Source organism: Dreissena polymorpha, chromosome 1, assembly GCF_020536995.1.
Source record: "Dreissena polymorpha isolate Duluth1 chromosome 1, UMN_Dpol_1.0, whole genome shotgun sequence".
NCBI lineage: Eukaryota > Metazoa > Mollusca > Bivalvia > Myida > Dreissenidae > Dreissena > Dreissena polymorpha.
This window is the reverse complement of record NC_068355.1, coordinates 141588056-141732234: the sequence shown is the minus strand read 5'-3', so window position 1 is coordinate 141732234 and position 144179 is coordinate 141588056. Positions and strand designations below refer to the sequence as shown.

Here is a 144179-nt window from a genome sequence, read left to right as displayed (position 1 = left end):
TACTATACTTGTAACAAAGAGACAATTTTGATAGTAATGTAATTATGTATATCATATGTGATAAAATAGATTTTGATTAAAAATAATTAGCTAAGGAGGTTAATGTTGATAGGCAGCGTGGGGCACATTACTGTAATTCCGATACACACATAGTTTGTATAAATACCCAAACTGGAACAAAGTTGGAAAACGCTATAGGTATTAATCATTAAGCTTAAAAATGTTTATAAAAATTACATATTTATATTTTTTATAAAATTTCTATATAATATATATATTTATAATTATATATATATATATATATATATATATATATATATATATATATATATATATATATATATATATATATATATATATATATATATATATATATACATATATATATATATATAGTAATCAATGTTCATCGATACACAGGTCGTACATGTGACTAGCGTGGTGATACTCTGTTTCTTGCACTTGCGGGATTCTCTACACACTCGGGGTAGGTTTTTTTGGGCCACGATTTTTCTAGCCAGGTTTTAAACTCTGAACGTTTTATTTGCGTGGCGTGTTGGTTTCCTTTGAATTGCGCGAATATTTTGCCTTCAAAAGACCACGATTTTTCGACAGCGCTAGGCTGTTTCAGACGGACGGACGCCAGTACCTCTGCATTGAGCTTGGTGAGGTCCTCATTCACGAAGATGCCAGGCCCCTTGAAAAGTTTGGCTTTGCGCAGAATGTCAATCTTAGTTTGTCGCCTAACGAATCTTATAATCACAGGCCGATTCGAGTTAGATTTGAATTGACCGAGCCTGTGTGCTATGTCAATATGATTAGGCAATATGGACATACCCAGATGCGTGTTTACCAGAGTGACGAATTTGTTTGTTACCGACTCCGAGGACTGTCGGTCCTGGTCTTATGGAACACCGGTTATTCTAAGGTTGTTCCGCCTGCTATATTGCTCCGTGGCAAAAAAAAAATATATTGTACAATTCTTAAACACTCGTTAACTTTTTCTAAATATAAATAAAATTCCCCTTTAAGAACAGTAAACGTAATTTTCATTTTCATTATTTCCATGCCCGGCTCATAACAGTTTGTTTGCCGCGAATAAATTCAAAATCAAAATACATTTGTTTTCTTTACATCGGTCCGTCTCTTTATTTTAGAACAATTGGCATATAATTATGTATCGTGTCGCATATTTATAAACTTTAAGGCCAAGGTCACCATTTTAGTAATTGCTATCGCTCCTAGTAATGGCACAGGGGTTGTCAAGTGGTATTTACATGAGCATCCTTGTCCTATGGACGCATTCCTCATGTTTTTATATATAAATAAAACCTTTAATTAACACGCCGCCATAAAATCCATTTATGTAAACGTCAAACGCTTTTCCTTGAAAAACGACATGTGTATTTAAAATCATGTGAATGACGGTATAATTCTACAGCAGCACACATACAATTGCATTGTAATGACGCCATGATGTCGTTTATCTGACTTCTGAGTCCTCACCACTGCAATTATTTGATGTTCCCAAGAAGGCTTAATCTACATAATGTCTTGTTCTGCGTGCTGTATGCGTTGTAAACAGTTATCTCTTAGAAGATTCAGATGCCACACTTTCACTTTCTCGATAAAACTTGGTGAGAAATTCGATGTGGGCAGTTTGTGGACCGTGTTCGAATATTTGTCAAGAAAAAACATGTTATCAGTTAAACAAATTGCTTATCTTGACAACTCGGATTCGTGTCACTTGTGTCAAAACAACTAGGTTACCAGGTCAAATCTCGAAAAACCCTTGAAATCATTCTCAAAGATACACTAACGTCTTAACATTATGATCATATGTCCTAATGTTTACATTAACAGTATCTTCACTGAGTTGAAATCTAGTAAATGTATGTGCAAATACTTGGTCACGTGATCAAAACTGAGACAAACCTTGTTGCCACTCTAGAAGACAATTTTATAACTTATTGCGATTACACATTGTCAGAATATTTATATCGTGTATGAATATGTTAAGTTATATAGTTCTTATATAGATTCAGCAAGACATTATGTACTTCGAATGTAACCTTCATTCTATCTATCATTATTTTATGTGTATGTATTATATACATATTACATGTCTGACAGGATGTCAGTAAATTTGTCAACTTGAGGAAATACTCTCAACCGAGGCGAAACATTTTTACCATTCCGCACGTGATTGCTAAGGTAAGCGGTCGATAGTATTTTTTTGTAGCGGGCGACATTATTTTTGGGACAGTTAGTTTTTTTCCCGCTGGGTCTGACAGTATTTTTATGTCACGATGGCCTATGGGAGTTTAGCATTGTAAATAAAAGTGAGGTATAATAACAATAAATATTAACTGAAACCATCTTTATATTGATTGAAAAGAACGCTATATCATGCTTATGTGACCTTATCATTTGTCATTGAGTCATTATATTATACGAATGTGTCAATATATTATGTAAAACCATTCTTATATTGCTTATAGTAGACAGTATTAAGTATATTTATTATTATGCGTTTACGATATTATAGTTGTATTGTGATGAATGTTGTTTAAAGTAATCGTACGTTGATCATAGTGGAGCGTCGTATTGACTGCTTGCAATACCATGTCTTGCGTAGGTGGTATTGCCGCTGTCAAATTAAATATGCGACATTCAATTCCGTCCTCTTAACGAAAATCCTATATGGGCGGAAAGTGTCGTCCTTCATAAGCCTGTGCGGAGAAGCGGGAAGATGTCAAGGGCTGGTTCTGAAAGAATACCTGAGCAATTTTAAAAAGCAATGGGGACTGAACGCAGCTTTCAAAAGTATTCATAGGACAATTAAAAATAAGAAAGTCTGTTCAATCGTTATGAAAATTATTTGAGTATTTCCGTAATAAACTCGAATGCACTAAATCTAAATGCTTTGGTCTTATTTCAATATAATAACATATATTTATGACAGTATACCTATGTTCTATGGTTCGGCTAAAGATAAAATAAGCCTGACATACTTAAATTCACAATATGTCTCAAGGGGGGGGGCTAGGTTTCAATTTTGCCGTCGTGTTTCCACATTAACCCGGTTCTTGCCTTTATTGTTTCGAAAGTTAAGGTGCAAAACTGATGAATTTTCAGTATTTAATGAAACCGATGTATTGTGAAAATACATATTCATAACGCTCCGCACTCAAATGATTATACGAAGCTTATATTCCCTTTACGGGATGAAGTGGTTTAAACAACTTAATTATGGAAATAAAAATAATACACTGAAAAAAGTAGTAGAAGTAGTAATAGTAGTAGTAGCAGAAGCAGCAGTAGTAGTAGTAGTAGAAGTAGTAGTAGTAGTAGTAGTAGTAGTAGTAGTAGTAGTAGTAGTAGTAGTGTAATAGTAGTCGTAAAAGTAGTAGTTGTAGTAGTAGTAGTAGTAGTAGTAGTAGTAGTAGTAGTAGTAGTGGTGGTAGTAGTAGTAGTAGTAGTAGTAGTAGTAGTAGTAGTAGTAGTAGTAGTAGTAGTAGTAGTAGTAGTAGTTGTAGTAGTAGTAGTAGTAGTAGTAGTAGTAGTAGTAGTAGTAGTAGTAGTAGTAGTAGTAGTAGTAGAAGTAGTAGTAGTAGTAGTAGTAGTAGTAGTAGTAGTAGTAGTAGTAGTAGTAGTAGTAGTAGTAGTAGTAGTAGTAGTAGTAGTAGTAGTAGTAGTAGTAGTAGTAGTAGTAGTAGTAGTAGAAGTAGTAGTAGTAGAAGTAGTTGTTGTTGTAGTAGTAGTAGTAGTAGTGGTAGTAGTTTGGCGCAATTTTCATGAAATTCGATCAGAACATCTGTTTCCTTGATATGAGAGTTGAGTTTGAAAATGGTTCCGGTCAGTTGAATAACATGGCTGCAGGGGGAGGCAGGTTTCCTTATTTGCCTATACAGAAACCTTGTAAACACTCTAGAGAAGTCACAATTTTTGCCCAATCATCATGAAAGGTGGTCAAAACATTGGGTTTTTTTGATCTCTCGGACGAGTTTGAAAATGGTCCAGATCGGTGAAAAAACATGGCCGCCAGTTGGCGGGGCATTTTTCTCTATATGTATATAGTGAAAACATGTGAACAGTCTAGAAGTCATAGTTTGGGCCTAATTTTAATTTTCATGAAATTTGGTCAGAACATTTTTTTCCATGATCTGAAAGTTGAGTTCGAAAATAATTCCGATCAGTTGAATAATATGGCTGCCGGGGGGGGGGGGGGGCAGTTTTCCTTATTTGAAGTTAGAGAAACCTTGTAAACACTCTAGAAGTCACATTTTTTGCCCAAACATCATGAGAGTTGGTCAAAACATTGGTTTTATTGATATCTCGGACGAGTTCGAAAAAGGTCCAGATCGGTGAAAAACATGGCCGTCAATGGGCGGGTCATTTTTCTCTATATGTATAAATTGAAAACATGTGAACACTCTAGAAGTCATATTTTCGCCCAATTTTCATGAAATTTGGTCAAAACATTTGTTTCCTTGATATGAGAGTTGAGTTCGAAAATGGTTCCGGTCAGTTAAATAACATGGCTGTCGGGGGGGGGGGGGGGGCAGTTTTCTCATAATTATATAGTAAAAAAAGCTTGTGAACACTCTAGAAGTCATTTGTTGCCTACTCATCATGAAACTTGGTTAAAAGATTGGTTTTATATATCACATAATTAATGCCATAATTATTGCCTTTAGATAGTCCAAATTTTCATTATATTATCCAAAATCCTTGTAAACACTCTAGAGGTTACAATTTTGTTTCAGATTTTATGAATCTTGGTCATAATATTTATTTTGGTAAGCAAAGTTTGATGTTTGGTAAGGGGGGTCAACTCAAAATATAGTTCACCAGGTCAAATCTTACAAAAACAAAATCACTCCATATGCCAGAGTGTTGGTTCAATAATGATGAAACTTAACCAGGATGTTTGTCTGGACAATATCTAGGTCAAGTTTGACGTTTGGTAAAGATTGAATGAACCGACTCCTCTCAGGTGAGCGAACTAGGGCCATCTTGGCCCTCTTGTTTCACAAAAGGATCTCCGTCACATTGTCTCTTGAAGACATCGGCTTATTGTCAAATTTCACACATGTCTGACCAACAAGACTCGTCTTGGGTAAAAACCATTGCCGCGTGTTTTTCGTACTGACTTTAACATGAACTTGAAGACTTTGAAAATTGTGATTGCTTATATTTTGGGGAAATATAATTTGGTCAAATTCCACACAATGGCATCCTTTAGCTTTAAATCTAAAGTCTTTGATTTGTTACCATTGGAGTTAGCTTTGATCTTCAATATGTAAGTAGTTGGCGTGTTGGGAGAATATAATGGTATCTTTAATGACTTAATGAGTCATGTGGTGTTCAAACTGCATCTCTAAAGCGTGACCAAGCAATTTGATATTTTCTTTTCCTCTTTTATTTCTAATTTTAACTGCTCCAAATGCTTCGAAATGTTCAGTATGTCATGAGCAAGAATTCCGTTCGGTTTTAGACGGTTTGGCTGCTGCAATGATGCCATGCTATCACTTGTGCTTTTCAGCGACCCTTGTCTGATAATGTCAGCAAGATAACTGGTGGAAGTTCCGACATTGCTTGATTTGAATAATATTAATGAGGAAGTCTCTTCCACCTACGTCTTTGGCTGGAATAGCGACATCACTTGCATTTTCAACTTACCAGGCATTTGTAGAAAAACATCAAATCTAGATACCAGTTCAGTGTCAGTGTGTCTTCGCTTGAGATTTTTGTCAACAAGAGAAGAACATAACGCGTCGACACTGTCCTGGGTCACGTGCCTTTCCTGTGCACAGTTTTTGAATGAAGAATGAGCTGGTATTATCCTTGCAGCAGTTCGACTTCTTGGTATTCGCAGGAATTCGAAATTTGTGTTGGGATGTACTGACGTTTTCGTTGACAGTAGGTGCGAACTTAATGAAAATCCGCTTGATCTTATGTCATCATCGGTCGAAAAAATACTGCTGGAAGTACGATCGAAAAGCATGGAGAGAGACACTTGAACGCTGGGCGCAACCGACGTGAGCCTCGACGAAATCTGACGGTAGATGTCATGGATGGATGTACTGGAATTCTTTTTTTACGTTTTCAGAAATAAATTTAGATTTAAAAGTGTCCATACTGCGATCCCAGACATATCCTTTTTTTGTTCAAACACCAAAAGATTCGTTAAACTTTTAATTTTCCATGAAACATGCAGATATTTTCCACGAGATATATGCTATGTATCGTGCAGCGTTCCTTGAACTCAAATCGCGTCTTCTGAAGGGTTTTATACGCTTAGCAGTCCTTTACATAACGCGGTCAGTTAATAACCACTCTTGCTTTAGTTGTGTAACAACTGAGATGCAACCTATCAAAAACACTCCGGAAACTGGTTATTTGACGATATATAAATAAGCAATAATGAACCCGAGAATAGATTATTCGCAGCTTGTTTTGTCATACTCTTCAGCAACTCAATTAAACTAGTTAAATGATAATTGCTGTGATAGTTGGAATAAAATTTGAAAGAATGGAAAAAATAGTATAAAATTTGACAGCGTAGAAACCGTTCTTCAAAGTCATAAAACATACCCTGTCCGCTTATAAGACTACAAAACCGTGCGTGACTTAAATGCGGACAGGGAAGTTCCGGACAAGATGCGCATGCTGGCTCGTCTGGAGCTAGGCAGACCGCATAAGGCTCATTGTTCGATGACGCTGCTAAATTATTCAGGCTCCAGTGATTTAAATATTTGTCGGTTTAAATTAAAATAAAATGGCGTTTGTTTTGCAATTTAAGGTATATTATATGAAGTCTAGTAATTTTTCAAAACAGCAATTTTTTTCTAGATCATTGAATTTAAGTTGTTATTTTTTAACTTTTCGCTATAGAACATAGATTGAATATGTTCAACGAAATTTTGAAAATTGATACCAACATTTGAACCCAAACAGCACTGCTAAGTATCATAAAATATGTTTAAATAATATAAAGAAACATATGTACATTGTTAGTGAATTGTGTCTGTTAAATGTAAGAAAGCTCCACTTCCTTGGTCTTGGTTAAAACATAAAATAATCAAATTGCTTTACCGACACTAAATACCAATAATATGTGAATGTTTCATTTTTGTTCTTCTTATTGTTAGAATGCTCTGTGAAAAATGCATTTTAACATATAAATTCGTGTTAGCTCAAGCAAACTAAAACTCTTTTAAAAAGTTTAATTGTCGTATAACAGAATATATTTGTGGGTATAATGCAAGATGTTTTTACAAAAACAAAAACAACAGATACTATAAGATATTTGTAAAGTTTTATCAAAATACAAAGTATAATTTACAATAATCCTTATATATCATACAAATTCTAGATTCTTAAATAAAAATTGTCTTAGAAAGATCCAGGATACCAGCCCAGACTGAGATCATTATATTATACAGTTCATCAATTTTGTCATCAAGTTAAAATAATATAACTTAATTTAAACCGTGAAACAATGTTTTAAATGAAACTGCATGAAATCAAAATAAGTACATAAAACACATACTATATTGGTATGAGGTATATGATCACATGATAAAGTGCCATTTTAAGAAAAGTACACATTACCCTTTTGAAATACCAGCTGGTGTTACGATATATGCTCCTTTCTTTCAGGAATATCAAATACATAGTTTTTCCTCAATTCTTCGGGAATTAAACCAGTATAAAATCTAAATGGGAAAGTTATTTTCTTTTTTAAACATTGTTCATGGGTACTCGAAATTTGAATGGCATTGATGTTTCATGATAGTTCCACAAATTTCAACAGATTTGCAAATTTTGCATACGTTAATTGAACACTGACACACTTTCTTGTTGATTGTTGTCAAATACTAGATCAAAACGTGAATCCTAAAAGGTGTTTGGGAGCATTAGTATTGAACTTAAACACGGTTCAACTCAATATGAAGGGAAAATAATAACGTAAATTTGTAAAAGTTTATAATAACAATATTACATGACTGGATTACACTTGTTGAGGTGAGTGACAGGGAATTCTTCCCTCTTTGTACATTTGTTACTGCATATGTGACCTGGATGTACGTTCCAGGTCTATGGGGCAAATCACGTGCCTCTCCCCAGATGTGCGAAGATGATCCGAGATGGTGCTATCCTTCACCTTTGTCGGAGAACTCCCAACAGTCACTTCTCTTTTCCGGTCCTCCTACAAAAATTCAATTTGATAACACAGGGGAATAATGTGTTGGTATAATTCAAGTCTCCAATCAATAACATATTATGTTATTGCGTTATAAAAATAAGTGTTTGCAAGTGTTGAAAATGCCTAAACTATACACGTTAATCAAAATTGAGGGACCTAAGGTCGCCTGAAAAAGACAGACTATAAAAGGCCATTAAGGGCCGTGGCATGTGGTTCCTGTGTTTGTAGCATGTAAATGCACCTCTCTGTTTTCAACACTATCTGGTAATCTGTAAAAGACAAAGGTCTCAATGTTCAAATAGGAATGTTTTTAAATAACTGAAATAAAAAATGATAACACATCACATGAATGATAATACTTTTATATTATTATTAAAATTATAATTATTATTATATATTATACTTATTATTATTTGTATTATTATCATTATTATTATTGCTATGTTGCTTTTGTAATTGTTTTTAGGCTGACTGCAGTATGCTAGACATAGTTGAGTATTATTTACATATACTGTGTTTTTCAAGACCACATTGTAAAAAAGAAATTTTATTTCTTAATGTGTTATCTTCGTGAAAAAAAGTTATTATTATTATTATGCCCCCCTTCGAAGAAGAGGGGGTATATTGCTTTGCACATGTCGGTCGGTCGGTCGGTCTGTCGGTCTGTCGGTCGGTCGGTCTGTCGGTCGGTCCGTCCACCAGATGGTTTCCGGATGATAACTCAAGAACGCTTAGGCCTAGGATCATGAAACTTCATAGGTACATTGATCATGACTCGAAGATGACCCCTATTGAGTTTTAGGTCACTAGGTCAAAGGTCAAGGTCACGGTGACCTGAAATAGTAAAATGGTTTCCGGATGATAACTCAAGAACGCTTATGCCTTGGATCATGAAACTTCATAGGTACATTGATCATGACTCGCAGATGACCCCTATTGATTTTGAGGTCACTAGGTCAAAGGTCAAGGTCACGATGACCTGAAATAGTAAAATGGTTTCCGGATGATAACTCAAGAACGCTTATGCCTAGGATCATGAAACTTGATAGGTAGATTGATCATGACTAGCAGTTGGCCCCTATTGATTTCCAGGTCACTATATCAAAGGTCAAGGTCACGGTGACCCGAAATAGTAAAATGGTTTCCGGATGATAACTCAAGAACGCTAATGGCTGCGATCATGAAACTTCATAGGTACATTGATCATGACTCGCAGATGACCCCTATTGATTTTGACACAATTCTCAGATATCTCTTACGCAAAATTATATAACCTGTCCATATCAGAATCGGAAATTATAAATGTTATTAAATGCTTAATAACCAATAAAGCCGTCGGTGGTGACCTTATAAGTCATATTGTCCTTAAAAAACGTGTAATTCTATTGCTAAGCCTTTGTGTATCCTCTTTAACAAATCACTTAACGAAAGTACATATCCCGCCCAATGGAAAGAAGCGATTGTAATGCCTCTATTTAAAAAGGGAGAACCGAATAATCCTTCCAACTACCGTCCTATCTCATTGTTAAGTTGCGTAGACAAGCTGATGGAGAGGATAGTTTATAAACATTTATACAACCACCTTCTTGCTAACAAACTTATATACTCCAACCAGTCGGGCTTCTTAAAAGGTCACTCCACAGTCGCTCAATTAATCGACATTTTTGATCAAATAACGAAAGGTATTGATGAAAAGAAACTCACATGCATGGTTTTCTGTGATATTTCTAAAGCGTTCGACCGCGTCTGGCACACAGGACTACTCTTCAAACTTAAACAAAATGGATTTGATGGTAATTTACTTAATTGGATAAAAAGTTATCTAGGGAGTCGCACTCAAAAAGTCGTGGTTGGAGCATCAATATCTCAAACGTTAGAGCTTAATGCCGGTGTTCCACAGGAATCTGTTCTAGGCCCATTATTTTTTCTTGTTTATGTAAACGACATAGTCAAGCACCTTCAATGTACTGCCCGCCTTTTTGCCGATGACACTTCCCTCTCATGTACTACCTCAAATATATATAACATTGAAATTGTTCTGAACCATGACCTACAAGTTATAAGTAACTGGGCAAAACAATGGCTTGTAGATTTTAATCCACATAAAACCGTGGCTATGTTGTTTTCATCACACCATGCTGTTCCCCAACCACATGTTTTATTTAATAATGTACCGGTCAATTTTGTAGAAAACCACAAACACCTCGGTCTTACACTCAGCTCAAACGGCAAATGGCACGAGCATATCACTAATATAGTTAAATCGTCATCGAAAATACTTGGAATTATGCGAAAAATTAAATACACGGTCTCAAGAAAAACATTAAATCAAATTTATATTTCCCACCTACGACCACTACTTGAGTATGCATGTGTCGTTTGGGACGGATGTGCTCTTTACGAAAAAGAAATGTTAAATAAAATACAAAATGAAGCGGCAAGAATAGTCACAGGTCTCACAAAATCTGTTTCTTTGTCTAACTTGTATTCAGAAATCAACTGGCATAGTTTAGACGAGCGTAGGAAGTATCTAAAACTTATACATATGTACAAAATTCACAATGGCTTATGTCCAGACTACTTACAAAATGTACTACCAGCAACTGTCTATCAACAATCTGCTAGGAACCTGAGGAACGCAAATGATTATGTAATCGTTACTAGAAGGACGGAACTTTACTCACGCTCATTTATCCCGTCGGCTATACATCTATGGAACAACTTACCTCGCGACATAAGACTGTTAGATTCTCTATCAAGATTCAAAATTAAATTGAAACAATTATTTCTCCCAAATGTCGAAACTCCTTTATATTTTCATACTGGTGATAGAAAATCGTCCATTTTACATGCTCGACTAAGGAATAACTGTAGCGATTTGAAATTGCACTTGTTCATCAATCACTTAGAACCTTCACCATTATGCGTATGTGGAGAAGTTGAATCAGTGTATCATTTCTTTTTTATTTGTCCACGCTTTTCTGAACAACGTACTACTCTTTTTGAAACCCTACACGCAATTGAACAAATAAATTGCAATACAATGCTGATCACTCAAGAACGCTGATGCCTAGGATCATGAAACGTCATAGGTACATTGATCATGACTCGCAGATGACCCCTATCGATTTTGAGGTCACTAGGTCAAAGGTCAAGTTCACGGTGACCCAAAATAGTAAAATGGTTTCCGGATGATAACTGAAGAACACTTATTCCTAGGATCATGAAACTTGATAGGTAGATTGATCATGACTCGCAAATGACCCCTATTGATTTTCAGGTCACTAGGTCAAAGGTCTAGGTCACGGTGACCCGAAATAGTAAAATTGTTTCCGGATGATAACTCAAGAACACTTATGGCTAGAATCATGAAACTTCATAGGTACGTTGATCATGACTGGCAGATAACCCCTATTGATTTTCAGGTCACTAGGTCAAAGGTCAAGGTCACAGTGACAAAACACATATTCACACAATGGCTGTCACTACAACGGAGAGCCCATATGGGGGGAGGGGGCGGGGGCATGCATGTTTTACAAACAGCCCTTGTTATAATACAAGTGAACAAATGATCTAGTGCGTATGAAACTTTAGTCTTTATCATTTCATACCTTTTTAAACGATGCTCAGCGTAGACAGCAATTCGGATTTTATAATCAGAATTATAAAAGTTGCACCAGACAAATGTTGCGCTTATAACGAATAATTATTCAATATACAATTAGACATTTCTGGAAGCATGTGTCCAGATAATGAGACCACATAACTGAGTGTGTAATTTAAAAAAAAAATCTACGAAATGTGAGCATATTTTCATCCATGTTGGGGCATATATACTGCCCCATTCCCCAAGCAATGAGTATATTGCTATCAATAGAACTAAAAAGTGTTCTTTTAAACATTCATTCTCCTTTAAGAATACACTTAGTGCAACTAAAATACCATAATGTTATTGACTCCACTTTCCCAATGAGTGAGAGTTTCCCTGACTATTTTAAATAATGCTTTTACAGTAACAAAATAATAATTTGTACACAAAGACAAAAGAGTATCCACGAACCAGCAACATATGCCCCTAACAGACACATGGGTCTTGGCAGTGGACGCGGCTGCCTGTTCCAGGTTCATGCAACAGGTGCTTAGCGTGTGACTATAATCGTAGTAAACGCATTATTTAGAAAGAAAAATAATCAAATTTTAACGATATCTCTAAATGTGCTTATCTTGAGATATTTTTGCAAATGCTGGGTCAATTTGTAAGAAATAACACGATACACCTTTGAACAGCAATCATTTCATTAATTGTGCAGCGATTTCCATGAACACGATACATAACTAGCGTGACCTACTCGTCGACGATCTGACCCAATCCAAGAGTGAAATCTTCACGGAGTAGTAAAGAGCATTTTCGCTTCAGAGTTGACGGACCTCGGTAAAACTAACTGTCGAGCGTCTTTTGAAACTTTGTTTACATACTTTTAAACTGGCCGACCTTTTAAACACACGAGCGATTTCATTGGTCCAACGCAAAGGGATGCACCTTATTTTCAGGTCATATATATAAAAAAAATCAGGTCATATATATATTTGATATTGAATTTGTTTTCAGAGAAGTTCATTTTTTTTTATAATTTGATTATTTTTCATTCAAATCGATGTTTTTCACTAATTATAATCAAAGCCACACGCTTACCACATGTGGGCTCATGAATGGTGCTTCTGGAGGATGTCCTAGAGCACTTGTTGCAGAAACATATGCATCTGCTGCCATAATTGGAGAGTTCGAGAATGTTCTCGAATTGTGGATCACAATAACGGCCCCATCCCATCTCAAACTAAAATTTCGCATGACCACTGACTGCCCAGCTTGGTAGCGCTTAAACTGGGCACTGCCGTTAATGACAACCCTGGCTGCAACAGTCTTGTCAGCCAGTCCAACAATTAAAGACTGGCGCTGATCTCCCCCGCTACTGTATGTGGTTCTGGGCCCTTCGTTGTTATTACCCTGGCCTTGAGCCTGCCTGCTTGGGGGTTACAATGGTTTCTTTGACTCATATGGGCTACATCAGTGGCAAGCTGCAAAAATAAATTATGACAGGCAGGGGCGTGGCAACCCGTACGCACAAACGCAGTTGCGTACACATTTAAAAATCGAAGTTTCTTTATAACGCATTGTGCGTACACTTAAGAGAAATGTAATGCAGACACCACATTTGAGACAATATTAGGTCGAATGTTCCAGCAGCCAGCCCATCTGGCTATTGGATGCTAAATATGTACCTCCAATTCGTTGACCACCTGATGTCGGAATTAGAAACAAAACTCCTGGCATATGAGCCCCGGTACATAGCTCAACAATTGATCCAAAAAAAGCCGTTGGCATTATAAACGAAGTCGGTGAGGAGAATTTCCAGGCATATCAAGAAGAACTTTCGGTAACGAGAGACGAGTTCCAATCCGAGATCAGAAGATGGAGGACAAAATGGACGGGACAGGGCAATCCCAAATCAGATCTTCAAGAGACTCTGAATTCAATGAACGAACACATTTACCCAGGGATCATTGCTATACTTAATGTATATGGTTGGATGCCCGTGTCAACCGCTACAGCTGCACGTTCCTTCAGCACCATGCGAAGGGTAAAAACATATCTTAGAACATAATTATAATAGTGAGAATGTCCGAATTAGGTTTGCTCAACATTTACGGTTAAAAAGAAATATCTGCAGAAACTGTTTTGGACATATTTACGCGAAAAAAAGAAAGCCAATGGGCATTGCTTTTTCAGGACTGATCCGACTAAAACAATTACATTCAATTAGCTTTACAAAAGATTGTGAAACAAGATAAAATGGCCGTGATAGCATCAGAATCTTAGATTTTAAAATATTACGATCGTTCATTCCTTTTCCACAATATTTTCTAAGTTTTTCATACTAGGTTATATTGTTTTTTGGGAGAACACAATTGTTTAAAATAAATGTCCACAATATTACATATTAAAATATCTAATTGATGGTGAGATTAATAAGTTGCGATCGAGTCGTCAGTCAAATTTTGACACAATAGCTCAGACGGTAGCGATACCCCATTTGTAACCGATTGTAAACAAGGGTACGGAAGATCGAGTTTCCGGCTCGGCAATCTTTCTTTCCGACGCTTTCTGTCATTATTTATTGCTCAGCCACCACTGTAATTGTGGGGAAAGCGGCCCAATGCTGAAAAGTATAGTCGTATAGTCCCCGATGAGATATCAATTGAACAGACCGCCGCAATACAACTGAAATACTTTTGAAAATGGCGGTGCACTATCCAATCATTAAATCAAAGAACTCTGACTGGGTCTCGGCGACTTCAAAATATTGTAAAACAAAACGAGTAAAATGCAATCAAAATGCGTCTTCATTTTATTTATTTTTAGGAGAGATCCCCCATACCCCTTTTGATCCAACACCCATACTCTGAATATGGTATCCGATAATTGTGTTCAAAACCGTTCTTCTTCGTTTAAAAGCATGTGGATATAATGCGGCTAAGAATTGTAATGAAAAATAAGTCAGAACTTTTTTTATCTCATTGATGTTAGTGACATTCGTTTCTCACCATCTAAAACCAGTTATATACATATTTTTTAATATACACCTGTAACACATTATTTTAAGTCAAACAACCGCGCACAAAGTAATTTTGCTTGTAAACATTAACTTTTTTTAAATCCAAAATTGCGCCTCAATCTTAACATAAACTAGTGTGGCTGTGTGCAGTTACCGTAAGGCTGACGCATAAGAAGACGTATACTATGGTTAATTCTATGTAGTTTTCTTCATAATCCGCATACCTAGTGCACGCTATTTATTATCTCAATTCAGAAACGGCTAAGTATATAAACAGCATATTCAAGCTGGCAACATAAAAAATATCTCAATTTCTTATTGGTATCATATTAAAATGCCTGTTTTATGTCTTGTTTTATTGTATGATACCTAGTGTGTTTTTTAACCAGACCGACTTCGTGACCAATCAAGCCTCAGGACATTTACCGGGATGACCAATCGGAACACCGCATTTCGGTGTGTAAATAACACGGACTGAACGAACTTTGGCGGAGTAACTCGAGTCTTCCTTTCATTTCATTTACGGAAAGATCCGAGTAATGACGATATCATGCAATTGACAGTTCGAGCACAGGTGATTTATTAAAAAGGTATTTTATCATGTCAAAAGAATGTCATTAGAATTAAGACTTTTGTGAGTATCCTGTTACTTTGAGTAAACTTTTGAGGAGCTTTGCCTTTGTGGATCGAGGACAACTCATACCATGACTTGGGAGCCGACACATGTACAGTTTACAGGTATGTACTAAACAGTATATATTGTACATGTACACGGTGACAAGTACACAGTATTGTCTATTTATTTATAAATAACACGAACAACAACAACCAGGCGCGCTCACAGAATTGTGGGTTACAATGGGGTTATTTTACCAACCGTTTAAGAACACTTTAAACTGCACAATAGTCATAACATGTAATAGGAAAGTGTTATTGGCACTGTATGGTTACTAAGGTACTCTACAATATACCTTAACTTTCTGTTGTGTGAGACAGGCATGTTATAGAAGCCAAACAAGAATTATGGGGATATTGTTTTAAGTGAAAAATCCTTAGCTTCAACAGGGTATTTAACCTGGGTGTCCCGAGTGGTAACCAGCCGCTGACCGTGTTAACAGCAATGCTGTTGGAAGTGACCATATCTGTTCTAAGGTCCAGACACACTCGTTACAGCTTCCCTTGAATTCCCATGGCCCTGTAACCTTTATGGCTTTAGTCTTTACACAAGCTCAGAGTCAGACCAATTTAGTATTTCACAGTTTAGGTTGACCTCATCACCATTTAAGAACAAAAACCCTGAGCTCCAACAAGTCATTGAACAGGGGTCTCCTCCGGATTGTAACCAGCCACCCGTACTGCATCGCTAAAGAGCAAACTAAACAGCAAGGCAGTATTTCATTACAGTATATATAACAAAACAAATTGCTCAACAAAAAGGAGCAATTATGCAAAAGTTACATAATACACGGACTCTTATACGCTCCGTGCATAATACAAAAACAAAAGCTGAATTATGACTGTCAAATATAAACTACGGCAAGTTATAGACAGGGCATCCACCATTTCCGTCCTCCTCTAAATTTGCTTTTGACATAGCTGAGATTTTTAGTCTTTTTATGCCCCCTGATCGAAAGATCGGGGGTATATTGTTTTTGGCCTGTCTGTCTGTCTGTCTGTCATTCATTCATTCATTGCATGTGTGTGTCCCAAAACTTTACCCTTGGATAAAGTTTGATAACTTGCAATATTGAAGATAGCAACTTCATATTTGGCATGCATGTGTATTTCACGGAGCTGCACATTCTGAGTGGTGAAAATTCAACGTCAAGGTCATCCTTCAAGGTTAAAGGTCAAATATCATTGTATTTTTCTTTCATAAAACTTTAACCTTTGTTAAAGTTTGGTCATAACTTTTTGAATATTGAAGATAGCAACTTGATATTTGGCATGCATGTGTATCTCATGGAGCTGCACATTTTTAGTGGTGAAAGGTCAAGGTCATCCTTCAAGGTCAAAGGTCAAATTTATGGCTTCAAAGCGGCGCAATAGGGGGAACTGTGTTTCTGACAAACACATGTCTTGTTTCTAAATAGAAAAACGCTTATATTTTCTTTTTACATTGCCTTTGTTTATGATGATTGTAGATATTACAATTAATATTGTATATTAAATAAAACACATGAAGACAAAATTTAAAGAAACTCTTTAAGACTCTAATTGTGTACTATTGACATTAAAAAAAGCAAGATTTATTAATATCCTAATACATTCAGTTTCTTACCTACCAAACTCCCAAGTGTTGTCTATTTGTCTATTTGTTGATGTGACTGTTGCCAATGGAGATTGGTCATTTCCCATGTGCACAAATCGTAAACAAGGTCCGGACTTTCTTAAATTCTGATAATTTAATTTATTGCCCTATTGGGTGATTGCTTATAAGTCAGTGACTTGATCTAGCATTTATGATTCTTTTTGTCCCTAGGCTATTATTGTCTGTTGTAAGAAGTTAAAGGTTGTCAATAAAAATCATTTTTACTCAAAATTGTTGTGAAAATTGATCTAGAAAATCAAATTTACTGAAAGATTTTAATGCAGTCATTTTTTATTAGCTTGACTATTATATATGAAATATATATAGTGGAGCTATCCTACTCACCCCAGAGTCGGCCTTAGCGTTCCCATTCCCATTAGCGTTAGCATGCAAATGTTAAAGTTTGCGTACCACCCCAAATATTTTCATTGTCCCTTTACATACTGCTTTAATATTTTGCATACTTCTTGACCAACATGACCCCAACCTATAAACAAGAGCAGACAACTGTATCAAGCATTTTGAAAGAATTATGGCCCTTTTTTCACTTACAATATGCATATTATTGATAAATCTATGTTAAAGTTTGCGTACCACCTCAAATATTTTCATTGTCCCTTGACATATTGCTTTCATATTTTGCAAACTTCTTTACCAACATGACCCCAATCTATAAAGAAGAGCAGACAACTGTATCAAGCATTTTGTAAGAGTTATGGCCCTTTTTTCACTTAGAATATTCATATTATTGATAAATCTATGTTAAAGTTTGCGTACCACCTCAAATATTTTCAATGTTCCTTGACATGTTGCTTTCATATTTTGCAAACTTCTTTACCAACATGACCCCAACCTATAAACAAGAGCAGACAACTGTATCAAGGATTTTGTAAGAATTATGGCCCTTTTTTCACTTAGAATATGCATATTATTGATAAATCTATGTTAAAGTTTGCGTACTACCTCAAATATTTTCAATGTCCCTTAACATATACAGCTTTCATCTTTTGCAAACTTCTTAACCAACAAGACCCCAATCTATAAACAAGAGCAAACAACTGTATCAAGCATTTTGTAAGAATTATCCATTTACAATATGCATATTACTTTAGTTACATTGCCATAACTTCTTTATTTATGATCAGATTTTATTAAAACTTTGACAAACAAACACTTACCTGAATACCACAATGGATTCCACCCAAACAATACCCCACGCCCCAACCCAGAATCCCTGCCCCCCCCCCCCCCCCCCCCCCCCCCCCCTCCCCCCCAAAAAAATAATATTTTTTTTCCTTTTTTTATTTTTGAAACCACAAATTATACCCCCCTCTCCCCCCTCTCGACCCCCCCCCCCCCCCAAAATTTATCTTTTTTTCCCTTTTTTATTTATTAGCTCGACTATGATTTTTGAAATATATATAGTGGAGCTATCCTACTCACCCCGGCGTCGGTGTTTCCGTTTCCGTTAGCGTGCAAATGTTAAAATTTTCGTACTACCCCAATTATTTTCATTGTCCCTTGACATATAGTTGCAATAATACAACTCCCAGCTATATTGACCCTCTGGGTCGCTGGGCTGTACGTATGTACTCATAAAAGCGTAGAGCATTCAAAAAGAACTACCTTGACATATTGCTTTCATATTTTGCATACTTGTTTACCATCATGACCCCATCATATAAACAAGAGCCGACAACTGTATCAAGCATTTGGAAGAATTATGGCCCCATTTGTACTTAGAATATGCATATTATTGATAACTCTATGTTAAAGTTTGACAAAACACTTACCTTACATACCACAATGCACTTCACCCAAACCATCCCCCACGCCCCCCCCCCCCCCCCCCCCCCAGACCCACCCACCCCCCCCAAATTTTTTTTATTTGTTTTCTTATTTTTGAAAGATAATCTATTAAATGATCACACACCCACATTATACCCCCCCTCCTCTCCATGATGGCTTACGTTATACTTTCAAGCACTCGAATAGTTGAGCGCGCTGTCCTCTGACAGCTCTTGTTTACTTTATTTTTGAAGAACCGTCCAAACTTCCCACCCAAGCTATTGCTATCAAACTTGAAATAAAATCTATTTAGTTTGTTTTATGTCTTTACAAATGTTCAATAGATTGTGGAAAATATACCTTATTGAATAATTTGAACAACTGCCCGATGATGGCCTATGTTATTTATTCTGTCAAGCACTCGAATAGTCGACCGCGCTGTCCTCTGACAGCTCTTGTTTCATTGGCATGGTCAGAGACGTAGATAACATGTTATGTACATTTCTGGCATGGTTGATTAATTGGCAATTTCCTAGTATAGCACCTTGAAAAGATAATAATTATTTGTTTGCAAATGGAAACCTTTTTTGTCGTTTATATTTTATAACAAATATCATTAAAGCATGAAAAAGTTATACCTAAAAAACTAAGATGTGTTAGAAATGATTGATAAATGTCATTGATTTAATATGCTGAAAACAGCTTTCTTAACTACATTTTGTTGGACAAGTAACGACATTCTTATTTTATATGTTTGTTCTTTCTTACTGCCTTCTACTATATGCTGTATAGGAGCAGATACCGGCATAGAACACTAATAGGAAACATAAATGTTAATAAAAACATGAAAATTCTTCTTAAACAGTGTTTCATAATTTACAACTTGCTCTCCTGTAATCAATAATGGGGACACTTACAAACAGACAGTTTTCTTTAAAAAAATTATTTGCATTTTAAATGAAGCCACGTCACACCTTAGGATTTGTGCCTTCCTTTTACAGAATCCTTATGATTTTAAACATTTCTTAATGACATCACCATGTAAAGGCATCTGTTTGCTTCCAAAAGAATCTTGTTGATCTTTGTTTGTTACGAAGTATCCTCAATGTTTTGTACCTATTTGAAACTATCATAGGGTACAGAGTAGTGCTTTCTCAGTAACATTAAGCAGGATTAATGTGTTCTGGTTTAAATCTAATATTAGTTTTGAAGATTTTGTAAGAGATTTTGTCATACAAAAAAGTCGCCCCAGCCCATCTTAAAACATTTAAATTTGATGAGTAAGTTGTGTGTAATTTTACACAATGCTGAACCGAAAGCACTGCTTTTGGCACTTTGATACTCAAGGACTGGCCCAATCCTTTTAAATATGTGTTAGAGGGAAGGCAAATCAACTTGTCTGACATTATTGTTGAAGAATTGAAACAATGTTAACATTTATTTGTTCTCTCTCACTTTTGACATTTGATTTGTTTCTGTTACAGTGTTGAGAGCCAGAAACCTTGTTGGCAAGTTGAAAAGAAAGTCAAGTAAGAAATGTCTCTAATTTTCAGGAAACGTTCTTGTTTGATTATTGGCAGAATTGTTCTTATCAATTATGTTTTTGCACAATCAGTCTGACTCAAAAGAGTGTTAGTTTTGTCAATGTAGTTAGTACTGTTGGTTAAATAATGTGCATGTTGGTACATTATTATTATTCTGGTAGGAATAACTTTTTGTTGGCTGCAACCAGTTTTTGCAGTATTACATGTTTATATCTTGGTCAGATTTGGATGTTTGTAAAAACAGTCTTTTCACAGTAGAATAATAAGTCCTTAACATTTACTTTTTTTTTATTAAATATTAATTTGATAATAATAATAATAATATTATTAAAATTAAAAAAACTAAAATGTTTTCGCGATCATAAAGCAAGGAATTAAGGATGTGATCATATTTTTCCAGAATTTTGGATCTTTTTTATGTTTTCTACTGTAAAGTTTGTGTATGGCCTTAAATATTCTGTACTGAACTCTTAAACTGCTGGCTGGATTGCGCTCACAATTTAATAGCAGGTTTTTGTTTTCCTTCTTCAATTTCGACACAGACATTTCACAAAACTAACCCGGCCACTATTCTTGATAAAACAGCCATTTTTACCTGTAAAATTGGACTTTGGGGCTCAAAACTGTTAAAGATGGACATTGCACAATTCAAAATTTCCATTTTATTTTAATATTGTACATGTACATAAGCAAGACAAGATATTGACAGTGGTTAGTTTTTCCTATGGTTTGAGAGAGGGTAACGTTTTCTAGTCAAAATATTGTTGATCTAAATGTAAGTGGTCATGTGTTAAAAGAAAAAGTGTCCAGACAATTAAAATAATATTTTAATGCATTAAAAGACATTTTAATATAATGCAATTATTAAACATGCTTTTAATATACTTATTCTTAAAAAACTGTATTTCACAATTTGTACAAGTCTGCGTTTTTACACAATTTAAAAAAAGTTTGCGACTCATTTTTTCAAAAAGTGAGGGGGGCCAGGGCCGCTTCTCAACATCAAGAAAAAAAGCCCTGAAAAGCTGAATGATCTTCATGTTCCCAGACTAAATATTTAGTTAATCAGTCAGTCTTATTCAATTCTAGTTTTGCTGGACAGAATAAGGAGATATTATACTCACCATTGTTTCTGGTGTTTATGTACACACACAAAGTGAATTGTTGGTTTTCATCACAGGTGCCAAAATAACAGAAGTGTTCACATCAATAAGTCTGGGTAAAGAGAAGTTTCAGACCTCCACCATCAAGTATGGAAGCAAGGCCAAGAATAGCGTGGAGTGGTTTGAAGAGTGTGACCTGTAAGTTGTCCTTGAATGTGGCTCAGCCAAACAATATTTATCACACTCTGAAAAAAGTGGATAAATGCAGTCTTCACACGATAATCAGGGACAACACTTAACACTGTATTACTGGATAATCAGGGACAACACTTAACACTGTATTACTGGATAATCAGGGACAACACTTAACACTGTATTACTGGAAAATCAGGGACAACACTTAACACTGTATTACTGGATAATCAGGGACAACACTTAACACTGTATTACTGGATAATCAGGGACAACACTTAACACTGTATTACTGGATAATCAGGGACAACACTTAACACTGTATTACTGGATAATCAGGGACAACACTTAACACTGTATTACTGGAAAATCAGGGACAACACTTAACACTGTATTACTGGATAATCAGGGACAACACTTAACACTGTATTACTGGATAATCAGGGACAACACTTAACCCTGTATTACTGGATAATCAGGGACAACACTTAACACTGTATTACTGGATAATCAGGGACAACACTTAACACTGTATTACTGGATAATCAGGGACAACACTTAACACTGTATTACTGGATAATCAGGGACAACACTTAACACTGTATTACTGGATAATCAGGGACAACACTTAACCCTGTATTACTGGATAATCAGGGACAACACTTAACACTGTATTACTGGATAATCAGGGACAACACTTAACACTGTATTACTGGATAATCAGGGACAACACTTAACACTGTATTACTGGATAATCAGGGACAACACTTAACACTGTATTACTGGATAATCAGGGACAACACTTAACCCTGTATTACTGGATAATCAGGGACAACACTTAACCCTGTATTACTGGATAATCAGGGACAACACTTAACACTGTATTACTGGATAATCAGGGACAACACTTAACACTGTATTACTGGATTTTTATTTAGAAGAGACTTCCTTTAATTGAAACATTCCATAAAAGCAGAAAGTGTCATCCCTGATTGGCCTGTCTTTGTAGTCCCTTAGAAAGTTAAATTTAATTAAAGAACTTAATTACTAGATTCAAGTTTTAAAAGCTTCATTTTCAACCCTTAGATACTGATGAGCAGCAAACAGCATAAAACCTGAACAGACTGCGAGTTACTCACAGGCTGTTCTGGTTTATGTTGTTTGCACATAGCCATTTTCACTTTGCCTCTGAGAGGGAAAGGGTTAAGCCCATTTTTCTCAGAAAGAGGCCCTTATCTTTAGCACTAGTCCTAGTTATCTACGTATCAAATAGTTTCATAACTTCTACTAGTCTTTTGAACTTAACTACTAAATAACTATACAAAATATGTAAAGGCAAAACCCTGAATAACGATTTTAATTAGTGTTTACTTTACTCAATAGTTTAAAATGAAGCTCTGTTTACTCCATTTGTGATTATTTAAGTCGTGTTCTGAGAACACTGGGCATAATGCATGTGCATAAAGTGTCGTCCCAGATTAGCCTGTGCAATCCACACAGGCTAGTCAGGGAAGACACTTTCCACTTTAATGACATTTTGGTTTAAATGAAGTCTCTTCTTAGCAGAAATTCAATTAGGCGGAAAGTGTTGTCTCTGATAAGCCTGTGCGGACTGCACAGGCTAATCTGGGACAACACTTTACGCACATGCATTATGCCAAATTTTCTTAAAACGCAACTCATTTCTTCAGTAACACCAGGAAAATATGAGATATTTTGCCGAGCTCAAGGTCAAATGTTAGAGTTGATCTATCCAAATGATTTTTTTTTCATATCTTTTAACACTTGAAAACCAATTGTAAAAGCTCCTGAAGTATTCTTTATAACTTCCTTGGTTTACTGTAATTATCTTGTTTCACCCCTAGGAAGGTGTTGTGCAATGTGTTGTGAGATTTGGTCGGTTTGTCTGTTGCTAGGCTGATCCCAGACATGCAATGCAGCATCGAAGTGAATGTCATGAATCGAGGCATGCTGTCAGATGAGTTCATTGGCTATGCAAGCATACCTCTTCATGAGTATGAGGTGTACGACAGGCCCACTTGTAGGCAAGTATCACAATTTACAATGAATGTTGTAAAAGATAGTTACATACTTTTAGATATGAGATAATAACTTATTGAAATTTTGGTAAGAAGCAAAATAATTAGTAGAACAAAAATAGTTGTCACCCATATATTAATCTACAGTTTATATTAGTACAAATTAATGGTTTTCTGTTGGAAATGTTATCAATTATCAAGCATTTGTCATAATTATGTGCTTTGACATGGAATATTAATGCTTCATTAAATGATGTAGTTCCGGAAGTGTAATCCTCTCACCTGGTTGCAACAGACAACAATGAACAATTCTGTCTGTATGTCTTAATATATCAAAGTACATGTAGTGTTATAGCTAAGTAATTACAAAAAAATAATGTTTTTATCTCAATATAGGAAGCTTTTAAGTCTTTTTGTATGCTGTTGGATTCCTGTACCAAACATTTTTGATTGTGAACACTTAAAAGGGGCATTATTGGCCAATCTTGACATTGGTCGGAACAATTAACATCAAATTTTCATCTATATGATAACATGGCTGCATTCTGTAATCAATCATATGGGGTCAAAATCCAAGTAAGTTTGTTAACTTGAAATACCTTTACATCACTTTTAAAGTCAGATTTTTGGCCAACTAATCATTAATTTTGAGATTGTTAATCATTGTTTGTATTGATAGCCATGTTGTATGTAAGTTCAGAAATAGTTTCTGTCCATTTTTAAACATTTCTTTCAGAGTATGAAAGAGTTACTTCCAAAGTATGGAAGAGTTACAGAAATTGCCTCATGTGATTGGTCTTTAGATTTGATTGATTTCTTCCAAGTAAATCATGGAATATTTTGCTGTTTACGCCAACTTCTGTGATGCTTGTTGTTTGTAACAGATGGGTACAACTTGGACAGAAGCCAAGCAAGTTGCCGGATGGGCGTTGTCGTGGTGAGCTAGAGGTGAGACTGTCCTTCCATGTGAAGTCACGTTCTAAAGATTCTTCACCTTCCAATCTGAAAAATAAACATACTGGATCCATAAAGTCACTGGTTACTGCTGTTGGTAAGTTTGACAAATCTTTGTGTTGAGTGTTTCTGTAGTGTTTTTCCCAGGCCCTTTTTGCATGGCTGCACCATGCCACCTTTCTTAAGGGCCACTCTGCACTTTTCAAAGGCAAGATCCGCCAGGTTCCCTTATTGATGACATCTTTATTACACTTTGACCAAACTTCTAAACCGACTAGCATCAGAGAATGGCCCCAAGGCAGCGAAGATTCCTGCGGGTTCGAATAAGTCATGTGTGAATAAACCCTTGTCAATAATTATCAATAATTTCAGTGACTTATTCCAAGCACCCTAATCAGTCAATAATGTGTCCATAATAATCGGTCCACAGTTTCTTCGAAGTCTTTTGAAAAAACCTTGATGTTATCCTCTTGGAAATTGTGCATGTCATGCATAATATAGAAATGCCAAAACATTTATTTCTACGCATAATTTGAGTAAAAAATATAACAGACACACACAAGTTTTATTTTTATTGTTATGGTCTTTTAGATAATTAATTATTGAAACAATAACTGTTCTGTATACTAATTAAACAAAATGGCATCGGGTATTTGGCAGAAAAATTATTTGACATGTTAGATTTCACGTTGCTATGCGCACCTGCCGCTTACATCATTTTAACAAGATGGCGGACAATACAGAAAATAAATTGCGACTCTAGGCAAAAATGGCAAATAGTAATCCAACGATGGAGATCACACATTTAAAAGGGAATAATGAACTAGCTGTGATAATGAACAATGCATAAAATGTTTTAGATGCCAACAACATATTTATTAGTAATCTACTCAGTGGATGTATGTCACGGAAACATGTTTGCAAATTGTTAGCGCTCAGTTTACTTGCAAAGTTTAAGGATCTGACAAGATTATTGTTAGAAAATGGGATAAGTTAAACATGGTTTCATTTATATGTTAGTGGATCTGTGTATCAAATCATGCATATATTGCTTTATTATGCACCCCTTCGAAGAAGAGGGGGTATATTGTTTTGCTCATGTCGGCCCATCGGTCCGTCCACCAGATGGTTTCGGGATAATAACTCAAGAACGCTTAGGCCTAGGATCATGAAACTTCATAGGTACATTGATCATGACTGGTAGATGACTCCTATTGATTTTCAGGTCACTAGGTCAAAGGTCAAGGTCACAGTGATTCTAAATAGTAAAATGGTTTCCGGATGATAACTCAAGAATGCTTATGCCTAGGATCATGAAACTTCATAGAAACTTTGATCATGACTGGCAGATGACCCCTATTGATTTTCAGGTCACTAAGTCAAAGGTCAAGGTCACAGTGACTCGCAAAGGTAAATAAGTTTCCGGATAATAACTCTAGAATAATTAGGCCTAGGATCATGAAACTTCATAGGTACTTTGATCATGACTAGCAGATAACCCCTATTGAGGTCACTAGGTCAAAGGGTAAAGTCACAGTGACAAAAAACGTATTCACACAATGGCTGCGACTACAACTGACAGCCCTTATGGGGGGCATGCATGTTTTACAAACAGCCCTTGTTATGTTTGTCATGCTGTACAGTTTACTGAAACAGCATGGAACTTAAATGAAAGACATTGCAAGGTAAATTTATTAATTTAAATTAAAGAAAATTAAATACATGAAATATCATTAAGTGTGCTTGTTTATATTTATGCCCCCCTTTGAAGAAGAGGGGGTATATTGTTTTGCACATGTCGGTCGGTCAGTCCATCCGTCCGTCCGTCCATCCACCGAATGGTTTCCTTATGATAACTCAAGAACGCTTACGCCTAGGATCATGAAACTTCATAGGTACATTGATCATGACTCGCAGATAACCCCTATTGATTTTCAGGTCACTAGGTAAAAGGTCAAGGTCACAGTGACTCGAACCAGTAAAATGGTTTCCTGTTAATAACTCAAGAACGCTTACGCCTAGGATCATAAAACTAAATAGATACATTGGTCATGACTCACAGATGACCCCTATTGATTTTCAGGTCACTAGGTCAGGGTCACAGTGACTCCAACCAGTAAAATAGTTTCCGGATGATAACTCAAGAACGCTTACGCCTAGGATCATGAATCTTCATAGGTACATTGATCATGACTCGCAGATGACCCCTATTGATTTTTAGGTCACTAGGTCAAAGGTCAAGGTCACGGTGACTCGACACAGAAAAATGGTTTCCGGATGATAACTCAAGAACACTTAGGCCTAGGATCATGAAACTTCATAGGTACATTGATCATGACTCGCAGATGACCCCTATTGATTTTCAGGTCACTAGGTCAAAGGTCAAGGTCACGGTGACTCAAACCAGTTTCATGGTTTCCGGATGATAACTCAAGAAAGCTTACGCCAAGGATCATGAAACTTCAAAGGTACATTTATCATGACTCGCAGATGACCCCTATTGATTTTCAGGTCACTAGGTCAAAGGTCACGGTGACTCGAATCAGTAAAATGGTTTTTGGATGATAACTCAAGAACGCTTAGGCCTAGGATCATGAAACTTCATAGGTACATTGATCATGACTCGCAGATGACCCCTATTGATTTTCAGGTTACTAGGTCCAAGGTCAAGGTCACGGTGACTCAAACCAATAAAATGGTTTCCGGATGATTACTCAAGAACGCTTATGCCTAAGATCATGAAACTTCATAGGTACATTGATCATGACTCGCAGATGACCCCTATTGATTTTCAGGTCACTAGGTCAAAGATCAAGGTCACAGTGACTTGACACAGTAAAATGGTTTCCGGCTGATAACTCAAGAAAGCTTACGCCTAGGATCATGAAACTTCATAGGTACTTTGATCATGACTGGCATATGACCCCTATGGATTTTCAGGTCACTAGGTCAAAGGTCAAGGTCACAGTGACTAGAAACAGTAAAATGCTTTCCTGATGATAACTCAAGAATAATTAGGCCTAGGATCATGAAACTGCATAGGTATATTGATCATGACTGGCAGATGACCCCTATTGATTTTCAGGTTGCTAGGTCAAAGGTCAAGGTCACAGTGACAATAAACGTATTCACACAATGGCTGCCACTACAAATGACTGCCCATATGGGGGGCATGCATGTTTTACAAACAGTCCTTGTTTTATGTTTTTCCCACAACTGCCTCTGATGTGATTAAATGTTCCTTCCTAAACCAGGTATTCACGGAACGTTTATGCACTTTATTTGCCTAAACTGTGCCTTAAAATGTATTTTTTGAAAGTAGTGCGCCATGAACCTTTGCCCTCCTGGGAAAAACACTATTATGGTTTGCAAGATTTTCAAGTTAAAGTGGGTAGACTCATTTAACTTGTCATGAGTAAAATACATGGTTAGGGGATGTAATGTTTTGTATTGCTTATCTTTTAAACGATGATTTATAATCATGACTACATGTGTAGCTGCGAGCATCCGTCTCTTCAACAGATCAAGTTTTAGAGGATATTGACTTTCATATCTAGAGGACTGTGTTGAATTAGAGGATTTTGTCTTTCATGACTAGATGACTGTGTTGTATTAGAGTATATTGACTGTCATGACTAGAGGACTGTGCCGTATAAGAGGATTTTGACTTTCATGACTAGATGACTGTGTTGAATTAGAGGATTTTGACTTTCATGACTAGATGACTGTGTTGAATTAGAGGATTTTGACTTTCATGACTAGATGACTGTGTTGTATTAGAGGAAATTGACTGTCATGACTAGATGACTGTGTTGTTTTAGAGGGTAATTGACTTTCTTTACTAGATGACTGTGGTATATTAAATGATATTGACTTTCATGACTAAATGACTGTGTTGTATTAGAGGATATTGACTTTCATGACTGAATGTGTCATGGGTGCATCTAGCTGTCTATTTAACAGATCTAGTTTTAGGATATCAACTTTAACAACTAGATGTGTCGCATGAGCAAAAGATACTTTTTGTATGAATCAACAAATTTTATTTTTATTATCCCCCGCCATAGGCGGGGGGATATTGTTTTGGCGTTGTCCGTCCGTCTGTCTTTCCGTCCGTCCGGAGCCATATCTAGGAAGTGCTTTGGCGGATTTCATTGAAACTTGGTATGAGTAAATATATGGATAAGAGGATGATGCACGCCAAAAGTTATTGCCCTTTTAATCATGAAAAAATGGGGGTTTTGCGTGTCCGGAGCCATATCTTGGAAGTGCTTTGGCAGATTTCATTGAAACTTGGTATGAGTATATATATGGATAAGAAGATGATGCTTGCCAAATGGAATTGTACACCATCTGATAATAACGGAGTTATGGCCCTTTGTATCTTGAAAAAAATGCTTTTTTTAATGTCAAATAAAACACTTTTGTGTCAAGAAGCATATTTGCGGGGATACCAATTCAACGAATTTGCTTGTGTTTTTTTCAGGAGATAAATTAAAATTTTCAAAGACCAACTCATTACGTGGTGATGGCAGCCAGATTTTCTCCACTCCCCAACCTAACAAACAAAAGGTATGTATGCCACGTCCCAACTTTAAATGTCTAGTCAAGAGTTGCTGTTTGCATGACACTTGCATGCAACGTTTGTTAGTATAACCAGGTTACAGGAAACTAACATGCATAATCTAGTGAATGTATTTTAACTGCAACTATTGGATTTTTCTTTTCGTTTTTTTCTTTTATTTAAACATGTTGTAAATATTTTTAAGCAATGTTTTAAGTTAAATAATATTGCATATTTACCAAAACTCTGACATGTTTTCTGTAGACATTAAGAAGGAAACTATAAGTGGTTTATTCTGCAACAATCATGGGCTGGGCTTATTAAGAGCATGTGATTTTTAAAATTTGATGTTTGAAATAAAAAAGCAATTCCATAGTATGCAACACAATAAACATATATGAACTATACCAATATTATATGGAAGTTCTCAATACATGTATTAGTTGTTCAATCTTACCCGAGACCATTTTGTCTTCACACAATATCTAGAAAACTCTGTGACCTTCTACTGTTTAAGTTTGTATGCTGGTTTCTTTTAAAAGGGAAAATGCCTATTTGCTTTTTTAGATTAAAAGGTCACTGTCAAATTTGTTTATATTTGAAAACAATTTCCTCACAAAAAGTTTATACCCAAAATCATAGATAGAGATTGAGATTTCAAGTGTTGAACATGCAGCGCTTTAAGGCTTGTGTGAGCTATAACTGTTACATGTACATGAATTGAAGTATTTAAAAATAAATGCATGTCAAAATAGCTTGGCAAAATGTTTACCTACACCAGAGTCAATATGTGTAGGTATTATACACAAAAACCAGAAAGCTAAATCTACGATAAGGAAAATACTTCAAATTCAACAGTTAAAAATAGCATTTTTATTCTAGACAAGTGGTTGACCTGTCAGGTCAAAGATAAAACAAGAGCAACTAAATTAGAAAAATACCTACAAATATCAGGTCTGGATTTTAGCTCAAAAACCTAATGGCTACATTTAAAGTAATACTTTGATTTCAAAAGTCAAAGTAAATTCATTGTTTAATTCTTTTGTAATCTTGTTCTTCTGAATGCTTTAAACTATTTAAATCACTCATATACGATTAATTATGAAGACTGTTATACACTTGTATTACACTGATAAGTCACAGGTTTATAGAAAATTAATTGTCAAAGATAAAATATACATGTATGCTATTTTTATGCCCCCGTTAAGGTGGCATATAGCAGTTGAACTGTCTATCAGTCTGTCCGTCCGTCCGAAAACTTTAACATTAGCCATAACTTTTATAATATTGAAGATACATGTAGCAACTTGATATTTGGCATGCATGTGCATCTCATGGAGCTGCACAGTTTGGGTGGTGAAAGATGAAGGTCATCCTTCAAGGTCAAAGGTCAAACAAACAAATCCTAGCAAAGTAACAAGCTTTAAAGGGAGATAATTTCTATTAATCATTTGGCAGGTACAAATCATTTTTACAAGGGAAGTCATATTTTTTTAAAGGGATATAAACAAAAACAAAAATAGATAAATCAAAGCGGCGCAGTAGGAGGGCATTTTGTGTCATACAAACACATCTCTTGTTATCTTTGTTTCTCCTCTATTTGAATTGCAAGACTGGTCCTTGATCCAGTTAATATTCTGTATTGATACATATGATTCTCTACCTGTCTAATTGTAGCAGTTTATGGGGTATTGATAATCTGAAGTGGTACTTCTAGTCAGAGCCCTCGTTTGGCCGTTTTTTGGGCCGAAATTTGGCCCCATTCCCCCCTTAAAATAGTATACTTTTGTCCCCTATTTCAACTAAAAATTCCCCCTTTTTTTTGCTTTTATACCTATGTTGCCAGCTGGTATCGTGCTATGAACCTTTGAACCTGCACAGGCTAATCTGAAAGCCACTTTTAGCACATGCATTAAACCCCCTTTCAACAGAGCACAGCCCATATATAATAGTGGGCTGATTTGTTTTTAGGGAAAGAAGACACTTATCAATCAAAAGATCAAGCCATAGATCACAGGGTATTCAATATTAAAAAATCTCCAAACAGCTGACAACCTATGGGTATGTCTGGAGGGTGTCACTTTGCATTCATCTATTGCATTTTATTTTCATTTATAAAAATTATGTGTTCTCTGTACTTAATGTTGTACCGGGTATATGATTTTATTTTGATTATTTGAACAGTGTTTATAATCGAAATGAAGGTTTGTTGGTATTTTGAAGGAAAATATGGAATTTTGAATAGTATAGTTGTCATTTGATTAATATAGTTGTCATTCATCAACTTTTTCAACCAAATATATGTAAAATAGTGTTTACAAGACTATTGCCAAGCAATATAAGTCCCCTACCGGCTTTACCATCATCAGAAATTGCACCATTTTCAGAATTTTTAAATATATTTGTTGCCATAGCAACCAAAATTGTTGACGTAGGAACAAAATGAAATGATGTGCTTAATGTCCATATTTCCATCTATCCATGTTTCAACAGTGCCCCAGATAAGCTGCGTATCTGCGTCTTTCACCCTCTTTAAATGTTTAATTATGCAAAGAAATACAATATCATGCGTATTGAAAACGCAACCAATTTGACTTTTACGCAAATTCGTCAAATTTAATGCGTACAATACAATAGCTTCGATCGAAAATGCTTTGCACATTTTCTCGATTTTCTCTTTATGATGTGAAATAAAATAATGTCTAAGAGAGGTGGAAAGACTTCCGCGATAGTCGCGTCAAAATATCAGTCGATATGTATGACAGTTACAAAGATGTCAGTTAACATCAGGATTTTTTAAAATTTAAAGTTTATATTTATATATGGACAGTTTCAAGGATTAAAGACGCTATGAAACATCAGTTTTATTAAAGTAAATTATATTAAGTTTACAGTTTTATGTAATCAATACAAGGGTGCAGCTTCAACTGAAGTAAAGCAGCGATGATTTTAAGGTTTGCAATTTCACCCTATTTCGAGAATGAAATCACCCTATTTTTCAAAATCAATGGGTGAAAACCCTATTTTCCAAATAATTTTCTGGGGCACTGTTTCAAGTTTCATGAACAAATATTAAGAACTTTAAAAGTTATCGCAGGATCCAGTAAAGTGTGACAGACTGACGGACAGACGGACCGATGGACGCACAGAGCGAAAACAATAAGTCCCCTCCGGTGAAACCGGTAGGGGACAACAAAAAAAACACACACAATCCATTCTGTTGTTTTTGATACTTTTTCAGACACTACAAACAATCACAACTCAAATCTGTCTGTTATTATTAGAAACAATTATGTACTGTGTCTTAACAAAGCCCATTTCTGTCCAATGTCACCCCAAAGTCTCAAAATGAATGCCTTGTGATTTATAAACCCTTTCCCACTCAGATATGTACTTTGACACATTTGTAGTCACTTAGAAAGTTAAGTTTTATTAAAGATCTTTCTTACTATATTCAAGTTTTAAAGGCTTCATTTTCAACTGTTAGATACTGATGAGCAGCAAACAGCATAAAACCTGAACAGACTGCAAGTTACTCACAGGCTGAGTTACTCGCAGGCTGTTCTGGTATTATGCTGGTTAAAAAAGCCATTTTCACTTCTGGGGGAAAGAGTTAACACAGGTGAAACATGGCCTTTAGTATGCAATATACTGGCAATTTGACCCTTCAACTCAATTGTAATTATGACTTTTTTTGTAAGAAATGATATGCACATAAAATGAAATGCATGTTTATGGAGTTTGTATTATTTTATGTATGATGGTGTTGATCTTAGATGGAAAGCGGATAAGGTCTTATTGCCATCATAGCCTCTTTTTTGTGTTTCAAGTCTAATTAAAATAATTATTTTCTTTACTAAATAAATTGCTTTTCATGTAAAGAAATGACCTTGTGTATTACAGAAAACCTGAATGACTTTTCATGTGAATTTTTGTCAATTTGTATAGTGTTAATGATAGATGTTGATGACCTTTAATGTTTGGGGATTGTTTGTCTCTCTAAGCAAGTTTGTTGATGTCTTGTGTTGCACTATTTAGAAGGTACCCGGTAAGCCTGCACTTTCCAGTGAGCATGCAGACACGAGCGCTGTCACATTTGATGCTGTAGACTTGTACGTGCCTGAGCAGTGCTGGAGAGAGAATGAGTTTGCAAGTGACCTGGTCAGTATGATGAGCCCACATCCTCGGGTGCTGCATCCTTCCTGGGGTCAGGGTCGGGTGGAGTCATGCATCCTTCCTGGGGCGGGGCCGGGTGTAGTCAACTCAGTGAGGCCAGCGGGCTGGGCGCATTCCTCTCTGCATGATTGCTGTTTTGATTGCTATAGTTTTGTGTGCGTTTGTGAAGTTTCATTGAAGTTAATGCTTGTGCCTAACATGTTTACTTCTGTTAATAGTTTTATTTGAAATGAAACGCTTGCACCTAACAGGTTTACCATAATCAAACAAAATATGATATGCAGATTACTGTTTGTTTGGCTTTTCTTAGCTAACCTGAGCATAAAATGTTCATGGGGAGTTTTTAGGATACTGTGTTTTACGTTGTCCGTCAGTCCATGCATACATATATCCATTCTTCTAAAGACTTCTCCTTCTCACATGCAGATTTAAGTCAAACTTTACAGAAATGATCCTTTGGTGGCCCTCTTTCCAAGTTATTTAATTTGTTCCTGTAGTTTGCATATATAGGTCACACTAGCTCAAAATATATATTTTAAAAATTTAATCTTTAAAAATCTTCTCTTTAAGCACAAAGGTCAGGTCTTTAATATTTGGTGTATAACATCATCTAGTTGTCCTCTACTGTGGTTGTTCAAATCAAGCCTCTGTTGTCAAAACTGTTCATGCCCCAGGGGACACCTTATTTAAAGAGACTTAAACGGTTAACTACCTGAAAAATAAAATTGCATTGTTCAGGTGTTTAATTTTGTGGGTGTAATGTGTATGGTGGTCCTCTACAATGTTTAATACAAAAAATATGGAGTCTTAATTGGTACTGCAATGGATTTTACTTGTTTTCCTTATATGTTGATTGTAAAACCTTTAAAATATTTTGTGTGCAACATGGTATTGTGGTCCACAACAAATTTTCTTCAAATCATGTCCCTTGGGTCAAAATGTTCGCCTCTAGTAGTTACTTTAACAAAATGTGTCAAATAAGGAAAATAATTTGTTCTTATGCAGCCTCAGACCACATGGAGTCTGTGTCACAAAACCTAGATTAAACCCAGAGTTATTACTCAAACATCCGAAAACCTACATATAACAGGTCAGTCTCTACATGTCTTAGGTGAACGACCTTGGGTCTTTAGGCCCTTTTGTTTTCCTCAAAAGCTATGAGATGACAAGTTCACATCTTGAATTGTATACACACACAAATATCCAAAGTATATAACAATTAATTTACCAAATTGAAAGAATGTATTAGCAACATTTATTTGATAATCTTTCACAAAATATTGTTGATGCATATTATATGTGACTGATTATGGTGTATAACTCATTACACTCAATTTTTTTGTGCACTGCTGAGTGGTTTTAGCAAGTTTTCTTTCATTACTAATCATTATTTGCATGCAAATGTTTGTTTTTAGTTGCAGGTTTTTGTTGTTAGCCATAAGTTATATTTATAAGCAATATTTATTTGTTCTTGTACATATTAGGAAATACTTTTAGCATTTACTTGTAATTACATATTACAGACAAGCATGTAATAAGTTATTACAAATTACAAAAAAAGTACCTACATGTGAATGATTTGGTGAGGATTTTATGTTTTCATGAGCTGGGCATGTAGTATGTAGTATTGGGAAAGGGTTGCATTTGCGCGTTAAAATATAGAATACTTCATTGTAGCAATGGGCTATTCACATAGCTTATTGCTACTACGCATGTTCTGTGGTTCAGGCTGCAGGTGCTCACTTTAAAAGTGAAGGTTGCACGTTCTTTGCTAGAAAATGCTTCACAGAATAAAACAATCAAGAATTGCATTAATGTATTTTGCTGTTCATAGAATTATTATGTACCATTCTAGTCAGAGTAATGCTAGTAATTTATAATCTCTGCATGAATATTCCTAGTTGCTGCTTACGAAGAAAACTTCCGATTTACCTGTTTGCGATTCCAACATACAAAGTGTGTCTAAATTTAAATTTAATTCAGATTTAATGAAACAGCATTAGGCTTTGTAATTGATTTATTAACTATATACCATACATGTTTGTATGTCTTCTTTGCTGTATTACAATTGAGATAATCTTAATTCTAACTTGCAGAATGTTTTTCAAATTTAGTGACCTTGTATGAAGTATAGGGAGCAAATTATTTACGGGTTCCCTGTGTTGACACAACAAGTTGCATTTAATATTCAATGTCACACTGTTGTTTGTTTATAATTACAAATGGCAGTCTTGACCTCGGGCTTGACATGTTGCCAACAAACGTTAGTCTTGAGACCCTGTCTAAGTACAGTTCCATAATTATCAAAGTTGTAATTGACATGGTTTATGACAAGTTTATTAACTGTTTTATAGTAAATCTTTTGTTACTTCTTGTAACACACAATATTTTGAAATAAAAAACAGATATTGAACAGTAAATAAACTGTTCCATTACACAAATGTTTTATACAGTTTTTCCCTTTGGAGTTGCACAGTGTAATATATATCCACATATTTTAACAATTACATAATTACCCTGGAATCTACTGAATTCGCAAGGCATATAGCAAAATAGCCTGTCCATTATTCTGTCCGTCCATACCATTTTACCCTGGAAAACATGTTTTGTATAACATCAATGCAACTTTCTACAAAGCTGTTTTTCTTGCATGGATGTTATATTTGAGTTCTCTCAACATACCCACTTCACCAGACCTCTCTTTGATGTTGAGATTTGTACCTTGATATTGACCTACTTTTTATGTCCCTCAGTATAAACTGGCGGACATATTGTTTTTGCCCTATCTGTTGGTTTGTTTCTTGGTTTGTTGGTTTGTGTCAAACTTTAACATTTGCCATAAGTTTTGCAATATTGAAGATAGCAACTTTATATTTGACATGCATGTGTATCTCATGGAGCTGCACATTTTGAGTGGTGAAAGGTCAAGGTCATCCTTCAAGGTTTAAGGTCAAATATAGGGGGTGGGGACATAGTGTTTCACAAAACATCTTGTTCAACTTTGACTTATTCAGATCCAACATCTTAGGTTAAACCTAAATTGGCAGTTCCCTTGTTCACCCATGTGTCATGTATTTATGTGGTCCAATGTGTCAACACTGATTAGGCTTCCAATTTGTGCGTAGCATTTATTAAACACAGCATCTTGTGTTTATTCATTTTCACTTAAAACCGTTTGTTGTAAAACCAATATTATTTGTATGACATTTACTTTTATTGATATTGTGGGTAGATCAATCCACAAATTTTAGATCTAGACAAAGAATGAATTGAAATGTTAAATATTTTATGGACTTAATTATAATAGGTTCGAGAGACATTCACTTCTAACATAATACATACACAACCATCATGAGTTTGTTTCGCATTTCAGTCCGAAACTTCACTACAGAGAATGCATTATGATGTGTATTAAGCTAATACTTGATATATAATAAAGCTATATCAATATTGTGGACTTTCAGCATGTGACAGATCAAAGATAATTAATTATTACATGTAACTGAAACACAGAAATTTCTCTGTGCTTTATTCAGATAGAAACAAAAACATAATGATTTGTATTTAGTTTGTTTTTTTTTTCCAAAATTGGCTGTAAAATTTGCATGTAATATCCACGGCTCATGTACTATAGTCACTCATCCTTTCTGATTGATTGCAAACACGTGGTAAAAACACATCTGCAACTGTTTAAGCCACTTTTTTGTTATTGTAAGCCTGTTTTGTATTTCAGGGTGATGGGAACTTTGCAAGGTCATACAGTTTAACGACAGACAAAAGACGTCATGGCCAAGGTACATCGTAACATGATCTATGTTCCATTCTTTAATAGATTGAAAATATTTTAAAATATTACTCGGTAAACATTAAGGGTTCATTACAATTTAAGGAACACATTTTCTTTGTATTTTATGCTTCAGGACTGGATATAAATAAAACTACCCAACGTCACAAGTTTCTTTACAAATAATGCTATAAATAGTTTAAAAATAGTTTTTCAAAAGAAGGCAAATTTTTTCACAATTTGCATGTCAAAGTTGCTCAATTATTGTTGTCTTTTTTTTTTAAACACTTGCATGCATATATTATATTTATTACTGAATGTAAACTGCCACTGAAAGATTCTTGCTTTAAATAAAAAATATAGTATTTTATGTTACATTTTAACTACATGAAATGAAGTAATATTTTTTCTGTAAGATCAAATTGTCTCACCAAAACAACTCAAGTGTATGTGTTCCTGTTGTTTATATGGTAGTATATAATTCTATATTTATTATGCGTAATTATACTCCCATTACCATTGGTAATGGGTGCTATATAGGTGTCACTTTGTCGGTCGATCTGTCGGTTCGTCTGTCCCGAAAATTTCATCAGATCTTCACCAAAGTTTGTAAGAAGTTGTATCTAGAAGATGTCTAGGTCAAGTTTGAATATGGGTCATGCAGGGTCAAAAACTAGGTCACGGGGTCACTTAGTGCATTTTAAACCGAAAGTTTGTCCAGACCATAACTATGTCATTTATCGTTACATTTTTAAATGACTTGGTACAGTTGTTCACCATCATGGGACGGTATGTCATGCGAAAGAAGTACGTCAATATCTCCAAGTCAAGGTCACACTTGGAGTTGCCCATATAAGCTAGTCCGGGCCATAACTTTGTCATTTATTGTGAGACTCTAAATTCATGTGGCACATTTGTTCACCATCATTAGACAGTGTGTCATGCAAAAGAATAACGTTGCTATCTCCAAGGTCAAGGTCACACTTTGAGTTTAAAGGTCAAAAATGGCCATAAATGAGCTTGTCCGGGCCATAACTATGTCGTTCATCGTGAGATTTTAAAATCATTTGGCACATTTGTTCACCATCATTGGAGGATGTGTCATGGGAAAAAATTACGTCGATATTTCCAAGGGTAAGGTCGCCAAGACTAAAAATAGAGTGAATTTGACACAAGGGGGGGTAACTAGAAACAATCAGCAACAATGCACATATTGAATTGTCTCCCTTTATCAGACATTTTTTTCCCAATTGAAAACCTGGTTTTGTGACAATTTTGTCCCTTGTCTCGAGATGTTAAGAGTCATTACAATATTGTACTATCTCACTTGTTCTCCAGATTATAAGAGTCGTTCGTTGATGAACCTGCCTGGTGAGCATAGTGCCACACTGCCAAGTCGTGGGCGTGCCAGAGAGCGACCTACCCTGGACAGCATTGAAGCGGAGCAGTGGCAGGGTGGTGTGCGCAGCTCTCGTGGCTCCGTCACCTCACATGAGGGCTACCTGGAGAGCATGTTTCGACGGGAGTGCGAGGTTGACGAGCAGATGGCCCGGGCCAACAGGGAGGGAATAGAGGAGGAGGAAGAAGGGGAGGAGCAGCGCAGAGTTGCAGCACAGTTCTACGGGGGGTCTGACGTGAGCGAAGTTAGCTCAGACACACACACTAGCAGCCAGTCAGACTCAGACGAACTCGTGGAACTTCCAAAAGTTAGATTAAAGAAAAATCTCGATGAAGAGAACAGTGATGTTGATGATAAAGAGGTCAAGTACAATTATAGTGGGGATGAAAATGATAAAACTGAAGGATCTGAGAGGCATGATAATAATCATGATGCAGAATGTGATGAAAATGACACTAATTCAGATGTGTTCAATCCTAGTGCTAGTCCATGTGAATATACTGGTGAATTAGATAGAGTAATAGCGCGAGAGAATAGCAGACGTAATAGTGAAACGTTGAATTCTCGCGGGACAAGTGATGGTCGCACGTCCACCCACACGTCTTCTAGCAGTATCAGCTACCAGGGCAAGTCAGCCAGCCAACGAGCCTACGAGAGAGGCTCCTCTGACTCCATGTCTAGCCCGCGCCGGAAGATTTCACCTCTCGAACAGTTCAGTATCACATCACAGACTTCAAATGAAGAAAACAAAGGACAACGAAGAAAAAGTAAATTGTATGCTAAAGGTAATTATTGTGAAACAAAGTACTTTTACATCAGGTTTGCAGATTTCATCTACATGCTGTTTTAATTTTTATATTGAACAATACTGTAGACGTATAGAAATTTGTCTGTATGAAATTTCGTGGCTTTATGAAAAACAACTAATTCGTTGACACGTAATTTTGTGGATTTCAAATTTTTGGGGAAGACTGACCGTCATAATAATTAAAGTTTTATTAAAACAACCAGAGTAATAACAAAGCATAATCTGCTAATCTGTTTCGACAGCAAGACTTGAGGTTAATGTTCACTGAAGCATGAAAGTTTTGCCGATAATTGTCAATAAGAGCGATAAAGCGGCGCACTTGTGGGTCCCTGCTCGCTAATTGCCATCGATGTAATTGTTTTGACAATATTTGCACTTCTCAGCGCAATTGGTTCCCTAGTAGAAACACTTGAGTAATAAGGTCCCCAAAATACATGTGTGTCTTTTTTAAATTTAATTTGCGCATATTGACATATATGATAAATCTGCAAACTGTTAATTTTACGACGTCACGTAAAAGAAATTTGTTTTTCTCCACAAATGGTAATGCTTTTTATTATATTTATTTACCATGATTTATAAAACGTACATTAACGATGATGAATAACAAAAAGAAAAACTGATAGATAAAGTGTAATGTGACCTACTGAAGTGAAGTAACTATTACAAAAACAAATATCTCGGATAACTGACAACACAAGAAAATGTCGGAAATGACATTCAGAAATGACCGATTTCGGATTAAAAATGTATAAATAATGGTTGGTACTTGGATTTGTGGTTCAGTGGACCAACGAAATCCACGAAAATTCGTACCATACGAAATTTAATGATTTTACAGTAATTGATTTGAATTCAGGAAGGTGCCTGGATACAATGAAAGTTAAATATAAGCATGTTGTCTATCCTTTTTATACTACCAGTGTCCTAAAACTTTTACCTTGGTCACTACTTTTGCAATATTGATGATAGCAACTTGATATTTGGCATGCATGTGTTTCTCATGGAGCTGCACATTTAGAGTGGTGAAAGGTCAAGGTCATCCTTCAAGGTCAAAGTTCAAAAAAAAAATCAAAGCGGCGCATTAGGGGGCATTGTGTTTCTGACAAACACATCTCTTGTTTTGGAATGCATACTCTGATATTAAGAAATGTTTACCTTAAATTGGGTAATATTTTGAGTAAAATTAATGTTATAAAGATTGGTAGTTTTTTGGTTTTTCATTGCTAACTTTAAAACCTATGGTAACTGGAACAAATCTTAGTCATGGCAAAATTATGAATACATGTAGTACAATAAGAAATTACTACTCTTAACTCAAGTGTTGATAACTCTATAATTTTAGCACATGTACATGTCCCAAATCTCTTGCAATATTAAAAGCTTCCCTCAGTTACTTAAAGAGGCTATTCACACCTCTCTGTAGGTACTGCCTCACAGAGGCTAATCATTTGCATGTTATGCTGACTGTGAACAGATTAAGTTGATGTAGTCTCAATTCAAGTCAATAAGAATAGCAACTAGAAATGGCGCGGCAGAGGCCGACGCGTATCCCCACGCCGAATGTTTGACCTAGGTGTGCCCCAGGGTTGGTAATGGGGCCATGCATAGCTGAGATTGACCGTATTGTCATAAGAGAAGTTCATCATCAATTAGAAGTGAATTGGTGTAGAAATGAAGAAGTTATAGTAAAAGGCAATTTTGGGTGGGTGTGACATATGTGGGCAGGGCGCCCCAGGGTTGGTAATTGTGCCATGCATAGTTGAGATTGACCGTATTGTCATAAGAGAGGTTCAGTATCAATTTGAAGTGAATCGGTGTAGAAATGAAGAAATTATAGTAAAAGGCAATTTTGTGTGGGTGTGGTCTATGTGGGCGGGGCGCCCCAGGGTTGGTAATGGGGCCATGCATAGTTGAGATTGACTGTATTGTCATAAGAGAAGTTCAATATCAATTTGAAGTGAATCGGTGTAGAAATGAAGAAATTATAGTAAAGGCAATTTTGGGTGGGTGTGGTCTATGTGGGCGGGGCCCCAGGGTTGGTTATGGGGCCATGCATAGTTGAGATTGACCCTAATGTCATAAGAGAAGTTCAGTATCAATTTGAAGTGAATCCGTGTAGAAATGAAAAAATTATAGTAAATGGAATTTTTTGGTGGGTGTGGCCTATGTGGGCGGGCGCCCCAGGGTTGGGATTGGGGCCATGCATAGTTGAGATTGACCCTAATGTCATAACAAAAGTTCAGTATCAATTTGAAGTGAATCCGTGTAGAAATGAAAAAATTATAGTAAATGGAAATTTTTGGTGGGTGTGGCCTATGTGGGCGGGGCGCCCCAGGGTTGGGAATGGGGCCATGCATGGTTGAGATTGACCGTATTGTCATAGGTGAGGTCCAGTATCAATTTGAAGTGAATCGGTGTAGAAATAAAGAAGTAAATGTAAAATAACCTAAAAAAATGAGTGATAATTTCTGACGCGGCCACACCCCAACCCCTATAACTTTTGACCCAGGGGTCAGATCAAAATTCCAAATAGTGCAGGGTCGCACATATGCTCATAGCTACCATGTGTGTAAATTTCAAGGTTCTAGTGCTTTTAGTGTAGGAGGAGATAGTGGCCAGGACGGACGGACAGACGGACGGACGGACAGACGGACGGACAGACGGACGGACGGACGGCGGAGATCACCACAATATCCCCACCTTTTTTTCAAAAAGCGTGGGGATAAAGAGTAAATAGTAAATATGTTTTCCGCCCAGTTCAACATATTATTGAAACTTTCCTCCATTTTCATACAACACCTCTATAATTCGAGACCTTTAATTGAAGTTTTACTGTATTTGTATTATGCCTCACCTCAATGTTTTGTTATTGTTATTGTCCAATTGCTCTTGTAATGTTTTGTTATTTAAAGGTCCCAAACCAACATTTCCAATGTGATCTGTTATTTGGAATTGCTGCTTATGTAGAATACTACCTGCCAACTTATGCCTTTTTGAGAGCATTTACAGGTCACATGGATTTAATCACAGCGCAATAAAGCAATGGGCAAGTAAAGTTACACTGACTGTAGTATTCAGTCACCTGTCATTGAGCATGTGTTTCAATGTTTAAGGAGGTAGGCGTTACACGGTGCAGGGTATCCCAAGTCACAGGTCGGCTCCTGACATCCGGGACCAGCGACCCGTGTTCAGCCGGGAAGAGAGTGTCCCAGGGGATCTAATGGCTGTCTACAGAAACATGAATAGAGAGGTATTTATGAACCACATGCTGTCTACAAACGTCAAACCATATTGTTGCGAGTGTTCACCTATTACTTATAAAAGATATAAAATATGTGTGGAAAACACATAAACTCATTAAATGCTAGATTTCAGGGCCCTGTCTTAACAAAGATCTTATGACACTTATTGGTTATGACTGAATACCCGTATTAAGCTTACAACAAATAGGCATTTAGAATCAGTATGGTCCTGAAATAAAGGGCATGTCTGCAGTAAGACTGGAAAAGAGCATTGATCAACCAGCATATATATGGTTAAAGTTTGAGCCTCAGGGTTTGTACATTATACTTATGATTTTTAATTCAAGATAAGTCTAAATTTTATTGTTTTTTCACTAATAATATTTATTGCTTCACATTTTCAATTGTCTTATTATTGTTCTAATTAGTAGTAAATGTTTGCATATTATTATTAATTTTCTAACCAATATTCAAACAGTCACACTTTCAAATATTGCCATTCATATTTTTCATCTTGTGACTTTTACATTAATGAATATACCATTTTATAACACCACATTAATGTAATATTCACTATTTCATAGTTTTTGTTTTGTTTTAGCCTGATTGCATGAAAAGCTTAGCCTTAAAGCCGGCTGAGTTGATGTTTCTCACAACAATTTGGCTTTCTTAACTGACCAGAATTGATCAATATTCGTGAGATATAGTCTAAAGCTTAACTCTTCCATACTGATTTTCGCAAAAATTGTGCCAAAAATGCCAAAAGCATCAAAGATACGAAACTTAATCATGTACATAACGGTATCATCTAGACTATTATTAACCTGTTACGTATGCACGCCTTGGGTCACGTGAGCGCCAATTTCATGTTTCCACTTCGGCGCTTTTCAAAACAAAGAACAACTACTAAACCACAGGTGCAAGGCGCATGGCCAAATCACTTAAACACTATCAATATGTCATAAAACATCATTTTTCATCATTTTGACAAAAAAATTATGATATATTATTTATAAACAAGTTAGGTATCTCTTGACACAGTAAAATCACCTACATACAACTATCGAAATATCACAGCTATGGAACATAATCCACATTAGTAAAATTAACAAATACGAGTGTATTAACTAACAACGCAGATTTGTCCTTTTGTTTGCGTTATTACGTCAAAGTCGTGATAAAATAATCTGGAATTTTTTATCTGTAATCTCGAGTCCAGATCCATGCCAATCAGACGCTCAAGTTAAATATGATTCTCGGTTTCAGATATTCTGTAACTCTGAGGCGCGGAACCAATAGTTGGATAAATAGTATAAGGTGAAGGCCGGATCATCGTACACGATTGAAATAAACATTCAAACATTACGATTATATTAGTGTTTGGTGTGGGCAAAAGACAAATGTTGTTAGTTGATAAAGTCGTATTTGTTTATTGTACTTATGCGGATTATGTTCAGTAGCTGGGGTATTTCGATACTTTTACTCTTGATAAAATCTGCACTGAACGTTCGGTCAGACGAGAGCCAACCTATCATTTCTACAAGTTCGAGAAGTGTTTTCGTGTAGTTTATATTGGCAAGTAGCCGTTTGTGGTCATTCTTCGTCACGAGGCAACCTTTCCCAACAAAATGGTACATATTTTATGAAAATCTACCGCCATTTAGGCACTTAATGGCTTAAAAAAGTGTTGAAGAAGGTGATTTTCCTGTGTCAAGAGATAACTTCTTTGTGTGTGTGTGTGTATATATATATATATATATATGTGCTCCGAGTCTGTGCTTTTATTTTCATGCTCCAGTCCATGCCTCGCGCGAATCACGTGGTTTTACATGTGACCCGCGCGTGTTTAAATATAGATCATTCCTGTCCATGGACAGAAATTGAAAAAACCCTTTCTTTGTACTGATTTTGGGCATTTCTAGACCGATTTTGACCAAATCTTTTGCGCATCTGACATAAATACGTTCACATTTTGACTCATAATCACTTTTTGCGACACATAAAAAAAAAGGGAAAATATACCAACATTAACTCGGCCGGCTTTAATGAAACGCTCTCAAGTCCATGTCCTTGGTAGAACCAATACTTGTTGTCTATGGGTGACCTCTAAAGAGCACTCCCGCAGTGGAGATCAAACCCAACGTGACCTCCAAGTCACTTTTCAAATAGCCTATCCGCTATGCCGCAACAATAGTGTAAATATTTCATAAATGTCCATAATGATTGCACTGACCAAAGTTGCATCATAACATTGAATATTTATGCAGAATTACAACATGTACGTATTGGTATGTGGCTTGCAGGAGCTGATCAAGCTAGTGGTGACCCATAAGGCCCAGCTCATCCGTAAGGACCAGTACATCCAGGAGCTAGAGAGCTACATAGACAACCTGCTGGTCCGTGTCATGGAAACAAGTCCAAGAATCCTGCAGAATTTGTAACACTGCTAAGTCTGCATAGATAGTCCCATTTATCCTACAGACATTCAAGATACAAAATAGTTTGTGTACCACTATGTTTATGGTTTCCTTCGCATTCTTCTCTAAGTACATGTAACACTGAAACCCATCTTTATGTACACAGTTGTTATAATTATAGTTAGTTGGGAACATAGCTGATTGTTTGTTTATGCACTTTTGTCTGTCATGCTTTGTTAAACAAAGAGGTTGTTTAATGAGGGGCAGGATTACTTATGAAGTCAACTGATTGTTTCCCCTTGCTAACTAAAAATATTTGAATAAAAGTTTGAGCAGGATTGCATATTTATGGTCTAGGGATTGCCATGTCAAGGAATCTTTTCAACTAGAGATAACATGAATATGCCGAGATGAAACTGAATTTGTAGATAGTCTTAACCAAGACCTGCTTGTGAAATGACAATGTCACTTTTAAAACTTAATAATTAGCCAAGTAATTTTTAACCAGGTTTTCCGAAGGAAAAAACTGGTTATTAGATTGGCGAATGCAGGCGGGCTGGCTGGCTGGCTGGCGGGCTGGCGGGCTGGCTGGCGGGCTGGCGGGCGGGCGGAACAAGCTTGTCCGGGCCATAACTATGTCGTTCATTGTCAGATTTTAAAATCATTTGGCACATTTGTTCACCATCATTGGACGGTGTGTCGCGCGAAATAATTACGTCGATATCTCCAAGGTCAAGGTCACACTTTGAGTTCAAAGGTCAAAAATGGCCATAAATGAGCTTGTCCTGGCCATAACTTTGTCATTCATTGTGAGATTTTAAAATCATTTGGCACATTTGTTCACCATCATGGGACGGTGTGTCGCACGAAAGAATCACGTCAATATCCCCAATGTCAAGGTCGCCACGACTAAAAATAGATTTTTTTTAAAAACAAACTTACAAAGGGGGTTAATTTTGTTTGTTCATTTCAAAAGTTCAGTTTGAGTTTTCTCCCTTTATCAGATTTTTTTTTCACAATGAAAACCTGGTTTTGTGACAATTTTGTCCCTTGTTATCCTTTATTAAACTTCACATGTTGAGAACTTTAACCCGGATGTTGCTTGGAATTGCATGTGGTGAGGTTAAAATCATTGTTATGTAAAATAGAAAAAAGCCTCCCACTTCACGACTTCAAAATTTTGAGACATTTGATCAACATATGTTCATCTGAAACTTTTGGTGTCTTTTGGAAGATATACAGAATGCTTCCTTAGCGGGGATTGAATTGGTAACCAGACAGTCTCTTGGCAGGCACAATTGCCATTACGCCAGGGCGACATAAAAGGTCAGAGGTTAAATTTTTACATAAAAATTGGCTTGTCCAGACTGAAGTTTATAATTCATCATGTATTATAACAGAATTTACCAAACATTTTAAACATGTGGAGAAGGCTTTACACCGTTGGTTAAATGTGAAGATTACAAGAAAGGCCAAAGGTAAAATAAGCATTATTGGATATGGACTGAACTTGTTGCCAACAGGCATCTGCTTAGTTATCATATCTTATAAAAGGAGCTGGTTGTTGTTAAATATTTTTGTCAAATAGCAGAATGATGTACCCCTCTCAAGTCTTAAAGAAGCCTATGCATTAAGATGCAAAGGGGAATATTAAGAATGAATGGTTGTCTCCAGAGGCTTTTTGAACTTCTAAGTGGTATTCATATCAAGATATTGCTTGGAATTCACGTGGGATGGGTAGGGTAAAGGGTACCATAACTAAAAAAATAACAAACAGTTAATTTTTTTCCTGGCTAATTTTTATACAATACAGTTGAAAAAAGTGCTTAACTTAAAATCATAAATAAAATCTGTACTGTATAATTTTATATGTTTTCTTGGACTGAAACAGGGTTATCTTTTACTCAGTGAAGATCTGATAACGATATAAATGCTGCCATAACAAACTGCTTGAAACAAATAAGCAGTGGGTGCAGAATATTTGTTTTGGTGTTAAGAATTTTATAAACTTTATGTGTTATATTTATTTCCTGTTTTTTATTTTGCAATTTAAGTGCATTATATAGTTGATCGACGTTTATGGATCAGAATAGGCTAAAATCAAGTCAGGAATCATAGAATATGCTTGAGAAAGCCTTACTGTAGGAACTATAGCTGATAAAATATTGATGATAATATAATAATCATTGTGTGTAATAAGTTCTTAGATAAGGATAAATATTTATAGAAGAGCTGGTCCTGGCGTCATCATCTCATTGCTGATATTATATAAGAAGGGTATACACTACATATACAACCATATGGGTATATATGCCGCTCTTCCCTATATTATCTTTTATTATAAATAATATCCATTGCTTGAATTGGAAATGATATATTGGTGTGTGTTTTTTTCATTTTTACAAAATTGTAACTACTTCCAAACTGGCATTCATTACTTTCTTTAATGTTTTCATTTTTTGCTATTCAGTTCCTATAAATGTATTTTTTAATAAACAGAAAACAGTGACAGAACAAAGCCAGTTTGGGTGCATTTAAAGTCACTTTCATGTTAAAGATATAGTCTAGAAATGTATATAATGTGCTAACTTGACCTTAGATTCTGACCTAAATTTTTAAGGTAGGAACAATCTTCATGTATTTAAAAAAATGAAGTGCCTGCTCAGCAGTGCAGAATAACTGCCTACAATTAACTTTGATGTGTTGAAATCTAAGTAAAAACACATTGTATTGGCACATTATTTAATTGTACAATTTCCATTTTATGATGTTCACGTGTTTATTTCAGTATTAAGGTATTCACTGATACATGTAAATAGGTTCATAATGCCTACATGTATTTTTCTTTAATATAATAGAATGTTTCTTCATCTGTTAGGACAATACATGCATGGTTATGTTTAACATTATTAGCTCGCCTGAGCATAAAGTGAATTTTGTGTGCTATTCTGGTCAGTTGCAGTCCGTTTATGTTTTTATCAGTTATCACCAATTTACTTCTGACCCTCTTGCAAAGATGTTCTTAAAAGTCACAATAATTATACATACATTTAAAGGGTGAAAATGTGGGTTGAAACAATCATGGTCTGGGATAATATAGTTAATAAATGCTGACTTTCTAATATTAAGATAACTTTAAAAATGTCTTCTGAAACCACCAGTTCCATAGCTTTACTATTTGATACCTGTAAGTAACAATGTGAAGTCCTCCTTTCCGATGTTCATTTAAATGATGTCCTTTGGTCAAAACTGGCCACCCCAAATATGTCATAACTTTTTTCTCTATATCACAAGGCCCATAGGGGTAATACTCTCTGTGTCACATTGCATACCAGGTAATAATCTATAAAGATTATTTAAATGATGGCCCTCTGGTCAAAACCAGTCTTATCCTGGGAGACCCAAAGGTCAATACATGTTGCATAAAAAAAAATTATACTAAATTTCTTTTCTCATACCACAGTTCAACCATTAATCAGGTGAGCAATCTAGAGCTTGTCCCTCTTGTCTTGTAGTTACTTGTTTTAATGGGATTCTATTTAAACCATTAATAATTTGATTGTTAATTTATTATAAAGATTTATTGAAACATCTTCAACAATCATGTAACAATACTGAAAGTGGGATACCTTTAAGTAGCGTTTTTATTAGCTCACTTGAGCATAATGTGCTCATGGTTAGCTTTTGTGATCACCTTTATTTATTGCCCGATCTTCATGAAACTTGGTCAGAATATTTGTCCCAATGATATCCTGGATGATGAGTCGGATGAGTTCTAAGATGGTTCAAGTTGGTTTGAAAACATGGAAAGGGGGAGGGGCGTTTTCCTCACATTGCTATAGTAAAATCTTGTTTATCCTTCAGAGGCCACAATTGTTGTCCATTTTTATTAGCTTGGCTGTTTTTGGAGAAAACCTGAGGTATTGTCATAGCCAGCTTGTCATCCGTTGTCCGCCGTCTGCCGTCCGTGTCATACTAAAACCTAAAAATAGGCTCTAAAATCAAAGTGCTTCCATATACAACTTTGAAACATCATATGTAGATGCACCTTGATGAGTTTTACACGCCACACCCATTTTTTGGGTCACTAGGTCAAAGTTCAAGGTCACTTCTGACAAGCTTTCATTTATTCAAAACTGCACCCACAGCTGAGCGTTCGCACCCGCTATGCGGTGCTCTTGTCAAACAGAGTCTTAATATTTTCCCAAATTTTCTTGATCTTGAATGAGTTCAAATATGGTTTATGTTGGTTGAAAAACACTTTTCTTTATATGGCTATAGTAAAACCTTAATTGTTAACAGTCTAGAAGTCAGATTTATTTTCCAATCTTCATAAATCCTGGTCGGAACATTTATTCTCATAATATCTTGAATGAGTTTGAAAATGGTTCCCTTCTGTTAAAAAACATGACTGCCAGAGGCCCGAGTCATATATCCTAAGTGGCTAAAGTAAAACGATGTTAACTCTTCAGAAGCATACCGGTATTTATGTTCCAATCTTGATGAAACTTGATCAAAACACTTATTCTAATGATAGCTAGGCTGAGTTTAAAAAAGGTTATGGTCTGTCAAAAAATATGGTCACCAAGGGGTGGGGTATTTTTCCTTAAATAGCTATAGTAAAACCTTGTAAGCACTCTATAAAAGTCACATTGTAAGTCCAATCTTCATGAATTTAGTCTAAAGAGTTTTCTTATGATATCTGGGCTGAGTCTGAAAATTGTTCCTCAACCTTTGCAAACATGGCCGCCAGGGGGAAAGTAATTTTTCCTCATATGGCTATAGTACAACCATGTTAACTCTCTAGAAGTCTTAATGAAACTTGGTCAGATTATTTGTTCTAATGGAAGCTTGGCTTATTTTTCAAAATGATTATGATTATTCGAAAAATATGGCCGTAAGTTGGTGCATTTTTCCCAATATGGCTATAGTAAAATATTTTCAACACTCTAAAAGACACATTTTTAGTCAAATAGAAGACACATTTTTAGTCCAATCTTCATGAAACTTTGTCAGACCATTTGTACTTATGATATCTGGGCTTATCTCAAAAATGGTTACCATCCGTTGAAAAAATACCTGCTAGGGAGCTAGACATTTCTCTTATATGGCTATCATAAAACCTTCTCAATTCTTTAGTTGATATTTTAGTCAAGTTTGAAAATGGTTTGAGAAACATCTCAAAAGGTTTTGAGAGCAGTTTAGTTCCCTTAAGTATGAGATGAGAAACCATGGGCCTCTGAAATCATGACACTGCACATGTTGAACTCGTGGTCTCTAAAGCAGACTTGTGTATGCTGTATTTACTGTTAATGAATCTCACAGTTTCACACACAAAAACAGTACTCTTAAAACTTTAGATCTGATGCATGTATATCATTATTATTAATTATCTATATTGCATTCTACAATTTTGTTATTGTTTCTAAATGTTTATCCAAGTTTTTGTATGAATATATGAAACAGAATGTGTATCTTGTCTGTTGTTTTATATCCTATGCTTAGACATCAGTTTGAATACCAGTTCATTAAATTGATCATCGTAGGACATTAGTCGGTCAACATGTTGCAAGTAGCATCAATCGCTATCGTAGGAAGACTGCAAGATGATCGGGCAGCAAACCTCAGGTCACACGGCCTCTTCAATTAAATCGCACGAGCTGAAAACGGTTTCCGAGAGAAGCTAGCGGACAATCAGTCGCACGAAAGTTTGATGCTTTTCGACTGCACGCGCAGTTTCCGTACCGTAGTTTTTCCCCTTAGCTGCCAACATAAATGATTAGAAAGTATCGCACGATAATCGCATACAATGTAAACAAGAAGAAGGTTAAAACACAGGTTGCCTAAAACCGAACAACAAATACATCGAATACAGATCGTAAATTTGTAAATAAGTAATAAATATTCGTCCAAAATAAACGTGCGATGCAAATTTTTATTCATCAATGGAAGTGTCGCGAAAATGCTCATGAAACATACGATAATATTTATTTTTAAAGGCACCTTTTCAGATATTGAAGTTTGTCATTAAATGCGTTATATTGATAAATGCAAACCTTGGATCTAAAAAGCTCCAGTAAAAAACAAGAATACAATTAAAGAAAGAAAAAAGTAACTGTAATGGAAGGAGGGATGTAATGGTCAGCGATGCATGATAAGCCCCGCCTCAGCCAATAGAAGCTGGCGGTATGTTATATGCTTGTTTTCCATTTAGTTGGTTGCGCTTTGATAGCTGTAGTGAATAAACGTGTTTAAAATCTATCCCTCTTGGGTCTTGTGTTTTAAACCAGCCCTTTAAGGGTCTAGACATTAATAATGGTAAATAAAACAAAATTACATTGGCGACGAGGATATATGGATAAATTTGCGTAAATTAAAAATGACCGGATTAACACCGTTTCCAAAATTTGGCGTGAACAGGGAGGAAAGTTCTCTCGGTGTACGATGGACAACATAATTATCTAAACTTGAACATGTACACTTGGGGACTTTTCTAACGCATCACTTTTCAAACTTGAATATCTCAGTTATGAGTAAAGATATTGATTTAAAATTTTACATACGATCATAAGAGTACATTCTATGCAAGCTCACGATAAAATCATTCATCCGTGACGATTGGACGCTTTAGCACGTGGGGTAGGTGTGGTTCCATGTTTTTGCACGTGGAAATGTTGAAACGCGATTGAATTCTAGTTTTATTTTATTTTAATTATTTTAGGTGGGTTCTTACACAAGGAAAACATAAAACTAATTTACAAAACAATATAGCTCGTATGAATATTCAGGAGCGCAATCGCGCACTTTCCATTTTACAGGCTACCTTTCCCACTTGCTAAAGCGTCCGATCGTCACGGATGAATGATTTTATCGTTAGCTTGCACATATTGTAGTCAAATGATCACATGGGCAATTTTAAATAAAACTATTTACTCATTACTGAGATATGTAAGTTTTAAAAGTGTTTCGTTAGAAAAAAGTGTTTCGTTAGAAAAAATGCGATATACATGTTAATCCAATTTAATTTCAATTTCACAATTCTCGGTTAGTTTTTACACAAGAAAAACATAACATTAATTAAAGAAAAACAATACGGCTCGTATGAATATTCAGGAGCGAAACTGCTCAATCGGAATGTTGCAAGCCGGTCAGTTATTAAAACGTGTAAGTTTATGCGTTTTACTTTTCACATTGTTATTAATTAACGTTGTACGAGTTTGCGAATTTGACTTTTGAAGTGACGTTTTTAATTTGTTAAGTTTTATATTTTGTTGTTTTTCAATTTCAATTAAATTTTCAGAAATTATCAGATATGTGTTGAATTATTATTGGTCCAAATTTCAACACAAGCCGTTCAAAAATAAGGGAGCTATATTGATATGATTAAGTGATGCGTTAGAAAAGTCTCCAAGTGTATTCGTCGGATTAAGCATCGAAAGTTAGAAGCGAAGAAAAGCTCTACATTACGCTGGCGACGACGTATACGACATCTATCAAACATTGGATCTTTCAGATGATGAATCAAATTACGATGACACCAACCAGCAATTGACGAACTATTTTAATCCACAGAAAAACAAAGGATTTGAACGATGTGAATTTAGAAGCATTCGGGAGACACAAAATGCATCGATCAATTTGTAACAAGATTTAGGCAAAAAGCCGAAAATTGCGAATTTGGAGATAAAGATGGTGAAATCAAAAGTCAACTAATAAAAGGATGTACATCAAAGAAATTAAGGTTAAAAGGTCTTGAAGACGACAAGCCGTCGAGTGATGTCCTAACAATGGCTCGAACCATGTAAATGGCAGATAGACAGTCAAAGGCAATGGCAAACAAAGAATCGCCAAATCACGACGACGTCAACAAAATAAGATTTACTCCGCGGAATCGTAGTACTCAAAGCAGGCATATGTCAACAGCAAAGTCACAATCAGGACGCCAGGATCGAAAGCCTAAATTCAACAACGTTTGCAGAAACTGCGGAGGTAAATATCCTCATGAATTACGGTGCCTTGTTCAAGGAAAGGAGTGCAGATATTGCCATAAATTCAATCACTTCAAAGCTGTATGCAAAAAACTTAAAAGCTCTAAAACTAGAGTACACGAAATAAACGAAACCGGAAGTGAAACCGACGCTGCCGCAAGCCATGAGTTAGCGTTTGGAGTAAAAAATAGTTAATACAATCTCTACCTCTAAGTTACCCAAAGTGATACTAAAAGTAAATGGAGTGAAAGCAACGTTCCTCGTGGACACCGGGAGTACGCTTAACATAATCAGCTCCCGAATCGTAGTTGCCATGAATCCAAAACCTCACCTGAAATCTTCAACAACAAAGGCATTCGCGTTTGGACAGATCAAACCACTTTCCATAAAAGGTCAATATACTATTCTTGTAGAAAGCAATGATCAATTCACAATCGCAACGTTCCATGAAGTGCGACAAAACAACGACACTATAATTGTTTACGAACTTGCAACCAATCTCGGTATTGTACCTGTAATAAACACGATATTCAGGGATTCAAATTACGAACGTTTATCATCAACATACAAAGAAGTATTCGAGGGTCTTGGAAAATTAAAGGACACGCAAGTTAAATTTTATGTTGACGAAACAATCACCCCGACTGCACAGCCAGCTAGACGGTACCCGTTCAATGTGAGAGATAAAGTTGAAAAAGAACTCAAACGCCTGAAAGATTTAGACGCCATTGAATGTGTAGACGGCCCGACACCATAGGTATCTAGCATTTTTGTTGCACCAAAATCAAACGCACCTAACGAAATTCGCATGTGTGTGGATATGCGAAAAGCAAACCAGGCCATTAAACGTAGAAAGCACGTAACAGTGTCATTGTGGAATTAAACGGGTAAACAGTTTTCTCGAAAGTTGATCTACATAATGGGTTTCATCAGCTAGAACTAGCGCCCGAGTCACGCAACATGACAACGTTTGCAACACACGTCGGTCTACGTCGCTTTAAGAGATTAAATTTTGGAGTAAATGCTGCTCCGGAATTTTTTTGAAATGAAATTCGGTAAGCAATCTCGGGACTAAAAGGCACATAAAACATTGCAGACGACATTATCTTTCAAGGGCCGACGACACAAATTCATGATGAAAGACTCGAGTCTCTTCTGAAAAGACTTAAAGAAAACAATCTTACATTGAACAAAGACAAGTGTAAATTCGGACAATCATCATTGAAATTCTATGGCTACATTTTCAGCAAAGACGGCATTTCACCAGACCCTGCGAAATTCGAGGAAATTAAAAATGTCGAAAAGCCGAAAAACGAATCTGAAATAAGGTCATTTCTCGGGATGACAAATTACGTGTCAATGTTTATAAACGACTACTCCAGCATATCGGAACCTCTACTTCGATTAACATGTCAAAATCAGGCATACAATTGGGGTACCTTTACCGCGATCAAGACAATTCATTTTGAACACTTCGGACAGTGTTAACCAGCGACCAGGTCATGGCCTATTATGATCCCACGAGATGCTCGGAAGTGTGGGTGGATGCTAGCCCAGTAGGGTGATCAGCAATATTGATCCAGGATAACAGAGTCGTAGCGTACGGTAGCCGCGCATTAAAGTAACATCACTACTCAAAATCAACGAGAATTCCGTACCATACTTCGTAAAATAAAGCTAAACAATTAAAAATCATTGTTCCTTATGGCAATTGCCGAAATTTCAACTCCAGATGTGGTCTGGTAAAATAGATGTTTGTAGATACAAAATGATCGTTTTTATTATTGTTTTGTATTGGTTCTATTTTAGTGTTAGTGTATCGTATGCTTAGATATATATTCGCGGGAAATTAAAATTGGTTTAATTGTGTCACAAATAAATAAAAACGAGCATTTTGTATCTACAAAAATCTATGTAATCATACCACATCCAGCGTTGAAATTATGGCTCTAGCTATGAGGAACACTGAATTTTTAAGTGTTATTTTACAAAATTCTTTACGAAATGTTCGTTGATTTTGAGCGTTATTTAGACTTTAACACCTGTAGAACAGCGGTATTCACAAACAGAACGCGAGACTTTGGCGTGTGTCTTCGGATGCCAACATTTTCCTCTATACCTGTTCGGGTCGAAGTTTACATTAATCACTGATCACAAACCCTTGGAATTAATGTTCAACAACACGAAAGAAATCCAATCTGCCCAACTTGAAAGGTGGCGATTGAAATTGATTACATACAACTTAACAGTGAAATATCACATATCGTTACTATAAATAGTAACAAAATGACGTCGCGAGCGGCCCGTTATTCGTATCTAGCGGGCCAATATAAATTATATCAGCCCTAGGGCCGATTTTTCATTGGTCGTCTTTCGCATGAGACGTTAAACCGAGGTGCAGTGTACTAGGTGCTATACACCGGGCACTAAAAGACCCAGGGTCACCTCTGGAACGGGGTGTCTCCTGTATCTTGCACTATCCCCCGTAACCAACTAACTCGTCTTTCTGGGGGCGATGGCCATATGGAAGACAATCCCGGTGCACTCGATAAAAAACAAAAACAACAAACGCCGATTTTTCATATCAGAAAAAATAGGATCGCGCGGCTAATACTGAACACTATGGCGTCCACATTCAGTCTTAGCCATAAAGAAGTAAAACATCATCTACTGGTTATTGTTCTACTCACCGAAGTTGTGTTATAACCATGTTATTTTCGTAAAATTTAATTTGCTTCAATGACACATTCTGGACACATTTCGTCATCGCCATCCATCTTTTCCATTTAAAAGGACTGGATGTAAGCGGGCAATTCTTTGAGGATAGACATTCTTTGATCGACTGACAAAGGAAGGACGTATTCATCAAAGAAAGTACCCTTTTAATTCAACATCGATTTCCTTCAAACAGTTAAAGAACCATTCACTGACGCGTATCTTAAATATAGGCATAATCCATCAATTGTTCAACAAAACATCGCGTTATTCGAGTCGACATTTTAACGAAATCGAAAATGCAGTCTCGCCAGTTTCATTCCAGTTTTATATCCCAAAACTGTTATTCACATTCATAATATTATATTAATCCATCGTAAACACACACACTAATCGTTCGATGCTTAACAAAAAATTTAACTGTTAAATAAAATACTCCAAGTCCGATGTGTTGTTGTCCTTAAATCCAGAGAGTCTAGGTAGTTTCGTCATTGAAATGACGTCACATGAGGTACGTCATAAACTGCGTCATCAATTGAATGAAAATAAAAGTACGGAAAGCTGTTTCTGTATAAATTTTCGTGAAGGACCAAAATAGTATGATATGTGATATAAACGATAACACACGACAGAGCTGGACCGGGCGTCTACAATCGGCCCTTGCCGAATAATGGCCCTCGGGCCGTTATGTCGGCTGCGGGCCGATTATAGACGCCCGGCCCAGCTCTGCCGTGTGTTATTGTCTAAATATCGCACAGGGAATCAAATGATATCCGATTACTGCTTAAATGAAAGAAAATATAACAGGAAGTTTTACAGAGTATTGCGTAAACTTCCTGGCCATTTCGGCAGTACCAGATTCAGTGACATTAGCGGAAATAGCCGCGTCCACTAGCAGAGATGAAAAATTATTCCATTTATTGATAAACTCGTCGATGACGTATGTAAAAACTGTATCCCGTGCCTGTCAGCGTCTCCGCACAATAACTCTGAACCAGTAAAATCAAGTCCGCTACACAAGGGACCATGGGATGAAGTATCAATTGATTTGTGCGGTCCTTTTCCGAATGGCGATTACGCAATTGTAGTTATTTAGACAATAACACACAGCAGAGCTGGGCCGGGCGTCTATAATCGGCCCGCTGCCGACATAACGGCCCGAGGGCCATTATTCGGCAAGGGCCGATTGTAGACGCCCGGTCCAGCTCTGTCGTGTGTTATCGTTTATATCACATATCATACTATTTTGGTCCTTCACGAAAATTTATACAGAAACAGCTTTCCGTACTTTTATTTTCATTCAATTGATGACGCAGTTTATGACGTACCTCATGTGACGCCATTTCAATGACGAAACTACCTAGACTCTCTGGATTTAAGGACAACAACACATCGGACTTGGAGTATTTTATTTAACAGTTAAATATTTTGTTAAGCATCGAACGATTAGTGTGTGTGTTTACGATGGATTAATATAATATTATGAATGTGAATAACAGTGTTGGGATATAAAACTGGAATGAAACTGGTGAGACTGCATTTTCGATTTCGTTAAAATGTCGACTCGAATAACGCGATGTTTTGTTGAACAATTGATGGATTATGCCTATATTTAAGATACGCGTCAGTGAATGGTTCTTTAACTGTTTGAAGGAAATCGATGTTGAATTAAAAGGGTAATTTCTTTGATGAATACGTCCTTCCTTTGTCAGTCGATCAAAGAATGTCTATCCTCAAAGAATTGCCCGCTTCCATCCAGTTCTTTTAAATGGAAAAGATGGATGGCGATGACGAAATGTGTCCAGAATTTACTTCGTCATGGAAGCAAATTAAATTTTACTAAAATAAACATTTTCGGTGAGTAGAACAATAACCAGTAGATGATGTTTTACTTCTTTATGGCTAAGACTGAATGTGGACGCCATATTGTTCAGTATTAGCCGCGCGATCCCATTCTTTTCTGATATGAAAAATCGGCCCTAGGGCTGATATAATTTATATTGGCCCGCTAGATACGAATAACGGCCCGCTCGCGACGTCATTTTGTTACTATTTATAGTAACGATACGTGATATATGTGATTACTGCCGATTCCCAGTCGTCGAATTTATCAGAAATGTATCAGCGCATACAGTGATATCTCGACTAGAGACAATATTCGCTATGATGGGGATTCCAAGCATAGTAAAGTCGGACAACGGAGCATCGTTTAATAGCCAAAATTTCACAGACTTTGCGAACAGATACGGATTTCAACATTACAGAGTAACACCGTTGCACCCACAAGCCAACGGTCTAGTTGAAGCGTTCATGAAGCCTCATGTAAAGGCCTTGAAAACGGCCGGTACGTAAGGAAAACAGATGCGACAAGGTCTGAGCAACTTCCTTATGAATTACCGTAGCACACCACATCCTAGCACAGGCCGCTCACCAGTAGAAATCATGTTTGGAAGAAAACTTAAAACTAAAATTCCGATATTCAGAGCACCAGAAAACGATGATCATGTCCAAAAAAGGGTATCAGATGCAAACAGACATCAAAAACAAAATGCAGATATCAAACGAAAATCAAAAACGTCACAATTTTAATCAACGTAGGCGATAAAGTCTTAGTAAGACAAAAGAAAACGCCATAAACTGGATACGCCATTTAATTCTACGCCTGGCAAATTCATTAAAAAGAACGGTTCTACAACAACGGTAGAACATCAAGGAAAACTGTTTCGCCGGGACGCATCACATTTCGAGCCACTTTAAACAAATGTCCAGTCCGCAACAGCTAATTATCGCAGTAAAACGCCTTCCCGACCACGACGATCTCAACGGCAGAATCGCCGACCGTCGTGTGTTGAATGAATGCATTATACTTGGTAACGTTTAAAATAATAAATTTTGTGAAAAGTGCTTTAAAATCAGTTTGACTGAGGCCATAATAATGCCAAAGTTAAACAGTGTTATTTCACATGAAATTTATGAATCGCGTTTCCAGAGGAAATCAACCCCGTAATAAAGTCCAAGTTCAACAGTGCTATTTAACCTGAAATTAATGACTCGCGTTTTCAGAGAAAACAACCGCAAACACTCCGGTCAATGAGTCAGTTCGCATTAAAGACATGTAGTAACACCGCGTCCATTTACCTTCATAACATTGTCCCATTTATTTAGGGAGGAATGGTATGGCATTTCCAATCAGAATTTTGTCACGTTGACACACATTTGTGAATTAGCATTACCTGGTAGATGAACATTTTCCCAGGGAGTTAGGGAGGAAATAACATTTTCAACAACAGCTTGCTTGAACCGTTTGTCAGTTATTGTTGTCATGGCTGTGTATGATAGTTTGTAGGTTTAATCTTGTTATTTTAAGATCGTTGAATTACAATTTAATGAATTAAAAATAAAGCAATTCATGGCCGTATCTCATAATTATCGTGTAACCCCACGTGTTGATAAATAGTGTAATCATCTGAAATAATGTTTAACATAAAGCAAACTAAGCAAATATCATAACTACAACGAAAATTTGCGAATCTGAAACGATTTTTAATTTTGTCAATTTACCAAAACGTGAGGTCTCTTTAAGCAACAAATGCGCATGCAAAAGTAAGGCACGCTGTAATTGTGGGCTTTATTAAACGGCACACTATTTCGCTAGGTTTAATGACATTAAAATAACGCATACGGCATACACAACTGAAAAACGTTTGGGAACATAGTCTGGAAGTATCATTATTTAACATTTGCTATAATTAATCAAATATTTAGTATTTTTCGAACCATTCAACGTTTTTATTAATGGGTTTCTCAAAAGTGGTATATAATCACATTATTTTATTATTATATGTTGTTAATGCGTGTTACTTTCTCGAGCATTTTACTGTACATCGATATAATCTCTGATTTAAAAGAATGATGGCGGTAGATCTTCCGCAAGTTAATGGTGTAACGTAAGTGAGTAAAATATTAAGTGAGTTTCAGAATTGCGCCCAACGCCAGTAATTTTAACATGTTTTCGTCCGAACCTATGAATGGATTTGTACATTTAATATCATACTTATTCGAAATTATCCTTACATGCAAGATGATCTACTGATATGTATTTAACATAGGTATAAATTATTTAGATGCATTATAAATATTTTAAAAGTTATTGACGTCGTAATGCGCAAGTGCCGGATTGTTTACGATTGTCAAAAAGGACGCAATCACGTGATGATGTTTTTTGAGAGTTTCTTAATGCATTATTAGAGTTTCTTCGTTCGGGTCTGCTAGTGAAAAATTTCTTCAAAATTGTATTGGCTGTTTATTAAAGTCAATACAGGTCACGCTAAATAATACTCATTTGGTAAATTCATCTGCATGATAACTAAAGTTGGTCAACCACATTTATCCACATGTCTTGTTAACTATGTATTCTTTTAAATATAATATTTTTATATGTTCTTTAAAATAAATTAAATATAAAGTGACCATACCACTAATTAAGGCATTCCGCTTCAAATACTTTTGTTCCTTTATGTGACTTAATTAGCAGTATTTATAGTGGGAAACTATTTATATGCTCGCCCTCACTTTTTCCCATAAAACTTTAGCTTCAACTCTACACAACTTAGCATCATAAACTTCATTTTCAAGAGGTGTGCATATTAAAAGGACATTCCGATTTAATGATTTTTGGTTATATTTATGAGACTTTGAAACTAGTGGAATTGTTATATGAGTGTATCCTACTTCTCTGCAAATACTGGCAAGATTGTCGTTAAAACTATAAGAAACTTCATTACCAAGAGGAAGTGTGCATATTAATAGAACATTTTGCATAATTTTCAAGTGTTTTTTAATCTTTAAAATCGTACAAAACCATGTTTAGCACTGGGTTTTAATCCCAATTTGCAATTCAAATAGTTGATACGCGCTGTATATTGATACAACGTACGATACCATGCTTACTCACTTTAGAAACAATGCTGCATGTGGTAATACAGCATATTGCTATACAGTTTAGACTGTTTGGATAAGCAAATCGTCGCTGTTCTTCAAAAACCGCGTAAGTCTATTTTTACAACTTTTCAATAAGCAAAAAAAAACATTTTTAAAATATAATAATTTAGATAGTCTATAAAAGGAACCAAATATTAAAGAGAAAACTGCGTAAGTCCATTTTTAGAATTAAAATGACAACTACAGGCTTTTATATTTTCATAAATACAAAGTATGCCAATTTTAATTAAGACTATCCAAATTAATATATTTTAAAACTTAGAAAAATATTTAAAAAATGTTTTTTGAAAAGTTGGAAAATTGACTTACGCAGTTTTTGCAGAAACAATTAGTTCACCAATGGGGGTCAGGATTTTCTCACGTGTTCATAACTATGCCTTCCAATTGGATATGGAATCCAGTATTTTCGCAGAAAATGGCCCGTGAACCCGCCATTCTTATAAAAACAAATAACATTTTGCGCCAAATTTGGCTTACGCGGTTTTCGAAGAACAGCGACGAAATGGCCTTTTGTTCGTGTAATTTCCAAAATATGTTAACGACTTCTTTTCGGTGCAGGCATATACACTTGGAGACACTTCTAACGCATCACTTAATCATATCAATATAGCTCCCGTATTTTTGATCGGATTGTGTTGAAATTTGGACCAAGAATAATTCAACACATATCTGATAACTCCTGAAAATTTAATTGAAATTGAAAAACAACAAAATGTAAAACTTAACAAATTAAAAACGTCACTTCAAAAGTCAAATTCGCAGATTCGTACAACGTAAAATAATAACAATGTTAAAATAAAACGCATAAACTTACAGGTCTTAATAACTCATCGGCCGCAACATGCCGATAGAGCAATTTCGCTCGTGAATATTCATACGAGCCATAATGTTTTTCTTTAATTAATGTTATGTTGTTCTTGTGTAAAAACTTACCTAGAATTATGAAATTGAAATTAAATTGGAATAAAATGTATATCGCCTTTTACTACACTTGGTGATTTTTCTAACGCAACACTTTTAAAACTTGCATATCTCAGTAATGAGTAAATATTTTTATTTAAAATTGCACATGTGATCATTTGACTACAGTATTTGCAAGCTAACAATTAAATCATTCATCCGTGACGATCGGACGCTTGAGCAAGTGGGAAAGGTAGCCTGTAGAATGTAAAGTGCGCGATTGCGCCCCTGAATATTCATACGAGCTATATTGTTTTGTAAATTAATTTTATGTTTTCCTTATGTAAGAACCCACCTTAAATAAATAAATTGAAATAAAACTAGAATGAAATCGCGTTTCAACATTTTCACGTGCAAAAATATAGAACCACACCTACCCCACGTGCTGAAGCGTCCAACCGTCACGGATGAATGATTTTATCGTGAGCTTGCATAGAACGTAGTCAAATGATCGTATGTAAAATTTTAAATCAATATCTTTACTCGTAACTGAGATATTCAAGATTGAAAAGTGATGCGTTAGAAGTGTCTCCAAGTGTAGTCTCTTAAAGGGGCCTTTTCACAGATTTTGGCATGTTTTGAAGTTTGCCATTAAATGCTATATATTGATAAATGTAAACATTAAATTTTAAAAGCTCCAGTAAAAAATCAAAAATAAAATTTAAAAAGGGAAAAAAGTAACCCGCAGCAGGGCTCGAACCAGTGACCCGCGGCATCCTGAAGTAAAAACGCATTAGCCAACTGAGCTATTCTGCCCAGTATACATAAGAGTCGTATTTTATACATTATATAAGCAGTCTTCGTAGTTTTACAGATTTAAACGACAACAACAGAACTCTCCAAATTATTCAATCGTTTCGCGTTGCAACGCTTTATAATTTTTAGGTTTTTATATCGTCAAAAGATGCATATAATGGCTATATTAGACCATGGCAAATGCTCAGTAATACTGTTTCCTCACAAATATCATAACTAAACCGAAAATTTGCGAATCTGAAACAACTTTTTTCAATTTTGTCAATTTACCAAACCGTGAAAAGATCCCTTTAATGCTGCACTAGGAAATCAAGAAGAATATGTATATCACCTTTGGCTGTTTCTTACAAACTTCCGAAGTAACTTCAATTAAGAGTACTTATAAAAAGCAACATTAAAATCATACAGGACCCAATTTTATTCAGAGATCAAAGTCCAGGCTGACATACCTAAAATTAGAACATATCTTTAAATTGTAATAACATGAACAGTTCAGAAGATATTATCATGAAACTTGGAATAAACATCAGCTATACATGTTCTGCATGTCTGTTTGTCAATTCCTAGATCTTTTCATCTATCCATCTTTCTAAAAAAACTGGTAATATTGTAATAACTCGAAAAGTACATTAGACATCATCATGAAGCTAGCGAAACACACTAATCTTTAATAGATTTTCTGTTTCAATGTAAGTGAATCCATTCCTCCTCAGTTGTCTTGTGTTTGTCACTCTGTCAGCAAAAACTAATAATATCAAGAAAAGTATGTATTATGACTTGATCCGTAAATTTCTTAGGAAGTGGTTACGATTCTTGGACAAAACTTGACATGCTTATCAAGTTCCATGTAGAATTGTGCAAGCCGTTAAGGTAAGGTCACTGATACTTAAATATAACAATATTGTAATTACTAAACATATACCTAAGACGAACATGATAATTGTTCAATTATTTGGCTATATGTTGTCTACCTGTCGAATCCGTCCACTATTGACCAATCTGTCAATCTTTACTTTCACAAACAACGTAATGTTTTGAAAAGTGCACATTCTATGATTATGAAACTTGGTATAAATATTAAAAATGACGAGAGGATTATAAATAACTCTTTTTATCTGCATACGTCAAAAGAAAAACGACCCGCCCCCTGGTGGCCCTGTTTTTCAATCAACCGGGACCATTTTCAAACTCGTCCAAGATATCATTGGGACAAATCTACTGACCATGTTGAATGAAGATCGGACAATAAATGTGGCCCCTAGAGTGTGAACAAGGCAATTGTTGACGACAAACGACGGATGACGAACAAAAGTCGATTACAAAGCTCTCCATAAGCACATTGTTCTCAGGTGTACTCAGATGAGCTTATCAAACGCTACTAAAACGTATACGCTTTTTAAACGTTTCATTCTGTGGCGTGATTGTTGCAGATTTTTCTTTAAATCTTGACAATTAATTTATAATCAAATAATAAATGGTTTCATGAAAATGCAATGACGACCAGTAACTACGTGACAAGAGTGCCAATATCTAGATTGCTCATCTGAGTAATGTAACTGTGGTATTATAGAAGAAATTCAGCAAACAATATTTTAATGCAATGTGTATTGACCATGCGGTCTCCAAGGATGAGGCCAGTTTTGACAGATTACCATCATTTAAATAAACTTTATAGATGATTACAGCCAGTATGCAATATCACGTCGAGAGCATCACACTTATGGGCCGTGTGATATAGAAAAAAGTTATGACATATTTGGGGTGGCAAGTTTTGACCAAAGGACATAATTTAAATGAACATCGGAAATAAGGACTATGCATTGTTACATACATGACCATGACTATTTACTACCAAATTTTCGCTTTTTAAATTTAGGTTTAACTCTGGTGACTTCTATATGAACAGCTTTGCACAAAATGCACCTTATTATGCACTTCATGCTCAGGTGAACTAATAATTTTTAACTTAACCATGCAAATATATATTGTCCTAACAGATGAAGAAACATTCTATTCAAGAAAAAGACATAATTTTCCTATTTCAATACACACAACACATATGGTACATGTATAAGTGAATGTGCCAATGCAATATGTGTTTAATAAAATTTCAACACATTTAAGTTCATTTTGGGCAGTAATGCTGCTCTCCTGAGCAGGCAATATATTTTTGTAAAACATGTAGCTTGTTTCTAGCTCAATTATTCAGGTCACATTTTACGGTCTAGTTAGCATATTATATACATATCTGGACTATGCATTTATCATTAAGGGACTTATGCGGATATTTGGGTATTTTTGAAAACTGATCTTAAACGTAACACAACTGGCTTTTTCTGCCACATGTTTTCTTATTTTAATCATTTATTGGAACAAAATAGCAAAAACTGAAGAAAAAACAAGAGCTGTGTTTGTGAAACACAATGCCCCTAGTCCAACTTGTTGATGCCCTCTAATATTAAGCTAGTTATCCTTTAATCGATGACCGAGTGTGAAAAAAAAATGTTCCAAATCCCTGGGTTAGGAATTGTATACATAAAATTTTACAGAAATATGCTTTAGTTCTCTTAAAGTACAGGCACAGAGGTGTTTTATTTGGTATTTATGCTACTCTTTAAATTTGTTAAAGCCCCATGCCATTTATTTGATGTGATAATTCGGTAAATATAACGATACTTTTGCATGAATGCGGTTGTTTCGCAGGGGCAGTCACTCTTCTATACCTGTTGCTTTCAGTTTCATCATCTGGAAGTATCGATACATGTGTTGACAAATTGAATTCCGTTCATTTTGATTTCAGACAGTTCGTGAAGTGTATACTGACTAGATAGAGCAAGGAGCATTTAATCATTCATGGCAGAGATACAAGGTAAACAGTTTGTACTTGCGTTCAGGCTGTTTGTAATTCTGTGTGACGTGGTGCCGGCTGGGAGTGGGATAGTCCTCGGACAGTGACTCTTATCCTAATCAATACATTACCAATTAGTTCTGGTTACCATAACTTTAAATACCGCTTTTTATGATAATTTCGACTGGGGCGACTTTAAAGTTATGGACCAACCCCATGAGAAAGTCAATCAAAAATTCCCGAAAAGTTGACAGTTAACAAAGACCTAGCTGAAATAATTCGCGTTCAGAATAAATCTGAACGCTGAAACTCCGGTCTACAAAAACCATAACGAAAATTAAATACAATACTATTATATCAATATGCTTAAAATTGCAAAAGAACATAACCAACTCATAAAGTTTTAGTTAATTAGTCCATTTTTACCTCAAATAGCGTCGAATTGAAGTTAAAAGGCATAATTTGTTTCAGTTAAACTTCTGCTTAAATCGCAATACAATCACTGACCTCTCGCCATGTTATGAAATATTTAAATATCAACCAATCAGAAGAAGGCATACGGTGTAATAGGCTGCGTTATCGATTAAAATCTACCTGCCGTATACAGCGGGCACAGCGATTGGAATTGAAAATGTGAGTAGTGTGTTGATTTAAATTGGTCAGGCGTGCAAAATTGAAAGAGTCATTACATAATTCTTACGGAACATTATTGAGAAATGAATTATCTACACAGGTATGTAAATATTATTGCAATCCGTTGATATTAACTGTCTGATATCGGGGCTTGAATGTTGCGCACCAAATTCCTTGCGCATCAATATAGACAAAGAAGGAAAACTCTCGCTATTAAAAAGATAGAGTGGACTATTGACGCCAAGAGTCTGCCAAAGAAAAAATCATCAAAAGACTCTTAAGGCGGCAATTTATATTGACTAACAAAGACCGGTCCAAAACCGCTTTTAAATACAGATATTGGCCCAAATAAACCACTTGATCGGAAAGATTGACATTTTTCACATTTAGCTGATATATTCTTTAACAAAATACTATCTTAAACATTCAAAATTTATCTCTCCTGCTCTAACATATCAAGAAAAACAGTGATGTGACAGACATTCTTGAAATGCGAATCTCCCGATAATTCACGATCATATGACGTATTCTATTTTTAGTAACATACCATGTGCTCAAGTGTTTTCAAATTCAGAATGACATTTCCCGGTATTTTAAATTATTCTTGCTTATTTTGTAAACAAACTGTGGTGTAAATAGAAACTCAAAGTAAAAAATATTTAAAATGACCTGATTCACTTTGAAAGCAGTCTTTTAAACCACCAGACGTAAGTTGTTAATCACAAATAATAGATTTCAGAAAACGAAAGTAATGTTTACAATTTCAGCAAAAATGTATCCAAATGAAAACTCGTCACATGACAAAGCGACAATGGCGTCAAAATTGTCAATTTCAGGCTGATGAGTTATTTTCATCTATTGTAAGATGCATTTGAAACATTTGAACCTTAAAATATGCCCTGATGCACTAGTTTAACTTTATATTCATTGAACAATACATGTAGAAATGTATCCTAGAAAATGAACTGTCTTTGATTTATAGCATGAGTGACAAATATGTTACGACTCTGATTGACTTTCGATATGGGGTTTGCTTCAGCGTACAGGTCTGTCAATACTATATAAACTGTATGCTGAAGTTTCTTTAGCTAATTTGCAATCAGACTGAAACAATATTTTGACATACTGTATTTCTTACCCAAATGATTATTTGGTTATGGATAGCTAGGTTTTCAGCAATAATACTACAAAAATTAAGAAATTTTATCAAAATTCTGACTTGTTTGTGTGAATACATGGGTCCATTGTGCGTGTGTTTTTACAACCAGATGCCTTATAAAACCTGGCAGATGCAATTGAGGAGTCAACGGACTATCAAGACATTCCCATAAGTATTTTAAGTCTACAGGACATCCAGTTTTCTGCACTTAGATAGCTGTCAGGACCATACTGGGATTCATACATGTAGGACCGAAACGTCAACGTACAAACCTATATTATGTCTAGATACATTTGTGTAGTAAAGTCTGATGTCTTCGGCAACAACTTAAAATGCTCCATAAGCACTCAGTGTTCATTGTTTTTGTTTTGTCCGGATAACCATTTCACATTATGAAGTATTTCAAATGACAGCAGAAGTTATGCATCAAGTAACTCAGACTCAAATTTATAAACGTTATAATAATTTAAGACATGAAATGGAAAATGAAAATAAACAATACAACAATGAACAATGAAAACTGAACAATTACAAATCACAGCATTGTCATACAGTATTCTACAAAAAAATAGTTGCACCACAAAATAGTTATAAAAAAAATCTATTAAAATAGAAAATTCTATAACTGGTATGATTCCCTTGTATAGAGCGTCGTCTAATTTTGATCACTTTGTTTACATCAAGAACACTGCTCACGGGATGATGTCATACGCAGGAGCTCTAAGTATTTTGTTTCACAAACATTACTAAGCTTGAAAATAAATACAGACATGACCAAAATGAGGATTAAACAAGTAATCTTACTTCATCTGAAATAATCCATATGTTTGCCTATTCTATTAAATTTTTGTTTGTCCTCTTCATTAAACTTCCGCATAAGGCCTAAAAAAATAAATGTTGTGGTTCGGGTAACATTGACAAAATTTCGAGGTAGGGTAGGTCGGTTTATTATTTTTTATTTTTTTTTTCTTCTCTAGACAAGGTCCTGTTTTTAAAAGTCATTCTATGCTGATGGTTTTCACATAAAACCTTTATGTACACCATAGAAAAGTGTTCCCATTATTGTGTAGTGTATTTCCTGCATAGATATGCATAATCCAGTCTCGATCGATTCCTTAATACACCGTATCAACCATGCTTCTATCTATTACTGCATATAATAAATACTTTTCCCGTCGCTACCCATTACTCGATAATCCCGTATATTCCAGTTTTCAAGCAAATTCTGGTAAATACGATAAAAGTGCTAAAAAAATTCAAGAAACACAAACATTCTCCATTTTTCTTAAGTATCAAAACATGTTTGGCATTTAAAGATGTGATGAAATAATGTCCCATCGGGGCAATTTTTTTCCACTGAACACGCGTAAATCGCCAGACGTGATGTTCATGTTTTTATACAACACAAAATACACCCACACTTTCCATGCGATGTTCTACATGTCTGCATACTTTTCGCGCGCTTGTTATTGAGACAAAGGATAAGCACTGTTTTATTTGACGCTAGAATTTGTTAATGTCGCGTTACCATAAAAATTTGGAAGCGTGTTTCGGATTACACATTAAATAATGCTCATTTGAGAATCAAAGGAAGCATTTACAGTTGTGCGTAATTAATTCAACGATCATTTGTTAAAGAGCATTACGTGTCGAATAATTGTTTTGACCATATTAAGCATGAAATGCACAATATCCACGAGGATTTCACCCGGTTGCCATCATCTGTCTTCTAAGTAAGTGGTCGAGATTTCATTGTGGAGGTTTACACTGTAGGGACCGATGAGTGTGTAAAATAACAAAGCCAACCAACTGCCATAAAATCACACACTTATGAAAATTACGTCAGTAATCGTCTGCATGATTTTACTGCAGGTACAGGTATGACTGCTTACAAGTGTTGTCGCTCATTTAAAGCGTGCGCTCTCATTGGCCAATATCGATTTTCCATTACAAAGACGATCCGCCTTAAGGCGTGCTTTAGGTGGGTAAAGAGATACATGACATAATTGACGGAGGATCATAAATCGGCTCTCACAATTTTCGACCAAGTCCAGTGTTTTTTATAGCAATTTCGGGGCATATATTTGGCCCCATTCCGCTCCAAAAATAGTTTTTTCCCCCAATTTTTTTGAAAAAATCCCCCCCCCCCCCCCCCAAAGGTAAAAAAAAAAATGTTTTTTTTGTTGTTTTTTTTTTAGAAACAACTGCCTCATGTTAGATATATCTCAAATTCATTTTATAAACATCTAACAAGGTATATAACTATAGTTTATATGATTTTTTATTATTAGAAAGAGTTATATTAAATTAGGTTTTCCCAAATCAGTGGACTTCATGAATTAAATTTTTTTCCAAAATGGCCAAGAAAAGGCCTGCTGTACCGTAATAACTCTATGTTTTCGGACACTCTAAGTTTTCAGACACCCCTTTTTTTAGCAAAATTAATTATTTTTCTTGACTCTTAATTTTCGGACACACGAGTTTTCGTCCATAATTAATGTCTCTAAGTTTTCAGACAGTATATTTTACAGCGCTATTTTACCAAATTTCGGTCTTGTTATCGATATCTAAGTACACTTCGATCATGGGGTTTTACAACCAGATTAACATCATAAAACATGGCAAGTGCATGCCTGAGGGCAACGGACCATTTCATTTGCGTTATTGGGCAAATAACCTTGTTAACCGGTATTTAACAATGGTTTCGCCCAATAGCATAAGCGTTATGACAATTACCGGGGGTAGTGCCAATTAACAGTTTAATTATCTACCGCTATGGTACTCCCCCTTCTCAGTAAAATAACTGTGGCAAATACTAAACGCTTCAAAGTTTGATGCACCCTATTGCAAGTTTTACAAACAATGGAAGGTGTTAGACAACAACTATCGGAAATGAACAAACAAATAATTTATAGTTTGCTTTTTTATTTCATTTATTTCAGGTTCATACTAGCGAGTATCGGTACATCACATGCTCATCTTTGAACTCGTTGGTCAAAGTACAACCTTGAAGTAACTTTCTGTCAAATAAATTAAGCATTTAAAATGTAGTGCAAACATATGTAACTGTAATTTGAACTATACGGCATGGTATTAGCGCGTGCTAATACCGGAAGTCGTTGATACAATTGACGCTATTTTCGGACACATCAATTTTCGACTCTAAGTTTTCGGACATCTGTATTTTGTGAATATATTTCGTATCTAAGTTTTCGGACACGAAAAAAATTAATTATTTTCAAGTGTCCGAAAACATAGAGTAATTATGGTATCTATATTGTGTCAATATTTGTTGATAAAAACATTCCAATTTGGCCCATTTTATTTATAAAAAAATGCTCAAATTATTGCCATTTTATTGATTAAAAAAATCCCAATTAGACTCTAATTGGCTTGGAAAACTGATACTGTGCATGACGGCTGAACTGACTGAAACTAATGTTGAACAAATCATTGATATATATTTAAGAAAAAGAACAGAGACATTCATCTGTGAATATTACATTCATACATACATTTGTATTCATATAATAAATATCATTACATATAAAAGAATGACTTCTTAATTTTCCCCTTTTCCTAAAAAACGACACGTTTTTCCCTTTTGGACGGGCCCCGCCACCATTTCCCTATAGGTGAAAAAAAACACTGAAGTCGATATTGCTTGATATTTATCCTACCGGAAAACGGTAAAAAAGTTTAGGGTCGGCACTGCCAATAAAAACTTAAGGGTCAGCGCATTTTCCTAGGTAGGGTCGGGTGACCCGAACCACAACATATTTTTTTTGGGGGCCTAAATTGCAAAGTGAGATAGACCATTGCGCTACTGTAAAAACAAGTTTCGTGTAATTGATTTATTTTAAAGAAAATCATTTTACAGCGATTTTTTTTTCCCTATTGGTAAAAGTTCCCGTACCAGCCCAATTGGGAAAAATTAGCGAAAAAAAATGACATTGGGAAAATTTTCATTGTGAAGTCTCCAGATTGGAATATTGGTGTATTTTATTTGTTGCTAAGAAATACTTAAAAATTGATAACTAATTGTTGTCAAGTTGTCAATATAATATTATGCATAGGAACAAACTAAATGTTGCATTTTATAAAAATATTAGTTTATTTTTATGCCTCCGAAGGAGGGCATATAGTGATCATATCGTAGTGAACGGACCCTCCGTCCGTCCGTCTGTCTGTCTTTCCGTCACAATTTGCATTTAGGTTTCGCATTTAGGTTTAGAAAAATGCTCATAACTTCTATGTCGCTTCCGATAGCAACTTGATGTTTGGCATGCATGTGTATCTCATGGAACTGCACATTTTGAGTGATGAAAGGTCAAGGTCAAAGGTCAAATATATGGCTTCAAAGCGGCGCAGAAGGGGGCATTGTGTTTCTGACAAACACATCTCTTGTTTATTTTATTTTTGGTGCAAAGCTTCGTTTAGGTTTGTTTTTTTGGAAAGCAATTGGTATATTGTTAGTTTTTTCCCCATTGGTAAAGTGCAGTTTTCTGGTACATTATAAAGAAGGAAACAAAATTGCTGATTTATCAATTTAAGCGCACTTTTAATTGTTAATTTAAACAGAAACAAATAGTGCCTGATTACAATGATCTGAGATGCAGAACATGTTTTCATTAAATATTATTGACATAGGTTTAATCTCATTGGAGGCAGTGTGCCGGTGTGTATTCGCATTAACGTATCAATAATGCAAACAAAGATACAATGTCATTTTTTTCTGCTCATATTTCATTTAAGCTAGCTTCTGTTTTCAGATTTTATTTCTCTTTCTATTTAACAGATCAACCTTCAGCTAAATTATTTCGCAGATATTCGGAACGGCAACATAGCATTTTTAATCAGACCTGTCCATAAAATTTCGTTCAGGTCCGACGGTTCAACAATTTTGGGAATGTTTGCTTTCACATGGGTAACAATCCCTGCTCAACATTTAAAATTTTGAAAATGTTTCTAGTTTTGTCTAATGAAACCTTATTTGTGAATAAAATTATTCCTTTATGTTGAAATAATGTCTGTCTATAATACAGTCTTGTTCAGCAGCTTTGGTTATAAAGCTATATTCAAATTAGTTGAAAGACATGACCCACAGTTTGTGGGGAGGTTTTTGTTTTGTCATGGAAGTAAAAGGGACAATTTTCAAACTGGGTCGCTTTATTAAAACATACCAAGGTTTGAATAAGTTTCATTATGATCGGGAAAATATTTGACTTCGGAAAAATATTTGACATGTGTTTACAAGGTGTAACAATATAGTGAACACTCATCAAAGTTCCTTGGCGTTGCAGGTAGGTGCATTTAGCACTTAACCAAAATGTATTGCTACGGATTGAATTAAATTAAGAAGGGAAATAACTGTTTTATAAACAAACCTATTGTAAAAATGTGTTTCAGAAAAGAAGAAGCGATGCCAGCCTGCCTGGAGTGCTCCTGTTCCCAGCAAAGAGCCTGCCAAGTTGAGGATATACAACAGTCTCACCAGACAGAAGGTTTGTACAACAGTCTCACCAGACACAGTGTTTTTTTTTCATTCAAAATCGGGTCCGGTAATCTGCCCTATTCCCAATGGAAAAAAATAAGTATTTTTCTCAAATGGGAGCTGTAAATTCCCAATAGAAGGCGTTTTTTTTTGTAGAGCTCAAACTTTTGTTCATCTCCCATCCATTTAAGTTCAACCTTTGTAAATATAATACTGAAGTGAAAACACTTTTATTCTCAATTTTGAAGCATTTATAAGCAAAACAGCAACAACACTAATTTCCCAATTTTAGTCAAAACGCCGCGAATTTTCCCAATCCAAATGGACCCTGCCCCTTTCCCTAAATGGTGAAAAAAAAACACTGCAGACAGAAGGTGCTTTGTCTATCCAAGTGTTATATTTTTTTTAGCAAAACATGCATCAAAAAAAGGCTATATAGTCATTTAGTTCTTTTGTGTTGAGGTCAGATATCAGTGTTTCATGTCACACAACATCAGCAAGTGAAGTTTTGTTGTTGTTTAAACCCAACATGATAATTGCAGAAGGACGTGTAGTGTTCATCCTATCCCCATGTGTATGTGCTTGTCACAAGCCCATATGTTTAGGTCACAATAGTCTGTGCGTATTCAGGGTTTGGATATGCTCGAAGGAGCTAGATGTTTGTGTCCAATGTATTTTTTCAATATACACTAATTAAAAAAAAACTGGGTATATTATGGGAACACCTTTGATTTGAAGATATCATTAAGTTGAAAGATGTTCACTCAATAACTCAAATAGTTTAAATCAGATCATCATACAACTTTTTCAACATGTTTACAGGCATACCATCTTTGCCAAGTTTGATAACCAGTCAGATTGCATGAAGTTCATTTGAATTATGGTACTTGACTTAAAAAAAGACAAATTTACCTTGTTCCAACTCTTACCTAGTTTACATTGGATCATCATGAACAGAGTTGGACACTAACGGGAGTCCAAGACTCCTTTAAATGAGACGCGGACTCCTTGTTTTGTGTCAGGGAGTCAGTCGGATTTCTTTAAAATCCTTTTTGAATTTAAAAAAAATCCCTTGTATTCCCTATTCGTTTCGCAAGATCAGAATGTCCGAACTTTTACGCATCCGAAAAATATGCCACCAATCATTCTTCTTGAAAACATGGACGAAAACGAAACAATAAGAAATAATTTATTTTGGTTCACTGTCATTAACCGTGCATGTAGTAATAGGGTAACAGGCAAACTATATATATATATATATGATACTCTGAATCAACCCAATCAAAGCCGTTTAGTTCTGTGATATTTTCGCTACCTTAAACTTGCTTCACTAAATAGTCGCTCATTACTAAATATATAAAATGATCACAATACTCGAAATTATTTACACAATGTACGTTTTATGGCCCCAAGGTACTGAAGATGGGACCGGCTTTGAATCAGTTGAGCGTGAAAAAACATGTCACCATCAATCGGTGATATCAGTGAGTTACTGCAGTTTGTAGGCTTTGTCATCCAAACCTAACTAATCAGTTCCTACGGTGTACTCCTCCACGGTAAAATCTAGGCAAGTTACCTAAGAGACTGATATGAACAGGGTTTTATCCTCGTGGAAATTGTGCTTATCATGCATAATATTTTCTAAACATTTTTTTCGATACGTAAAATGTTTTAACAAATTATCATTAAAATCATAATGCACAGCTATAAATGTATTGTTGAATTCTCAAATGAGCATTATTAAATTTCTAATCCGAATCACACTTCTGAATTTCAATATTGACACGACCATAAGAAGTTCAGACTTGAATATCTGTGTTAAGACTAAAGATTTTGACTACTTTCTGTGCAAGCTCTGACATGCTAAATAATCTGCGACGATGGGACACTTTCTCATGTGGGGAAGGTATGGTTTCATCTTTTGCGAGTGGAACTGTTGTTACTTCTTAATGACTGACCGGCACGCAACTTGCCAAGTGCGCAGTTGCTCTTTTGAATGTCAATCTGAGTCATATTGTTTTATGCCCCTGGTAGGGTGGCATATAGCAGTTGAACTGTCCGTCATGTGTATGTGTGTATGTCAGTCTGTCCGTCCGTCCCAAAACTTTAATTGCCATAACTTTTTCAATATTGAAGATAGCAACTTGATATTTGGCATGCATGTGCATCTCACGGAGCTGCACATTTTGAGTGGTGAATGGTGAAGATCAAGGTCATCCTTTAATGTCAAATGTCTAATATATGGCGTGTGTCCGTCCGTCCTTCCGTCCGTCCAAAAACTTTAACATTGGCCATAACCTTTTCACTATTGAAGATAGCAACTTCATATTTGGCATGCATGTGTATCTCATGGAGCTGAACATTGTGAGTGGTGAAAGGTGAAGGTCAAGGTCATCCTTCAAGGTCAAATGTCAAGTATATGGCATCTGTCCGTCCGAAAACTTAAACATTGGCCATTACATTTTCAATATTGAAGATAGCAACTTGATATTTGGCATGCATGTGCATCAGGGGTGTCAATTTTCCGGATTATTCCGGAAATCCGGATTTGAGCCGTCCAGGGTTGATTTTGATGTGAATGTAAATCCGATGAGTTTGTTTAAGGCGGGTGGGGGTAGGGACAAAATTCTTTTAGTGAGGGATCATTTCAGAACGAATATTGTTATAGCATCGTCGGCATTACGGACATTTGCGCTTGGTACCGATTTTATTTATTGATATCTGATTGGTAAGCGGCTGGCACTGACATGAGCAGGCACTGGCAAAGTAAAGCACTGCAATATCATATTTTAAAACAATATGTTAATCAAATTATATATTGACTGCGTATTTGCTAGGTTACTGGTTACTGGTTTTCATTTTCTGCAGTCAAACGATATGCATATTTTATTTCATTTGCAAATGATGTATCGCGACATGTTTTGGACAGTCGTTTTTGGATACGCTGGTTTGTTAATTACATTTCGAAGTTCTTAATATCATTTGTTTAGAATGACAAATACACCTGCGGTGTTACAGATGGTTTGGTTAATAATATTTCGCATTGTACTCACCAGAAATTGCACCTAGAAAGACTATAAAAAAAGAACAATAAGCTAGGGCTCGGGGGGTTGGGCCCTCTCTTACCTTTATCCTACGGCTTAATTTTCCGGATTTCCAATTTGGGCCAATTGACACCCCTGTGTGCATCTCACGGAGCTGCACATTTTGAGTGGTGAATGGTGAAGATCAAGGTCATCCTTTAATGTCAAATGTCTAATATATGGCGTGTGTCCGTCCGTCCAAAAACTTTAACATTGGCCATAACCTTTTCACTATTGAAGATAGCAACTTCATATTTGGCATGCATGCGTATCTCATGGAGCTGAACATTGTGAGTGGTGAAAGGTGAAAGTCAAGGTCATCCTTCAAGGTCAAATGTCAAGTATATGGCATCTGTCCGTCCGAAAACTTAAGCATTGGCCATAACTTTTTCAATATTGAAGATAGCAACTTGATATTTGGCATGCATGTGCATCTAACGGAGCTGCACATTTTGAAAGGTGAAGGTCATCCTTTAAGGTCAAATGTCTAATATATGGCGTCTGTCCGTCCGTCCAAAAACTTTAACATTTGCCATAACCTTTTCACTATTGAAGATAGCAACTTCATATTTGGCATGCATGTGTATCTCATGGAGCTGAACATTGTGAGTGGTGAAAAGTGAAGGTCAAGGTCACCCTTCAAGGTAAAATGTCAAATATATGGCGTCTGTCCGTCCGAAAACTTTAACATTGGCCATAACTTTTTCAATATTGAAGATAGCAACTTGATATTTGGCATGCATGTGCATCTAACGGAGCTGCACATTTTGAGTAGTGAAAGGTGAAGGTCAAGGTCATCCTTCAAGGTCAAATGTCTAATATATGGAGTCTGTCCATCCATCCAAAAACTTTAACATTGGCCATAACTTTTTCACTTTTGAAGATAGCAACTTGATATTTGGCCTGCATGTGTATCTCATGAAGCTGAACATTGTGTGTGGTGAAAGGTGAAGGTCAAGGTCATCCTTCAAGGTCAAATGTCAAATATATGGCGTCTGTCCGTCCGAAAACTTTACCATTGGCCATTACATTTTCAATATTGAAGATAGCAACTTGATATTTGGCATGCATGTGTATCTCATGAAGCTGCACATTTTGAGTGGTGAAAGTTCGAGGTCAAGGTCATCCTTTAAGGTCAAAGGTAAAAAATATATATAAATTCAAAGCGACGTTCCCATGAAGCTGCACATTTTGAGTGGTGGAAGTTCAAGGTTATCCTTCAAGGTCAAAGATCAACGAAAAAAAAAAAAAATTTGTTTCAAAGCCGCGCAATAGGGGCATTGTGTTTCTGACGAACACATCTCTTGTTTTAACTTAATTTTATGTTTTCATGGTGTAAGAACCCAATGATGAAATTGAAATAAAATTAAAATTATATTGCTTTTCCCCATTTCGCGTTCTGAGAAATATTATGGAGAATATATATAAAGCAATGACAAATATATGGCTGTGCTTTATTAACTATGACAGTAACAAAACAGAATGCTTCGATAATGGTTTTTAACCTTAATGTAGATGTTAAACAAGCAATCATAATGCATAAAAGAAAACAGTATATGTTGAACATTATATGTTGAAACATTACAATAATTAAGTTAATTATTTACTTAAATATGATTGGAATGTGTTAAATAATTTTGCGATGCGATATAACAAATATTGAACATCTGTCACTAAGAATTTAGATCTGAAAACAAACATGCAAGAAAAAATTTACATTTCTGTTTCATGGATTGACATGTGTTAAGACCCACAAAATAGGGTATAAAAAAGTGTCTTAATTGTTGAACTTCCTGAACTCTGTTCGGACTCTTAAATTTCAAAAGTAAGGAGTCCAAAGGACTCCTTCCTCAGATTAGTTTGTGTCGAACACTGCTGAAACTTTGTGGTAATGTACATGGCCATGTAATCTCCACCAAGTATAATAACTAGTAAAATCGTATGAAGCACTTTTAAATCATGGTCAATTAATACCCACAGTGTTTCAAATTAATGATGTCTGCTCCCTGTTTCTGTACATAAATTTCAGCCTGCATCGCCCAATCTTGATGAATCTTAAATGTAGTAAGCTTGAATAAAGACCTAGCTCGGGATTGTATTTGGGGTTCACCAGGGCAACGCAATGCCACTATTATCAGGGTTTTTTTACCGTATATAACAGACGCCGAATATCGGCATCTTCCCCCACCAAACTATGCTTTTTGTCCATTTCAGAACCAAAAATTCCCCCTGAATTTTTTTTTTTTTTTTTTTTTTTTTTTTTTTTTTAATAGAAAGAGGTGTCTCATGATTATAATATCTCAATTCTATTTCAATTTAATCTTGCCAAACGTAATAAATTATGAAAAAAACAATGAATATAGTGCAAACATGTACAAATGTATTGTAATAATGAGAGAGTAATTAAACAAATACCCCAAAAAGGGAAACAGGGAAACGCCGCGAAAATTCCCACGCGCACAATTTTTCCCCAAAGTGGAAAATCACGCGTAAAATTTCCCCCACATAAGGGCTAAAGGCCCCTTCCCCCTCCACCCCAAAAAAACCCTGATTATTGTCCCCTACCGGTTTCACCGGAGGGGACTTATGGTTTACGCTCTGTGCGTCTGTGAGTCTGTCTGTCTGTCTGTCTGTCACACTTTTCTGTATCCTGCAATAACTTTAAAAGTTCGTCACATTTTTTAATAAAACTTGAAACATGGATAGATGGCAATATGGATGGGGCACTGTTGGTCCAACTGATAATTGCACAATATGCGTATGCCAATTTTTTTTGACTCATCAAAAGTATAATTATGTGTAACTCCTGTTTTAATAACACTAGCTTTGCAAGATTAAAAGTTTGAGGAAGTCTTTATATTGTTTATAATATACTGCTATAATGAATGTACCATGGAAATACAACTATAACTAAAACAATCAAATTATACTCATTTTGATTTATTCCAGATTATTTTACATTTATCGATAAACGCGCTTATAATTTATATAAACATTAACGGACACGTGTAGTTCAGTAACGGACAAGTTAAATTTCCTAAATGGTTGTCCGTGGACAAGTATAGTTTTTTAAGATTTCACCACCCCTGGGTGTGTGTAACATTGGGCTAAATTAGTTTAGGTTTAACAACACAGCTTTTTCAATCATTGATGGGATAAAATCAAGGAAAGATCCTTATGTGAGAACTGTTGGAAGAGTGATAACTCTTGTACATGTGTATGAAACATTAGATGATTAATCTCCCTTGAATTATCCCTGTAGTTATGATCTTCTTTACTTTGTAATCTTACTAAAACGGAAAAACATACACAGAACTATGAACAGATATGTGTTAATTTCCTTATTCACATGAATCTGTTAAAACATGGCAAGATATAAAACAATGACTTGCAATGGTCAAATGGACATGATTTCCTCCTTGCATACAGAAGATCCATTGTTCTATCTGCACTCTAGGAGCATTTCCAAAGATCTTCTTAACCCTTTCAGTGCGGGAACTGAATTTTAAAGGCCTTTGCAAACAGTTTGGATCCAGATGAGACGCCTCATAACGTGGCGTCTCATCAGGATCCAAACTGTTTGCTATTCCGATAGTATTCTTTGAAAAAAAATCGAAGAAAATGCTTACCGTAGGTTTCCACGTATAGCGCGCAGTTTTTTACCTCCAAAAATCAAATTAAAAAGTTGATGCGCGTTATACATTGATACAACGCTATCCTGGCTGCTAAATTGGTAAAAATATGTTGTGTAATCGTAAATAATCAAAATGGCCGCCATGTTTTTTTCCCAGAAAACCACCACCCTATAATCTTACTGACTGAGGGGCCATTGTCGAAACAACCATAAGTCGCTACTGGTAGGTATGAACGCTGTAGAAGAAGTTTTGTCAAAATAAATTTGTTTGAATAAACTTGCGGACATTTCTTTGTTTGTGTTTTAACACTTCCTTTTCGATGAATTCCGATGGGGATTGTTGTCGAGAGCAGGCAAAGGTAGGTGCGAACGAGGTCTTTTTACGGGTAACGGTAGGTGTGAAAGGGGATCATTTTGCACTTCGTAATTGGCAGATGATATTGAGTAATATGTGCCACGACTTGTGACAATATGCAATTGCATTTTGTGTATATAAATATTCAACGTTCAACTGTGGTGTTTCAAACTATCGTTAGCAATCGCCTGAACTACAACACAGAGAGATATTGACATCGTCCTTCGCCCGCATACCTCAACAATTGTATCCCTGTCTTCTATGCGTACTTCAAATTTACCGGTAATGCCCACGCTTTCCCCGAGGAAAAATCACACGATGTACACTAATTCTTATTTTCTCACGTTTTTCACGAAATGCACATGGACTGTTAATCTTTTGCAAGAAAATTATAAAATTGTCAGAAAAGTATAGTGCTATGCAACCCCTGCTCCTAATCATAATGACGCTTCCTATTTTGAATGCTTAATTAAGCTTTCCAATGCCCCGGATTATTGGACTGTTTAATAGTAAAATGGCGGCCATTTTCGGTTTGATTTGGTGGTTTTATTGTCTTGAAATATTTTTTTCTCCATTTTTGCATTTAAAAAACAGCCTGCGCGCTATACACGGATGCGCGCTATACGTGGAAACCTACGGTATTTTAGAAATTCAGCAGACGAGATTTTTGAGACGACAAATTTCCCAGCATGCAAAGGGTTAAGACACCAAGTATCTTAGGAATTGGACAGGAAAGTGTCGATATAAGCTCAACGCTTTTGGTGCAATCAAGCTAGAACTAATAGGTTTAAACTATTTCATTCAACCCAAACGCAAAATTGTAATTATTAGTCCGCTTTTAACTCTGGTCAGTGTTTGTTTGGCAATAATACAGGCATGTTATTTATATTGCAACAAGCTAAATGAGTTTTCTTGTTGTAGATCGTGTAAAAGAACATTGGTTGATGATTTCCAACATATACATTTCGAATTGTATAGAACAACGCAGTTAAAAACAAGTTGAGAAATATAAGTGGGTTTACATTTCTGATTAAATTATGAGAGATGAGTGTAGCACAAAAGTAAATATCACATAGTGTAAGACAATAGACATGTGAGATACGACACAGAATGTGAGCAGTGGTCAGGGGAACACAATATCTATCAGGCTTCTCTACAGTGCCATTGGAGTACAGTGCTGTTGGTGTACAGCCTTGCAGGTACTGTGGAAAAAAACTGGGTTAGCAATTTTCAAATAGCAAAACAGCTTATGATAAGATGACAAATTGTATATCCTTACAACACTATTGTTTTTCAATAATTGTGAAACCTGTCTAAACAAACAAATTTCTGTACTCGGCAAATTGTTTGGTTTTCAAAGGAGTTCGGTTCAACATAGTTTTAGCAAAATGAATACTTCTTTCAAAATAAACAGGCGCACTTAACATGTTTATTCTTTAAAACATGTGCTCGTTAACACTAATATCGCTTCAGTATTATTATTAGCACAATAAGATCTATATTTTGTTCATTTGGAAATGTAACAAATATACATGATCATAAAGCATTTCATTATTTATATAAGCTGAGTTTAGACATGCTGACAATATTTAAGTTGCGTTGAGGAATACATTCTGTTTACATATGAAGCAGTTTTATAGACAAACATTAAGTGCTTGCATCAACTTACAAGGATTGTTATTTTAAAAATTTGCACTTTTTCATATCAATTACTTTAACTGTTGTAAAAATATGTAAAAAGTATGTAATTTTTAGCATAAAACACAACATTTTAATATCGTTTTCATATCCCATTATTGCTATCACCATGGTGATGAGCCACAGTGAGTAATTGTGTCACCAATTACTGGGTTAACGATTATGTAGAATTGGGATATCACACTTAACAAATTACAGTGGTCAATTTCATTAGGTCTTATTATTATAAGATTAAATGAGATCAAATTTTTGTTACACACATTACTTGGTTTTCAGTTAAGACAGTGTTCAATTCACTTCTTTTATTTGCTAAAAAATAGAGTAAAAGGTTTTAGCCGATGTGACTGTTTGGTTTTGACAGGTTTTCACAGGGTTTGGTTACACCAAGTTAACCTGTCCTTCTTATTGGTTTGAAATTGTGAAACAATCCTCAAACAACAAAACATTACAGTTATAAAATATATGTTGTAATGCCAAAAACAACAACTCAAATCGAGTTTAAAATCAGCTAAAGCTATTGGACTAATTGTTAACTGTGAATGTAACATTGTTTTAAAAATGAGCTGTCCAACGCAAACCATTAGAACATTGTCAAACACAATCATGTTGTTGTTAAAAAAATATATAGCTTACGTTTTCAATATTTGTCTTTGGATTTAATTTTTTCTTGCCACTCTAGTCTATTGACTGATAATAAACATGATTTGCAAATGTAATTATAACAGAAAAGTACGTGGAAACTGACAGAATAAAGTAATAAAAAACATAAGACCATTACAAATTTCCAAAGCAGTATGTCAAATGACAAACATTGTTTCCTGTTCATGTGAAAAACATGGGAAAACAAACATAATTTAATAAATAGTTTTTAAAAGATCCACATTAAATATGGGTTATATATATATTACAATATGTACCGTAATTACTCTATGTTTTCGGACACTTAAAAATAATTAATTTGTTTCGTGTCCGAAAACTTAGATACAAAATATATTCACAAAATACAGGTGTCCGAAAACTTAGAGTCGAAAATTGATGTGTCCGAAAATAGCGTCAATTGTATCAACGACTTCCGGTATTAGCACGCGATTGTAAAATACCATGCCGTATAGTACAAATTACAGTTATATATGTTTGCACTGCATTTTAAATGCTTAATTTATTTGACAGAAAGTTACTTTAAGGTTGTACTTTGACCAACGAGTTCAAAGATGAGCATGTGATGTACTGATACTCGCTAGTATGAACCTGTAATAAACGAAATAAAAAAGCAAACTATAAATTATTTGTTTGTTCATTTCCGATAGTTGTTGTCTAACACCTTCCATTGTTTGTAAAACTTGCAATAGGGTGCATCAAACTTTGAAGCGTTTAGTATTTGCCACAGTTATTTTACTGAGAAGGGGGAGTACCATTGCGGTAGATAATTAAACTGTTAATTGGCACTACCCCCGGTAATTGTCATAACGCTTATGCTATTGGGCGAAACCATTGTTAAATACCGGTTTACAAGGTTATTTGCCCAATAACGCAAATGAAATGGTCCGTTGCCCTCAGGCATGCACCTGCCATGTTTTATGATGTTAATCTGGTTGTTAAACCCCATGATCGAAGTGTAATTAGATATCAATAACAGGACCGAAATTTGGTAAAATAGCGCTGTAAAATATACTGTCCGAAAACTTAGAGACATTAATTATGGACAAAAACTCGTGTGTCCGAAAATTAAGAGTCACGAAAAATAATTATTTTTGCTAAAAAAAGGGGTGTCAGAAAACTTAGAGTGTCCGAAAACATAGAGTTATTGCGGTACTCAGGAACCCAGTGGTGCAGTGTGACAACAATGCAACACGGATAACGGAGTGAATACATAAATGTGACAATATGGCACACAATTTCCTTCAAAAGTCATTCAATCATAATCTCAATATAGTTGCGTTTGTTTGTTATGCAAACGTTTGTTTTATCACATTTACCAATATGACTGACAAAACCACATAACATTGTGCAGTGTGCATGTAAGGTGCCAGTGATGTGGGTCTGTCCACTGCCTCTATGGCAAAGTCCTCCAAGTCAGCACTCGGTTTTAAGCGCTCATTTGGCTTGAAGCGCTCATGTGGCTTAAAGTTCATATCTGTTGGTATGTCAGCTGCCACAGTAGTAAGTTTTGTTTGTGACACTGTAGAGCTTTCCCTAACATTTGCTATAGGCTTACAAAGAAGTCTGTTGGGCTCTTGAAGGTAGATATGGATACCAAACACCTGGAATGCCTCGTAGAACATGCAGCTGGGCAGCATGCTCGGATCATAGAGGAACTGCAATTAGAGAATTGACATTAAACTAGTGGGATGACCTGCTGTTGTAATATTTACCTTGAAAATTGTGGGTCATCACAATGCAACTATACTTAATTTATAAATATTTAAAAACGCTGATTTTAGTCCTGAATAAAATCTAAAGTAATCAAAACTTGTATACGGGCTAATACTGGTGTATAAAACTTTTTTTTTCCAAAAATAATTTTTACCTTCATATTACATAATTTCAGCTGCATGTTATTTGTAAAAGACATCAGATTTACGAAAAGTCATCACTGCCAACCACAATCACAATATATATTTTTTTCTTTCATAATTTGATTTATTCATATGTTTAATATTGTAGGCAGGAAATATGTTATTATTCCATGTTAGTATTTTCAAAAGGGCATGATTTCATTAAGTCAGTTATGTGACCTATGTTAGATAGAGTCATGCTTTCTTACTGGATATGTGACCGGTGTAAGATGGAACCAGCCCATGCCATCCTCCGAGAAAAAATTATTAGGTCTGCCTTGAAATATCCATCCAAATGCACCAAGCTTTCCCTCCATGTCGTAGAGCAGGAATAAAGGGTATATTTTCTCACAGGGCAGGCTCCGCGACATGTTCATGAAGTACAGTGTACCTGCAAAATTGATGTAAAATCATACTTTTGTATATGAAAATTAATGTAGGATTAAATTGTCCCTTCCTTCTCTTCAGTTGCTTTTTCACCAGAGACAGTCAATTAGTACTTATCACTGTGTGGCATGCAGTTGCCTTTCCACCATAGAGAGACCACTAGTACATACCCATCTGTGGTCTGCAGTTGCCTTTACACCACAGACAGACCACAAGTACTTGCCCATCTGTGGTCTGCAGTTGCCTTTACACCATAGACAGACAACTAGTACTTGCCCATCTGTGGTCTGCAGTTGCCTTTACACCATAGACAGACCACTAGTACTTACCAATCTGTGGTCTGCAGTTGCCTGAGACAACTAGTACTTACCCATCTGTGGTCTGCAGATGCCTTTCCACCATAGACAACTAGTACTTACTCATCTGTGGTCTGCAGTTGCCTTTACACCATAGACAGACAACTAGTACTTGCCCATATGTGGTCTGCAGTTGCCTTTCCACCATAGACAACTAGTACTTACTCATCTGTGGTCTACAGTTGCCTTTACACCATAGACAGACAACTAGTACTTGCCCATCTGTGGTCTGCAGTTGCCTTTATGCCATAGACAGACCACTTGTGCTTACCCATCTGTGGTCTGCAGTTGCCTTTCCATCATAGAGAGACCACTAGTACTTGCCCATGTGTGGTCTGCAGTTGCCTTTACACCATAGACAGACCACTAGTACTTGCCCATCTGTGGTCTGCAGTTGCCTTTACGCCATAGACAGACCACTAGTACTTACTCGTCTGTGGTCTGCAGTTGCCTTTACACCATAGACAGACAACTAGTACTTGCCCATGTGTGGTCTGCAGTTGCCTTTCTACCATAGACAGACCACTCGTACTTGCCATCTGTGGTCTGCAGGTGCCTTTACACCATAGAGAGACCACTAGTACTTGCCCATCTGTGGTCTGAAGTTGCCTTTACGCCATAGACAGACCACTTGTACTTACCCATCTGTGGTCTGCAGTTGCCTTTATGCCATAGAGAGACAACTAGTACTTGCCCATCTGTGGTTTGCAGTTGCCTTTATAGCCATAGACAGACCACTTGTACTTACCCATCTGTGGTCTGCAGTTGCCTTTATGCCATAAAGAGACAACTAGTACTTACCCATCTGTGGTCTGCAGATGCCTTTACACCATAGAGAGACAACTTGTATTTACCCATCTGTGGTCTGCAGATGCCTTTACACCATAGACAAACAACTAGTACTTACCAATCTGTGGTCTGCAGTTGCCTTTATGCCATAGAGAGACAACTAGTACTTGCCCATCTGTGGTCTGCAGTTGCCTTTACGCCATAGACAGACCCCTTGTACTTACCCATCTATGGTCTGAAGTTGCCTTTATGCCATAGAGAGACAACTAGTACTTACCCATCTGTGGTCTGCAGATGCCTTTACACCATAGAGAGACAACTTGTACTTACCCATCTGTGGTCTGCAGATGCCTTTATGCCATAGACAGATAACTAGTACTTACCCATCTGTGGTCTGCAGTTGCTTTTACACCATAGACAGACAACCAGTACTTACTCATCTGTGGTCTGCAGATGCCTTTACACCATAGAGAGACAACTTGTACTTACCGTACCCATCTGTGGTCTGCAGATGCCTTTACGCCATAGACAGACAACTAGTACTTACCCATCTGTGGTCTGCAGTTGCCTTTCCGCCATAATGGGGACAGCTGACTGCTGTCCTGTGGAATGTGTAGGAAGTCATTCTCTGGGTTGTAGCCTAGCTGGATGTACAGCCCCTTCTCTGGCCCTGCACCCTTGGAAGTCATTGGGCTGCATATCAACTGAGGGTGCTTGAAATAGGCTGAGAAGGCAAAGAGGAGCACATTTTTGTTATTCTGCTTATTATTTAAGAGCTGGAAATTCAGTGACTGTTATCTAATTATTAGGTATAAGTACTTTAACATGTTTCTTCACTTTCTAATGGGTATGATTGTTGAAATGAAAAATCAGTTGTTTTTTCCCTTAAAAGTTGATCTTAATTATTAAAGCCATTAAAGAGTTGAAATGTTTCATGGTTTGAACAAGTGCACGTACTGTTTCTGCAGTGCACAGCACATATATTTTAACAATGACTTAATGGCTATTCCCATGTTCTCTAAAATAAAGTGATGGGTTCTCACAGCCATTGTAAATGGCAAGGGCGATTGTAAAGTTAGTGTTGTGCTGGTACAGTGACCTAAAGGGTGAAATCTCCGTTTAAATTATACTAGAAACAAATTGTTACTGTAAAATTACTTTTTGGTGGTAGCATATGAATTGCGAGCGATATTTATATTGTGCACATTCTATATGTGCATACAATCACATCCTGCACATCAGCTATATTTGTGCACGCTCTCCAGCAGAAAATTAGACTACCTCAACAAAACCAAGCAATTAATTTGTAGAAATAATGTGCATATGCATCATTTGAACGGTTATATTCAGATTAAGAATTCCAATAATGAGCAACTTCACAGTAGTTCAAAAGGCTGGAGATAAACCATATAATGTAGGTTAGATGTCTGGTGTCTTTGGTGTTGAAACTAAATATTGTTGTTATCTAATATCAATCTCACTTATGATTTAATTTCTTCTTTCTTCATACTAGTCCCCATATTATACATTAAACAAAATTTATTATTGAACAGTGAAACACAGTACCATATTTTGTGGCATCTTTACTTGTTCAGAACAAGTCTTAGTTTTAACATTTAAGTTTTATTCCGATGTAATATGATGTGTGTAACACAAATTTAATTTTAGCACTTTAAAATAAATCACATTCCTGTATGTATTACAATTTTCACAAAGGAGCATGTGAATTTAATTTTGCTATTAATTTAAAAGTAGCACATGCATGGGGATACAAGTGATCTGAATAAATGGAACTTAATAACAATAACTGGAGAAATAACTGAAGAAGAGTGAAAACTGTGGTATTTTCCCTGAAGGCCCTTTGTGGCCCCTAAGGCTCCCTTGTTTCTCTCATTGTACACTCCATTATTTTCCCTTTGTTGTGTGCCGCTGGGCAGGAGGTTACAGTTACAGGAGGGAATAAAGATGTCAAGAGCCACAGTATTTTCTAATTGAATAGGAAACCAGAAGCCAGATGACAATGGGTGGCATAGGATAGAGGGGAAGAATTCAGCTTTGTGTTTTGTACACATTTGATGAAAACATTCAGTGCTTACTAAATTTATTTGTTTACCCATCTCACTGTGAACTTTTATATATTTTCACTTTTGTTAAACAAGTCTATATTTTCACTATAAATAGCCACCAGAAAAACTTTGCAAAACCAAAAAATCACAAACGTTGATGAAGACTGGTTACCTGTGACAAAGTAGTAGATGACTCCGTTATACTGCCTCAAGTCCTTGAGCAGAGGGGGCTGTATCTCCACTTGGGGCAGCTCTATGCTCACATTCATGGAGTTAAACCCAACCATGTTTCCTGGAATCTTTTAAAGGAATCACTTATAAGCAAACACTTATTCTTGCTTATAACAGTAATGCACTGTGTGATTTAAGTCTTTACAGCTACCCATAAATAATTTGATCATGTTTGTTCAATCAGATGTGAACTTAACGTTCTAATTGATCTGTTTAATTGGGTTATGTTGTGGTACATGCTGGTATGGAAACAGTCCTAAATTAAGGCATAGGAGCCATTCCTGTTTATTTCATGCTCAGGTGAGCTTTTGTGATGGTCTGTCATGCACCATCAAGGTTTGCTTTGTTAACACTCAACATTTATTGTCAGTTATTAATGAAACTTGGTCAAAAAATTTGTTCTTATGACATACTGGATGAGTTTGAACATGGTTCTGGTTGGGTGAACAAAAAATGGCTACCAGAGGACGGGAACGTTTCATTATATGCCTATAATTAAACATTAACACACTAGAAGTCTCATTTATGGTCTGATTTTCATGATTTGGCCAGAACATTTGTTCTTATGATATCTTGGATGAGTAAAAAACATGGCTGCCAGGGGGCGGGGTATTTTTCTTAATATGGTTATAGAAGAACCTTGTTAACACTCAAAGTCAAATCTATGGTCTAATATTCATGAAACTTGGTCGGAACATTTGTTATTATATCTGGGTTAAGTGAAAAAATGGTTCCCATTTGCTGAAAAACATAGCCGCCAGGTGGCTGGGAATTTTTTCTTGTATGGCTATCGTAAAACCTTGTCAACTCTCTAGTTGATATTTTGGCAATGTTTGAAAATGATTTCAAAAACATCTTAAATGACGTGAGAGTTGTTCAAGTCCCTTAAGTTACAAGTGAGCAACCATGAGCCACTGGCCCTCTTATTATCCCCGCCGAAAAAAAAATCGGAGGGGATATAGTAATTGGTCCTGTCCGTCCGGCTGAAACTTTGTCCGTAGCATAACTCCAAATCTATTCCATGGATTTACTTATAACTTAAAATATAAACAGATGGCAACTAGGAGAAGTGCAGTGACCAAGAACCATAACTCTATCTACCTTAGTTTTTGAATTATCTCCCTTTTTTTATAACTTTAAAGTAAATTTTTGTCCGGAGCATAACTCTAAATATACTAAAGGGATTTACTTGAAACTTGAAATATAAACAGATGGCAACTAGGAGAAGTTCAGTGACCAAGAACCACAACTCTATCTACCTAAGTTTTTGAATTATCTCCCCTTTTATATAATTTTAAGGTAAATTTTTGTCCGGAGCATAACTCTAAATTTACTGAAGGGATTTACTTGAAACTTTAAATATAAACAGATGGCAACTAGGAGAAGTGCAGTGACCAAGAACCACAACTCTATCTACCTTAGTTTTTGAATTATCTCCCCTTTTATATAACTTTAAAGTAAATTTTTTCCGGAGCATAACTCCAAATCTATTCAATGGATTTACTTTAAACTTAGAATATAAACAGATGGCAACTAAGAGAAGTGCAGTGACCAAGAACCATAACTCTGTCTACCTTAATTTTGAATTATCTCCCCTTTTATATAACTTTAAAGTAAATTTTTGTCCGGAGCATAACTCAAAATATACTAAAGGGATTTACTTAAAACTTTAAATATAAACAGATGGCAACTAGGAGAAGTGCAGTGATCAAGAACCACAACTCTATCTACCTTAGTTTTTGAATTATCTCCCCTTTTATATAATTTTAAAGTACATTTTTGTCCGGAACATAACTCTAAATCTACTGAAGGGATTTACTTGAAACTTGAAATATAAACAGATGGCAACTGAGAGAAGTGCAGTGACCAAGAACCACAACTCTATCTACCTTAGTTTTTGAATTATCTCCCCTTTTATATAATTTTAAAGTAAATTTTTGTCCGGAGCATAACTCTTAATATACTGAAGGGATTTACTTGAAACTTGAAATATAAACAGATGGAAAGTAGGAAAAGTGCAGTGACTAAGAACCAGAACTCTATCTACCTTAGTTTTTGAATTATCTCCCCTTTTATATCACTTTAAAGTAAATTTTTGTCCGGAGCATAACTCTAAATCTACTGAAGGGATTTACTTGATACTTGAAACTTTAACAGATGGCAAGTAGGAGAAGTGCAGTGACTAAGAACCATAACTCTATCTACCTTAGCGTTTGAATTATATCCCTTTATTTAATTTCAAAGTAAATTTTTGTCCGGAGAATAATGAATTCTCTCCCTTTATTTGTTTTTTTCAAATATTATACTTCTCTCTAAAACAAATGTTGTCAAACAAGCAAACACATTTCGGCGGGGGATTTGGCACTACTGTGACAAGTTCATATTTGTTTCTATGATAGTGGGACTATAGCTTTAAAGATACTTTTTTTTGAAGGGCGCTTGAACTTAAAGTGTAAGATTGGTAGCTCAGCCGACATTCATTGCTTAGTTTCGGAAAATAAATAATTTACTGGAACTTAAGAGGAAATTAGCTTCAGCTTCAATCAATACTCTCACCTTTACACTATCGACAATGTAGTGAGCAACTCACCATTATTAGAGATGATTAGAATATGAGGACAGACTGATGTATGTGGCAACCATGGAAACAGAAAAGCTTTTTTGTGTTGATTCTATAAGATGTGATCAATTTTGTAGTTAAAAGTAATAAAAGTAGGAGCTAGAAATTGCATGGACCTTGATTTAATGTCATACAACTGTCAGTCTAGAATTCTGATTAATTTATCATCAGATTAGATGCTGGAATGAAAAGCATAAGGTGATCAGATTAATTAACCTATTTTTAAGAAGAAATGTCTAGTGTTTGTTAAGGTGAATGCACATAGTTCTCATTTTTTAAAGGAGTTTTGTTTAGTTTGTAAGAAAAAATCAACAGAAATGAAATATGGTAAAACAATGTTAATAGGGCCCGGGTTTATGTAACTTGGACAGTCGGTATCCTGAAATTTAAAAGGAATTGAATGTATACCATTTCCAATGCAGAAATGTGGTCTTGACAAGTGCGAGTGGAAGCTTTAATGTGAAGAATTACCGATATCCCTGTTATAGAAAATAAATTTATTCCAGAAACTGAAAAATGTCATGAAGGGAATATTATTAAGTACAAATAATATCACGTGCATATGAAAATAATAGGGAATTCTGGTACCCACTTTGCTAACTTAAAGAAATCACCATTTTTTATCCCTTTTTTGTTTCAGAAACAAGTGAAAACTATTTTAAGGTACAATTTTAACAAAAATATTGATAAATTACATTGTAGTTTATTTTACTTGTTATTTATTACTGATCATATATCAACAATACACACGTCTAATACTGGTTACTTTATTAAGCAGCCTGATTAAAATCCCCTTCATAAGTTATATCAGAAAATGACCAAAGTGATTTTGTTGTTTTGCACTTTTAATTATAATAATTGATAACTGTCCCATAAGCAATGTTTAATATTATTAATATCACTTTTATATGTAAGAACATGGGGGATTAAGGTACCGGCTCGGCGCCAGAAAGCGTGTAAAACTGGTTATTACTTGTCAAATACATGTGGAAAAAATGTTTCGTTAATACTTTTGTAAATATCAGTGTAGAAGTGTTTATACCAGTGTATTATGTGAATTTGGAATACGACATCAATCTTGGAATGGCTTTGTTCAGTGAAATAATCTGGTTCAAAACACAAAATGATTCAAATGCATGACATGGGCACAGTTTTCAATTGGATAATGACTAATAACACCATAATAGGTAGTAACAGGTTAGACTTTGGTATAAGGGCGCAAGTGGCTGAGAGCATGTTTCTCGTTCTGAATTCCTATTTTACATATCTAATGTTCTGTATGCGCTATTTTTATGCTCCCTTACAACATTTTGGGGGAGCATATAGTCCCCGCTTCGTCTGTGTGCGTCCGTGCACAATTTTTGTCCGGGTTATTTCTCAGCAATTAATGACCGGAATTCAATGAAACTTTATGGGAAGCTTCACTACCAAGAGGAGATGTGCATATTATCAGCCGGTTCTGGTCGGATGATTTTTCACAGAGTTATGGCCCTTTGAAATTTTCCATTAACTGTACAAATAGTGCAATTCTTGTCCTTGCTATTTCTCAGCAACTAATGAACAGAATTCAATGAAACTTTATGGGAAGCTTCACTACCAAGAGGAGATGTGCATTTTATCAGTTGGTTCTGGTCGGATGATTTTTCACAGAGTTATGGCCCTTTGAAATTTTCTATAAAAAAATTATTGTTCCCCCAACTACTGTGACCTAAAGACGTTTTCCTTTATCTTAATATATAGTGCAATATTGTGACCAAAAAAACCTTTGGGGAGCATCACCCGTCTCCGACGGTTTCTTGTTTTGCATTTGCATAAGAAACAAATGACGCAAGCCCCTTATACCAGTGTTTTAGGCTGTAATAGGGGGTGAAAGAAGTTTATAAAAATCATCGCGTATATGGCGTTATAAATAAGCAATCTATAGACAAAGAAGCCACTTTGGTGTTAGCTTGTCTAGGATTTCTAACCGCTAAGCCATGTGATTAAGTGGGCGGAGAAAACTGCTAAGCCATGTGATGTAGTGGGCGGAGCAATCATTGTCCAGAAAAGATGTCAATAATATGTCTTTTAACCTTAAAAGAAATTAAACTTTTAATTAACATGTTGTTAATACAGATGGTTGAATTTTATTTATCAAGATTTTCATCGTAATTTGGGCATGACTCGGTCATTGCATTTATTTCTCTGCAGAAGAATTGAAGCATATAGTTGCCACTTTGCCCATCTATTAAAATAACAATTTGATGTCTATTGTGGTAACTGTACATTAAAGCCGGATGTTAAAAAAGGACTGTTTTACTAATACATAAACCAATAATAACAATGAATATACTAGTTTATAACTTGAATGTTGTACGAGAACACCACCATAGCATTGGTTAGTGCATACATGTATCTGAGTGGCAAAATTATATAATTTAACAGCTAGATATTTTTTTACATGATTATTAAATGTCTTTGTTATGACATTCATTCCTATGATATAATATAGGGAAATGGCATTTTGATTTCTTGATTTATTTCTTTGTAAGAAACTTTGATATGTTTTATGGGATATATTTCCAACATTAGCTACTGTATTTAAGCTCATGTGAACTAGATCAGTACTGTCAGTGACGTCCATGTGTTACAGTGTCACAAAAGATTGGTTTCCTTTGTTCAGGAAATAATTATGTCCACAGTGTGCTGGCATAACCCATTAAGGCAATAAAGGAGACCAATCTTCTAGCAACCGTTGCTCAGATGTTGCTAAGGGCAAATTAAGGGCTCCCCACGCTCTTACATCAAGCAGTAATGCCTATTTCAGTAATCAAAGTTTGAATTCCAATGGTTTCAGTGACATGTATAAAAGCTTCAATTGCTTTGAAAATACAAAATGATGTCGGAAAAAAACTTCTCGAGTTCACTGGTATTTATTGCACCTGACCTTAGTAAAGTAAACATCATATACAAATATTATAACAAAAGGGTGATTAAAAGAAATGTAAGGTTCTTTTTAATGATTAAGATTTTAATTTTTACATACACCAGACATGAGAAGGTGTATCCAAGTTTTAATTGCAAGCAATTCAAGCCTTAATAAGTTTAAATCTATTTATTTTAGCCGGATTACATGGAAAGCCTAAGGCTAAACTTAAACGCTCTCAAGTCTTTTTCCTGGGACTAGAACCAATACTTGGTGTCTATAGAGGAGATCTAAAGCAAACACAGTGGGGATTGACCCCATGAACTCCTGGTCGCAAGGTGTCCACTACCCCATGGCGACCTTCAAGCCCCACTTGAAGGAATAAAAAAATGTGTGAATTCAAGAGGCATAAGCAAGCTATTGTTTGTAAAAATAGTTTTGAAAATAGATTGGAAATTTGAAGTTTTACACTTTAAATAATCAGTTGATAAACAAGCATAAAACTTTGGCTGGGCTGTATTTAATTTAAATTAGCAGTAATTTAAATTGTGGAGTTAAATTAAAACATAAATTTCTATTTAAGCAAGGAAAAACTCAAGCCCATCAAACATTTTGAAATAACAAAAAATGTGGATAAACATTGTTTTAAATGAAGGAGATCTAATGTACTTAAGTTGAGAGGGAAAATTGATGGTTGATAATACTTAAGTTAAGTGGGCCACGAAAGTCTATAATACTACAGTTCAGAGGACCATGGAAGTTGATAATACTACAATTGAGTGGACCATGAAAGTGTATAATACTACAGTTGAGAGGACCATGGAAGTTTATAATACTAGAGTTGAGTGGGCCATGGAAGTTGATTATACTACAATTGAGTGGACCATGAAAGTTTATAATACTAGAGTTGAGTGGGCCATGGAAGTTGATAATACTTCAGTTGATTTAGCCATGAAAATTGATAATACTTCAGTTGAGTGGGCCATGGAAGTTGATAATACTACAGTTGATTTAGCCATGAAAATTGATATTACTTCAGTTGAGTGGGCCATGGAAGTTGATAATACTACAGTTGATTTAGCCATGAAAATTGATAATACTTCAGTTGAGTGGGCCATGGAAGTTGATAATACTACAGTTGAGTGAGCCATGAAAGTTTATAATACTACAGTTGAGTGAGCCATGAAAGTTTATAATACTACAGTTGATATAGCCATGAAAGCTGATAATACTACAGTTGAGTTGGCCATGAAAGTTGATATTACTACAGTTGAGTGGACCATGGAAGTTGATAAAACTACAGTTGAGTGAGCCATGGAAGTTGGTAATACTGCATTCGAGTGAGCCATGAAAGTTGATAATAATACAGTTAAGTTGGAAACCTGAGGAAGAAAATACGTAAGTTTAGTGTGGATCCTGATGGTTGAGACGAAAGTTTTACTAAGCTTGAGACTTAAATAATTGAGTGGGTCCATTAAGAGGTTAGAAAACTACAGTTTTATGAGGATCTTTAAGATAAGCCGATACTTACTGCTGCCTGTACACCAGCCAAATTACCGTTGAGATCATATATTGGCATGGCCTTCATGTTGTCTCCACGACGGAATAGAAACCCATGGTACTGCTCGGCTGTAAATAAACACGCAATAAAGATACTGCATTGTTAGCTTGCGGAATCCCAAACAAATCTATGTAACTTATCACATTCATTTATAACCCTGCATCATTTGGCTAGTAAATATTAATGGAAATGAAATGTTTTGTAATGACAAATTGTTTTTTGATAATTTGTTTTTAAGTCCCAAGCCTATAATTATCGTCATCAACTAGACTAGTTCTATTTCATATCAAATGATTTAACCAGACCATAGTGATTCCAAGCTTTTCCCCAGGATTTTATCATTAATGAATTTGTGTTTATTTTTCCTCAATTCCTTCCATTTTCATTCAAGTCCCTGTAATATATTATAATTTAAATGACATGCAAAATCTGACAAGACATAAGAACGCATATATAATTGAAAAAAAAAACAACAATAACAAAACAATTTCATATTTTTACCAAAAGTATACAGATATACAATGTTATCCAAACATTTAGGGAGAATGCTAAGACGGCTTTGGGCAGATCGGGAGAACTATTTCGTGCTTCCGAAGATTCTCGAAGCCAATCTTGTGTTTGCTGTAAATGTTCCCATATCATTGCTGGAAATTCATATTAAAAAAAACGAGCATTTTGTATATCATTAAATCTACGTTACCAGATATGATATGATACAGAGCTCCAGATAAGGTTTTGTGACATTCTTAAATTACTACCAGATTTTCAAAAAGAATTCTTAATTCTTATTTTTTCTAAAAGACCTAAAAATAAATAATAATGGTTATTTTCATGCAAAAAAAAATCAAAATAAACACACTAGCAACTTTATTTATACGAGTTCAACAGTGTCTTTCCAGTATTATACAATGTTATTTTTCAAATACCTTCATATGCCCAAACTGTGCTTAGATTGTATGCCTTAGATGCATTTTTACATATTTCACAATAAAAACGGGTCTCCCCTTCAATCTTTTCAACGATTAGCCACGGGACTTGTCCCTTCCACTCGTTCAATGTTTTTTTTTGTGTTTAAGTTTGGACCCGTCGTGTCGCGTTTTTGTTTAGCTTTTCCGACTGTGTCGGCAACTGAGCAAACAACATCGTATAAGATCTTTTCTATAATGTCTTTCTTAACATTTAACTTCGGCTTACTTTGCGTACAATATGTTAAAAGCGTGTTTTTGGACGCTTTGCAGTTTTTTAGGACGTTTTCTGGGCGCTGCCATTTTTTTTTTTGACAGATAGACTGTATACGCCGCTTTTATTGGAAAAAAATGCGCTTTGTTATACAAACCCGATAACCATTCTATATAAGCACCGCAAAGATCTTTAATACGCAAAAAGAACTCAATAAAAATCGATACGATCCGATGTAAAAATAATATTCGTAACTTGATTTTGAAATTCTTAATGGTACCACAAGATTTTAAAATAAATACGTAACGGACTTGAAAATAATTCGTAATTACGAAAATATGACCCTTATCTGGAGCTCTGTGATATGATGGCTATTGCTATAAGGAACACATATTTTTTATGGGTAAACATTATTTTACGAAATATTTTAAGAAATATTAGCTGATTTTGAGTGTTTATTGAGTAATTAAAATATCAATTACGCACTTCTGCAATAAACACCAGATTATTTTTTTAAACACCACTGGAATTGTCATAAACAATTTAAATATTAAACACACTGAGTATACCTTTAATTGCTCTTATGCCACCTGTACCGGAAATAATTAATGATTATCATCCATTATTAGGGAACAAACACCATAATTGTAGGAAAAACGGCACCTGGACACTCGTCTACCTGCGCTTTTTGCATTCCCTAACTATCAGCATGTCGTAAGTTTGTTGACCTGGACAATAAGCACCCGATTAAATTGTCCACCTGGAAAATTAGCATCTGATTATATATAAATTTTTCACCCCAGAAAATTGGTTCCCGAATTATTTTTAAGCTGCAATAAAATATTTTGCAGCTCCAGACAATCAACTCTTTCATACCGGACATGTGCCACTATACAGGTTGTACATACTCAAGTACAATACAAAGTTTTGTTTACTTTGAGTCACGTTAGAATTTCAGGCTGATGCAGAAACATGGCTTATGGATAGAACACATTTGACAGCGCCATGACAATTCTCTTAACTGTTTTGTATTCCAGTATCACTTTGAGATCAACATTTTACAGCTGCCACCAGCCTCTACCCCAAGAAGCAAGAGCACTTTGAGGAATTATGTGCCACAAAATTAATCTGGTGCTGATTGTCCTGGCAGACAATTTTACAAGGTGCCAATTGTCCTGGAATCCAAAAAAAGGCAGGGCGCCCATTTTCCAGTTGCAGTTTGTCCAGATACCATCTTTCACAAGTCATCTCAGTTTGAAGACTAGACACTGCAGGGTCACTGTGCTAAATCGGGCCACTGTGCTAAATCGGCCTTGGGAAAAGCCTGGGTTTCTTATTGATTAGTGAGAGGCCATGTGTTCAGCAGTACTGTGGAGATGTTCATTTAAGTCTGATACTGCAATGGCAAGAAATCTTGTGTTTCTGGATAGAGTCCATTAGTATATAATATCAACTAAATTTCAGGTTCTTTTCAGTACATTTTGGTTTTTATCCCCTGCCATAGGCGGAGGGATATTGTTAATGCGTTGTCCGTCCGTCCGACAGTCCGTCCGAAGCCATATCTTGGAAGTGCTTTGGCGGATTTCATTGAAACTTGGTACATGTGTACGAGTATAAATATGGATAAGAGGATGATGCACGCCAAATGGCATTGTTCACCATCTGTTTATAAGGGAGTTATGGCCCTTTGTATCTTGAAAAAATGCTTTTTTGAGTGTCAAATATAATTCTTTTGTGTCCAGAGCATATTGGCGGGCGATATCAATTCAACGAATTTGCTTGTTTCTATTATTATTATCAGGTATATTTGATACAATCAGTAGTGTTAGTATTTGTCCCACTGACTTTCTACGAGTTTCCTTCACTGAAAGTTCTGAAATCATATATAAAGCACTTGTGTTACAGTTTTTCTGTTTCTAATTACGGATATATGTGCCCCCATTAATATGTTAAATAATGTGGACCCCGTTAATATGTTCAATAATGTGGACCCTGTTAATGTGTTGTGCCCTTCCCAGATTGTCACTACACATCATAAGTTAATAATTCTGCAAGCAGGCGTTTCTCATTTAAGCTCAATAATTTAGAGTCATGTTTCAGAGAATGTGTCACAAGACACCACAGGTCTGCATGTCCTTCTCCAAGGCTCTATTATTTCCAGAAAATATAATTAATATTAATGATGACCTTTGTACAAAGACGTGTTCCCATAATTGATTTATTTGTCAAGAAAGAATCCCTACTGGTCAGTTTATTTGGTCAGTATGAGAAGGTTTTCTTCTTTCTGTTTTGTGGTAGAAGTACCCCATTTTCCATAATAGAATAAAAAATAGTGCATTTTTACAGATGAATTGTGAAACAAACCTGTTCCATTCAGAATTGTTTTCCTCGTGTGAACGCTGGGTCAATTATAATAAACTTCGCTGGGTTTTTGCCAAAAAATGTCACTTAAGGTAGGGTGGAAAAAAAAATGCATGGAGAAAATCGCTGTTTTAATTTATTTGTTTCAATATGCAGGGCAGCTTCCATTTACTTTATTTAAGACTCAATTTTATGGTGGTCCACAAGATCATTAGCTGTAAATGGATGTAGATGATTTATCCAAAAACGAACCATGCTGCATGGTTGATTTGCATAAAATCAGGGTCTTCTCCTGGCCATTTTAGCTGCCTAAGGAATGGGAAGCTTTAATTCTTACTTGAACATTCCCATAGTGCCTACTACTGGTGTTGTGTGCTTATATTCCACTTAAAAACACTGCCAATCTCATGCATATTTTATTACTTTAACTGCTATGATTGCAACAGTCTGACTAGACTGCTGTGATCTCTTACATCACTCTGGTCTTTTTAACTCAAGAAACCATCATGGTCAATCAAGTCAGTCTACCAATGATCAAAGTGGTCATTACTGCCACTTATTCTGACAATTAACTTTCAATTCTTAGCCCTAATCAATCACTGTGTTCCATCCTTAAGTGCAATGAATAGCCAATGCTCAATAGGCATGCTTGTCCATTCACAAGTATCATTTCACACATGTCAAAGCGTATACTCATTAAAATAAAAGTTTTGTATTCACAGTCACCCTTTCAGTAATTGACAGACTCCACTACTAGTTTTCAGGACTGTGAACAAGCACTTTAATACCTGTTTTCTAGTACAGATGGTATTTAAGGTTTGCATGTATGTGATCAGGGCCCTCAATCTATCAAATCTGCCGCCGAATTTCGGCGGCAGTCCCCCACCTGAAAAGTATACTTTTTTCCCCTTTTGGGGGGAAAAATTCCCCCTAAAAAAAAAAAAAAAAAATTTTTTATTTCTTATTTAATAGAAAGATGTAACTCATGATTATTATATCTCAATTCTATTTCAATTTAATCTTTTCAAACATACTAAATTATGGAAAATGCAATGAATATAGTGCAAACATGTACAAATGAAATAATGAGAGAGTAAGTATAAAAATCCCCCAAAAAGGGAAACGCCACGAAAATTCCCCCTCCTAAGGGCTGCGGACCCCTTCCCCCAAAGTCGTGTGAGGGCCCTGGTGATGTCCAAAATGAACAAGTTGAATGTGGTGACATTCACATTAAGGCAAAATCTATGCAAGCAGTAGTTTAACCCTTTGAATGCTGGGAAATTTGTCGTCTGCTAAAATGTTGTCAGCTGAATTTTTAAAATTATCATTTCCTTTGATTTTTTATCAAAGAATACTATCAGAAAAGCAAATAGTTTGGATCCTGATGGGACCCCACGTTCTGCGGCGTCTCATCTGGATCCAAACTGTTTGCAAAGGCCTTCAAAATTCGGTTCCAGCACTGAAAGAGTTAAAAGGGCACACATTCTAAATTCTAATTCTAAGTCCCGATGGCTGTTGGTCATTAATATGATTGCACCAGGAAGGTATTCTGGATAAATCTTTAAATAATAGATACACAAAGCACTAATATCTAAATACCTACTTATATATTTCTGTAAACATTTAAATTATGTATGCAATAATAGTCAAAAGACCAAAATAAGACCTTTGTCTCAGGTAGAACATATCAACAAATTTTCACAAAGCTTTGGTCACTTTTGACAAAAAAAAAAACAAGGATTCAAGAAACAAAATATACAAACCAAAAAGAATAGTACCTAAATATTGGTTACATAATGTGAACCAAAAATTGAAATGAATGACATTTAAATCAAAATATAGGCACTTAAACAAGCAGCTGTCAATTCTCGTTCCAAATATGAATTGTGAAAACGATAGCAAGTGGTTCAACAGTATTTTGTCTGGAATTAGCTGAAAAAAGCTTTTCATACAAACACTTGGAATGTTCAAGCAACAATTGTACAAATCTACTGCAAAGATGTGACTTGACAATACCAAAGTTTCCAATTTATTTTATCCTTTGTAATCAATGCAGTATCTCAGACTGAATCTTTATACCGACACTATTAGCTTTGAAAGGTAATTAGACTGCCTATAAACTGCCTGGGAACAAGACAACATTAATGTCTATGTGAGTTTGTCAGGCATCGGCAGTGAAAATAAAAGTGAAATCTGTTTCTGACACATGGTTCTTTCTACTGGAAATGCCCATAAGGGTTGTGAACAAAAGCAGTTTTAGTTCAAGGACAATTGCTTTTTTCAAAGTGGAGTAAATAGTTTCATCATCTTATAAATATATTTGGCACAGAATATTGACCCTTTGCATGCTGGGAAATTTGTCGTCTGCTAAAATGTCGTCTGCTGAATTTCTAAAATTAGCTTTTTCTTCATTTTTTTTCCAAAGAATACTATCAGAATAGCAAACAGTTTGGATCCTGATGAGACGCCACGTTTTGTGGCGTCTCATCTGGATCCAAACTGTTTGCAAAGGCCTTTAAAATTCGGTTCCCGCACTGAAAGGGTTAATTTAACTCAATTTGCTCCAACAAGCCAGTTCCTAAATAGATAGTAGCATGAACATCCTCTCATCATAATATATCAATTCTAGAAATAAATAGGATTCTTACACATTTAAATAATGATGATGTTATCAAAATTTGATTTCAACTTACTTTTACAGACATCATTGATTCTCTTGTAGCCATCTTTAAACGCCATGGATTGATACGATGGAAGTTTGTACCAAAACCCGTAACGAACTGAAATATATTTTGGTAAAAAGCACATTTACAAATTTAACATTATATTTAATTTAATAATGTCATCTTATTTTTCAAAGTTATGGTGATAAAGCTCGGCTTACCACAGAAGTTAGAATTACAGAGTGAATGACCAATGTTCATAAATGTTTACTTTAAAACTGCAATTTCAATGATCTAAAGGTTTGAAAAAAATATTGAGTTGCAATAAAAACTATAAAATCTTTGAAGAGTTGATTACTAGAATTATATTGAAAAAGTGTATGATATGTATAAACAACATGAATATGATTGTGTTTTGATGCAACATGCAAAAAAAATACAAATTTGATAAGTGAATTGTGCTGATTGTTGTAACATCCCCTGTATACTTTATTTTTTATGAAAGATAGACAGTATGAGGCATTGAAGAAAGAACAAGTTACACAATTTATAGGATAGGTCTTAAAAGTCTTTTTGGTATTAACCCCATTTATGCCTAGAGTCTAGAAAAAAGGCCTTGGCAAACAGTGTAGACCCAGATGAGATGCCACATGATGCAGCGTCTTGTCTGGGCTGTTTGCATAAAGGAATTTCTGTAAGAAATATTCTAAATATAGAAATAAATATACAAGACATCCCTAATTTTGTAAATAAATTGATCCAATTTAGAAGGATGGGAGAGTCCAATAGGCATATATATGTTAATCATGGCATAACTGAGGATACAATTACATGTAGCTCTGAAGGACAGGAATCATGACACATTGAAGACCATCTTCAAGAACATTTATCAGTAGACATTGATGACTGAAATGTTTTACACTGAAGTTAATTAATATGTTCCTTCTGTGAAACTAACTAAGCAAGGCTTTACAAACTTGACAGAAAATTGCTAGTGGGCACATGAAATGGTCCTTATGTTGTGTATTGCTTCCTGAATCAGAGATTTATCATTCCCGGAGGAAATGTGCAGATGAGAAAGGTCTATCTAAAGACAAAGACATTAGAAATGTCTAGCAATCAATAGGTTTATTTTTCATGAAAGCATGTATTGCAGTCAATTAATTTTACTAAAATGGAGTAGAAAACACAGGATTGGGCTCAAAACTATTGACCTGTCCTAAGCCAATGAGATACTGTAGCTAGTGTGTTAGTTATAGTATGTTTTAAAGCTTATGGTTGGTAAAAGTGGTTGTAGAATACAGGTACATTTAGATGAGACAATATTGATTGACAATTGAATACAGACTGAAATTAAAGCTGTTCATTTTAACACAGTTTTCTGTCTTCTACTCTTTGGTGGTCAAACACAATTTCCCAAATGAAATTATGAGTATCTGTGTAATATAAATGTTACAGCTCTTGAATGTATGGTGCTTTTATTAATTAAAATGCAGTCTGCACAGGCTAATCAGGGACGACACTTTACACCTAAACTGAATTTTTCCCAAGAATAGACTGTCTTGAAAAGCTTATCTGGGACAACACTACACACATGCATTAAATCCCCTTTTCACAGAGCACAGCCCATATATTTTAGCAGACCTTTTGTGGCTTAATGGATTTGAAAAAAGTGTTTATCCTCAGAGCACAGGATAAGAAGCAGAGTGAAATTATGGATTTTGCAACCAGCATAAAACCAGAACAGCCTGCGAGTAACTCCCAGTCTGTTCAGGTTTTATGCTGTTTGCTGGTCATCAGTAACTTAGGGTTGGCAATGAAGCCTTTAAAACTAGAGTTTAGTAAGAAAGGTCTTTAATTAAATTTAACTTTCTAAAGAACTACAAATGCGTCAAAATACGTATCTAAGTGGTGAAGGGGTAAATAAACAGTTAACTTAACGCCTATGATGACCTCCATATCTAATACATCATAGTTTGAACCTGGCAGGTCGTGGGTTGGATTCCCACTGTGGAGCGTTCTTTTAATCTCCCCCAATATGACTTCAAGTCTATTGGTTCTAGTCCCAGGAAACAGACTAGAGAGCACCCCAACATGACTCCAAGTCTATTGGTTCTAGTCCAAGGAAACAGACTAGAGAGCGCCCCAACATGACTCCAAGTCTATTGGTTCTAGTCCCAGGAAACAGACTAGAGAGCGCCCAAACATGACTCCAAGTCAATTGGTTCAAGTCCCAGGAAACAGACTAGAGAGCACCCCAACATGACTCCAAGTCTATTGGTTCTAGTCCCAGGAAACAGACTTGAGAGTGCCCCAAAATGACTCCAAGTCTATTGGTTCTAGTCCCAGAAAACAGACTAGAGAGCGCCCCAACATAACTCCAAGTCTATTGGTTCTAGTCCCAGGAAACAGACTTGAGAGCGCCCCAACATGACTCCAAGTCTATTGGTTCTAGTCCCAGGAAACAGACTAGAGAGCGCCCCAACATAACCCCAAGTCTATTGGTTCTAGTCCCAGGAAACAGACTTGAGAGCGCCCCAACATGACTCCAAGTCTATTGGTTCTAGACCCAGGAAACAGACTTGAGAGTGCCCCAACATAACTCCAAGTCTTTTGGTTCTAGTCCCAGGACACAGACTTGAGAGCGCCCCAACATGACTCCAAGTCTATTGGTTCTAGTCCCAGGAAACAGACTTGAGAGCACCCAAACATGACTCCAAGTCTATTGGTTCTAGTCCCAGGAAACAGACTTGAGAGCACCCCAACATAACTCCAAGTCTATTGGTTCTAGTCCCAGGAAACAGACTAGAGAGCGCCCCAACATGACTCCAAGTCTATTGGTTCTAGTCCCAGGAAACAGACTAGAGAGCGCCCCAACATGACTCCAAGTCTATTGGTTCTTGTCCCAGGAAACAGACTAGAGAGCGCCCCAACATGACTCCAAGTCTATTGGTTCTAGTCCCAGGAAACAGACTTGAGAGCGCCCCAACATGACTCCAAGTCTATTGGTTCTAGTCCCAGGAAACAGACTTGAGAGCGCCCCAACATAACTCTAAGTCTATTGGTTCTAGTCCCAAGAAACAGACTTGAGAGCGCCCCAACATGACTCCAAGTCTATTGGTTCTAGTCCCAGGAAACAGACTTGAAAGCGCCCAAACATGACTCCAAGTCTATTGGTTCTAGTCCCAGGAAACAGACTAGAGAGCGCCCCAACATGACTCCAAGTCTATTGGTTCTAGTCCCAGGAAACAGACTCGAGAGCGTTTCATATAAGCCTTGGCCTATTGATGCATTCAAGATAAAATAAATAGTTTAAATTTAGATATGAAGACGATTGGATATATTTATCAATTTGTGATGTGTTAATATACGTTGAAATTGTGATCTAATCAGGATCAGAACTTGGTACTGAGAAAGAGATTTGAAACTTGTATGTCAGTTATAATGTAGATCTACTTGATGTTAAAAAAGAGTTGTTGCTTTTTAAGAGGTTTATGAAAGATACCTTTAATACATTCATAAAAATGCTATACTTTTTTCTTGAAAGGCAGCTTTTTTGATACATGCCCTGGTCTTTTCGCTTAATATACTGCTCACAAGGAAGCTTAATTTTGTTTCTACTTGATAAATAAGAGATATTTTCTGGTAACATTTACCTTTAGGACAGCTTACTAGTTATGTGTAATGTTGCAGAAAATCCACAACAGTGTATCACTGCTAGCAGTTTAAGCAGGGGTATTGATCCATTTCCCAACTGGCACTGGATGTTTTCAAGGCATGTCATGGATACTGAGCCAGTCTGTGTGCTCCATCAGTGTCTTTTATCAATTGAAGATGCTAGCATTTAATCTATTGATTATTGTCTCAATCATTTCCCCATTCATGACGTTTAGAATAAGACTAACTATGTAATTGTATTTGTATATTTGGAATTATTTGATGCCAATGATTTTAAAAGTCTGTTTTTTTATTATTTCTCTATGACTTTTCCATATTTCTTATATAAGTCATGAAATGTAATTAATTTAAGAATAATGTGTATGAAATAACAACCTATGTAACAATTTAACGGAATCATGATTTATTGTCACAAAAAGACTGCCTATAGACCCTGCAGCAGTGACACAGTAAAATTAGTCAAAAGTACATACATGTAATATGCAGTACTCTTTAGTCATAGAAAAGAAGCTAACAAGGGCTAGTCGAGTTAAATCCTACTTTGAAACACTTGCAAACGGTGAAAACACTCACTCAAAATGTGTTCCCATCTGTCGTCTGTATTTCTGTTTGGACTGCTGCTGTGTAGTAAGTTGAAGAATAGGAAGGAAAGGAGAAGTGTGAGGTCGGCTGTAGGGGGCCACATAGCTGTCCTGTAGGCTGTCCTGGCTAACCCACGCTAGCAGCACTGATCGCTACATCCTCAGAGCAGACATGCACACACATAATGGAGAAACACACACTGCTCTTATCCACTGTACCCAGTTGATACTGCAGACACAGATATTGTATCAAGCAGATGTCTAAGCACATAACACAATACACAACTGACTTCTGCACCATGTGCTGTGTGTCATTATAACTATGTATTGGCCTGTCATTAAGAATCAGCCAATCGGAATTGGGCAAGGTTACTCTAGCAAGCATTATTGGGAAAATTGGTTGGAATGGTATGCATAGAATAATCTCCTATGTGGAACTGTCACTTGTGCCATTACAAGGTAACAGGAGTTCTCTCCCATTGTTATCCTAGCACAACAAAAAGAATTTAGCTTCGTCAGTCTTGTGTCAACTTTTCATTCAGAAGATCCTAGCGATACCCTCTTGAAAAAAAATAATCGTTTTAGTCCACAGCTAATGTTAGTCATTTAAGGTGTAAATATATTTTAAAAATCTCTATTAAATCATCAAAGGTCAGGATTTAAACTTTGGTGTTAAGTGTTTTATAGTAATAGTGCTCCTCTACAAGGTTATTCAAATCATGCTCCATAAAATCATACCTGATCAAGCCCCAGGGGTCACATGATTTATACAGACTTTGTAAAATGACTAAAAAGATGCTAAAACAGCAAGGCAAATTGTTTAAATATTTAGTATTTAGCATCATTATAGTGATCATCTACTAGGTTTTTTCAAATCAATCTCATGGGGATAAAATTAGCCCTACCTTCTTGGTGTGTGAGAGTAAAATGTTCTTAATTGATTTATATTCTCAGCTGCACACTATTTTCATTACTTGGAAACCTCAACTTTTTTATGTGACATCAGATTGTGATTCTTGACAAAGATTGTTTGAATTATTCCACTGTTTAAAACTAGTTATTCTGAATTACACAGGGGAATTATTTAAGGATATGAAGGCGCTGTTGTTACCTAGCACCATATTGATTTTCAAATACTATGATCCAGCAAACCTTGCTTTGAAGTCACTGAATTATTCACATTAAAATGATTATCAACTTATATTAATTGCACTGTAGTATACAAACAGATATTACTGAGAAAAGGTACAAAAAAAGGTATTGTGATTGTATTCATGAACCTCATTATTTTTTGGTTCAGACAATTTTATGTCCCCGGATCGAATGATCGGGGATATATTGTTTTTGGCCTGTCTGTCTGTCATTGTATGTGTCTGTCTGTCTGTCATTGTATGTGTCCCAAAACTTTAACCTTGGTCATAACTTTTGTTTCGTGGTGCACAAAGTACAACTGTGTTTTTGTTGTTTTGTAAGTAGGCTGGCATATAGCAGTTGAACTGTCAGTCTGTCTGTCAGTCTGTGCGTCCATCCGAAAACTTTAACATTGGCAATAACTTTTGCAATATTGGAGATAGCAACTTTATACTTGGCATGCATTTGTATCTCATGGAGCTGAACATTTTGAGTGGTGAAAGGTCAAGGTCATCCTTCAAGGTCAAAGGTCAAAAAACTAAATCCAAGGGAAGTCACAAGCTTTAAAGGGAGATAATTTCTATTTTATATCATTTGGCAGGTACAGATAATTTTCACAAGGAAATTAATATTTGATAAAGTGATATAATTAACTACACAAATTTATTTCAAAGCGGCGCAGTAGGGGGCATTGTGTTTCTGACAAACACATCTCTTGTATAACACTGACATCTTAGGGTCTATTGTGCGTCTATTTTGCGGCTTAAAAATGTGATTGTCTGTAACTGCCTTTTATGTGATAAATGCAGCCCACTGTGAGAAACTGTAAAATAGGGTGTTGAGAAGGTGGATACCTGTGCTGGTGGCTAGCGCTTGAAAAAATGCATCACGCTGCCATATGCGCACCCTTGACTGGTTGGTGCAATCTGCCTTCAATCATCAGTATAATTTCATTTGTAGTATGTATTATTACGGCATACAGATGATATGATAGCTTATCTGTCAGTTTCTAATAAATTATAACGAGCTATCGGCGAGTTAATTTCTCGTGAAACATGTGCAATAATAAAGTGTATCGGTAGCAGTTAGCTGCCCAGTCATAACAAAATCAATGTATCTTTGTTGCTCAGATAAGGTGTCAATAACAACACTTAGCTTGGGAGTGTTGTTATTTGAAAGTGATAAAAGGAAAGCTTTTAGTGTCTGCTATGTCGTACTTTTGGTTAATAACAGCCATGCGCTATTAAGGAGTTATTTTGACGTGACATCAATGACATGTGAAGATGGTTATTTAAAAATATCTTCCAATGATCATATAGGGACTAGACTGTTGGATTTACTGAATGAACAAGATGCATGAATTAACACAAATATTATATATTGATTAAGTTTAATAAGAGGTATGCATTTAAATCAATTTATAAGATAATAATTTGTATGATTTACTAGAAATAATTTGTTATACTAATTTATCAGCATTAAGCATTTGTTTACATGGGACTGTTGTGCAAACGACTGGGTGGAGTAACCACCTAGCATTACTACTACCTGACAGATCATCTAAAAAGTGGACACTGAGAACAACTGTCATCTGTCAACTATGATAACTTTGAGAATTTCACTTGACTTGACTGACCACTGTTCTCAGGTTGGACTTTACGTTAAAGAGAGTATGCATGATTTTGTCAAATATTTATGAATTTATATAAAATGTGTTAAAAAAACTGATTATACATATATTTCAATATAAATTAAAATTAAAGTTTAGAAGAACATGTGTCGAAAAATGCTAAATAAGCCAGATATCATTCTGAAATCGAAAATGTCTGTACAGTCGAATTCGCCAGCATGTACATCATGCATGTACAATGTGAATCTAAATTTAGTTTTACGGATCATTTTAATTTCCTGCAACGATATCTATTCATACGACACAATCGGCTCGGGGCGCTAATTTGTCTTTGCTGCATTTTATGAAGTTCGTCTTCACTGTATATTTTTTGTGTGCCTATTTTGTGATATTGTTACATATTTTTATCAATACATTACAATTTAACGCATATAAAAATTGTGCATAGTCTCTTTAACTGCTTTTGATTGTTGTAGGAATTGTTTTTTTCTGCAAACGTTAATGATGACTACCAAGATGCTTAAACTGCTTTTCGTTCTTATGTTGCAGGAACTGTTTGTGCCCCAGAGTGGCCAGCGTGTGCTGTGGTACTGCTGTGGGCCCACTGTGTATGACTCCTCCCACATGGGCCATGCACGCTCCTATATCTCCTTTGACATCCTCAGACGTGTCCTTGAACAGTACTTCAAGTACAATGTTGTCTACGTCTTGAATGTCACCGATATTGATGATAAAGTAAGACAAGGTTGCTGTATTCCATTTATGCTTTCAATTTTTTAATTATTAAGGGCAATAATAAAAAGTCTTGAAACTAAACAAAAATTCTCCAGACACTAGCAAGGCCGAGATATGGAATATTTTGTTTGTAAGTGGTACTCTACATAGTTTGTTCAAATCATTCCCTTAGGGTCAAATTTGGTGTATTGTACTGAAAACTTTAAAATCTCCTCTTAAATCACAAGCAAAATAAGTTTGGTATTTTTCATGTAACATTTTATGTTGTCCTTCAACAAAGTTAGTTAAAATAATGACCTTCCAACTTATATTGGCCACGCTCGTTATAACTTTATTGATATTGTGAGCACTTAACAAATCTCTTGACACTTAATTAAATAATTCCCTTCTACCAAGAAAGATCAATTTATTGCAGTCAGAAAATTTGTTATTTGATACGTTTTAGCCTCACACTGTAAAAAAGGGGATTTGACACATGTGAGTAAAGTGTCTTCCTAGATTAGCCTGTGCAGTCCACACAGGCTAATCATTAGGGACAACACTTTCTGCCAAAACTGGATTTTTGCCAAGAAGAGACTATGTCATATCATAAAAGCGGAAAGTGTCGTCCCTGATTAGCCTGTGCAGACTATACAGGCTAATCTTGGACGACCTTTTACGCACATGCATTAAACCCCCTTTACACAGAGCACGACCCATTTCTATATCATGCCTTCACGTTGCTGCAGATCATAAAGCGGGCACGTCAGAATCATCTTTGGGAGGCTTATCTGGCAGAAAGCAAGTCGTGGAACCAAGTTTTGGCTGATACAATGGAAGCAATGAAAGTATGGAGTTTTCCATCATTTAGAAACTAAATTGCAAAATAAATAAATGAATAAATAATTGCATTTCACAATACAGCCAAACCTGTCTTAGGGACCACCTGCATTTAACGATGATTATACACTGCAACGCCGATATATCGCGGACCGGTATATCGCACTGTCCAGTATATCGCGCTTTGGCTATGGCTCCCAAAAATCCGACAAGCATGATCACTAAATGACATGTTTTAATCTGAGAATTCGCTAACAGCAAAAAAACGGTTCTAGCTAGTATTAACACCCTATATTTCGCGGCTTACTATTGAACGCAGTGAAGCGTGAAAAACAGGCGATTAGTGACAGTGTTGTTTACACACGGCTGAGGTTGTTTTTAACACTTAAGAAATAACCAATTAGTGTCATTGCAAAGGTAATAATGGCAGTTTACTGGTATATAAATCGTTAAATTTCGGTACTGGTCATGAATTTCTTTGTCCTGATAAAAAGTGCGCGAAAATTGGCGTTGGTGTATTTATTTGTAAATAAAAATTTCCTAGCGGGTACAATAGTGAGATCATTTAATTTCCATTAAAAGTTTCGTTGTAAATGTCAACTAAAGTACTGCGGTATCTCGCGAATTATGTGGCATTGACATTTCCTCTTAATAAATTATAATTCAAACATGCTGTATATCGTTACTGTTATGCTGTTTCTATTCCTTCATTAGGACTATTTATAAGGGTAAATTTGAATCTATGCACAATTATATTTTATACATTTTTTTAACAGCAAGAATTCTTCTTTTTAGCTGATTTGCGAGCGATCGCAAATGAAAATAAAAAATATAATATACATTTTGTATTTTATGATAAATACAGATACGTATGTAGTTATGAAAATGTTTATTGCAGAATTGGTTTGCAATTATAACTATACAAATATGTAGAAGTGCCATATATAATAGTGTTTTTCCCAGGAGGGCAAAGGGGCATGGCGCATTACTTTCAAAAAGGGCATTTTAGCGCGCAGTTTAGGCAAAAAAGGGCAAAAACGTTCCCTGAATACCAGAATTACGGGGAAAGATGTAATCGCATCAGAAGCAGTTGTGGAAAAAATAACATATAAACAAGCACATTTAATGGTAATTGATGTATTTAACTTACTATGATTTATATTAATATATTTACCTTGCAATGTACATTTAAGTTCCATGCTGTTTCAATAAACTGTACAGCACGACAAACATAATAAAGCAATAAATGCATATGAATCTGATTATACCCAGATCCACTAACATATAAATGAAACCATGTTTGTCTTATCCCATTTTCTAACAATAATCTTGCCAGATGTTTAAAATAACATTGCGAGTAAATTGATCGATAACAATATGCAAAGACGCGTTTCCGTGACATACATCCACCGAGTAGATTACAAATAAATAAATAATGTTGTTGTTGCTATCTAAAACATTTTTATGCATAGTTGATTATCACAGACATTTCATTAATTTCTTCTTAATGTATAACCCCCATCGTTAATTCGATCGTTTATGACGTTATTTGCCTTTTTTGCCGAGTCACAATTTAATTCTGTATAGTCCGCCATGTTGTTAAAATGTCAAATGATGTAAGCGACAGGTGCGCATACAAACGTTAAATTGTATACGCGATTCGCATTTTGTTAAATTAGTATACGTCTCAGTAATTATTTCAATAAGTAGATCTAATTATTTTAAAGACGAAAACGATAAAGAATAAATTTGTTTGTGTTTTTGAATGTAATAATGCGTAAAAATATATGTTTTGATATAACTGAATAATGCATGCAATGCACAATTGCCACGAGAATAACATCGAGTTTTGTCTCAAAAGTCTCCAAAGTAACGATTTTATCGTGAAGGACTACACATTGCCGACTGAAAAGTGCGCTTGGTATAACATAGCCTCTGGCATTATCGATTGATTCTGACACGGGGTGATTAACGCATGACTAATTCACAGCTTTGGAGCAGTCAGTAAGACCAACCTAAATCGAGCACTGTAATAGATTAAATCTGCTCGATTAATAAAGTCGATTAGACGTTGACGTCTCTCGAGTAAATCAAGCACAGTCGGAGCGTCACAGACAATCAAGGAAGCTGATTTTACGGACCAAGTTAGCTCGTAAGGCAATAAAGATGTTATCGATAAGGGCGTGTGGCGAAATTTGCCTTTGAAAAAAAGGTCGCGTGGCGAAATTTGCCTTTGAAAAGGGCAGCGTGGCGATCGGGGAGGGCGGTGTGGCTTTTCGCCACGCTGAAATGGCCTGGGAAAAACACTATAAAATGTAAACAAAGGGGAAATTGACAAATTAACCGCAATACAATTAAGTTAGACATTTCCCGAGTTATATCGCGCGTCGGATATATCGCGCTTGGGATCTTTGGACCCCACCAACGGTGATATATACTGGCGTTGCAGTGTAGTTCCTCCCAAATGCAGTTTAAATGAAATGGCTTTAATTAATAACCACCTCGTATCTTTGACCAATGACCTTTAAGAGTAATTAAAAAGTGTATTAAGTGATGCAGTATCATAACCTCTGATACATTGCCTTTTAATTGGAATGTTATCCACTAATTCATTTATATCAAAAAAGGGTTCTTATTCATACACTTAAAATACAGGTATCTCTTCATATAGAATTTTGGTCGTAAACTTGTCAGTGTAACTGTATGCATATTTCTTTTACACTTAATTGTCTGACGTACAATAAGATACAGTAGGGGACATATTGTTGCATGCTCTGCAACCTCAATTAAATGGTTTGACATATGGCAGGGGTTCAGAAATTGAGTTAAATTACTTATTTTACCCATTTACTTTCCCTTCAAATGGTGGAAAATGGCTAAAAAGACAGATTGTGAATTGTTCCATGTCTTATTTTGCTATCAAATTCATATAGTGGTAAATTGCTGATATTAAGTTTTTGATGAATACAATCAATTTCACAGGAACTTTTGTCAGTAATTCACTTGTAACATTTTCTTACAAACTCATTTTAACATATTGTGTTAATATATTAATAAGTGTTTTTAGCTCGACTATTATATATGAAATATATATAGTGGAGCTATCCTACTCACCACGGCGTCGGCTTTCTCGTTAGCGTTAGCGTGCAAATGTTTGGGTACCACCCCAAATTTTTCCTATGGCCCTTGACATATTGCTTTCATATTTTGCATACTTCTTTACCAACATGACCCCAACCTATAAACAAGAGCAAACAACTGTATCAAGCATTTTGTTAGAATTATGGCCCTTTTTCCACTTAGAATATGCATATTATTGATAACTCTTTGTTAAAGTTTGCGTACCACACCAAATATTTTCTATATCCCTTGGCATATTGCTTTCATATCTTGCAAAACTTCTTTACCAACATGACCCCAATCTATAAACAAGAGCAGACAACTGTATCAAGCATTTTGTAAGAATTATGGCCCTTTTATCACTTAGAATATGCATATTATTGATAAACCTATGTTAAAGTTTGCGTACCACCTCAAATATTTCCTATGTCCTTTGACATATTGCTTTCATATTTTGCATACTTCTTTACCAACATGACCGCCAATGTATAAACAAGAGCAGACAACTGTATCAAGCATTTTGACAGAATTATGGCTCCTTTTATACTAAGATAATTGAACATTCCCTGAGGTTTTGTGTTTCGGTCCATTTTACTCCTAAAGTATCATAGCTTTTGCTTGTTAGACTTGGAAAACTCGCTAACTATCGTAAGGGCACTGTACAGGGCAAGTTGCATAACTCTGGTTGGCTTTTTAACGGAATTATGGCCCTTTTTTGTCTTTGTAACTTTGAATATTTTGTTAAATTTTGTGTTTAGATCCACTTTACTTTTTAAAAATCAATGCTATTGCTTTCAAACTTCAAATACTTTCTTACTATCATGATGTTACTGTACCTGGCAAGTTGAATTTGACCTTGACCTTTGAATGACCTTGACTCTCAAGGTCAAATTTATAAATTTTGCTTAAATTGCCATAACTTCTTTATTTATGATCACATTTTAATCATACTTTGACAAAACAACATTTACCTGACATACCACCCAAACCATCCCCCACGCCCCACCCCAGAGCCCCCCTCCAAAAAAAAATCTTTTTTTTTAAATATCATATATTAAATGACCACACTCCCACATCATTCCGCCCTCTCCATGATGGCTTACGTTATATTGTCAAGCACTCGAATAGTCGAGCGCGCTGTCCTCTGACAGCTCTTGTTTTAGTGTCAATGGCTATATTTCCCTATCATATTTGTACCTTTTTTCAGCCGTTTGGGATTAAAATCGCCTCAGAAACAGACGCAGATAAGCTTGCCATGTACCAGCGAATGAAGACTAAAATTGATAATGCAGTTCAACATCTTGAATCAATGAAGAGCCAATCAAATGAAGCCATCGCACAAGCTCAGCAGGTCAGTCTCAGTGTTTCTGTCACATAATGTATCTTTTTTTCAGCATAATACCAGTATTATGAATATTTATGTACCCCTCCCCCCTTGGCAATGGGAGACATATTGTTAAAAACTATTATTGGTTGGTTAGTTAGTTGGTTAGTTTGTCTGCCCATGGTCCACTGCTTAACATCACAGACGACATCAATATTTTTAATTACAACACCATCTTATATTATTTATCATTCTAGCTATTTTGTATATAAATGGCATTGAATTTACTTTTGACATACCTGTTTAATACGTTTATTGTCCTGCACCAAAGGCAGAAGGATATAGTTTTGGCATCCGCCCATCGGACACATCTTTTCAGGTATATGTCTCAGAAACTATATAAGATTTCAACTTGAAACTTCATGGGTGCATCGATATCAATAAAGCGAATTGCAATGCACAAGAACCATTACCAAACACTCTTATTTAAGAGTTATATCCCTTGTTGTTTTTGTATGATGTAACTTTCATGGCTATATCGAAGATACTGTGCACAGTTTAAACATGATACTTCATGGGTTTATAGATATCAATGAGGATGATATCATAAGAAACCTTATACTACATTTTCTTCAACAAGAGTTATTGCCCTTTGTTGTTTTTGTATAATGTAACTTTTCTGGGCTTTATCTCAGATATGATACAAGAATTAAACATGAAACTTAATGGGTTTATAGATATCAATAAGAGTTAGCACACTGTTGTCAAATGTTACAATTTTTTATTAAATATGCCTTATGTTTGAGGGATTCTACTATACATCAAGGGACATGAACCCATCCATAAACAACAGGTATTTGGCAGGTGATATATATTCAATGAAATTTGCTTTTTATGTTTGTGATGGATTTTATATTGGATTTATTTCAATATTCTTTCCCAGGGCTTGCTGCTGGCTTCCAAAGATGTGCTGTCTGACTGGCTAGATGCCCATAAAGGCTCCACTGTTACAGATAAGTCCATTTTTGCGCGTCTGTCCTCTCAGTTTGAAGAGGAGTACCACACTGACATGGAGAGTCTAAATGTAAGAGTATACATGTTATGTAAGACACTCACAACTCATAGCACAGTTGGAACATATGATATAATTATACTTCATCCATAGCTTAACATTTGTTCAGATATTCCATTATAAATACAGTTATTTTCGGAAATGCGACTTTGACAGAGTATTCAGTTGCATGTATGGACTTTGGTTGAGAAGATGGAAAATAATTTGATTGCCAAAGGTCAATGGTGGCACACGCTGTGTAAAAACGAGGATATACAATGAATTAAAAAAAAAAATAGATATGAGGTACAGTTCATTAAATTATCATCTATTTAGGATACAAATGGCACTTGCTTAAGTTGGTTATGAGAAGTGTTATTGTAACTTTAGTATTTTACAGGTTTTACCTGCAGATGTGCTGACAAGGGTGAGCGAATACGTGCCTGAAATCATAGAGTTTATACAGCAGATAATAACTCGTGGATATGCGTAAGATATTGACCAACCCATGTTGGCAGTTTTTGTAGCCAAGCAACCATAATGCTGCATTTGACTAATTACAATTGATGTTGACAAAGATTTGCAGTGATTGTAAGAATGGCAGATAATTATTGTGAGGACAATGTTATCTGTGTGCTATTATTAAAAAGTGTCTCTGTTCTATCATGCTTAATTTTCTAGCTCAGTTGCTAAATTGCAAATCATAAGAAAAGGAGGTTTGACTTGTGGCCCAACCACATAACTTGTTTGGGGGTCTGTCATGAAATGATTTCTACGACCATTCTCCTCCTACCTCTGATTTAAGTGGTTAAGTTCTCAGTTAGTGGTATAGGCATAAGGGTGTAATACTGGTAATCCAGCTTTCCCAGGAACATCGAGGAGTCTAACTTACTGCTGTAACATGACTGAAATACTGTTCAATAAACACCAACTTATGTCATACAAACAAATAAACAAACCACCACCAGTGATAAACTCCTATGAGAAAATCATCTCAAGTTAATTATCATTATGGTTTTCTGCTGGATATAGACTTTGTTGAGTTGTCCATAATTCGCAGATTGATAGAGTTTGTCTTTCCACCTTAGGAAAATAAGTTAACTTTCAGTACAAATACTGTAAAAACTTTTTAAAAAAACAACAACATTTTCTTAACTTACTTATTCTTTTTTTTATGCTCCCCCAAAACCTTTTTGGGGGAGCATATAGTCACCGCTTCGTCTGTCCGTCTGTCTGTCAGTTAATCCGTGTGTCCGTCCGTGCACAATTTTTGTCTGGGCTATTTCTCGGCAACTTATGACCGGAATTCAATGAAACTTTATGGGAAGCTTCACTACCAAGAGGAGATGTGCATATTATCAGCCGGTTCTGGTCGGATGATTTTTCACAGAGTTATGGCCCTTTGAAATGTTCCATTAACTGTACATATAGTGCAATACTTGTCTGGGCTATTTCTCAGCAACTAATGTCCGGAATTAAATAAAACTTTATGGGAAGCTTCACTACCAAAAGGAGATGTGCATATTATCAGTTGGTTATGGTCGGATGATATTTCACAGAGTAATGGCCCTTTGAAATTTTCCATAACTGTACATAAAGTGCAATTCTTGTCGGGGCTATTTCTCAGGAACTTATGACCGGAATTCAATGAAACTTTATGGGAAGCTTCACTACCAAGAGGAGATGTGCATATTATCAGTGGGTTCTGGTCGGATGATTTTTAGCTCATCTATTTTTGGAAAAAAAAGAGCTATTGTCATCACGTCGGCGTCGGCATCCGGTTAAGTTTTGCGTTTAGGTCCACGTTTCTCATAAAGTATCAATGCTATTGCATTCAAACTTGGTATACTTGCTAACTATCATGAGGGGACTGGGCAGGCAAAGTTAGATAACTCTGGCTTGCATTTTGACAGAATTATGTGCCCTTTTTATACTTAGAAAATTGAAAATTTTGGTTAAGTTTTGTGTTTAGGTCCATTTTATTCCTTAAGTATCAAAGCTATTGCTTTCATACTTGCAACAAACACTTACTAACTATCATAAGGGGACTGTGCAGGCAAAGTTATGTTACTCTGACTGGCATTTTGACAGAATTATGTGTTCTTTTTATACTTAGAAAATTGAAAATTTGGTTAAGTTTTGTGTTTAGGTCCACTTTTTTCCTAAAGTATCAAAGCTTTTGCTTTCATACTTTCAACACTTACTAATTATCGTAAGGGGACTGTGTAGGCAAAGTTATGTAACTCTTACTGGCATTTTGTCGGAATTATGGGCCCTTTATACTTGAAAATTTGGTTAAGTTTTGTGTTTTGGTCCATTTTACCCCTAAAGTATCATAGATATTGCTTTCATACTTGGAACACTCGCAAACTATCATAAGGGGACAGTAAAGGACAAGTTGCATGACTCTGGTTGTCATTTTTACGGACTTATGGCCATTTTTTGACTTAGTAACTTTGAATATATGGTTACATTTTGTGTTTAGATCCACTTTACTTCTTGAGTATCAAGGCTATTGCTTTTAAACTTCAAATACTTTCATGCTATCATGAGGGTACTGTACCTGGCAAGTTGAATTTTACCTTGACCTTTGAATGACCTTGAGTCTCAAGGTCAAATTATTAAATTTTGCTAACATTGCCATAACTTCTTTATTTATGATTAGATTCGATTGATACTTTGACAAAACAACTCTTACCTGACATACCACAATAGACTCCACCCAAACCATCCCCCACGCCTCCCCCCCCCCCCCTGAATCCCCCCTCAATCCCCCCCCCATTTTTTTATACTAAAGATCATCTAATAAATGACCACCACACCCAAACACTATACCCCCCACCCCAAAAAAAAAAATGTTTATGCCCCCAGTAGGTTGGCATATAGCATTTGAACTGTCCGTCAGTATGTCAGTCTGTCCGTCCGAAAAAAACTTTAACATTGGCCATAACTTTTTAGATATTGAAGATAGCAACTTAATATTTGGCATGCATGTGTATCTCATAGAGCTGCACATTTTGAGTGGTGAAAGGTAAAGGTCATCCTTCAAGGTCAAATGTCAAATTTATGGTGTCTGTCCGTCCGAAAACTTTAACATTGGCCATAACTTTTTCACTATTGAAGATAGCGACTTGATATTTGGCATGCATGTGTATCTCATAAAAATATATGGCGTCTGTCTGTCCGAAAACTTTAACATTGGCCATAATTTTTTTAATATTAAAGATAGCAACTTGATATTTGACATGCATGTGTATCTCATGAAGCTGCACATTTTGAGTGGTGGAAGTTTAAGGTCAAGGTCATCCTTAAAGGTCAAAACATAAAATAAAATAAAATCAAAGCGGCATTCTCATGAAGCTGCACATTTTGAATGGTGGAAGTTCAAGGTCAAGGTCATCCTTCAAGGTCAAGGTTATCCTTCAAGGTCAAAGGTAAAAATAATAATTTCAAAGCGGCATTCTCATGAAGCTTCACATTTTGAGTGGTGGAAGTTCCAAGTCAAGGTCATTCTTCAAGGTCAAGGTCATCCTTCAAGGTCAAAGGTAAAAAAATATACATAAAATTCAAAGGGGTGTATCATGAAGCTGCACATTTTGAGTGGTGGAAGTTCAAGGTCAAGGTCATCCTTCAAGGTCAAAAAAAAGAAGAAAAAATTTCAAAGGGGCGTTCTCATGAAGCTGCACATTTTGAGTGGTGGAAGTTCAAGGTCAAGTCATCCTTCAAGGTCAAAGGAAAAAAAAATATATAAAAATTTCAAAGCGGGGCAATAGGGGGCATTGTGTTTCTGACAAGCACATCTTTTGTTTTTTTCAAACATGGTTATGGCCCTTTGAAATTATATAAAAATATTCTTGTCCCCCCAACTACTGTGCCCTCAAGACGTTTCCTTTTATCTGAATATATAGTGCAATATTGTGACCAAAAAAAAATGGGGAGCATCACCGGTCTCCGACGGTTTCTTGTTTTAAATTACATATTCAACTTAGCATTAATCAATTTAATCAAAATCTTGAAAGCTGAATTAAAATCAATATTAACTAAACCTTATAATTTGTAACAAACAAAAGACAATACTCTTAAAATAAAAAAGTACTCCTGGTGGAAAATCTCTTAATAAGTTCTGTCAGTTACTTATGATATTTTACAATTATGTTTACATTTGAAGATATGAATCCAATGGTTCAGTTTACTTTGATGTTGGAGCCTTCAGTGCCCAGCCTACCCACCACTATGCCAAACTGGTGCCAGAAGCGTTTGGGGATATGAAGGCTTTGAAAGAAGGCGAAGGTAATTCATCATAAAGTCTGGGCACAGCCTAGCTAAATACACTTAGAGGCACTTCTAATGCAAAACTTGCATTTTTTGTTGCAGAAAACAATTTTGTCAAAACTTCCAATATGAATAAATAAAGCATATTTAAATATCTTATCAATCTTGGAATTTTTTTAAGGCAGAGCGAACACTTGTATGTGTGGTTTTGTATCGGTGTGATTGATTTGATGCATGTTCTACTTGGCAGCTTTAATGATCAAACAGTCTGCAATCATCTTATTGCATACATTCTTCTGGATCAATTATTATAACAAGTTTTTACTTGCAGGCTGTTCTTGTATTATGCTGGTTGCATTAGTGTTCTCCATAGCCAGTTATATTTTCAAAGAAGCCAGTGACTTAGAACTAAAACGGGCGTTTTTTTAGCTGTTTTGAATTGATCTTTTGGGGAAAAGTAGCCAGCGCTAAGATTGTTAGTAACAGGTGGAATTTCCGGCTGCCTGTGCTTCCAGAGAACATTGCATGGTTGCATATAGCCTTTATCACTTTGCTTCTGAGGTATTCAATGAGTTAACCCACTGTCCATTTGTTTCAGGGGAGCTGAGTGTGTCTGAAGATCGCGTCATAGAGAAGAAGAGCCCCAATGACTTTGCCCTCTGGAAGTGTGGCAAGCCTGGGGAGCCACAGTGGGACTCTCCCTGGGGCAAGGTCAGCACACAGGGGCTCTCGTATCAAGGACATACTTTAGTCAATATTCTGACTCAACTTTGACCCTTTTTTTGTCAATTTTTTAGAGGTCTACCATCATGTTCAATTCTCTGTCAAAGCTTTTTATGCCCCCCTTCAAAGAAGAGGGGTTATATTGCTTTGCTCATGTCGGTCGGTCGGTAGGTCGGTCGGTCGGTCCGTCCACCAGGTGGTTGTCAGACGATAACTCAAGAACGATTGGGCCTAGGATCATGAAACTTCATAGGTACATTGATCATGACTTGAAGATGACCCCTATTGATTTTGAGGTCACTAGGTCAAAGGTCAAGGTCACGGTGACCCGAAATAGTAAAATGGTTTCCGGATGATAACTCAAGAACACATACGCCTAGGATCATGAAACTTCATGGGTAGATTGATCATGACTCGCAGATGACCCCTATTGATTTTGAGGTCACTAGGTCAAAGGTCAAGGTCACGGTGACCCGAAATAGTAAAATGATTTTCGGATGATAATTCAAGAACGCATATGCCTAGGATCATGAAACTTTATAGGTAGATTGATCATGACTCGCAGATGACCCCTATTGATGTTCAGGTCACTAGGTCAAAGGTCAAGGTCACGGTGACCCGAAATAGTAAAATGATTTTCAGATGATAACTCAAGAACGCATTTGCCTAGGATCATGAAACTTCATAGGTAGATTGATCATGACTTGCAGATGACCCCTATTGATTTTGAGGTCACAAGGTCAAAGGTCAAGGTCACGGTGACCCGAAATAGTAAAATGATTTTCGGATGATAACTCAAGAACGCTTTTGCCTAGGATCATGACACTTCATAGGTACATTGATCGTGACTTGCAGATGACCCCTATTGATTTTCAGGTCACTAGGTCAAAGGTCAAGGTCACAGTGACAAAAGTCTTATTCACACAATGGCTGCCAGTACAACGGACAGCCCATATGGGGGGCATGCATGTTTTACAAACAGCCCTTGTTTGAGTCTTACTCAACCCTTAGTTTTAGGAAGTACAATTAACTATGACCTATAGCTGACAAACATTTTTAGTGCTCAGCTGATTTGAAACTCAAATTTCATCTTCTGAGTTGACCTTAATGATTGAGAATGTTCATGGTACCTTGCCATAGGCCTCTGTTGGGTGATCTAGTGCATTTATGATGTATCTTGACAGATTAAGATACTGGTATTTGATACATTCGGAGCATATATATCTTGATATGCTGCATATATTAAAGATTTTAGTAACACCTTTGTAACTTATCTATGCACCTGTTTATGATAAGCATTTATGGTAAGCCTTTTGTTTGTCCTCTGTCATTTTACATTAACATTTACTGTATGAATACTATAAACCACATGTTTTTCCCAATGTTCACAAAAGATGGTTAAACCATTTGTTTAAATCTTGGCCAAGTTTTTAACTTGATAGTTTAAAGCTTATTACACTGAGGAAGTAATATTTATTTTGACCAGTCTAGCTGTCTGGTGTCCAGCATTTTATATTGTGGTTTGCTTGCAGTTTGTTGTTAACAAGTTGCTACATGTATTTTACTTCAAATATGTTTGTGTGATAATTGCCGTCCCTGACTGACAGAAGCGTACATGATAATCTAATAGTGGAGGGTCTTTTGTTGTAAAAAACTAGGTCCACAACTAAATCCATTGAAGAATGCAAGAGAGAAAGATTGTGAACCTTAAGTAAAAAAAATCAATTATGCATTATACTCAAGTGGGGAACCTTGTTTTCTGTTTTCAATATATGACATGTTTAACCCATTTATGCCTAGTGGACTCTCCCATCCTTTTAAATTGGATCAATTTATTTCCAAAATTAGGGATGTCTAGTATATTTATTTCTATATTTAGAATATTTCTAACAGAAATTCCTTTAAGCAAACAGCGCAGACCCTGATGAGATGCCGCATCATGCGGCGTCTCATCAGGGTCTACGCTGTTTGCCAAGGCCTTTTTTCTAGATGCTAGGCATAAATGGGTTAATGTACATCCCTGTTGGCTGTATGTCATGTTATACCATGGTTCCTGTCTGTGAGCAGGGCCGGCCTGGCTGGCATATCGAGTGCTCGGTGATGGCAAGTGCAATCCTTGGGGAGTCTATGGACATACACACTGGAGGGGTTGATCTCAAGTTTCCTCATCATGACAATGAACTTGCACAGGCTGAAGTAAGTCACATTCACATTTGATACTAGGAAAGTTGATTATACCCGAGAAGTGTGCGCGGTTCATCCAATCTTGGTGTCCATTTGTTGTTGTAACATTACTCTCACTGAAGCTGTCATTATATTTTCCATTCAATTTTTACTAATCATGTTTTTGGACAGAATATATCACCAATAATAATAATTATCAGCCAAATGGACCCACAAAATCTGGAGTCATTTGTTGCAAATTTGCATTTTTAAGTTGTCTTTATCAAACTTGATAACACATCAATTTTAGAAAACCATCTTGTTTTGAATTTATCCATCAACCAAAATAGTGCACCAGAACTGTGACCTTTATATGCAATATCATAAATTAGTATTCTTAATTATTTTTTTAGTGCATAGTGTTAGCAGATCTGTCACAAAACTAATGTAACATTAAATGATCAACCAAATTGTTCATTTGACTAAAGAATTATTGACATTAATTTATCTTAAATGGGGGAGGGGGGGGGGGGGGTCAGTTGGTTTCACTCTTTACTATTACTTTAGCCAAAACTAGTCTTTCTTTCTAAATTAAACTTTATATTTTTAAGATTCATTTAACCAAGTGGGTGTATTTGTAATCTACTTGTATATCCGGATATTTCATGTTGAAATAGTTCACCATAATTTCCTGAAGGCTATCAAATACAGTGTCAGTTTCCTATGTCTGTCTCCCCAATACATTTCCTTTCACTGGGACTATTAAATGCTGTCAAGTGATACACAGAACAAATCAAATAATTTGTCTAATTTGTCTCAAGTCTGCAAAGGCTTAACACGGAAGACACTTTCCACTTTTATTATATTTTCATTAAAAAAAGTCTCTTTGCAAAGATCCGGTGTAGACAGAAGGTGTCGTCCCTGATTAGCTTGTGCACAGCCTAATCTCGGATGTCTCTTTATGCATATGCATTAAACCACCTTTTCACAGAGTGAGGCTAATTTATTTTCAAGGCCTACTTTGAGAATGACCACTGGGTGCGTTATTTTATCCACTCTGGCCACCTGACCATAGATGGGTGCAAGATGTCCAAGTCCTTGAAAAACTTCATCACTATTCGGGACGCCCTGGGGCAGCACACGGCACGCCAGCTACGCCTGCTCTTCCTCCTGCACTCGTGGAAGGACACCCTGGACTACGGGGCTGACACCATGACTGGCGCCATCAAATATGAGAAACTGATAACAGTATGTTAAACCATGACTGACGCCATCAAATATGAGAAACTGATAACAGTATGTTAAACCATGACTGCATGGCGCCATCAGATATAAAAAACTGATAACAGTATGTTAAACCATTACTGGCACCATCAAATATGAGAAACTGATAACAGTATGTTAAACCATGACTGGCGCCATCAAATATGAGAAACTGAAAACAGTATGTTAACCTATGACTGGCGCCATAAAATATGAGAAACTGATAACAGTATGTTTATCCATGACTTGGTGACATCAAATATGAGAAACTGATAACAGTGTGTTAAACCATGACTGGCGCCATCAAATATGAGAAACTGATAACAGTATGTTAAACCATGACTGGCCCCATCAAATATGAGAAACTGATAACAGTATGTTAAACCATGACTGGCGCCATCAAATATAAGAAGCTGATAACAGTATGTTAAACCATGACTTGGTGTCATCAAATATGAGAAACTGATAACAGTATGTTAAACCATGACTTGGTGATATCAAATATGAGAAACTGATAACAGTATGTTAAACCATGACTGGCCCCATCAAATATGAGAAACTGATAACAGTATGTTAAACCATGACTGGCGCCATCAAATATAAGAAGCTGATAACAGTATGTTAAACCATGACTTGGTGATATCAGATATGAGAAACTTATTAGAGCAGTGTTTCAGATTGGATCGGCCCTTCTGCTTTTGGCCAATAAAAAATTGAAAATGACCAAAGAAATTACATTCAGTGCACCTAACAGCTCCACAAATAAACTGTTTGTCAGACACTGTTACTGGTACATTTATGTAGCAACAAGTCAAATCTTTTGGACGATCAAATCTCCCAAGTTTTTTGGGTTTTTTTGGCGACAATGCTGAGGGTCTGAATTACACATACATAATGCTTATGAAACATAGACATGCTTTCAAATCATACATACGCTTGGGAAGTAATGTTCATAATACTCATCTCATTGTTAACCGTGGTTACTGTTATGTGGTTGCCCACTTAAATTATTGTCATTCATTTGGGTTTTGGAAGCTCAATTTTTAAGGGATATCCGTAGGATAGGTCTTTTCACGCTTGATGCTTTCTAGCAAAATATTCATTTTTAGGATTAAGTGAAATACAACAGAGTTCTGTATTTAAATATTGGGTTGAGAAATTCTGGAAACTGTTAAAGGTAGCTATATTTTTCTGGTACATTTTACATTCAATCTTAATTTATTTTGATGATTATTTTTAAATATGAAGAGTGCTCGATGCTGTCTTATCATGTCATGTGATTCTTGCCTGTTCAATAGATATCACCCAATCCCACAATTCACTTTGTATACTACCTGTGCCAAAGGGTGGACGTTTGTGTTTATGAAATTCTTAAACACAATATTGTCAATATTGACCATATTTTGGTTTTGAAAATAGAAATCTTAATTACACTGGATTATTGGGCAATTGATGGAGTTGAAACATGTATGTATCCAGGGATCAACAGGTATGCTAGGGTTATATTTATCTACGCATGTATTAAAAAAATTGTGTATAGAATTAGAACTCTCTGAACTATTGATTGTATCATCAACATTCTCTCATTACATTGTGGCGCTTGATAATGAAGATGCATAGTGAACAACTTCCTAACCTTGTGAGGTTTCCCGCTTTTTCCATCAAATGTCCAGTAAACACTCGGCAGTCTTTTTCACCATTTTGGGCAGGGGCTTAATCTCATTGGATTGGGGAAAAAAATTGTTTTGACTGAAATTGGCAAAGAAGTGTTGTTGTTTTTTGGCTAGCATATGCCTTAAAAATTGAAATAAAGCTTGATGGGAGATGAACTAAACTTTGCTGTGCCTTAGAAATTGGTAACCATGAGTAATTGAAGTCTAATGTTGAGCGTTATTTGAAGTAATTTTTAGCTCGGCTGTTTTCGGAGACAGCCCAAGCTATTGTCATAGCCAGCTCGTCGTCCGCCGTAGGGGTCGTGCTAAAACCTTAACATTGGACATAACTTTTTAAATATTGAAGATAGCAACTTGATATTTGGCATGCATGTGTATCTGATGGAGCTGCACATTTTTATTGGTAAAATTTCAAGGTAAACATCATCCTTTAAGGTCTAGGGTCGAAAAAAACAAAGTCAAGGGAAGTAATAAGCTTTAAATGGACATAGTTATCTGACCTGCCCACGTATATTTTTTTTTGTTAAATAAATCAAAGCGGCGCAGTAGGCGGCATTGTGTTTCTGACAAACACATTGTGGTAAAAGGTCAAGGTCATCCTTAACGGTCTACGGTAAAAAATACAAATTTAAGGGAAGTAATAAGCTTTAAAGGGAGATAATTATTCAATATTGAACATAACCACTTTATATATTTGGCATGCATGTGTATCTCATGGAGCTGCACATTTTGAGTGGTGAATCTACAGTCACGGTAGTAATTATTTGCTACTAAAAATAGAGATTTGTTACAGACAATTATTTTCAAGGGAAGTAATTTATATTATTATAAATCTCATATTATATATTTCCTTACCAAGAATTGAAGTTCTGTTCACAGTTACTGTACAGATTTATTATTTAGATTATTTATAACCCAAATGATTGATTAAAGGGAGATGATTTCTATACCTGCCAAATGATAAATAGAAATTTTATTTCAATGCGGCGCAGAAGGGGGGGCATTGTGTTTCTGACAAACACATCTCTTGTTGGGTCACTATGTCAAAGGTCAAGGTCACTGTGACCTCTAAAAAAAATAAATTCTGACAAGCTTTTGCAGCCGAGCGTGGCACGCGTTATAATGCGGTGCTCTTGTTTTTATTGAATTTAGTTTTGACTTTTTGTCTATTTATTTTACAATTACAAAACTGTTCAAAAGTTGTTTCATGATTTAGAATGTGTCCTGAAAAAATTGACCTTTTAGGACACCTGTCTTGATAAAAGTGGGACCAATCTGAAACATTGTAACAGTATGTTAAACCATGACTGGTGCCATCAGATATGAAATACTTTTAAGAGTATGTTTAACACTTTACCAACCACATACACATTATATTGATGCCTTTGTTGTCCATTTGAAATTCAAAAACATAAGGCAATTTTTAGCTCGGCTGTTTTCGGAGGTATTGTCATAGCCAGCTCGTCGTCAGCCGTCCGCCATATGCGTCGTGCTAAAACCTTAACATTGGCTCTAAAATCAAAGTGCTTCCACCTACAACTTTCAAACTTCATATGTAGATGCACCTTGATGAGTTCTACACGCCACACCCAATTTTGGGTCACTAGGTCAAAGGTCAAGGTCACTGTGACCTCTAATATAAAACTTTAACATAGGCTCTAAAGTCAAAGTTCTTCATACTACAACTTTGAAACTTCATATTAGGTGCACCTTGATGAGTTCTACACGCCACACCAATTTTTGGGTCACTAGGTCAAAGGTCAGGGTCACTGTGACCTCTAATATAAAACTTTAACATAGGCTCTAAAATCAAAGTGCTTCCACCTACAACTTTGAAACTTCATATGTAGATGCACCTTGATGAGTTCTACACGCCATTTCCATTTTTGGGTCACTAGGTCAAAGGTCAAGGTCACTGTGAAAAAAATTCTGACAAGCTTTCGCAGCCAAGCGTGGCACCAGTTATGCAGTGCTCTGGTTCTTAAAACATATAGATTAAATTTTTAAGTCTTCATTTCTAATTCTAAGATACATATGAGATGAAGAAACACAACCTGAAGAATCTGCCAGTTACTCTCAGGCTCTTCTGGCTTAATGCTGGTTTCATATATATGGTAGCCATTTTCACTGTGCTTCTGAGCAGAAATGGGTTAAATGGTTTAGAATTTACAGCTTAGAGCAACAGTGCATATGTTTTTGGATTAAATATTTAAGATTTTACATATTTACATGGTACTTGTTTTGAAGACATTTTCATAGCTGATTATTTGAATTTGGTCAAGTTATTTCATTCAATGGTCAATGATTGTCCATTTTAATGACAACTTGTTCTGATACTGAAAAATAGCATGAATGTTTTTAGGAGTTTTTTCACATGGTGAAGGACGTACAGAGGACTGTTCCCAGCAAAGGAGTGGCTGCATTTGACAAATGGCAAGCTGAGGAGCTGGTACTGAATTCCAAGTAAGTGGCTTGCAGTCTTCTTGCACTTAATAGTAAGTAAGAACAATACACTCTGGTGGCATTCAGTTGTAATTAAGAACAATACAGTCTTCTTGCACTTGATGGTAAGTAAGAACAATACAGTCTGTTGGCACTCAATTGTAATAAAGAACAATACAGTCTGGCGTCACTCAATTGTAAGTTAGAACAATACATTCTAGTGGCACTCAATTGTAATTAAGAACAATAGGGTCTGCTGGCACTCCTTTGCAATTAAGAACAATACAGTTTGGTGGCATACTATTGTAATTAAGAACAATACAAATACAGTCTGGTGGCACTCAATTGTTATTAAGAACAATACAGTCTGGTGGCACTCAATTGTTATTAAGAACAATACAGTCTAGTTGCACTCAGTTGTAATTAAGAACATTACAGTCTGGTGGCACACTATTGTAATTCAGAACAATACAGTCTGGTGGCTTACTATTGTAATTAAGAACAAAACAGTCTGGTGGCACTCAAATGTAATAAAGAACAATACAGTCTAGTGGCACTCAGTTGTAATTAAGATCAATAAAGTCTAGTGGCACACTATTGTAAATGAGAACAATACAGACTGGAGGCACTCAATTGTAATTAAGAACAATACAGTCTAGTGGCACTCAGTTGCAATTAAGACCAATACAGTCTAGTAGCACTCAATTGTAATTAAGAACAAAACAGTCTAGTGGCACTCAGTTGTAATTAAGAACAATACAGTCTGGTGGCACACTATTGTAATTAAGAACAATACAGTCTGGTGACACTCAATTGTAATTAAGAACAATACAGTCTGGTGACACTCAATTGTAATTAAGAACAATACAGTCTAGTGACACTCCGTTGTAATTAAGAACAATACAGTCTAGTGGCACTCAGTTGTAATTAAAAACAGTACAGTCTGGTGGCACACTATTGTAATTAAGAACAAAACAGTCTGGTGGCACACTATTGTAATTAAGAACAATACAGTCTGGTGGCACTCAATGGAAAGAAAGAACAATACAGTCTGGTGGCACACTATTGTAATTAAGAACAATACAGTCTGGTGGAACACTATTGTAATCAAGAACAATACAGTCAAGTGGCACATTATTGTAATTAAGAACAATACAGTTTAGTGGCACTCACTTGAAAGAAAGAACAATAGAGTCTGGCGTCACTCAGTTGTAATTAAGAACAATAGAACAATATAGTCTGGTGGCACACTATTGTAATTAAGAACAATACAGTCTGATGGCACTCAATTGTAATTAGGAACAGTACAGTCTAGTGGCACTCAGTTGTAATTAAGAACAATGCAGTATGGTGGCACTCAATTGTAAGTAAGAACAAAACAGTCTGGCATCACTCAGTTGTAATTAAGAACAGTGCAGTCTGGTGGCACACTATTGTAATTAAGAACAATACAGTCTGGTGGCACTTTATTGTAATTAAGAACAATACAGTCTAGTGGCACACTATTGTAATTAGGAACAGTACAGTCTGGTGGCACTCAATTGTAATTAGGAACAGTACAGTCTAGTGGCACTCAGTTGTAATTAAGAACAATGCAGTATGGTGGCACTCAATTGTAAGTAAGAACAATACAGTCTGGCATCACTCAGTTGTAATTAAGAACAGTGCAGTCTGGTGGCACACTATTGTAATTAAGAACAATACAGTCTAGTGGCACTCAATTGTAATTAAGAACAATACAGTCTGGTGGCACACTATTGTAATCAAGAACAATACAGTCTGGTGGCACACTTTTGTAACTAAGAACATTACAGTCTGGTGGCACTCAAATGTAATTAAGAACAATACAGTCTGGCATCACTCATTTGTAATTAAGAACAGTGCAGTCTGGTAGCACAATATTGTAATTAAGAACAGTACAGTCTTGTGGCACTCACATGTAATTAAGAACAATACAGTCTAGTGGCACTCACTTGAAAGAAAGAACAATACAGTCAAGTGGCACTCAATTGCAAGTAAAAACAATAGTTTTATGGCAATCGATTGTGATCAAGAAAAATACAATCTTCTTGCACATAATTCATACTAAAAGATTAAATCTTTTGTTTCAAGTTTTTTATTAAGAACAGCACAGTCTGACAGCAATGTGCTTGAATTAAGAACAATAAAATTGTATGAAATAATGTATAAATTTTTACTGTATTAAGATCAATACAGTCTGGCGGCTCTCAATACAAAGAAGCAACAATAAAGTTTGCTGGTATTTAAATCTTGTGAAAACAAAACAGCTTGTTGACACTCAATTCAAAGTGAGAATAATGTGGTCAGGTGGGACTCAATTTGAAATGACCTATTAAGTCTGCTAGAACTCAATTCTTAGGCAGACAAAGCCAATCTGCAGGCGCTCAGTTAAAAGAAGGAACACTACATTATGCTGGTACTCGATTTTAATAAGAACATTCTAGTCTGCTGGCAATTCATGTGGTCTTTGACTTAAGTTTGCATTGATCAATTATGATACTCTGGATACATGGGTAGCATAATTTTACTGATGTTTGGGGCAGCGTGGCGAACGTTAAAATGACCAAAACTCTAAAAATCAATTACTTAAGTGTGGATGGAGGTATTTAACTGCAATTTTATATATACATATCTTACATAAAGACCTTGGTATGGATTCTATGAGGGCCAGTTTGATCAAGGCCACTGGTGCTTAACACAGAAAGGCAGCAAACAGGTGGTTTATTGCCACCTACTGTGGTTTATTGTCACCTACTATAGTTTGCACTGACCAGGCTTGATGAAACGTAATATATGGCAAACTTGCATAGAGACCCAGCATGAAATTGTATATGGGGCTTATCAGGTCAAAGTCAATGGCACAGTTTATTTATTTATAAAAGCAGTTTTCACTCAATAACTACAGTACAGATGGTGGCATACATGTTGACCTAGCTGGGTTTTGCATTTGTGGCGATTTTGGTCAAGGCCAAGTTAACTTTAACTAAATTATTGAAAAATGTTTTCAGTGTAATAACTTTACTCTGGATCAAAACATTTGACTGACATTTAAGGTGTAGTTAGCTTACATGCAGACCCAGCTTGATATTGAATTGAGAATTGTTATGTCTCTTTTCAGGTTTATTGAATTACAGGAACAGGTTCATGAGGCATTATGTGGTAAGTTGACTTAGATGATATATTATAAGGTCTTATATGTTTGTACAGGTACCACACATTTCAGGTTTATTGAATTACAGGAACAGGTTCATGAGGCATTATGTGGTGAGTTGACTTAGATGATATATTATAAGGTCTTATATGTTTGTACAGGTACCACACACATTCTGGCAGATTCTAACCCATTGCATGTCTAAATCTGAGACATAGAGTCTCACATTGGCATTTTTTTTACATCAATTAATTTCACTGATAAATCATAAAGGCTGTCCTGATGTTGGAAAGAAACTATTACTTCAACAGATTCTTTTTCGGTCTCAATAAAAGGGTTTTCTGATATTTGCTGATTGCGGGATATTGCGTCCACTTTTAAAAGCCAACTTTACTGCATTGGCAATATCTGAAATGGTCTCAGCATCTGAATTGCGCAACAACTGTACTGATGCAAAAATACCAATCAGAGGCATATTAAGTATGCCCAGTAATAAGCCAATGCACATAAATATGCTTGAGCCCTTGAAATTTTTTTCAAAAATAACAATTCTACAATCACAAAATAATTATTTAACTACATAAATTTATATATTGTTGTGTCATTGCTACGGTAGGATTTTCATATAAAGATAACGTAAAAACTCCGTCATATGTCCACCAGCTCATAAGTCATGCAAACATTTGCCATTTTTTGTATGTTCACTTCTTAAGTCGGGTCAAAATTATATGAAATGGTAAAATGAAAATATATGTGTGTAGCATTTGGACCTTGTGTAATTAATTGTCTCATTCTATTGTACGCAAAGGTCAAATGTAAATTTGGTCTTAAAACAGTTTATCGGAACTGTAATTTCATCATTCAATTTAAAAATAATCTTTTTCTTTTGAAGATTCCGTTGACAGCAAGAGAACATGTGATTTAATAAAGGAGCTGGTTAAAGCATGCAACATCTATCTGTCTGAAGTGCGCACCACTCGACGGCCAAACAGGATCCTCTTGGAGAAAATTGCAGCTTATATACTGGGAATGTTCAAGGTAGGTAAACATTTTAAACTATCAAAAGAGAACTCCATACACTCGCTGTCACTCACAACAGCCTCAACATATCACTTCATTCCATACACTCGCTGTCACTCACAACAGCCTCAACATATCACTTCATTCCATACACTCGCTGTCACTCACAACAGCCTCAACATATCACTTCATTCCATACACTCGCTGTCACTCACAACAGCCTCAACATATCACTTCATTCCATACACTCGCTGTCACTCACAACAGCCTCAACATATCACTTCATTCCATACACTCCCTGTCACTCACAACAGCCTCAACATACCACTTCATTCCATACACTCGCTGTCACTCACAACAGCCTCAACATATCACTTCATTCCATACACTCGCTGTCACTCACAACAGCCTCAACATATCACTTCATTCCATACACTCGCTGTCACTCACAACAGCCTCAACATATCACTTCATTCCATACACTCGCTGTCACTCACAACAGTCTCAACATATCACTTCATTCCATGCACTCGCTGTCACTCACAACAGCCTCAACATATCACTTCATTCCATACACTCGCTGTCACTCACAACAGCCTCAACATATCACTTCATTCCATACACTCGCTGTCACTCACAACAGCCTCAACATATCACTTCATTCCATACACTCGCTGTCACTCACAACAGTCTCAACATATCACTTCATTCCATACACTCGCTGTCACTCACAACAGCCTCAACATATCACTTCATTCCATACACTCGCTGTCACTCACAACAGCCTCAACATATCACTTCATTCCATACATTCGCTGTCACTCACAACAGTCTCAACATATCACTTCATTCCATACACTCGCTGTCACTCACAACAGTCTCAACATATCACTTCATTCCATACACTCGCTGTCACTCACAACAGCCTCAACATATCACTTCATTCCATGCACTCGCTGTCACTCACAACAGCCTCAACATATCACTTCATTCCATGCACTCGCTGTCACTCACAACAGTCTCAACATATCACTTCACTCCATACACTCGCTGTCACTCACAACAGCCTCAACATATCACTTCATTCCATGCACTCGCTGTCACTCACAACAGCCTCAACATATCACTTCATTCCATGCACTCGCTGTCACTCACAACAGTCTCAACATATCACTTCACTCCATACACTCGCTGTCACTCACAACAGCCTCAACATATCACTTCATTCCATGCACTCGCTGTCACTCACAACAGCCTCAACATATCACTTCATTCCATGCACTCGCTGTCACTCACAACAGTCTCAACATATCACTTCACTCCATACACTCGCTGTCACTCACAACAGCCTCAACATATCACTTAATTCCATGCACTCGCTGTCACTCACAACAGCCTCAACATATCACTTCATTCCATGCACTCGCTGTCACTCACAACAGTCTCAACATATCACTTCACTCCATACACTCGCTGTCACTCACAACAGCCTCAACATATCACTTCATTCCATGCACTCGCTGTCACTCACAACAGCCTCAACATATCACTTCATTGTAAATAATTTCTAATCTCGCTCCTCTTATATGAGGAACCTGCATTTACAACTCAATATATATTTTAGCTGTGCACTGTGAAAAAGGGGTTTAATGCATGTGTGTAAAGTGTCTTCCCAGATTAGCCTGTGCAGTCTGGATAATCAGAGAGGACAATTTCCATGCTTATGATATTTTTTGTTTGAAGAAGTCTCTTGTTAGCAAAAATCAAGTTAAGGCAGAAAGTGTTGTCCCTGATTAGCCTGTGTGGACTGCATTTGCAATTATATGCGTGAATTATATAAATAAAATCTTGTGTTGTTTTCTGTTTCAGATGTTTGGTGCAGTTGACAGCACTGCTGACTGGCTTTCTGGGGCAGGAGTGGCCAGTAAAAACGGTGTTCTGGTAGGTACACTGAGTATAACCCCCAGGGAGGATTTTATGTGCATTTAAGTTCTCTGTTATACAGAATTTATTGATATGCTAGCATTAACAACTCTGCTTGATTTATAATTCAATGGGGTGTGTTTAATTATAACTATTGTTCTTATTTTGTAGAGTGAGGAGTTGATTATGCCGTACCTATCAGTGTTGGCAAACTTCAGAGAAGATGTGCGAAAGGTGGCTAGAGATGAAAAAGGTAAAGACTAATACAGTGTTGCATAAAGCAGTGGCACTGTCTATCCATCTGTTTGTCTTGTCAGTCTGTTCATCTGTCCGTCCAGTATCCCTTTTCGGACTTATTTCCTAAACTCTTCCAGATATTTGCCTGAATTTAAGTGTGTAAGTCAATGTGCATGACTCAAGTTTGAGTGTTTTTTTCCATTGATTGGTGGCAAAGTTATTGGCCTTAGAATTTTGTATGGAATGAACATTTTCTATACTTTTTTCCTAAACACTTGCAGATTTTGACCTGATTTTTTATCTGCTAATCTACCTACATGACTTGAAAGATAAAGGTAGAGTTAAGTTCAGGTCAATTGATTTTTGACAAAATTAAGAGCTTTGGACTATGGAATTTTCTTTAGAATAAGTCTTTTACTGATTTAAAAAACAGGCTTTTAGATACTGACCATATTTTGGCGTGTGATTGTGCCTACATGACTTATAGATTAAAATCATGTATTGTTCTGGTCCATTAATTTTTTACTTATTAGCCGGTCTTTGACTGAACAATTTTGTTTATGCTCCCCCCAAATTTTTTTTGAGGGAAGCATATAGTCGCTGCTTCGTCTGTCCGTCCATGTGTCTGTGCGCCCGTGTGTCCTTCAGTGAACAATTTTTGTCCGGGCTATTTCTCAGCAACTAATGACCAGAATTCAATTAAACTTTATGGGAAGCTTCACTACCAAGAGGAGATGTGCATATTATCAGCGGGTTCTGGTCAGATGATTTTTCACAGAGTTATGGCCCTTTGAAATTTTCCATTCACTGTACATATAGTGCAATTCTTGTCCTGGCTATTTCTCAGCAACAAATGACCGGAATTCAATGAAACTTTATGGGAAGTTTCACTACCAAGAGTAGATGTGCATATTATCAGCCAGTTCTGGTCGGATGATTTTTCACAGAGTTATGGCCCTTTGAAATTTTCCATTAACTGTACATATAGTGCAATTCTTATCCGGGCTATTTCTCAGCAGTATATGACCGGAATTCAATGAAACTTTATGGGAAGCTTCACTACCAAGAGGAGATGTGCTTATTATCAGCCGGTTGTGGTCGGATGATTTTTCACAGAGTTATTGCCCTTTGAAATTTTCCAATGTACATATAGTGCAATTCTTGTCCAAGCTATTTCTCAGCAACTTATTACGGGAATTCAATGAAACTTTATTGGAAGCTTCTCTACCAACAGGAGATGTGCATATTATCAGCCGGTTATGGTCGGATGATTTTTCACAGAGTTATGGCCCTTTGAAATTTTCTATAAACTGTACATACAGTGCAATTCTTGTCCGGGCTATTTCTCCCCAACTACTGACTGGACTTCAATGAAGCTTTATGTGAAGCTTAACTACCTTGAGGAGATGCGCATGTTATTAGTGGGTTCTGGTTAGATGATTTATTTAGAGAGTTATGGCCCTTTGAGATTTTTAAGTTGCTAAACCATCCATCGTATTATTTTGTCCAAAGTTATGCCCCTCAAGATGTTTTCTTTTATCTGGATATATAGTGCAATATTGTGACAAAAAAAAACTTTGGGGAGCATCACCCGTCTCCGACGGTTTCTTGTTTTAAAAGATGCTGTAGGGGACATTATGTTTCACAATCCCAGCTCTTGTTTATTTAATTTTTCTTCAGGATGCTAAGCTTAATTCAGTTTTGATGACATTCTGATATATAATATACCCAAAAAGTAGTAGAGGTAGACATGTGTATGCTCATCTTCAAAGAACCGTTGACCTTTACATTTCATTAATTGAGAATGCTTGGACATACCATCATCCAAATAGGTAGGCTGGTTATTTCAGAGTAAAAGAAGACGCCTAATTATATTGAGGTCAACAAGTAAAGTCAAAGGTCAAGGTCGCAAGGGCATGTAAAATGATTACTGTAACATCATTCATATTTTTCTGCAGGAAATTTGATTGTTTTCAAGCAATTATTGTTGTGGACACATACATTTGTGGATTTCTGATTGTGGAAAACCTTGTTATTAGGTTCGTTCATTTTCGGATGTGTTAGTAATACTGGTCTGTGATAAATTGCTGTTGGGAGAGGGAGTCACTTGCAGTAGGAAGGGTGTGTTTATCTCATGGCAATTCTTATTGCATTCTAATGAAGTAGTTTATTGATATGAAGTTAACTGATCAAAGTGGCATGGTATGACCTTTAATGAGTGTTTGAAGCGAGGAACCAATTTCCAAATAGTCTTTTTCAATTACAATTATGACCACACTGACAAAAAATCGTACCTTTTTCTGCACCAATTAGAAACACACTGGACATAAAGGGTGTGGTGGTAACAATAATGGCAAAGCCTTACAATTTTACCTAAACAAAGTAAACGGTATCGATGCAGCTTTACTACATTATAATTTATACTGGAATGTACACCCCTTTGTCTTTATCTGGATTGCAAATCAAATGCAGGATATATGCATGGATTACATCAGATATTCATGGTTTTTCATGTCTCTGGATTGGTCTACCATCAAAATCTATGAATATGGTTGTTTTCAACGTAGTTTGATCTTCCATAAAGCCACAAGGGCAAGGGGTTTAATATTTGGCGTGTAACATCTTATGATTGTGCTTTACCCAGTTAGTGCACGTCATGTATCTTGATTTGCTCCACACTAAAGGTTATTTTGTTAACCAGGTTTTCCGAAGAAAAAACTGGTTATTAGATTGGCCAATGCGGGCGGGCTGGCTGGCTGGCGGGCGGGCAGAACAAGCTTGTCCGGGCCATAACTACGTCGTTCATTGTCAGATTTTAAAATCATTTGGCACATTTGTTCACCATCATTGGACGGTGTGTCGCGCGAAATAATTACGTTGATATCTCCAAGGTCAAGGTCACACTTTGAGTTCAAAGGTCAAAAATGGCCATAAATGAGCTTGTCCTGGCCATAACTATGTCATTCATTGTGAGATTTTAAAATCATTTGGCACATTTGTTCACCATCATGGGACGGTGTGTCGCACGAAAGAATCACGTCAATATCTCCAATGTCAAGGTCGCCACGACTAAAAATATATTTTAAAAAAAAAAAACTTACAAAGGGGGTTAATTTTGTTTGTTCATTTCAAAAGTTCAGTTTGAGTTTTCTCCCTTTATCAGATTTTTTTTCACAATGAAAACCTGGTTTTGTGACAATTTTGTCCCTTGTTTTCCTTTGACTGCAAGGCCCAGCAGTTTGTTATTTGACATTTCACATATTGAAGCACTCTGCCGCTAAGTTTGTTCAAATTGTGTCCCTGGGATCAAATGATTTATTTGGACTTATATAGTAAACTTCAGAAATCTTCTCTGAAACTGCAACTGTTAGGGCTCAATATTTGGTGTTTAACATTGTATGGTTTCCTCTAATAAGTTTGCACAATTAATGCGGTTGGGGTCAAAATTAAGCATGCCACAGGGTTCACATTTGTATAGACTTTAATAATTGATAACTCAAAATCTTCTCCTTAAAATGCCTATAGGGTGAAAATTGGCCCTTCCATTGGGTTAACTTGTTGTTCTTGTATGTATACAATGAAAACATTATTAAATCTTGACTGACTGCTTGCTGGTGTTTTCAGTGACTGCAGTATTACAGTTATTAGATGTCTACTTGCTGGTGTTTTGACTGAATACTTGCTATTAATTTGAATAAGTACTTGCCAATGTTTTGACTTAGTACTTGCTGGTATTTGACTGACTATTTGCTGCTGGTTTGACTGAGAACTTGCTGGTGTTTTGACTGAGTACTTCCTGGTGTTTTGACTGACAACTTGCCAGTGTTTTCAGTGATTACTTGCTGGTGTTTGTCTGATTGTTTTCTGGTGTTTTGACTTACCACTTGCTGGTGTTTTCAGTGAATGCTTGCTGTTGTTTTCAGTGACTGCGGTGCTGCAGGTGTGTGACAGGCTGCATGCTGGTGTTTTCAGTGAATGCTTGCTGTTGTTTTCAGTGACTGCGGTGCTGCAGGTGTGTGATAGGCTGCGTGATGATGTGCTGCCAGAGCTCGGGGTCCGGCTGGAGGACAAAGAGGGGATGCCACCAACCATGAAGCTGGAAAACCGAGAAACTCTGCTTAGAGAGAGGATGCAGAAGTTGCAGGTCAGAAAACAGCAGTAAATAAGCTGGCTATACTTTGATGAATTACTCCTGTGTTGATATTTAAGTGGTTACGAAGTTAAGAAATTATCCTGTTTTGATCTTGCTTATGGATTTGGCTTAAATATGATTTTATGTCCCCTTGAAAGACGGCAACATGTATCAGTAACACTGTACATCTGTAGGTCTATCTGTACAACTGTACAAACGGTTCCTGTCTCAGCCATAACTTTTCCAAATTTTGATGGATTTAAAAAGAACTTAGCCTAAATGTCCACATTTTAGATTTTGGTTGTCAACTTCCACATTATTTGATAAGCTTTCATGTTCACCCAGTGTCTGGCGACGCGAGTAAAATGACATTAATATTTAGCTTGTTGCACTAGAGGCATCAAATTTTATCTTACTTTGATAAAACTTGCTCAGAATGTTTATCTTAAAAATATCCAGGACAAGCTTGAATCAGGGTAAACTTCAAAAACTAGCTCAGCAGGTCCGATCTTATAAAACCCTTTTAATCACTCTTTGTGTGTTGTTTATTAAAAACAGATTGAAGAGGCACGGCGGTTGGAAAAAGAAAAGAAGAAGCAAAAAGCAGAGGCTGAGAAGGCGGCAAAGGAAGCCCAGAAGCGTATACCTCCCAGTGAAATGTTTCGAGCTGAAACAGACAAATATTCACAGTTTGATGACAAGGTATTCACAGCTATTTGTTAATCTCCTGCCTCAATGCAGATGACTTATTAGAAGGATTGCCCTTCATCTGTGTGTCCATCCGTCAGACTGTCTGTCATGCTTTCGTGTCTACCTTATCTCCTTCGTCCTTTGATTGGTTTTCATAAAACTGGCCTCAAATGTTCAGTGCATTGAGACAATGTTCAGAAGATGTGAGTCAATCATTCCAACTCAAGGTATAGGGCTTATTTAAGGTAAAAGTTTTGAGCTTTCATTTTCGTGTGTACTCCATATCCTATACCCTTTGAAGAATTTTAAGGGATTTTGGCCTGGCCTAAGTATTGAGGTCATTGAGACAATGTGCAGAAGTTATGAGTCAGTCATGCTTGCTCAAGGTCATGGTCATACTTCATGGTCAATGGTTTTGGCCCGATTTTTGTGGCTTGTTGATATCTTCCATACTAAATGAAAGATTTTCATGAAGCATAGATACAATATTTAGGACATTGCAGAATGCAAATTGGACTGCCTAGTTCATAGTAGATTTAATTACCTCATTGCTTGTACAAACTCATACAAACTTAATCAAGATTTTTGGTACACACTTTAAAAGGCACATGAATGGCACCTTATTGTTGTCCCACAACATATAACATTTTTCATCGGATCACGCTTTGACATCATCAAGAGTATTTGTCTAGTCATCATATTGGGTACAAAAGTGGGTCACTAGTTCTATTTCGTAAGGTTCATCTATGCACGCCATTCGCACGGCAAATTAACCTGATCATCTCTGTCTGTTTTCTGATGTGTGTGTGCCAATATCTTAGCCTTAGTCACTGATGTTTTCACAAAAATGTACAGGAATCTTTTTTGGGAAAACGCCCATCATTCCATTCTCCATTCTGAAAATATGGGTTACCTGAGATGAACATAGATTTATAGGCATGGTATTGTAAGAGGCCATGCACAAATACAACAAAAGAGCTTTAAAACTGTCAAATCATTTTGAGTTAAAGATCAAACATGGCTTCACAGATTTCCTATATTAACCCTTTTACCTGGACTTTTAATCTTGACTTGCAACTAAGTCTTGACTTCCTTTCAGAATGCTTGCCATTTTAACCAAGCCAATTGAAAGTCCGTCTTGCTGGACACAGTTCTTCTCATGTTAATGTAAAGGCCTTTGAACTTGATTTCATACCTCGACCCTCTACCTAGCCACATGGTTCCAGCATGGAACACTAAACCTACGACTTCTTTCAATCTCGACTAAAGTATGCTCCAGATAGTCAGGTGTTAGGGGTTGAAATCCTTTATTTGACCTTGAACTGTTACCTTGACTTTGAGCATAGGGACAAGGATCAAATGCAAGATACTGAACAATCCCCGTCTCTTCTGCTTAGTTCTTTTGGAAATCCATTATTTCTGAACAAAGTATTGCTCTGGTAAATGTGTTGGGAATCGATTTGCTATGTTTTATATTTGACCTTAAACTTTCAACTTGGACCTTATTCTTTGATGTGACACACCATCTCTCCATGTTTGGACAAAGTTCTTCTCCGGACAGTGTGTTCTGGGTTGATTTTTTATGTTTGATAGATGTAGGGAACTTATTCTTATTCTTTGCCATACCCGCAATGTCTTATCTACCAAATTATTGAAAAGTCTATCCATGCTGAACAAAACAGTTATGATAAGGACTATATTCATATGACTTACAACGGTCCTCTGCAACGAGTGTCAAAATTCCCGAAGAAATATTTACCACATTGATCTTAATGATCTTGACAGGCACAATACTGATTCATGTCTGGACTGCTATTGTGAGTATTGCTCGATTTACCAATCTAACATTAGAATGTATGTCATCTGATGATTGTCGGCTTATTTACAGATGTACAGTAGGTTTGACGGATATCTTTATTGCACCAAATTGTTGTAGTACAATTTACCTTGCAGTACATCATTTGTCTGATCATTTTGACGGCCTGTATTCAGGTGATCAATTTTGGCCACAATAGTGGACTTATTTAGTGAATTTTTGCAATAAATTCTCCAACACTTAGAAACGACCTGCATTCAAACCTGGCATGTTAATGCGACATGTAGTACCAGGGAATGTTTCTCTGAAATGTGTGAGCTGCTGGCTTGTAGAGCGTGTGTTGTTAATTATTTCAGGGCATGCCAACTCATGATGTGGAAGGCAAGGAACTCTCCAAGTCTGCACTCAAGAAGATTGCAAAACTTTACGAGCAGCAACAGAAAAAATATGAAGAATTCCTAAATTCTCAGACAAAGTAGATGTGTATTAATAGCGATGTCTCAGCACTTGCCTTGTATGTTTCATGTTTGTGAACTTGTATCATGTGTCTTAATTTATTTTGCAGAAACTTTTAGTAATATTCATAATAACGGAGTCAAGTGATGATGTGGTCAAACATGTATTAAGTTCAGCAAGCAGGCAAGATCTGTTGATGTGGACCTTGTAATTTCACCTTGTAACTTGACAGTTCTTTTGGAAAGGAACTTGTTCACATTCATGTAGTGAATTAGTTGAAATATGATGTTGTACTACTTAGATTTGAAACATGATCCATTTTAGTTCTATGTATATTGTGTTCTTAATTTATTCAAAATATGTGTATCACATACAGGAGATAAAATGGCAAAGATTTGTTAATTTTTTTGAATAGCCTTTCTGGATTTTGTTCATTTATAAGGATTTTCAATTTTCTTTAAACACATGAAGGGATTTAGTAGTGTTTCATTAAATCAGGCCTTCTTATGTCACATATAAAAAAGTAATCCCTTTTCTATTTCACTAGTGTTCAGATTGGTCTGGGTTTATTGCAATAAATTATTATTTACACTTGTTTACATTTTACTCCTTTTGTCCCACTTGTATATCCTTTAAAATCTCAATAAATATAAGTTGAGTTATTTAACATTGTGAAAAATCTGAGTTAAATATCTCATTTGAAATCAAATTTGGGCTAGACAGATCCAGGTAGACAACTAGTGCAACAATTTGATTTTAAAATATTGTGAAATCAGATAATAAGCTTTGTGTAGAAACTTTCTGCCCAAGAACGTTGTCAGCAATGAGCTCTGGTTAGGAACCCTTGTTATTATATACATGCTTAAGATAATCATAAAAATTTTATGCCCCCAAAAGAGGGCATATAGTGATCAGACCATCCGTCTGTCCGTCTTTCTGTTTAGGTTTTGCGTTTAGGTTTTTTAGGTTTCTCTTCAGATAGCAACTTGATATTTGGCATGCATGTGTATCTCATGGAGCTGCACATTAGAGTGGTGAAAGGTCAAAGTCAAAGATATGGCTTCAATGCGGCGCAGAAGGGGGCATTGTGTTTCTGACAAACAAATCTCTTATTTAAGTTATCTAGCTCTGAAATTGACAAAAACAAATCTTGTATAATGCCTGATGCTACTTTCTCAATTCTGTATAGCTTACCGATCTTAGCAAATTAATGATGGTTGCCAAAATATAAGACTTTTAAGAGCATTAAAAGACTTGTTTTTTATCGTATGTAAATATCTTGATTTAGACTATGCTTTACCTAGTTTCAAACATGGTTAAACAAATCATTGGAACATATCTTGTGAACATGTTTCATCAAGATTGGGAAATAAATCTGACCTGTAGAGTGTTCACAAGGTAAAAGCGAAACACACATTAAGGACAAAATGAGATCACAAAAGCTGAGGACCTTGTGCTTTAGTGAGTACAACATGAGAGTGACCTCAGGTTACAGGCATTACATATGGCATGTCCTCTCAACAGGTTTACCCTTTACCACTGAGATATGTATTTTTACACATTTGTAGTCCCTTAGAAAGTTAAATATAATTAAAGATCTTTCTAACTAGATTAAAGTTTTAAAGGCTTCATTTCAAACCCTCTGATACTGATGAGCAGCAAACAGCATAAAACCTGAACAGACTACAAATATGCTGGTTTTATGCTGTTCGCACATAGCTATTTTCACTTTGCTTCTTAGTGGTAAAGGGGTAAACATGTAAGGCATGTTATTTTAAATCCCTGTTAACATTGGTGAGGTTATAGTCTCACTGTTGGTAAAATATTGAAGCTTCCTGTTTATGCAACATCCATAAAACCAGAATTTGTAAGCAGTAAGGATTTTCATGACACTCAGCATAATGTTTTAAGGCATGAAGGGCTTAAATGTATAGATTATCTGAGACAATATGCAGAAAGCATGGGTCTTTCCCACCAGCTCAAAGTTGTGGTCACATTTCTCAATGTTAATTTATAAGCCTCCATTTGTCTGTGTAATACCTAAAGATGCTATATATTTGGCATGTAAAACAGTTGTCCATAGCTCAAGGTCAATGGCTCATTTAGTTTAACCTATTTTAAGCTTCAGAACATTGAAAGTTTTACATTTATATAGTAACAACTTCTAATCTTCTATGAAACTCCAAGGGTCAAGAGTTATATAAATTATATACTTTTCCTCTATCTAGTTTGTTACTTCTTTTGGGCACTTAGTGCTCATGGGGAAGGTTACTTATATAATATGAACGTGTGTTGTCAATCCGCTGCAAGTTTATGTGTGTATAAACTTTTCTACAGCTCCTGAATTAAGACAGATTTAAATAAAACTACTGAAATGACCCTTGAGTGGCTCCATTTTAAAGTATTACAATTGTTATAGTTTGTTGTATATTAAGGTCACATTAACTAAATAAAGTAATTGGTGTGTAAATTTGTCAAATGGTCCGCTACTTAGTTTGTTCAAATAATGTCCTTGGGATAAAAACTTGCTATACCCAGTAGTCAAATGATTAACAAAGACTTTTATAGTAAATAACTTAAAATCTTCTGTTTATCATCAAGGGTTGAATATTTAGTGAATGCTTTAGCTTGAAAAGTTTGTGAAAATCATGCCCCAGGGTCAAAACTAGCTAGGCTCGGGGGGTCACATGATATGTATAGACTTAAATAGTAAACAACTTTTAACAAGCAATGTGTTTGTGAAACACTATGTCCTCATATCTTTGACCTTAAAGGATGACCTTGACCTTTCACCACTTAAAATGTGCAGCTCCATGAGATACACATGAATGCCAAATATCAAGTTGTTATGTTCAATATTGCAAATGTGTACATTAAATGAGCGATTTTGACCCATATATTTTATCTTTGACCTTGATGGATGACCTTGACCTTTCACCACTCAAAATGTGCAGCTCCATAAGATACAAATTTATGCC

General features: G+C 36.0%; 3 protein-coding genes across 8 annotated transcripts; 2 read left to right on the top strand and 1 right to left on the bottom strand.

Moving 5' to 3' along the window:
- Positions 1 to 15351: 15351 nt before the first annotated feature.
- On the top strand, positions 15352 to 50625 carry LOC127853298 (rab11 family-interacting protein 2-like). Of its 3 annotated transcripts, none has more exons than XM_052387703.1 (11): positions 15352 to 15567; positions 20413 to 20457; positions 21653 to 21773; positions 23684 to 23812; positions 24691 to 24857; positions 29247 to 29332; positions 33363 to 33485; positions 37234 to 37294; positions 38623 to 39468; positions 42608 to 42744; positions 45040 to 50625. In XM_052387703.1, exons 1-11 carry the CDS (start codon positions 15534 to 15536, stop codon positions 45175 to 45177), a joined length of 1887 nt encoding a protein of 628 aa, XP_052243663.1. In that variant the 5' UTR covers positions 15352 to 15533; the 3' UTR covers positions 45178 to 50625. The 3 variants fall into 3 exon arrangements, with proteins under 3 accessions (XP_052243663.1, XP_052243672.1, XP_052243677.1); XM_052387717.1 differs by lacking the exon at positions 15352 to 15567 and adding an exon at positions 15753 to 15784; XM_052387712.1 differs by lacking the exon at positions 33363 to 33485.
- Positions 50626 to 65286: 14661 nt separating this feature from the next.
- On the top strand, positions 65287 to 141795 carry LOC127853263 (cysteine--tRNA ligase, cytoplasmic-like). 4 transcript variants are annotated; one of them, XM_052387634.1, is made up of 19 exons: positions 65287 to 65442; positions 72623 to 72717; positions 108720 to 108905; positions 109634 to 109732; positions 114052 to 114195; positions 115112 to 115252; positions 115620 to 115708; positions 119388 to 119509; positions 120090 to 120202; positions 122282 to 122410; positions 123392 to 123625; positions 127676 to 127776; positions 131000 to 131040; positions 131820 to 131965; positions 133817 to 133888; positions 134042 to 134123; positions 138103 to 138251; positions 138798 to 138941; positions 141102 to 141795. In XM_052387634.1, exons 1-19 carry the CDS (start codon positions 65427 to 65429, stop codon positions 141222 to 141224), a joined length of 2226 nt encoding a protein of 741 aa, XP_052243594.1. In that variant the 5' UTR covers positions 65287 to 65426; the 3' UTR covers positions 141225 to 141795. The 4 variants fall into 4 exon arrangements, with proteins under 4 accessions (XP_052243594.1, XP_052243583.1, XP_052243601.1 ...); XM_052387623.1 differs by having other exon boundaries at positions 138031 to 138251; XM_052387641.1 differs by lacking the exon at positions 131000 to 131040 and adding an exon at positions 130895 to 130935.
- Positions 78715 to 105710, bottom strand: LOC127853338 (uncharacterized). The gene is made up of 7 exons (XM_052387780.1): positions 105402 to 105710; positions 101181 to 101267; positions 94918 to 95015; positions 87803 to 87929; positions 86112 to 86288; positions 84242 to 84423; positions 78715 to 83792 (listed from the first exon to the last, which is right to left on the bottom strand). The coding sequence occupies exons 1-7, from the start codon at positions 105511 to 105513 to the stop codon at positions 83424 to 83426; spliced, it is 1152 nt and encodes a 383-aa protein (XP_052243740.1). The 5' UTR covers positions 105514 to 105710; the 3' UTR covers positions 78715 to 83423.
- Positions 141796 to 144179: the final 2384 nt, after the last annotated feature.

What these genes read in the sequence shown, in the direction of transcription:
- LOC127853298 (XM_052387703.1), top strand. Translation starts at nt 15,534, where the DNA reads ATGACTTGGGAGCCGACACATGTACAGTTTACAG. An exon ending in TGGTTTGAAGAGTGTGACCT is followed by an intron (nt 21,774 to 23,683) that starts GTAAGTTGTCCT and finishes GTCTGTTGCTAG; the next exon opens with GCTGATCCCAGACATGCAAT. An exon ending in CCCAACCTAACAAACAAAAG is followed by an intron (nt 29,333 to 33,362) that starts GTATGTATGCCA and finishes TGCACTATTTAG; the next exon opens with AAGGTACCCGGTAAGCCTGC.
- LOC127853263 (XM_052387623.1), top strand. An exon ending in ATGAACTTGCACAGGCTGAA is followed by an intron (nt 122,411 to 123,391) that starts GTAAGTCACATT and finishes TTTATTTTCAAG; the next exon opens with GCCTACTTTGAGAATGACCA. An exon ending in CCAGTAAAAACGGTGTTCTG is followed by an intron (nt 133,889 to 134,041) that starts GTAGGTACACTG and finishes CTTATTTTGTAG; the next exon opens with AGTGAGGAGTTGATTATGCC.
- LOC127853338 (XM_052387780.1), bottom strand. Translation starts at nt 105,513, where the DNA reads ATGTGGCCCCCTACAGCCGACCTCACACTTCTCCTTTCCTTCCTATTC. An exon ending in CAGATGGGAACACATTTTGA is followed by an intron (nt 101,268 to 105,401) that starts GTGAGTGTTTTC and finishes AATATATTTCAG; the next exon opens with TTCGTTACGGGTTTTGGTAC. An exon ending in TGGCTGGTGTACAGGCAGCA is followed by an intron (nt 87,930 to 94,917) that starts GTAAGTATCGGC and finishes TTCCTTTAAAAG; the next exon opens with ATTCCAGGAAACATGGTTGG.